Source organism: Sinohyriopsis cumingii, unplaced genomic scaffold (genome assembly GCF_028554795.1).
Source record: "Sinohyriopsis cumingii isolate HCF-2022 unplaced genomic scaffold, ASM2855479v2 utg002455l, whole genome shotgun sequence".
NCBI classification, from domain to species: domain Eukaryota; kingdom Metazoa; phylum Mollusca; class Bivalvia; order Unionida; family Unionidae; genus Sinohyriopsis; species Sinohyriopsis cumingii.
In genome coordinates this window covers 196-144,374 of record NW_028316216.1, presented here as the reverse complement: position 1 = coordinate 144,374, position 144,179 = coordinate 196, and the positions used below count along the sequence as shown (strand labels likewise).

Genomic DNA, 144,179 nt, shown 5'->3' with positions numbered 1-144,179 from the left:
GGGCCCTGAGTGGCCGAGTGGTCTAAAGCGCTCACCGTAACGGATCACTGCCGTTTCAGCTCTGTCTGCGTGGGTTCGAATCATGGGCTTTGCTAACATGGGTACGTGAGAACGATTGCCAGAAGCTTCTCGTGGGTCGTTGGTTCTTTCCGGGAATTTCCCGGGTTGTTCCTCCACCATTAATACTGGCCGACATGTATGGCCTACCTTGTGTTGAAAAATGGCGTTAAACACTATAACAACAACAACAACATCTACTTAAAGTGGAGACAAGCAGCATTTAAGCAGACAAATGCTTACTTAAGAGCGAATGTTCGTTAATTTACGATACTTTAAAAACAAAATAAGACAGTTTCACCGTGGACTTTCAATCAAGGCTAGTTGATTAGTATATGTTCAATGATATTTTGTATTCTATATCTATGTTTATTTATGGGATTCTCCATTAGATGCATCCACGCCTTAACCTGTGTTATGTAAAACTGCAATGACATACTCAATGTCTTTGTTGGTAGCCTGTCATTAATTACAAGCAAAGCAATACAAGGGTGCTAGGTAATGTTGATTGTCACTGTGTCATTATTAATGTTGGGAAATTTGACATAACTGCATTGTTACTGTGTGGAGTTTTGACATAAATGAATTGTTACCGTAGAGAATTTTAACATGGTTGTATTATTACTGTGCCAGTTTTACTCCCTCTGATTCTTAGATTGCTTTATGACTTAAAAGACCTAATGTTCCTTATAAGATTATTTGAGATGCACTATTCATCGAATCCGTAACAATTCTCTGTTGCTGTGGCGAGGTTTCATATCAACATATCAATGAGCGACATCTTCTAGTCCAATGCGTATACTGTCGTTGAAGGAAAGTATACCCTCAGTTGGAAGAAAAATAATTATGCTACTACAGATATGCTCCCTGCCAATACACATAATACGTAACATAATAAAAACAGGATGCAGCTGACAATTTTGTTCCATATGCCGTAAGAAATCTACTACGTCCATCTGTTATCAATGTCGTTTTTAAAACGTTGAGCACAAAATCAAAAGCAAACTTTCTGTTTAATAAAAGACCTATTCCAACTATTAGGTAACAAAGTCAAGTATTCTCACATAATCAATAGTCAAAAACAAACAAGCGCATATCCCTATCGCATTAGAACTAGCTTTTGCACAATTATCTACTTTGGATGGCACGTGTCTAAAAAGTCTATTTTAAATAGGACATTAGACACCTTAAGAAAACAGGATCTGAAAGTGGAGTTATATGCATTGATTTACAGTCCATATACAAACAATAACTAGCTTCTGGGAGACGGTACATTAAGACAAACTGTATTTATGTTTTATTATTTTAACAGCTGTTCACGTGATAACCATATAGATATCAACTATACAGAATATACATGAAGGCGACACAAATGTTGAACAGAGAACTAAACTTAAACACCTAGAACTAATATTATTGAAGGGTTAGTTAAATTATCACCTTACATTTCTCATGTTATAGCAATCACCTGTTTTGTGTCTACTTTACGCTCGTTTTGCACATCTCTCCAGAGTGTTCAAAGCATATATTTGCAGAGGATTCTTTCAAAGGGCCAAAGGCGGTATAACCTCTTAGGAGGTACATGCATGCAGGACTTTCGTCATTGTCGGATAACATCGTAGACCGCCACTTCTATGTATTGCTTCCAAGTAATGTATTATATTATTATTTTCCATGTTAAAGTAACCTACATGGTATATATATATATATATATATATATATATATATATATATATATATATATATATATATATATATTCAACACAACACATAGACATTTTGTACTCCATTGGCCGTACACTTAATTTGAATGTTGAAATGCAAAAACAACTAGGCTATGAAAAACAAAAAAGAAATGTATATGTGTGTTTGTGTAAGTATGTGTGTGTGAAGATAACTAGATGTGAATAAAAACAACTAAATGTTTTCCTAACAAAGCAGCCATCTAGACTCACAAGACTGTTTTCTGATGAATCAATCCACCATGCCCAAGTCATCATTATCAGAGAAAGGGAAGTGATTGCAGTCAAGGTTATTAGGATTCGTGAATTTCTAGAATATAACAGCTTCACGTATTGTGTGGTTCAATGGTCTGAGCATTCGTATGGATATAAAATGTTCTCCCAGTTATAAGACTGTACTCATTTATTTCACATATGCACGTGGTAAAATGAAGTGAGCACGTGGTAAAATAAAGTGAACTCTCCCTTAAATCATAAAAGATAGTATAGAGCTGCATTCAATTCCAAAAATATTTTCTAAATTGCATGACCAATGTAGACTTTGTTGTTCATAACATTCTAAAATGATGCTATACCACAAATATACAACGATATTGTCCATTTCTATTTGTTCTTTAGTTAAAGCCCTGAATTTATGGACCTGCATAATATTCAGCACTGTGACATGTACTTCTGAAAATATATAACATTGTCCTCAGCTGCGTTTTTGCTTTGCATGTATAGTTGGGTGCTTCTCTTTTGATTGGTTGTAAAGATGGAACCGCGCTTTCGATTGGATATAAAAATGCGCGAAACGATGTCCTGTCTGGTAGATTCGTTGCTCAGGGGAGACACAAATTCATATATTCCCTTTATCTAAATAGGCAATCGTTTGCCCGGAAATGCAGCTTTCGCAAGTCAAAATGATAGGAAAAGTCAAAATCGTTACGACACAAGTGCAATAAGTTGCGACGCAAAAGTATCGTTGATAATCGAGTCCATCCCTAACTCTTCAGGATGCGTTTTTATTATTTTGCTAATCTGATAATCTATAGATTATATAAAATGACATGAACAACATAAATTGATTATGTTGTAATTAAATATGTACTTTTTCTGTCGAAATGTTTAACGAATTAGAGGAATATATTCGGTGAAGTAAATTTTATTCTGGTAATGTCCTTTTTGTTGTAAATATTAAATCGTACTAGATTTGTTTTTAATATTTGCAGAGTCAACACATAACTAGTAAAACAGTTTGAAGATTTTAAGAACTGCTGGGAATTTCAATTAAAATCAACTATCTTCTATCGTAAAGATGTCATATATCTTTTACTAAAACTGTTAAATTCCTGGTTTCGAACGACCTGTGTATAAGCTAGAGAAATGTTTAAATAGTATGGGTTGGAAGAAGCCATATATGCATTAATAACTGTAAACGGACCTATCTTTCTGTGTATACATTTTTGCGTTTTGTGTGAAAATAATGCAAGGAATACAATTCCATTCACAGAGGGACACTTGTTACCTTGGTCGTTCCTTTTAAAACTTGTAGCATAAAAGTAATCCACACAAAAAATGATGTTCATAATAGATATTCATTTCTTATTGTTTTGGAACTCATGACTTACTTAACAATCCTGATTTGCTATGTTGCCCCACTGCAGTTACGGCAGTGAAATCTGGAAACAAAAAAGCAAACATGAGACATATCGGGATCTTCTCAATTCTACGGTGATGAAGGTTTTCTTTCATGTGGTAGATTTTAAACAGTAGTATTATTAGCGAGACATTTATCGGGTATACACAATAATGTTGACAAACAGCGGCAAACCACATACAATACAGCATTCGATATGAGTAACAGGAATGTAACAAGTACTAAACTTACAGCAATTTCAACTAACTCGATACGATATAAAATCCACTATAGTTAAGGATGGTTTAAAATAAAGCAAAGTATAATACATAACATATAAATCATATATCAACTACAGTTGTGTTTGTATATATATGAGAAAGTTAAAACTTTTCACTCAAGTCGTTATATCTGATAAAATCATAATACTCATATAAGGAGCCTAGGACACTCTAAAATTAGATTGCCTTCGTACTGAATAATTTAAGACTGCTAAGTTGAGGAAATCTAACAAATTGTTTACTAAACTAATTACGGTTGTTTAAATGGAAGAGCAAATACATACACACTTAATCGAGGTACAAACGAAAAATATATGATCCGTTCAATGACAAATACTGAGCCCTGATGATAACACGGTAGCCGTCCACTGTCTAGACGGATTTAGTGGCGCTTGTTGCGTAGTGAGCAAGATTTCATGTAAACATCATGCGCAAGATTCATGGAATCTGGTTTGATAAAAATCATCAGTAGATCATCTTCCACATACTGACAGTCAAATGAATGGTACATATACGTAACACTAGCATTATCTGTACCCTCGGTATAGTCCGGAGCTGTGTATCTAAAACAGCATCTTCAAATAATTTAAATATTTGAGCAAGTCTTTAATTGTTCTGGAACTGGTCATTGGGAAAATAAATGCAAACATTTAGTTACGTGAAAATATATTCACACCTTCGACTATTTATATTATATCGACATAAATTCTAGCCTCTCCGCCCCACCTATCCATTACAAATGATCCAAAAACAGAAATCGAAACCAATCGACTAACAATATATGCAACAGTACACCTCGTGGCTTTTACACAGCTGTTCCATCCAATCTGTCAACCGATAAAACATATTACCAAAGTACGAAGAGAAATAATGCCAACACCTAAAATGCTATGGATAATTAATGTTTGTTTATATTGTACAATACAATATAGCAGGACAAGCTGAATAACTTTATTAATACATATTAAAAGCGAAATTTATTGAATAACTTATATCACTGCAAGTTAGCATGGAGATTTTGTTTCAATAAACCTTTCGCAAAAATATTTATGGAGATACACTGCAATTAAGTAAATATACAATAATTGCTAAGACAGATAGAAATTTATTAGATATGCATGTTGATACACCGTGCTCTTTAATTTATAAAATTATTAAATATAACATATTGCTTGTGTAATTTAATATTTAATGTCACTATTTTATATAATAATAATAATAATAATAATAATAAGGATAATAATAATAATAATTTCACACAGTGTACATCATAAAAAAATAAACGTTTATACATTTTCAAATAAAAATGAATACACATGTATGAAGTTTTTCATTAAATGAATATTTCCTTACTTGCAATCAAGATTTCCTTAGTTTGGTGTGGTGACATTGATTGTCGTTTTTAACAGCGCACTATTTGGATGAAAGACAGACGGGGCTTTATTAATATTGGTATTAAAATTAATAATATCATCGCAATATTCATTTTGCAATTTCACGTTTTCATTACAATCTTTAAGCACGTTGTAATATCGCTGGTCATCAACTGACAGAGCCACTAAATACAAATTATCCCATGTGAGCCATCTCATTAACAAACTAAGTACTAATTGAGTCTTCCCAGACCCAGGTGGATAAAGTATTAACATTGTGATGGAATTTGGTAATACTGAAATATTTTTGAGGGCTCTTGCTTTCGAGAAATCAATCGCATCCATCTTATAGAACTATAGTAAATAACATATATTTATATTATGTTTCATGTAGATTATCCATCTCCACGAGTGAATTAACAACAATGATAATAAAACATAAAAAAACGTGCACTTACCGATAAATGTATAAAATGCGGTACAAAAAATATATATTTATCTTCGGAAACAAAGTGTCTAGTGGTGATATCGCTAGTTCATTAGGAAAATTACCAGGAACTCCATGGGCTAAATACCCAGGAGGAAAACATCTTCCAGGATATAATTATTGTGGTTCTGGTACTCGACTTGATATCTGACTTGACGAGCGAGATCAACCAAGACCTGGAGAGCATCCAATGAATACGATTGATCAAGCATGAAACGTTCATGACGCAGCTTATACCATTCTAGATTTGCAGCAATGACATATTGCAGATATGAAGGTAATTCATTCGTTAAATTCCCTCAAAAAATGAATCTTTTAGAGAATCCTTAGATAATTGGTTGGTAGAATCTGCGATGAAAGGTAAGTTAGATTAGGAGCCGGTAGCTAATCATCCAGTTATGAAAATAATGGAATCGATTTACTGTAGAGGATATTGAAAATATAAAGCAGCGATAAGTTATCTCGCTGAAGAAGCATACGTTACACATTATGTTGCTGCAAAATTGTTAGCACGCTGGTCGATATTGCAAATGTATTTACCACCACCAAAACAAATTCAGCATACACATTTTCATGTCAGCACAACATTACTGTGTTACATCTCACACAATGAATATTCTGTCGTTTCAATGTCATGATAAATTCAGCGTCAAAATCGCATTTATTTATTTTTGTTACATTGATTATAGCTGATTTTTACTTGCTAAATCATTGTCGTTGCCACCAATGATTTTCTGAATTTGTTTATTATTTTCTGTGAAATCTATGACAATTCTGAGCTGAGATATTTTTCTGACTCGAGACACTGCGAAATAAACAAAGTTTGACCATTTGATACGTTCATCGACCATCCAAACATTTGTATCAGAGATGGTTAATCGTTGTGATGAAAGAATTTTCATTGCGTATGCTAGGGTCCATGGAGTTTTGTTCACAGTTAACGCTTTCTTAGCAATATTAAAAGGAAGAGAAGCAATATCATTTAATGCAAGATTTTCTGACGATTCTTGTGTATCAACGTCGATATTTTGTCGTTGTTTATCTGAAAGGTCGATAACACAATGGTAGTGGTAGATTTGAAATTTTTTCTTTATGTAACATAAATAATTGTTGTTCCAGTGTATCACGAAATATCTTTCTACCTGAAACTATCGAATCATTTTACCTCTATAAATTCCGAAAATTGTTAACAGGTGTTTCTGAAGCTATTTCAAGCATTATTTCACATTGACTTTTATTCGGCTGTAGTCTGATTTTTTTCTTAAACTCTCTTAATTGTGGATCAAGTGCCTAATGCTCATCAGTTATTTCTTCATAATAATATAAAATATTCTTTAACCATTCGTGTCGAGATAATCCACAAAGGTGGTGGTTGACCATGATTGTCACATATTATTAAGAATTATTTTTAACATTTCTAATGAAACTGTATATTTCAGCCCAAACAATAATCCATGGAAGATATTTCTCTCCCATTCGTTCAAGAGTCTATTTATCTCCCTGCCATCGAAATAATTTATGATAAGTGCATGATTTAATATTGCTTTCTCTCATTTCTCTTGCGAGTCGGTGTGTAGGTGTTAATACGACTATTTCTGAACATATGTTCAAGAATAATTCGATCACATAAGTTGTTTTACCACAACATCCATGTCCAGTGAGATAAACTGTTTCATGTCTACCTACAGGATCATATACAGGTGGTGCAGATGATAATGTTGATTATTTCAACGTCGGCGGATTCAGAATAATTGAGTATATATTCTTGTTTTATTCTCCATTCACCGCATGATGCATAAGTGCTGGTATGTAGCTGCTCAAGCAAACCTGTATTTTGTACTGCTATAAAAAGCAATCCGTAGCCAGTATGACAGCAAACTCATAGACCTTTTTTATCATTGACAATAAATTAATGGAAACGTACGCGAGCATTAAAGATTCTAATGAGTAAACCATCATTATAACACAATATTGTACCTAAATTAATTCCGTCAGATAAATTAACATTGAATCGACTTATAAATGTGTTTATATTTCTTGTATCAGCAATTATAAAATCTAAATCGTCATCATCTCTAATTAATCTTGTACAATTATCATAAGATCCTCCTTGGGTGAATATACCGATTTTTTTTTGTGATATTATTTTCAAAATCGGCACTATCAGGATTTTCATCATCAGAATATTTCTCTTGTGGTAACTAAACTTATTTCTGCGGACGAAATGATATAATTGCTTCACTTACTGTTAGAAATAACAGTATTTGTATACCAAATTATTTTAATAAGTATTTTATCGTTAAACCATTTCCACGCTTACCGTTTCTGAAATGTTCCGTTACTCGTTTGGCTACACAATTTACTTTTGAGAATTTCATCGGTTTTATATTATTAACGGTGGGTTTATTATTTATCATATCAATTCCAGAAGAAAATAAAACACGGTTTTGAATTTTTACTTAATACAGCATTTTCATTATCAAGGACAGGGTCACGTTTTTAACTGTTAAACCGACTACTGTTGTTTGTTTCTACTAATACATTAAAATTTACTCGGAATAAATATCTTCGATTATCGAGATAATTATCAATCGTTGCCACTGGTTGGTCGTTCATTGTAGCCTCGTCAACATCATCAGTGTTACGTACGATTTTGAACGTCGACCACATATGAGATGTACCATCTTTGTTAAAATTCTTTCTTAGCATCATGAATAGATGAATCAAACTTTTTTTCGTCCGATCAACCAGAGCTTGCATCGATAAGTCAGAGGGTATTCTGTCAAGATTAAATTTATCTTTAGAAGGCTTTATCTTAATCTCGGATACTAGCTCGTTCGTATTTTAATTAAGACCAGAATATATTTAAATTTATATATACATACATACATATACATACATACATTCAAACAACGAACAAATGCATATGGTTTATGATAGGCTCTACAAGTTCTTGTGTAAACGAATTCTGCGAATGTCATTTTCAAAGTGTACGGAGAGGGAGTTTAGGACCTAAACCGTCTTTGAAATGTGGTGTTGGGGATAGAGGTAACACGCAACTGTGTGCACCATGTCGTCGTATAAAATAGAGACAGCTAAAATAAATTGATAAAATAACATTGATAATAATTACAAACTGATAAGAAATGTTAAAGATTATCTTGCCAGATTTTCAAATATTAATTTAGACAATTAATCTTTTAAACAAATAATATTATATATTAATGGAGCAAAACGAATGTGTGAGACATCTATCATCAAATAATATGTAGCATCTCGTGATGTTATTATCAGACACAGTCGATAAAAAAATCAGTCATTTTTGTCACTAATGTTGGTTAACTCATGTTTAGAGTCGGGAAGAAAAAATATCATTGTTATAAACTTACTTATGAGTCTTTTAAGGGGGTGATTGAAGATGGTCTTGTGATAGTTCATATTGATCGAGAAAAACTCGATAACTTATTAAATAATTTGCGAGCCATTAAACAAAACAAAATTTGTAGATCTGATAATACTGGTAAGTGAAAACAATTGCAAAAGGAGCGGTTTAATCTATAAATGAAGAGAGTGGTGAATAAATTATATTTCAATCAATTTACGCAGCTGGAAAATATTTCGATATTTGCAAGCCTTCAATACAATCAGTTAAAAAATTACCAGATCTGCTTTCTCCAAGAAATATAAACAACATATTACATTTCAGTATTATTCAGAGGAGATAACTATGTCGCTCTCCGGAACAATAGTTAAGTAGTGGTGTTCCTTATATATATATATATATATATATATATATATATATATATATATATATATATATATATATATATATATAATAGTATTTATATTATTTTATTTATTTTTCATGTTATTATACTTACTGTTACAATAATTATTGTTGGAACAGTTATTTAACCAACGTGAGGCTTCGTTGGTGGGAAAAGTGCACAATTATATATATATATATATATATATATATATATATATATATATATATATATATATATATATATATATATATATATATATATATATATATATATATATATATATATATATATATATATATATATAGATATATATATATATATATATATATATATATATATACATATATAATAATATTTTTTTCAACATTCCCCAGTTGTGAAGTGTGTAGGGTTTTTTATGACAAGTAAAATGTCATGATACAATAGTTATTTTATCATTCTGAGACTTTTCTTGTTTAAGGGAGATAACTCTGTCAAGGCAAAGCTCTCTCCGGCAGAGCAATCCTGTAGTTAGTTTGCTTGTTACTTCTTTATTAAGCTCAACAAGGGAGATAACTCTGTAGCATATCTTTCTCCGGTATAGCTTTTTATCATTTTAATTAATTATTAACCATCTATGTGATAATAATATCAGTGGAGTAACATAATTTTATGATAGTTCAAATTAGTAGAAGGGTATTTGTTCTTTCTAACTTATCGTTAAAACCAAAGCATAAAATATTTCGCATACGCCCTTACATGTAAAATACAGTTCAGTTATTTTTAGATCTTTCTTTTAAACAGAAAAAATTAATTTTAAATCTGACTTTGTCAAAGGCTAAAAGATATAAAAATATACGATTATTTAAATACGATGTGGAAAATAAAACAACGCCGTGGTTATTTGCTGGATGATCTAGAATACGTAACTTTATAATAATTTCTGAAACATATGCCAGTAAGATTAAAACATAGCGCTAATTCTCATACTCGAGGGTTGGCGTTCGAATCTCGTAACTGACATACTGCCGACAGTATTTATAACCACGTTTTTCTATAGAAAGATCCATGAACACCTTCAAAGCACGTCGAACAACGTGGTGAGTACGTTGTGCACTTTTCCCGGGGGATAATATTGGGGGCTTTACATGTAATTGAACGGTATAGACAACCTTTTGAATATTCGAAAATTGTTTTCCTTTAGAAGTTTCGCTAGGGTATGTCTATGAATGAATTTGTGGAGCCTACAAAATAAATATTAGCGTAATGTGCGCCCTAAATCTCACTAAGGAAACCCAGCACAAATATATTCAGAAAAATGTAAGCCAAAAAAAGAGCCTCGTGGGGTTCTGAGAAGGCCAAAAGAAAAATCTCACAGGCAAATGTACGGACCCCATGGATGAAAACTACTCATCATGCTACGTTTTGTTTTTTTGTTTAAAACAAATATTTTAAATATATAATTTATAATATAATGAACTTTGAAAGAATTACTGCTGTTATTTCTGCGATTAAAATATTAAAATATAAAGGCAAACAAATATCTCATAAACTAAATCCTGAGAGAATTATTTGTGATTTTAGATCATTACAAGAACGTAAATTCGAAGACAGATATATACAAATTCATTAACTCGTTAAGCAATCTACGTTCAAATCTTTGGAGATAGTGAAATATACAAAATTGGACAAATTCGTCTCGCTCGATCGAAAGAATTTGATCTATATTGACTAGGAGCGGTGTCACTAATGTTCTGATGTAGTTTTCAAGTACCACTTTGTCGTGTATAAAAACTCTCACATGTTGAAACAATATACAATATTTCTTTGGAAAGATTAACAAACTGTTCCTGGAAGCCTGATACCTTTAAGGGGTTCCTGGTAATCTTAGATCCCTTCCACTTTTTGAAATCCTTGTCATGCTGCTTTATTTAAATGCCATTCCAGCAGCAGTTCCAACATCATCGAGTATGGCTGCTTTTGCTACAGCTGGAGCTGCAGTGGCTATTAACGCGGGTACAGCTGCAAGAAGTGGAAATATACTGGCTGTTTAAATTTAGGCTTTAACCGCACCAGCAGCAAGATTGAGTTTAAAGACTGTTTTTGATTGTTTGGAGCCGTTGACATGTCTAAGTTGATCTTCTGACACTGAAAGTTTATTTTGAACACCTGTGATCCTATCCCGCAGTCCTTTCATGCACTTGATTCAATTTTTTAAAATCTGTCCAGGAGTCAGACTGACACTAACATGATGATATGATATTATAAACATCGTGAGTAATTTAATTACGTGTTTTCTACTGGGGCATTCGCAGTAGTATAATCAGGTTTTTAAAATTTAGTCTTTTCAAAAATAGCTTCAAATGTCTAACTATGCAAATCTTTTTCTTTAATATTTTTCAATAAAATCATCTTTAAAAATGTACCAATTCAATATTATTTCCTTTTACTTTAGGTTTGGGGCGAGACATTTTTTATACCTTCAATTGTTTTTTTTTTCTCACCTACATGAGGATGCTGAGCAGCAGCTATTTCAGTTGGAAGAACTCTCAGAAAACAAAAATTTGCTTGGTTCTTCTTGCTATCTGTTCAGCTTGCTCAGCAGTTTGTTTGAACGTTGGAAACAGACCTTCAGTAACTTTGCTACTCTTTCAGTGTAACAGGCTTAAATAATTGGTCTGTAATGCAACTTGTGCTTCGTGACGTTCTTGTAATTTTTTAATTGTCTCTAGTCGTTCTCGAGCTAATCTAGCTGTATAAGTCTCTGTCAATGGTGTCATTATTGATATAATAATGATTTAATTACACACACATTTATAGCAGCAGAGGAGGTGCGACCTCAAAGAAATGTCCGGCGGATAAACGAACGCACATACAAATTTTGAACAACACTAAAGACAACGATAAAGTAACATAAAAAACTAACCCAATTGAAAACACTTTCAATTTTAGCTAGAGGCTTCGGTTTGACTTTATTGACCTTACTTTTTTCGTTTTCGTAGGATGCTTTATTTTTACAAAAATGACGTTCTAGCAAAAGGTCTATTCACCACCTCTACTTCTCTTGAGATGGATAATTGTACATGTCCATCTGGAGGTTTGTTATATAGGTTTGCAACATACGAATTGCTCAAGCTATGGAGGCTAAACTTTGAATGAGAAAATCTGAGAGTACATTGGTACGCCAATCTTATGAAATACGGTTGTACGATATATACCAAGAGAATATTATTCATTTTCTTTAGATGTTTTGCCAAAATAATTCATTGAAATGTGTTTAGCAAAAGTAATTCATTCTTAGATGATGATCAGACTAATTGATTGGAATATGGACGAATTATTATCTTCAATTTGCTTTGTTTCCTGTTTTATTTAAGAAATTAAATAACAATCAAATGTATAAGACGGTCATGTTGTTGCAATATTAGCATGATAGCAATTGCAAGAACCAGTAACATCCGGGCAAAGTATGCAATTATACCTCACCAACTATGTCATGCCATTTCAATGATCGCTATCAAACAGTTATATATTTGCTAGCAACTACTCAAATTCCGAGTTGATGGTAATTGTTTCGAATTAGCTTTTGTACCTTATACCTTTGTCCTATTAATAAGCGAAAAGTGATCATCAAATATTAACATTTATACATTCATTGGATTGAAAATATTTGTTTTATTCTAACATACACATTCCAACACATAAAGATTTGTTTTAATATGCGTTTTTATTAATTAAGATATTTTTCTGTTCACGTTAGAGCAAAGCATTAATAATCATTCGAAGCATCCCATACTAAATTCGGTATAGTAAATGAGGAATGCAAATTTTGTGCCACGTCTAATGTATAGTCATACAAGTTAATTGGCTATTGAAGCCACCTCAGTTCTCTGCTTAAACATTGCCATCGTTTTCAGTTTCTAGACCTGTGTGATTTGCCTCATGTGTGTGTGTGTGTGTGTGTGTGTGTGTGTGTGTGTGTGTGTGTGAAACCATGGGAGATATTGCAAATATAGCAAAGTACTTTTCATATATTCTTGAAAATTTTCAAGGATACTTATAAACATTGTATGTATTACGGTTGGGGAATTTGCACATATGGTAACAGAACATGCACTCCTTACTGGATGGTATATGCCCAGATGAGATTTAATTTATAATACACACTGAGTAATATGTATATAACTTTGGAAATAAAGAGGCATATTCCATTAAAGGGAAACAAATCAAAGTTTTAGTTGAGTCTCATAATGTATGTGCGATAGAGTTACGATAGAGTTTCAGGTGACCAATTTATTTGGCTACATATTTTGATAAGGTTCGAGGACAGCGGTGATGATATCGTAAGACTGGTGATGTAAGGGTGCTGTGCTACCAGGAGCGATGTGATTTTCATATTGTAGTACGTTGCATATAGATCCATATGGAAAAAAAAACTGGCATTCTGAAATATGTCGTATAAAGGGTTGATACGATATGGAATATCTCTATAATGGCAGTGTATTAGTAGTATTCGATACGTGCCACATTTCTTTACTTTGTTTTTTATTAGCGTGGTGGGTATACAAAAGTTGCTTGCATTCGACTTCACCGTAATGAATTTTCAGATGTGCCAACATAAACTGATTCAACGTTTTTAATTTAATTGTGAAGACTTTCACATGAATAGATTAAACAATGCATACCTTCTACAGCAAGTGTGATGTTTTCGTGGTTCTGAAGATGGAGGAGGGGCAATCGTCATTAAGTTGGTGTTAATATGACCTGCACATTCTAAAACCTGAAGCTAAAATGAAACATGGAGACATTGGTTGTGTTCACATATTAAAATTATATTTTCTTTCTGGTTGTATCATTAAAACAAAATAAAATACTTTAAACCTACAGGACAATATAATCTATTAAGAAATAATATGTAAACCGTAGCTAGAGTTAAGGGTGGTTGCTGCTGACATTTTGGAATATGTAGCTTTCTAATGTAGTGGGGTTTTTTTCAGATTTGTATGCTCATTGTGCTGCGCTAGACTTATTTAAATAGTGGACTTCAGACTGCCGACATAGTGTTCTAGTATACCAACTTATAATTGATTATAGTTCACTGATGTGCCTTTACATTACCATTGATACAATAGAAATACGACTTGGAAATCTAGTTAGATAAGTGTGCTCTGCTGGAGAAAATTTCCATTTAGACCCTTTTGCTGAGACGAGTATGTATTGCTGCCGACAATTTCCATTTATACACTGATACTGAGATAAGTGAGTTTTTCTGATGAAACTATTTACTTATACATTTTTCCTGAGATAAATGTGTCTCGCTTATGAAACTTTCCACTTATGCAGTTTTATTGAACTTAGTTTGTTTTGATGGAAAAACTTTCCACGTAGACTTTTCCATTAAGATAACTGTGGCTTACCTGTGAAACTTTCCATTTGGACACTTTCATTGAGATCAGTTTGTTTTGCTCGATAATATTTTTCACTTGGACATGTTCTTTGTAATAGGCCTCTTTTGCTGAAGAAAATGTCCTCTTAGACACTTGTGTTAATGTCGCTAAGGCAGTATGAAGCACGACACACTTGAAACTGAAACTAATTGTTATATGTAACAATTTGTTAACGCGGCGTTTACATTTCATTCACGTAATCTTTTCTTAAACCATTATGCTAATGACACGATACGTGTTGCAAATCATTCAATTATATTTGCGAATAATCATTGATAAGATAAAGTCGCATGTAGATCTCTCCACGTTCTCTATCTCCACAATGCCCATGTGCTTACCATACATAATGCTGACAAATAGCATCATAAGCTGACGTATACATATTATATATAAATGCTTATGACCTGTGCAGTCTTCAAACTAATACAATCAAAATGCTGACGTATCCATAGTACACATGAATGATTACAACCTGTGCAGTCCTCAGAATTATACCATCATAATACTGACGTATAAATGACATAAAAAATGAATACATGTGCGGTCGTCAGACTCGCACCATCATAATGATGACGTATCAATGATATAACTGTCTGATTACGACCTGTACTCTCGTCAGACTCAGACTATAATAATTATGACGTATCTATGGTATAAATAAATGATTACGACCGGTGCAGATCTCACACGCGTAAGATCAGATTTCTGACATATCCGTGGTATAAATACGTCGTTATGACCTGTGCAGTAAACTGACTGGTAACGCTACGAAGCTGACGAAAGCATGATGTAAATGCATCACGAGGTCCTGTGCAGTCATCAGACATTTTTATAACTGAAAACTAATGATAGTGAATATTTATATTTTTAGTTATGATCATTAATTTCTAATGTCGCTGAGTATAAAAAGTGTGATTATCATCATGATTTATACCTAATGACAGTGAAAAACGTACTTTAATTGTTATTATTAATGCCTAATGAAAGTGAATATAATGTATTAAATTATCATCATTAATACCTAATGTTAGTATATATCCTTAATGTATGTATCATTATATTTGACAAATGTCGCGGTCTTTTCCTAAACGTTTATATATTAAGACTTCCTCTTCGTTTTACGTAATAAAATATTAAATTGCAAATGCTGACTGTGTTTACACAGACATAATTATCCAAACCTTTATTGATGCGAATTGGATGAAAATGATTTCCTTAGCTTAGGAAGATTTAGCATGATTATAATATATACAAGCAAGTATACAAAATAAAATGTATTTTTAATATAGTCCTGCATTTACAAAATATGGTGTTACATAAAAGATGTTTTTACAATGCGATCGTTAAATTTGTTTTAATACAAGTTTTGGTTTACGGAGGTTCTTTTGAAATCATCATTTCTTTCAAGCTGAGATAATATGTCTTTTGTTTCTCTTTTTTTCTCTCATCAAAGGAGTAAAAAAAAATATTACTCTCACAGGAGCCGATGAACCTTAAGAACATAGTGCTAAGTGTTTTCAAATGACGTAATCAAGCGATGTTTCTATAATTAGTGTAGTGTACGTTGTCAAACTTACCAATACATCTCGTGTAACATAGTTCGGCCCCGATATTAGATCGGCCATACTGGAGGTGAAGATATATATAGTGTATGTTCCTGTGAATCTCGTGCTGACTAATTGTCGATATGTTTGGAGAGAAAGTCCGCTAAAGGAGAGAATAATCTGTGTATATATGAGAATCGTTGTAATTAAATAATGAATTTTTAAAAGTTGTAATATCAGGAAAAAGCATATATCAGTATATAATATAAATGACATTTCAATGACATCACGCAGATGATTAGGTAATTGTAATTTTTATCAAAGTCCGTCAAAATAATAATTTTGTAACGCGTTATCGAATTAAATCCCAATATAATAAAATGAAAGAAATTGTAAATCGTGAAATTCAAGCAATTTTATGCTGTAGCCGAAACCTTCCAGAAGCGATAAAATAATCTAATATACCGTGATAGCATAATCTGGAATGTGATATTGTAAACAAGTCTGGAATTTGGAATTTATGACGTATCCATTAACAGGTAAAATTATTCTCATGATCTTTACAAGTTATCATAAAACGTGTTGTGCTGAAGGATTTCACTTGGGCGATAGCAAGTACAACATAAAATTTAAGCACCACAAAGAAATCGAAAATCATCTTTAAAATTATCAGCTTTAAGAAACAGTTAAACCTCATCACATAGAGACAGACGGACAGGCAGAAATAATCCTGCAATATGATATATGAACTTTCCCAAATTCTTAGGAAACGGTTGACAATTACAACGATGCCTCCGTCAACAGATAGGAATTCGAAAAATATATTATATTTACTATTTGCTCGTGAATATTGTCTAATGTTATTTAATCTTTCATAAACGTCTCTGTCAGAAAGATTGAGACTCTATTGCAGGTGTTCACCCCGATCGTTTGTCTTTTCGATTTTTACAGCCAGCTATACCGCCTTTAGCTCCATTTGCTGTGTTTCGTCACGTAGCGTCAGAAAGTCCACCCAATATAAAACCCAGTTAAATGCCACTTCCTGCCCATATCTATTTTTTTTAAAATCCTATAGAATTGATCTCCTTTGGAACCAACCTGATACCTTGACATGGCAAAGGCTGAAAGAAATGTTTATTAAAATGAAACTAATAATAATAATAATAATAATAATAAATATTATTATTGTTATTATTATTATTATTATTAGTAGTAGTAGTAGTAGTAGTAGTAGTTGTAGCAGTAGTAGTATAGCGCTGATTAATAAACTTATCGCTTTCTAAGCCTATACATATAGGCACAAGTAAGCAAACTGCACTGTAGTTAATATATATCGTTATAAAATTAAATCGGCTTTGGTGAAAATCATACTTGAATCAAATTCAGGCATAATTCATTATTTTATGTCTTAAATATTTAAATCTGCCGAAGATATTTCACTCCAGCAGCTTGCTACAGTGTACATAGTTCTGCAGTGAACACAAACCAACCACCAGAAGCAAGCAACCATTCTGATGTACTCAGATGCGTTCATGCTAGTCATACATCTTATAAATGCAATACAGCTACGAGAATACACTATCGATACGCTAGGTTTTAAAATTTTCTCCTAAAATATTTCTAAACGTATGAGTTCTTTTCCCTCTTGTTTCGTTTTGCAAATTTCACTTACATTTCCTTTGTTTATGAAGTTAATATCCTTCAAATAATAATGCGATTCTTCATGGACTCTACCTTAAGTCCATGATTTTTCTAAAGTTTTACTAGGCATATAAATTAAAGTTTAGGTTAAATGAGGATCAAAGAAAACGTCAATTATTAAGATAGGTTCATGTTCCCCTACAAGTATGCGTAATATGTATTGACTAAAAATGAGTTCTAACAAAAAGGATAAGCCAGCGAAGATTGCATTTTCCAAGATACAGGAGGTAATTTTTACGTCAAAAAGATGTGAAACTACCAAATTGTCACCATCAATGTCACTATCAAAACAAGAGTAAAGTCTCTAAATATTTTAACTTCTACTGAATTAAGTCTCAATCCGCGACACTTATTAAACCGGAAACGGAATCCGAAAGTACACAGCAGGACGGATTGGTCGAAACAACACTGTAGATCACTCAAGTAAAAAATGGTCATAAAAAAACAAATGTCTTAATTTCGAGCAATAATATTGACAATCGCAATCATAAAAATATTCATTATAATAGTAACAAAAGTTTAGATTAAATAACAAACAGACCTTTGCAACTAGGATGTCGACGATTGGGAACTACCCATTAGGATTTAGTTTGGCGCTAGTATTTCATATCTAGCTCGGGCAAGAAATGTCTTCTTAGCATAAATTAGTATTCTACACATTTTCCTATGCAATGACAAATCTGACATATTAACATTCATCATCGTTGATCCGTCTATCTTGCCCTTTCCAGCAGAGGTCGTTACAAATGGAGCAAAACAAACTATATTCAACATAAATGTCGGACTAAGAGAGCAAATATGGAAATTTGATTTATATTATTCAGGGCAGCAATCCGTTTCGCACTGAGGTTAGGTTTTCTGCTGAATGAAAAACTAAGATTAATGCGATGTTCGAGCAAGCTGACTGAATCTGTCCCGACACCTAAATATATTTGGATGTATTACTGATATAGTTCCATACGGCATCCAATGAATTGCTTGCATCACTATTATCTTGTACAACAGTAGTGAAGTGGGGCGATTCAGCGACAATGGGAATTAGCATTAAAAACCACCCTGGACCTGTTTAGCGACAATGGGAAATTTAACATTACGAAAACCCCTGGGCCTGTTTAGCGACAAGGGGAATTAACATGGGAATATATTTTGGGCCTGTTTAACGACAAGGGAAATTAACATGGGAATATATTTTGGGCCTGTTTAGGGACAAGGGAAATTTAACAGGGGAGAGGGATAGAACACACACACACACACACACACACACACACACATTAGTCAATAGACAGTTGTTTTAAAAAAAAAGAGGCAATGAAAGTGAATCTATTTTCGAGGCATGGGAGTGGCCTTGAAAAGGGCCTTTGGTTTGATATTAACATACCATATTGTTAACACAGAGGGCACCGCATTGGTCTTCTTCTAGTCCTCAAACTCTGTCTTACTTCAGGGCCATAAATGAGAACCCTGTTTAAACATATTTGCCTCTCCACGTAGATTCTTCTTTTCCACGCACAGGTTTCTGTCATTCAAACAATAGTCCAGGTGGGTCGGACGTACATGGGTAAGTCCGTTCTGAACATCATGGAAGAGACAAGAGTTGATGATTCCACGTCGGTCCACATGTTTGTGACGAGAACAGGTGAAGGAATGCAGCAAACTGTGGGTATTTATAGGGAGAGGAAGGATTGAAACGGATTGAGTTCACTGACCAATCCAAACACGCGTTAAAAAATTCAGTCACCTTTTGTCCAATCCGAAGAAAGCAGTCCGTGACGTCACGTGTTCTATATAGAGGGACTAGCGTTTGTGCGCAGTCAATCCATGCGATACAGTGAACATAAACATGGCGTAAACTCAGAAGACCGTGAATTGGGGTGCAACAGTCGTGGAGACTACCCAAGTGAACCAGGGCTTACTTTCAGAAGAGGTAAATTGGGATTTTGTGGATTTTCTTTCGCAAGAATGTGTTCCGGAACCTTCGCCACCTTCTCCTTCATTACCGCACGTAGAGAATTTTAAACAAAGACAGAAAGAAGAATTGGATAAATTTATACAACAGTAAAAGGAAGCGGAACAAGCTTTTCTCCTACAGCAACAGCAGCAAGAAGAAGAGGTAAGAAAGAAACAACAAGAAGAAGCAGCAGCAAAGAAACAAGAGGGCGAAAGTCAAACGGTCACGATACTGTTGAACATTTTAGCGAAGTTAAGAAGTCTGAAACAAATGTATCAGACTTCTTTATTACAACCGAAGAGAAAAAGGCCTTCAAGAGCTAAACAACCCAACCCAGTGACAACACCTACCCTACCACCCTTAGTGATTTCTACCAAATCATCATCATCGACAGTACGCAGTTCAGAAGTAGGCCTTGGCCGTGGCAAAGGCTTAAGGCAGTTAAAGTTGATTGCTTCCTAAGTCTTGTTGTTTAAAACCCACCAAGACCCAAAGGCCCTTTTCAGGGCCACCCATGTCTCTTGAAAAGAAATAATATTTCAATAGCCAATATCAATAAAAACTCAAAACCTCTTTTTCCCTAGTGTACGTGTGAATGATGGAGTGTGTGAGTGTAGATCCTTATTCTAAAAATCAAAACCAAGAGACACTTACTTTTTATAGACTTTCTATTCTGGTACAAATTTTACAATTCAATTCACAACACCACATAACACTTTAACTTCTTCTTTGTCTCTGTTCACTCTCTCTTTTTTTAAATATCTTCACTTTCACAGCTTTGTTCTCCTCTTCATTCTCACTTTCTTCCCTTCTTTTTTTCTTCTCCTGTTTCTGTTTCTTCACCTGTCTGATTTCTTCCTCTTCTTCCTCTTCATCACTCCCCTCTTCATTTTCTTCTTGCTCCTGTTGTTTCTTAGAGCAATCTGGAGACCAGTGTCCTTTTTCTTGACAATGATAACAGGTATCTTGACTTTTGTCTCTTTTAACGCTTGTTTTGCTTTTTGACGGTCTGGACACTCTGAAGACGAATGCCCTTTCTTCTGACAGATATAGCAAGTATCTTGACTTTTATCTCGATAGGAGGGTGAGTAGTCCCTCGGCTGGTCTGAAGAAACTTTTTGGATGAACCTTCGCAAAGCTCTGATGAAAAGTTCGATCTGTGTAGTCTCGTCCATCGTTGTGCTCGGTTTGAGAGTGAAATGAATAGTGGAAGGACAAGACACACACCCTTTATATACGCTGGTCTGTCAATACTATAAATTAACCCATGGTGTTTAAACTTTAGTCATTTGACTTTTTGCAGTCAAGATGAAACAATCCAATCCAATCTAAAAGAAAGGAGAAGAAGAAAGTAAGAGACAGAAACGTGATATATCGCCTCGTACCACCATGGCTGAAGTCTTGGCACAAATTCATGCCAGTGATTTTGAAGAGGACATGAGTGAACCAGAATCCAAACCCAGAGAGTTTTCCTCTAAACAAAGTTCACCACCCTTAGTCAACCCTGAAAATTACTATTCCATTCGAGAGACGGAAAAGCGTCCCTCTAGAAAATTTAGAACCACGGCTTACAAATACACGGTGAAGTTTAAAGATTTCAAGTCCGAAGTACCGTTCGAGAAAGCAGAAGGGTTCATCGCCGAGATGTAGGATTCTTTGCTCACCACACTCAAGCGACAATGTCAACCCAAAGAAGACGATCGCTTAAGACTTTCCATACAACACGACGGTTTGAAATCCCCTGTTTGGATCGAGTTTAGCACCCCTGCAGAATTGACCGCTTCCAAAGTCATCGACAAGACTCAACACGTGCAACAATCCAATGACCAATTTGACATCACCGATGGAAAAGACACACTGGAAAGGACCCACGTCTCTCCTCCTCAAGGGACCGGAAAACGCAGAAAAATGTTATTGGTGAACGATCTTCGCAGCACCAAAAAGAGCCTCGTCCAAGTTAACAATACTCAAGACCAGATGTGTTTAGCCAGGGCTATTGCGGTGAGACGAAACTATGCCAACAAGAACGACACGGCAGAATGGAAAAGAGCCTGGAAAACTATTCAAAAATCGGACCGAGCCAAACAACGAAGTGAAGCAGAGCTCTGTTGCAACAAGCCGGCCTCTCCAAAGACACACCCTGTGGCATTCCTGAGATGCAAAAATTGCAAGACGTCCTAGCTCCACGCTACCTCCTTGAAAGTGTACCCTCAAGAAGTGCGCGGGCCTCTGTTGTTTCTAGGGAAAGACTTTAAGGATGGTAAATACATTCACCTCTATCATCACGATGAACATTTCGAGACCATTACCAGTATCACCGCATTCCTGGGATACAGTTATTACTGTGAGAAATGTGACTATGGCTATAACAATCGAGAGCAATACAAACATTGCGGATCGAAATGCTCAGGATGTTTGGCATCTCAAGGCTGTCTGGACGAAGGACAATAACGTGTGCATTGTCCTGCTTGTCTGCGCACGTTTGTCAGTCCTGCCTGTTACTAACAACATTTGAAGACACAAGGTTCACAGCAGAAATGTGCTTGTCAACTCCTGAGATTGTGCCCCACGATTGGACATGGCATACTTACCAATAATGCCAAGGCACACGTATGTCGAAGAAAGAAAAAATGTCAAATTTGTCACCAAATCATGGACTTGGAACACCAATGCTACATGCAAAAATACTAACCCCAACATGAGAAAGAGGATGGTCACAAGAAGAAAGGCAATTTCATCTTTTTCGATTTCGAATGCATGCAAGAGGCCGGTATTCACATTCCTAATTTCTGAGTGGCTCATTGAGCACGTGAAAAGTGCATTCAAGAAACTATCTTGAGTTATTGCCTTCACTGCAGCAAGATTCCTGGAGGACGTGAAAAAAATCTTTCGGGGACCGAACACGCTAGCCGATTTTGCCCGATGGGTCTTAGACCCAATCGACGAAACGTGGAGCCAAGAGGACATCGATATTTACCGAGATTGTCATCGTCATGCCACAGCGGTGGCTCACAATTTCTCGGGATACGATGGACAGTTTCTTTTGAGGTACTATAAGGAACATGCCACCGAACGTCCTAAAGTGACTTTGAACGGAGTCATATCACTTTCATGCAAGTGGGACAAGTTTAAAGATTCGATGAGTTACTTGGCCATGCCTTTGAGTCGAATGCCTAAAACGTTTGGAATGACAGAAATGGCTAAAGGGTATTTTCCGCACTTTTTCAATACCGAAGTCAATCAACATGCCGTTCTACCCCATTTGCCTGAGGCTCACTATTACGACCCCGACAACATCCGTACCGAACAATGAGAAGTTTTCTACGCTTGGTACCAGACCCATGCCTCCGACCCTTTCGACTTTCAGAAAGAAATGCTAAAGTATTGTCGTTCCGACGTGGACATTTTACGGCGTTGCTGTGGACAATTTCGAGAACTGTTCATGGAAAACGGAGGGGTCGATCCTTTGAAAGACGCTTGCACCATTGCCAAAGCATGTTCCTTAGTCTACCGACAACGATTCATTCCTGAAAACACCGTGGCTGTCATCAGTCTTCAATCGACCAACTATGTCAAACGTCAATACTCGGTCAAAGCCCTACGCTGGTTACATTACTTGTACGACAAGGAAGACAAATGGATTCAGCATGCCCGCAACGGAGGGGGCGAAAAGACCATCGGAACGTATTCGGTCGATGGTTGGGACTTAGAAAACCCCAAGATCGTGTACGAGTTTAACGGTTGCTTATTTCACGGATGTCCCGTCTGTTACCCTGATCGTAACACTAAAAATCAGTTTTTACATCGAACCATGGAAGACTTGTACCAGGCCACTTGTCAGCGACGCCTAAAGTTAGAACAGCAAGGACACCAAGTGGTGGAAATGTGGGAACACGAATACAATCACCGTTTGAAAGCCGATCCCGAGTTTAAACGCATCGTGGAAAGTTACCAGTTCATGGACCCCCTGAATCCGAGGGATAGTTTGTACGGAGGAAGAACCAATGCCACCTGTTTGCTGTACCAAGCGGACAAAGAGAAAGGGGAAGAAATCAAATACTTGGATGTGTGTTCGCTGTATCCCTACGTGTGCAAATGTTGTCGCTTTCCTTCAGGGCACCCACATGTTAACGGAACACATTGACCTAAACAACATTCGACAATACGAAGGCTTAATCAAGTGCAAAGTTATGCCTCCCACCGACTTGTACCATCCCGTGTTACCTCACCATTGTCAAGGCAAACTGATGTTTCCTTTGTGACGTACTTGTGCAGAAACGTGCAACCAAGATCAACCTTGTCAGCACACCCAGGAAGAACGCGCCTTCATGTGGACGTGGGTCAGCGTAGAATCGTTCAAAACTCTGGACATGGGATATCAACTGTTAGAAGTGTACGAAATTTGTCACTTTCCCAAGACACAACAATACCACAAGGATGACCCCACTCAGAAAGGCATTTTCGCAGACTACGTGGATGCCTTTATGAAACTAAAGCAAGAAGCCAGTGGCTATCCCTCCTGGTGTCACACTCCCGAAGACCAAAAGACATTCAAAGAGAAATACTGGGTACAAGAAGGCATTATTTTAGATCACATCGAGAAAAACGAAGGCAGGAGATCGTTTGCCAAACTGATGTTAAGTTGTTTGTTGGATAAAATGGCACAACGGTCGTGTTTACCTAAGACGGAGTATTTGACAGAACCTTCTCGCTACTTTTAGATGATTCACGAAATAACCTTACAAAGCAAGCAATCCATCATAGGAATACCAAAAATTACAGGGAAAGCAGACTAAGAAAAAATATGGCAAAAATTGACTCTAAAAAACAAACTCCAGCCACCACACCTACTAACACAGGAATTTTTAAATCTACCCCAGATTCCAAACAAATCCACGCTACTGAATTGTCTTTCACGTCCTCAACCCCGGACTTCGAATTAATCCGAGTACAGGCGGAAAAACTTAGCCCTGGATCTCCAGTTGAATTTAATCTTTACGATACTTTAACGGGAGAGGAGGTATTGGAAAAGACATTGGCTATGGAAAATAACACAGAAGACCCTTTTCTCAGAACACCAACCCCCAATTTCCAAACATTGGCACTATCCCCTAGAAAACTACCGCTAACCATACAAATTGAAACAAAAACAACAGGGGCAGGAAGCTATAGCGGGAAAACACAGCAGGGAATTATGCAGACAAACAAAGGCAACTCTACCATAACGCCTACGGGCACAACTCAAGCAAAACCCGTAAATCCGACAAAAAGCTGTGTAAACAAATACCACAATAGCCAAATACCGGGACCATCAAAACCATTAACGGAAGACGACTTAATATATAGTCAAACCGACAAAGATTTTAACCCCACCCCTGTTCCAAAAACAAACAACAAAAGGGAATATTTAGGAAAAGGAAAAGGTCCCTTGAAACAAAACTTGAAACAGACTAACACGATTAATACGAAACAACCTTTAGCAAATCAAATACCACAAATAGAAGAACTTAACAAACTAGGAAAAACCACCTGCCCTCAAATTAACTGCACAAAACACGAAAAACAAACACCAAAACTGAAATACCACCCATTAGAACTAACATTATACATTAAAAGTAGAAACCCCAGATTTACCAACATGACAACAAATAGCATTGTATGAGCCCTTCAAAGAAACCACTCAGGGCAGCTCAAAATAATTAGACCGAACACATGATACATAATAGTGTACTGCAGCACTCAAAGGCAAATGGCCAAATACCTGGAAATAAATAATATCAACACGATACCAGTCCAGGTAGAGAAACATCATAAAACCACAAAATCCTCTCTAATTAACACACAAATCTCAAATAACAGACAAGAATCAATCACAAAAAGTTCAAATAAAACAAGCAATCCAACACAGGAAAAAGCAGAACCACAAAAAACAATCTTCAAATCAGTCTTGAAATTAACTAGAAATTTACAAAAACTAAATAATGAACAAATTACAGCGCAAATCAAGGAAAGGGGAACCCAAATCAATAGGGCTTTCAAACTAAGAAACCACCACGGATATGAAACAAACACAGCAGTAATTGAATCCGACTCACCCCTATCAACAATAATTAAATTAAATCCCACAGGTATCAGATATAAACTTGAAACCTATATCAATAAAACCAGACTGTGTAATAATTGTCAACACTGGGGTCACTATGGCTCCAAATGCAAATTTCAAACCATATGTAAACAGTGCGGGGGGGAACCACAGAGGGCAATGCAAAAGAAAAACCCCATTATGTACTAACTGCAAAGGCAACCACCTCCCCCACAAACCAAACGGCCCCTATGCTATTAGGGAAGACCAAATCATACAATTAATGAACTCTAAAAACATGTGATACCAATTAGCTAAACAGGAAGTCCTATCAAAAAAGTCGAAACAAACTGTATACGAACACACAAAAACAAATCCGAAACCTGTCACTCCAAAAACTCCTAACAGACCTAACAATCCACACCCACCCTCCCCACAAAGGTCAATTATCATTAACACCCCTCAAACAAAGGATCCGATAAATACAATAAATAACAAACTAGACGCACTAGAAAGTAGGATCAAGCAATTAGAAACTGTACTACAAATCATATTGGAAAAAGTAGGACACACCTATACAACATCATAGGTCTATAAACGAACAACACCAACATGTATAGTACAACAAATAGGAACCTAACATTATGGCAATGGAATGCAAGAGGCCTGTCAGGCAATAGAGATGAGTTAAGACTAAAATTACAAAACTTAGCTATAAAACCTGACATAATCTGCATCCAAGAAACAAAAATCACCAACAAAATAAGGGCCCTACCAAAAATCCAGGGTTACGCCCCAGGGTACTTTCAAAATAGAATCAAAGGGCAAGGAGAGGGGCTAGCTACCTTTATTATAAATAACATGCCCAATGTAACACCAGTACCCATACCATCAAAAGTAGAAAAAAATCAGTCAGTGGAAATACAGTCACTAATAATAAATACAGGAATAGAAAATATCCAAATATTTAATTTATACGATCCAGGAGGCAGTACTAAAGATTCAAAGCTAGACACATACCGACAAATTAATGACAAACGGGTGGACCGGGTAGTCATATGCGGAGATTTCAATGCGCATAACGAGCTATGGGGAAGTGATCGAACGGACAAAAGAGGCAGGTTGGTTGAAATTTGGATAGCAGAATCCAACCTGACCATACTAAACAATGGTACCAGAACTCGATTAAATCCCGAAAATGGTACCCTCACAACCATCGATCTAACCATATGCTCCCCATCAATAGCACAGGTGGCGGAATGGAGAGTGGATCAAACTGATAGGCAGTGACCACTTTCCCATTGATAACCACCCTGCAAATGACTACTCAGTTCAACTCACAACAAACACAACCCAAGTGGAGATACGAAAAAGCAGATTGGAAAATGTATAAAACCTTACTTAGCACAATAGATCACAAGGACATAGAAAATGAAAATTTAAACATATACTATGACAACCTGATTAATACTATCAATCTAGCTGCAACAACTAGCATACCTAAATCTAGTGGCCACCCAAACAAACAACCAGTCCCGTGGTGGAGCGAACTATGCAAACAAACACACACAGATAAGCAAAAAGCACTCAATAAATTTAGACGTACAGGAAACTCACTGGATTTCACCAATTACAAAATCAAAGAAGAAGAACTCAAAAAAATCATTAAACAAGCCAAAGAAACTACTTGGCAAAAATACTGCAAAAGTATAAACATCAAAACCAGCACCAAACAGGTCTGGGATAAAATTTGAGCAATTAGAGGGAAAACATCAAATAGCATCCCAAAAATACCAGGAGCAAATACAAATAAAGATAAAGCCGAAACACTAGCTAAACACTTTGCAGAAATGAGTAGTAATAAAAACCACACCAACTCATTCCAACAACAGAGAAATAAGGTAGAAAGAACTCATAGCAAACTATTTACTGACATTGGCAACAAAAATTCCTACCATAATAAAGATATCAAAACTGCTGAATGGGACAAAGCACTAAGTACCAAAAAAGAAACTTCCCCTGGAGAGGATAAAATAGGATATATTATGTACAAAAATATTCCGAATAACATCAAACAATTAATAATAAAATTTTTAAATAAAATCTGGAAAACTGGAAACTTACCCTATAAATGGAAAACTGCTATAGTTATCGCTATACTGAAACCAAATAAGGACCCTCACAATGTCAGCTCATACAGACCTATCTCTTTAACAAACAACATATGCAAAATTATGGAAACCATAATAACTAATCGACTGAAATGCCACCTAGAGCAAAATAATTTAATATCCGAAAACCAATGCGGATTTAGAAACAAACGATCCACTACGGATCAACTCATAAGACTGGAAACAGCGATCAAACTAGCCTTTAACTCAAAAAGGAAAGCAAATAGGAACCTAATAGCGGTATTCTTAGACTTAGAAAAAGCATTTGACCTAGTATGGACCAAAGGCTTACTAGCCAAATTAAATCACTATGGAATTACTGGTCGAATGTTCAATTTCATCGAAAATTTCTTAACGGACCGCAAAATAATAACTAGAGTTGGAGACACACACTCTGAAATACACTCCCTAGAAAATGGAACTCCACAAGGCAGTGTACTCAGTCCCACTCTTTGCAACCTAATGATCAACGATCTAGATAAAAAATCTGGCAACCACACAAATTGAAATTTCGCAATTCGCGGATGACAGCAGAATATGGAAAGCTGGCAACCCTAACAGTCAAAAAACCATACAAACTATATAAGACAGTCTAAACAACATAGGAAAATGGGCTGACAAATGGGGTTTCAAACTATCTCAGGACAAAACTGAAGTTATCATTTTTTCACCCACATACAAAAGAAATAAACCACAACCGACATTTACTATAAATAATCAAGTAATAAAATATGTCAAATTCAAGAAATTTTTGGGTATGTACTTCGACGAACACTTAAACTGGGAAAAACATATACAGGAAGTAGTTAAAAGATGCGATAAGGACATTAATCTCATATGAAGCCTTAAAGGATCGAACTGGGGGTCCAACCAGGAAACACTGCTAGCAATATATCGGGCACTGATAAGATCCAAACTTGATTATGGGTGCCAAGTATACAACCTAGCGCCAATAAATCAACTTAAAAAATTAGAGCAAATACAACGAAAAGCCCTAATTACAATCACTGGGGCACTACCATCAACTTCACTAGCAGAGCTCCAGGTACTAACAGGTGAACTGCCGCTCTATCTCAGAAGACAGGAACTAATACTGAGATATGCAGCCCGATTACAAACACAATCCAATACTCACCCCACATTACTAGCAATTGAGAAATGCAATATATCCTTTAGTAACACTCAAAAGCATCACGCACCAACATGAAAAATAGTCCACGAATTAACGAAACTACTCCCCATAGAAATAAAACAAATAGAAAATAATAATACCTTCGATCCTGAACCTTGGTATAACGAAGATCCAAACATCAATACTACCATCACCAAACATGGCAATAAATTAAATCAAGAACTGCAGCTGCACACTATAACATCAGAAATATTAACAACTAAGTACTCAAACCATCTACAAATTTACACAGATGGATCAAAAACCACAGAACCCGCAAAAACAGCAGCTGCATACGTAATCCCAAAACTAAACATACAAGTTGGTCACCAACGACCGGACCACTGTTCGATCTACACAGCAGAATTCTGGGCAATACTACAAGCACTAGAATGGGTGGAGAAAAACAACCCACCCCTAACAGTAATAATAAGCGACTCGCTAAGCGTCCTTACAACCATCCTAAATAACAATACCAAAAGTAGAGAAAATTTCCTAAATCAAACTAATTTAATATTAAAAAAACTGAAAAGCAATAAACAACAAGTAGATTTCCTATGGGTCCCATCCCACATAAACATACTAGGAAACGATCTAGCAGACGAATTAGCTAAACAAAAGCTAAGCGAGCTAAACCACGTGCCACTGGCATACAGTGTTAGTGAAATATACAGCCTAACAACAATCACGATTAATCAAAAATGGCAGGAATATTGGAACAATAGCAAGAAAGGTAAAAAACTACATAACACACTCAAAGAAACCATTAGAAATAGAAAACCACCTTTACTTAAAGAAAAAGATCAAAAAGTAATAAATAGGATCGCCGAGTACATACCCAGAGTTCCTTAATAGCACTAACCCCAACTTAAATATCACATACAACAACATCATAATTTTCCTTAAAAAAACTGAAATATATACAAAAAATTAAATATAAACCATAAATATATAAATAAGCAATATACCAATTTTAGACCAATAGCAAGGACTAGGATTCGGTTCTCCCGAACTCTCCATTTATGAGAGGCGAGCGTGATCGACGAGAGAATCTAATCTGAAACTAGCTTAAAAAACAAAAATTGATTAGATTACAATAATAAATACATTCATAAAATATATACCAAATTTAGACCAATAGCGAAGACAAAGATTCGGTTTTCCCGATCTCTCCATTTATGAGAGGCGAGCGTGATCGATGAGGAAATCTAATCTGAATCTAGCCAAAATTACAAGAATAAATACACTCATGAAATATATACCAAAATTTTGATCAGTAGCAAAAACCCAGATTACCTTTATTGGCATAACTATAGACCAGTTAATCAGGAACTAAGACGGCCGGATAGGTCTCGTGGGTTCACAGACTAACACGGCCGTGCATGGCCCTGAATAATAAAAACAAACTAAGGATGAATCCAAACAATTATAACCAAAATAAGCCCACTGACTGATAAAACTATACAATTAATAAGCGTAAATTAAAAAACACCAACTATAAATAGATAACTAGTCCAAAAACCAGGAAGGAATATACGGGGGGGGGGGGGGGGGGGTAGGTGGTGAAAATAACAACCCTTCTCCACTTCTCTTAACATACCACTCTCCTAACACCCTAACTAACAGCTACAAAACTCTATCTTATATACATAGGTGACAGCTAAGACAAACCTAGATATAACCATATAATCCCAAAATAGAACGTATAAGGTGGTCGCAAGAATAGACCATCAGGGATCCCCTTATTAAGACCCCAAACTTACACATATGAGGTAGTCGAAAAAACCCAACGACTATCAGGCCCGGCGGCACAATGCTGCAAATATAACAACAATATGGAATAACACCCCAAAAATCACATGCATAAGGTAGTCAAAAAACCCAATGACAATCAGGGCCAGCAGCACAAGGCTGCAACCAAAAATTACAACTAGAAAAATAGGACCCAAAACAATTACTCAATAAGATGGAAAAAACACCAACTCCATCCAGGGCCAGCAGCACAAGGCTGCAAAACCAATCGATTAAAATGCTGTCACCTAGAAACTAACATCAACCTCAATAGGCTCTATCTCTCTTAAAAACAGCACAGAGTTTTATTATACAAATTTCAAAGACGGAATTTTAGAACAAAATATCCTGGATCGGAAAAACCCTACTAACCTGTGGCAAGTCAATACCGCCCGAGCCTGACCACTTTCACCCTTTACCACGGACAGACACCAAAACCCATACGTGCAGTGCACGAATCATAAATATAAAAAAAAAACGAACTAGATCGGGTCCAATCCCACTAGTCGCTAATCAATGGAAATGAATGACTGAGTGCGTGCTGGGTCCAATCCCACTCAAACAAAAACATAGGCCTTACAATCAGATCGATATGTACACAAAAGTACCTCGATCTGACGGCCCAATCAATAAGTGTTCTGTGAACACATAAAGGCCTGGAGGAAGTGGCACCATTCCTTCCCCCAGGAGTAATCAAAAAGGTGCCTGTGGCATCATAAACCAGTGGTACATGCTCAATGCGAGCGCACACCACTATAATTCAACAAAACAAAACAACATGTCTAATCTCTTCAAATACATAGTTGTAACCGTCTATTGCTAACGTGTCGTATGTGTAAACAGCTTTCCGTCCTTGTTCTATGACTTTTGTCAATGTCTGGTAGAGGTTGGCAAGAGGTCTAATCACACAGAATGAAAATCCTCAGCTAAACGAAAATCCTCAGCTAAAGGTATGTTAAATATTCTGAAATCTGCCACTGTATCTTCATTCTCTGCCGCCGCGGTCCTGGCGGCTACTTTACTTGCTTCTTTCCTTGTCTCTCTATAGCGTCCATGCACTTTCTCTCTGTCTTTATATTTAGAAACTTTGACAATAGCGGATCTTGGGTTTTAGATTGATCTCAGCCAACGAACTTGTTCATCTTCTATCCTCTCCGAGTCTAATTCAAGCACATCCCTCAAAAACATTTTAGTAGATTTTTCTTTATCCTCCTATTTCTCTTCGCGGTTTTCAGGCACACCATAAAAAGTAAATTCTCTCGAGGGTAATGGGCCTCTTGTTGGTTTAGATTTTGTTCATTCGCCTGCCATCTTGGGTACATCTCATTAACTCTTCCCATCTCTTCTCAATCTTTATGTACACGGCCATATTCTGATTTGTCAGCAATTCATATTTATTTTTCAGCTTACCACGGAAAAGTCAATAGCATAAATCTTTCATTGAGCTTCCTTTATTTCTTATTTCTAGTATTAAACTTCACATGCCTGAATCCATTGTACTTGCCCACTCTGTAAAGGTCTCGTCCTTCGTTTCAGTCATTTCGGCCATACTGTGGTGCTACAGTTCTGTTTCATTAGTACAGCAATATTAACCCGATTTGGACTTGTCAGATTTGGCTGAGGATTGCCAAACCATGTAGATAATGTGTTTTGCGGTTTTTCACCCGTTCCTCGGTAAGATGATGTGGCCTGGTAATATTGAGGAGGCAATATGACGATTGTGACCTTTGTGGATGTGTTCTGCATCCTTGATTGATTTTGTGGGGTCTGCCAATATAATTAGGTCCATGACTGCGCACAAATAACAAGAAGAAGGCAGATTTCACTACCAGAAATAAACCACTAATTCCCACTTTTTTAATTGATGCAAATTTTTGGGATTTGTTTCACTGAAAGAAGTATCTCATCCGACACCCTCTCCCCGCACCAAGTTCAATACATAGCTTAAAAGTCAAAAAACGGTGAACAGTACTGATAACTTCTAGATAAAATTCTCAAACCGAATCTAGGAAAATCTTGTGGACACATTTCAACATGTTATTGGTTATAAATATTCAGTTTTAAAACCAAAAGATTCCAGGCTTGAAGGATTTTCTTCGTTATCAAAGACAAATGTCTAAAAGGATATAAAAAAAGAGTGTTTGACTAACTGAATGCCAGTGATGACGTCACGATTAAATTATCAACAGTTCAGTTACGTGAAACCCGATCCCAAACCACTTCTGCACGGGTTTGTACATGCATCTAGCCTTCTACTTTTACACTTACATTCTAAATAGAATCAATTTTTCTTACATTCATCGTATAGCCCAGTTCAGAAAGTGAATCATGAAATTACGCCCCTTGACGTGCTCTCCATTACAGGGGCTCGTATCGTTGTCTACAATTTATCTGTCAGACACTTAGGGAAGACACTTCTCCCCTTTCTCACGAGACCCCTTTAAGAATAAATGCTGTTATTTCAAGCTACATTTTGCTTAGTGTAATAAAGTGTGGCTTACTATAATACCTATAAGGAATGCCAGACCGTTTCCCCACGATATTGCTCGACATGGCCGTGATCGCGCCCGCTTACTATGCAAACGAAATCCCGCTGAATGGAATAATGTCCTCTCATTGTTTAAAATAAAATAACATCCGGCATTTATTTATAACTTATTTCTAGTTGGTCAATGAGAAGGTTATATTTCATTCAGGGAGTTGTTATTGCATATTAGGCGGGCGCGATCGCGGCCATGTCGAAATTTTCGTCGCGATTCTTCAACACTTGCAACGGTGCTTTTCCTATTTCTTGCGCACCTTTCACTCACTCACTTAGTTCATTCTTAGTACCTGACACAGGTAAACCTAGTTCTCTTAAAACTCGCCCTAGGTCGAGAAATTTAGCATTGCTAAGGCTAAATTTGATGGATCGCTTCTACATATGTTTAAATACATTGTTTCATTGGTACCCAGTTGTGACTTATGTCGCTCATTACAAGAATGATAACTCTGCGGTTACTCTTTAAGGGAGATAAATAATGTTATCGAACTGGGCTATTGTTTATGCATATTAATAATGATACAGTTGTTAATATCACACCTACTTAAAACCCACCCATGTGTTATATATATAAATAACATACAATTTGGAAATTCTGGGGAGAACATTGATTGTGATTGTCACCTTTTGTATACCGGAAGTCCAATATTTAATATATATATATATATATATATATATATATATATATATATATATATATATATATATATATATATATATATATATATATATATATATATATATATATATATATATATATATATATATATATATATATATATATATATATATATATATATATATATATATATATATATATTAGGGCTGTACCGAACGTTCGGTTCGGGGCCGAATAGTGGGTCAAATAGCTATTCGGTATTCGGCAAAATAGTAGCGGTCGGACCGAATACGAATAGTGGTCACGTGACGTATGTTTCCGCCTATCTGGCTACTACAGCGAGTGGACTGAAGTAACTCTCTCGTTAACATAATATATGCTGTGGCTGCAGACAGGCTTTGCCTCCTGCCTGGACCTCGGTATCACAGAATCAGTAGTCTCATTATTTGTGTACAGTGACTGAACGTTAACGTTCAGCGTTTGAGTCTTGATCAGGTCAATTGTTAGCCAAACTTATTAGTTAATTTTACATTAAATTCAACTTACAGTTGGTTAGTTCAGTGATGGATAAGCGAAGTCCAATTTGGAATTTTTTCAAAATTTGCGACGATGAAACAAATGCAATGAGCCAGTTGTGTAACAAAGTAATTTCTCGTGGCGGTTGTTCAGCGAAGTCATTCACAACAACTCCACTGAATAACCATTTTGTCGTACAAACACCCGGACGAGTACAAACAGGTCATAAACCAGAAAGCATCAGCATCAGCCTCGGCAAGTTCGACATCTGGCATTCAGCAGACGGGAAGGAGGGAAGAACTCAGCAAACACTTAGCGACATCATTAACAAGAAAACAAAGTGGTCTATCGACAGCCCAGAGGCGTAAAAAGTACACCTGCCATCGGAAAAATGACTGCCGTTGATACCCAGCCATATTCAATTGTTGATGATAGTGGCTCTAAAGAACCGATTGATGTACTTGAATCAAGATACGTGTTACCAAGAAGCAAATTATTCAGTGAAAGAATCATACCTGAGATGTACGATACATTGAGGTGTCGTTTCCAGGTTGCCATGAGCGAACTAAATTTTTGTGTCTACAGATACTTGGACAGCGCAGGCAACGACAACATCTTTCATGAACTTACCGGCACATTTGATAGATGACAAATTGGCACGCCAATCTGCTGTCCTTCATTGTCAAAAGTTTGATGGACAGCAAACTGGAACTCGACTAGCTGATGCTCTGCTGGACATTATGAATCGCTGGAATATTGAAAAACAACGTGTCCACTTGGACATACATGACGGAGGCGCCAACATGATGAAACCGATACGTGATGCAGATCTTCCCAGCGTCCGTTGTTTTTCCCACACGCTGCAGCTGGTTCTGCATGACGCCATTCTGACACAGCCATCTGTTGCTGACTTGATAACACTCTCACGAAAGATTGTGATACATTTTCGACATTCTTCAAGTGCTACCTCGAGCGTTCATGCCATTCAAGAACGACTCGGAGGGCAAAACCATCAAGTTGCAACAGGATGTAGTGACCAGATGGAATTCGACGTACCAGATGCTGAATCGTTCGACAGAGCAAAAAAGAGCTGTGTCTGTGTATGTTGCTGAATGTGACGAGAAGTACAACAAGGCACTATCCATGACAACAAGCCAGTGGGCTTTAGCAACAAGAATTGTTGCAATTCAGAAAGGCGTTTGAACAACTGACCCATCAAATAAACTGCAGCAATTCCTGTTTTTCAATGATCCTACCAGCTGTTCAGGCCATCTTGTTGTATCTTCAGAAAGATGCTTCTGATGAGGGCATCAAGAAGACAGTCAGCGAATTGATAGCGTCATTAACGATGAGATTTTCGGGCTTGTATGAAAATAGCACATATGCGGTGTCAGCTGGCTTGGATCCACGCTTCAAGCTACGTTTTTTGACCACTGTGCAGCAAGTACAAGCCAATACAGACATTATTACTGCTACATTACTATGCCAGCCAACGTCATCTACAGCTTCAGTCCATCCCACTGAAGTTTTTCCTGCAGCTGACGAACATCTGCCAGCAAGAAAAAAACAGAAAAAGGACGACTTTTGGACCTCGTGGGATCAGTTGCAGTCTGTTGAGGTACAGAACAACGACATGTCTGTCACCATAGTAATAGAAGTCAACAACTACCTGTCAGAGCCGTGTATTCCAAGAGAGGCTGACCCATTGGATTGGTGGAAAATAAACATGTCAAGATTTTCCACCTTTTGTCACACTGCAAAACGCTACCTTTCTGCACCACCTATGAGCGTACCAAGCTAACGTCTCTTTAGTACAGCTGGCGATACCTTCAGTGAAACGAAAAGCTGTCTTAATCTGACAACATGGAACGATTGGTGTTTTTTAAAGCATTCATGCGTTAACTGAACTGTAAGTGACAATTTCAAAATTTAGTTAAATTAGTTCCATTTCTAGTTTATACAGACTGGCAGAAGGACGCAAAAATTACATGCAGTTAACTGTTTACTTTTAGTTTATGTAATAAATTTACTGAACTGAAACTTTTGCTTACATTTGAAATTTTGAATGTTGTCGTTAGACCTATTTTGTATACTATTCGTATTCGGCCGAATAGATGGTCCAATTATTCGTATATATATATATATATATATATATATGTGTGTGTGTGTGTGTGTGTGTGTGTATTTAACCTGTCTCTATGGATTTTGTACTTACAATCCTGATGAAGAATGTACCAAAGTCATGTGAACTTGATCCAATTCCAACATCACTGCTGCTTGAGTGTTTAGATCCAGTATTGCCTTCATTAACTGATGTTATTAATACCTCTCTCTCATCCGGGGAATTCCAATCATTTTTCAAAACTGCCATTGTAAAGCTTCTGCTGAAGAAACCAACACTAGACCATAACGAATTAAAGAACTACCGCCCAGTTTCAAATCTCCCATTCATATAAAAAATCTTAGAAAAGGTTGTTCTATCCCAGCTTGTATCTCATCAAAATTCAAACAGTCCTTTTAGCAATGTACAATCTGCATATCGCCCTTGCCACAATACTGAAACTACTTTTTTAAAAATAGTTAATGACATTCTCTCTGCGTTGGATAGCGGAAAGATTGCAGTCCTCACCCTCCTTGATTTGTCTGCAGCATTTGACACAATAGACCATGATATATTACTTCACCGTCTCCAGCATGTATTTGGCATTCATGATACAGCCTTACTGTGGTTCAAGTCCTGCTTGGTCAACAGGACACAAATTGTATCTGCAAATGGAATACACTCCAACCCAGTTGATCTGTGTTTTTGTGTTCCACAGGGGTCTGTTCTTGGACCTGTTCTCTTCATTCTGTACACTCAGTCGCTCTCAAGTGTCATAGATCATCATTCAATGTCTCACCAATTGTACGCTGATGACAACCAAATATACAAATCTAGCCACCCAACTGAAGTTGATGCTACCATCCAAGGTGTAGAGAGGTGCATTTCTGATGTGAAATCATGGATGACATGTAACAAGCTGCAGATGAATGATGATAAAACTGAGGCCATTTTGATCACAACACAAAGACTTTCTCACTCACATCCTTTACCTCAAACAATAAATATCAGTAACACCAACATTAAATTCACACAATCAGTACGAAACCTAGGTGTTACTCTGGACAGTACTCTCACATTACACCAACATGTCATGAACATATATAAGGATGCATATCTTGAGCTGAGACGCATCAGCTCAGTTCGCAAATATCTTTCAGTTGATGTCACTAAAACACTTGTGTATTCATTAGTACTTTCAAGACTGGACTATTGTAACTCAGTTATGTCTGGTTCATCTCAATATTTGCTCCAGAAACTTCAAAAAGTTCAAAACAGAGCTGCTCGGATCATACTTAGAGTACCACGATCAGAGTACATCTTCCGGCTGCTCTGTACCCTACACTGGCTATCCATTCAATCCAGAATCAAACACAGAATTTGTTCTCTGTGCTACCTTTCACTGTCGGACTCTAGTCCAACATACCTATCCGACCTCACCCACGTGTACACACCAGCAAGATACTTACGCTCCACTTTTGACAATCGTATACTCATTATTCCCGCTATGAAAACAAAGTCATTTGGACAGCGTTCTTATGCATACCAGGGCCCAGCAACGTGGAATGAATTGCCCACTGAACTTAGACACAAAGACACAGTGATCACATTCAAGAGGGCTGTCAAAACTCACTTATTTCGACTGCAAGAACAAACTTAAAGACCTAAAAAAATTCCAACCTTAAATATTCTCAGCATGTTTTTTTTTTGTTTCTTTTTTTTAAATCTAATTTCATGGTGTTTGTTTTTGTAATCATATCATTATTGTATTTTTTTATCTTATAGGTGTTGTTTAATGTTGTAAAGCGCTTAGAGCTTCTAAAGATTAGGCGCTATACAAAGTCCTCATCATTATTATTATTATTATTATTATTATTATATATATATATATATATATATATATATATATATATATATATATATATATATATATATATATATATATATATATATATATATATATAATAGTTTGCTTGTTCTGGTAGACTAATTATCGATCTTTAAATTTAAATCAATTCCAACGATATTATTATTATTATTATTATTATTATTATTATTATTTCTTATTATTATTTTTGTTGTTGTTATTGTTGTTCTTATTACTGCTGCTGTTGTTGTTATTGGCAGTTACACGGATCCATAATTTACGTCTCAAACTGACTGGACATTAACCTCACAGAACCAACCAAGAATTAGGTAGAATTTACATCAATCCTGGGAGATAAAATGATCTCGCCACGATGTTGAGGGATACATATCACATGTAAACAATAGCACGTGCTGAGAAAAGACATTCATATTATTGGGCCAATTAAGTGACCAATCACTTTCCTTCTTTCTTTTGTGCCGGTCCTGGATTGTAGCTCGGCAGGAAATTTGTTTTAGTACTTATTAAATAAATCGAATCTATATGTTTGCAGCGTTCTGACCAGATACAAATGAAACTTTTTGCTTTTAAAACATATAATTCCCAGATATAGCCTAAGTTACAAAACTTAGGATCACTCAAAATGTCTCTTTAGGTAATGTAGCTGTGTCGCGGAAACGAAAGTCAATATTGTCCTTTGTGAGGACGTGAGAGTAGGTGTCTTTGAGAGAGCTCTTCAGTGGACAAAATAATAGCCATGGCCAATTGTATTGTGATACAGAACTTTATCAACGGAAAATTCGTAACCAGCGAACAGTTTATTGACAGTTACAATCCAGCCACTGGTAAAGTATGGGCCAAAATTCCCGACAGCGACGCCACAGATGTTGACATTGCTGTGACAGCCGCAGATGCCGCTTTCCCAGGGTAGACTATATACATGTATCATGTAAACTAGATCAAGGTGATATATATGACAGCTTAACCTTGTGTTGTTGTGGGGTTTAACGCTATTTTTCAGCACAAGATAGGCTATACATGGCAGCCAGTATAAATGGTGGAGGAAGAACCCGGGAAAACCCCGGAAAGAGTACCGACCCACGAGAAGCTGTTGGTGGGGTCTCACTAAACACCCCAGGACACCCCAAGACGAATTATGGACGTTTCGCCCCATGGACGTTTCGGCCCAGGACATTTCGCCCCACTTCAATGGACATTTCGCCCCATTTCAATAGACATTTCGCCCCACATGGTATATGGACGTTTCGGCCCAGGACATTTCGCCCCACATCAATGGAAATATCGGACATTTCTAGAAATTCACAAGCATTACACCATTGTCTTCATTTTACTTTAAGGGCCTACCGTTAAGATTTAATTTCATGCCCAATAATCCCATCACTCTCATCCATTTCAATTACGTTGAATGTGCCGTTATATCAGACAATATTTTCCTTCTTTTTTTCTTCATTTATGTAATAAGTCTGATCAGAAAATTAATCTATTGTTTACAGTGATCATTTTCTATACAGCAGTACTTTTATTTTTGCTGTTACACAAACTGATGAAAACCACTTTTACCGTTTGTAGGAAATTGGCATATCGCCACTTATCAATCATGCTGTTCGTTTACCCAATCAGCGAGCATAAATTAGACACCACTTAAAAGGGTGTTTTGTAATTCTAACAGTCAATATCAAGATCGTATATATGGAGTTAGGTTTATTCCTTTCGCGAAACATAAAAACTACAATGATTAAGGACTTGTAGTCGCACGCAAAATAGCTTATTTCTTTTTAAATGTTGAACTTTACTCATTTTTTTAAAGCTTGGGTTAATTGGCTTTTTATCTCCTGCCATTTATTGGCATTGTTACTTTGACCTTTTGTATATAGTTGTGTTCTAATGTATCAAAGGCTTTTTCTTGGTCAAAAAGTACTATAGCAGCTTTTTGTCCACTATCATTTATGTGTTCAATAATTGTTTTTATACTTAATATATTATTTTGTATGTCTCTGCCTTTGTGACCACATGTTTGATTTATATTTATTATTTTCCCCATTTCCTTTTTAATCCTATTCACTAAAATTTTGCTTAGTATTTTATAGTCCGTATTTAGGAGGGAGATGGGACTCCAATTTTTAACATCTTCCCTATCCCCCTTCCCTTTATACAGTAGTGTTAGTATCCCTTTCCTCATACTCTCTGTCATAACATCATTTCTAAGTAAAATGTTATTATACAACCATTCTGTGGTGAGTCCATCTCCATCTGGGGATTTTCCTTTGCTGAGCCTTCGAATAATTTCCACTATTTCTTTTTGCGAGATGAACTCATCACATAAGTCTTTATGTGCTGATGATGTCCTCTCGCACTGAATATTTTTTAGCTAGTCGTCAATTTTGTAGACTTCAATTTTTTGAGATGTATATATTTGGGTGTAATATTATTCAATGTATTTGAGTATTTTATTTTTATCAGTAGTTTTTTCCCCATTAATTTTCAAGGTCTCCATAATTTTTTCTCCTCCCCCCCTCCTAATCTCTTCTCGCTTATACAGCCCTTCCGCTTTTCTGTATATATGTGAATTTTTCCACTCTCATTTCTGTACCCCTGATGTTTTCTTCTATTATTTTGTTTAGTCTATCATTTAGTTCTTTCTTCCATATCTGCTGTGATTTCCTTCGTTAACTGCCGTTCAATTTCCTCATTCTCCATTTTTAGTTTTTTAATTCTGATATTTGAAGTTTCAATAGCTATGCTTCTTATTTTTAATTTAAATTTATCCCATTCTCTAATAATATCCATGTTTCCTCTTTCAATAAACCATTTTAATTCATTTTTAATTTCGTTTATAAAATTGGGATCCTCCAATAACTTATTGTTAAATGTCCAGCCCCCGTTTCCCAGTTATTTATAGCTTTAAAATTTACTGTCATGAATATAAGTTTGTGATCAGAGATCTTAAAATCAATAATTCCTGCCTCTTTGTGTGTTTCTTCGTTAAAGTTTGTACACAAGAATTTATCTATTCTAGTCCCTTTCTTTATTTTATATTCATATGTATATTGTTTCCTAAGTATATTAAACTGTCGGTATACATCTTTAAATGTATGCCTATTTATTAAGTTTTCCATTTCTATCTTAAATCTTATATCATTGGTTGTTAGTTCCCCCTCCCTATCTATATTATCCCCTACCCAGTTATAGTCCCCTCCTAATAGTATGTCTTCCATTGTATATCTTTCTAGATATTTTGATAGATTTCTAATAAATTCCTGTCTTGGATATCTGTTGGAAGGCATATAGAGGTTAATAAAATTTATTTTCCCAATTTTGATATGTAGTAGTCTCCCTTTAAAATCTTTACCCTCTTCTATTCTCTCCCATTGGATTCCTGGACATTGTTCGATCTATTGATTTACATGATATTAAAACAACTAGTACCAAGAAAAGGAAAGACTGTAATTTATAGAGCCACTGATAAATTTCCATGCAAACACGTGCACGAGCTTCTACACCAAACGATCTGTCGGACAATGCACTTGAAGAATCATAATTTGTATCCTGAAACTCAGATTTTGATATACTAAGATCAAACGTTGTTTATTTATATGTCATTGATTTTGTTATTACTGAACGCCTTAACATCTGTGCTAAATTGTAATTTTCTTTTCATAAAAACTTACACGATTTACTAAAAACCCTGGCTGCAGCTTAATTACCTTGATACCACATTTAGTAGATTATTTAAATATGAAGATCAAAGAAGTTACCTGGCTGTAAATAAGTCCTATTAACACTTGCTGGGAGCAATAGTGAACGCCAGAACAGTTTTTCTTTCTTTATGGCACCAGACAGATGCACCCCTACTTATAAAAAAAAAGTTGTTTTATATGTGTATATTTTTCCCAAAGGTATGTCGTTTGTTTACTTTATAAAAGATTTTTGAACAAAAAATTTCAAAATTTTGTCGGGGTATTTATGTATTTCCCTAGTGTAATCTATAGGGTTGTTCATCCTAGTCCGGTTTTTGTCACCTTACTCGAAATCCCTCCCGATAATTTCAAGTTGACCTTGGCTAGAGGAAGGGACAGCCATTAAATCAAATTATCCATGTTTTATTATTATTTTTTCTTATTGGATACAATCCATCCAATGATAATTTGTCATTGTTTTATTATATTAAATTTAATTTGGGATTTTTATTTTAAATTTAATTTGGAATTTGGGCGAATAAATGGTGTATTATATTTAAACGACAAATAAACCATATTGTTTTGTATGATTGATGATGTGTGTCGTTTCTCGCATTCCCATTATACTGAGACAGGCTGTACTCGAGTGAGGGTCCATACTTTATTTAATTGTACTTCTCCCGACTGGAGCATGCCGTCTCTTTAACTATTTAGAATAATGCCAAAGAATTCAGATCACAAGGGACACTTAATTATATTTTTGATCATTTTAAAATAAAATTAAGAACATGGTGTAATGCTGATAAATTTCTATAACTGTCCAAACTTTCCATTAATGTGGGACGAAATGTCCTGGGCCGAAACGTTCATAGGGGGAAACATCCATGTACCATGTGGGGCGAAATGTCCATTGAAGTGGGGCGAAATGTCCATTGAAGTGGGGCGAATTGTCCATTGAAGTGGGGCGAAATGTCTTGAGCCGAAACGTCCATGGGGCGAAACATCCAGGTACCCCCAAGACACCCCAATACACCCCAGGACACCCCAAGATTCTCAAAAAGCACATCAAGACTCAATCATTTACCTACGTTATATTTCAACAACAACACAAACAAACAGAGAAACAAAAAGTGTGAATATTTAGCAATTGTTTATTTAACAGAAAAAGTAGCGAGATCAAAGATTTGACAAGGGAAATAACTCATTTCATTTCGACGAAGAGTGTTCGGGTGCAGTAACGTGAATATTTATCAACATTTATAAATAAGTAACAATACCACATGGGAGCAAGACATTTCGACCCCAAGAAAATTCCCTAGACATTTCGACCCCAAGACACTTCAACTCCAGTCAAGGGACAATTCGCCCCCAATTCATGCATATTGAAAATAATAATTAGCACTAATATTAATTTCCACTAATCACACAATTATTCATTGACGTCTACAATTAAAGAAGATACCAACACATCTCTAAGTCGCCGAAAAAAATGTCAACAGTTAATTAAAATTAAAGTCACATTTATTAAGTTAATCAATGCACGCTAATCTGAATGAAAAGAAATCACATTTACTGCACACTAGAAATTTGCAAAAAAATCTGATTTGTTTTAGAAACAATAATTAGCACACTGCTATTAGTCATTTGCACTAATCACATGGTTATTCATTGATGTCTGCAATAAATTAAAAAAAAAAGATGTAAACAGTTAACTATAATTAAAGTCACTTTTATTAAGTTAATCAATGCACGCTAATTTGAATGAAAATAAAAAGGTTTGAAAATTAAATGCACCACACGCTTTAAATTTGTACAAAAGAGCCACACGTGTGTAAATTGTGGATTAATTTATAGTAATCACAGTTTATATTGTGACTTTTCGATCGGATATATTTTGGTACAATATGAACTGAAATGTGTTAATTGTGACAAAAGCGTTTTATCCTTATGTACAATATCATAATCATGTCAGGCCTCGTTAGCTTATTTTGTCTTGTAATATATGCGGGAAATGTCAGCATCGCATTTAAGATACAGGTTAGTGTAATGATTCATTATCCTTTTTTATTCTGTCAGTCTTCCTCTCTTAAATATTTATTTATTTGTCTATTTCTGAATTGAACATACCAAGTAGCATAGATGCTTTTATATTCATACATTTTAGATATAAAAGTATATATATAATTATTGTTTTCCTTCAAGCTTACCAACTTCATACAGTTATAGAATTTCTTTATTTTTAGAACATAATGAAAATAATTAGATATTGAATCAATTAGCGATTAGTAAAAAACATCTTACTAATTTCAATATTTCAGGCTGACTCCAACATTGTTTGAAGTAATTGAGAAGTATTAAATGTTTGACTTTAAGTGCCAATATATCATGTTTTGTTGTTTCCAGAATTATTTCTAAATTAATTATTAATGAGCATGAAGTTAGTAGCGAAATCTTCTATACAATAAATCAATACTACGATTACAGATACATGTCAATTCTTAGTATCATTTAGCTTTCCAAAACACAATATATATTTAATAATTAGTAGTATATAATAATAATAGCTTTATTAATTACGGTGTATTTTCCATTTAGTGATTTCATGTACTTTTATTTCTATATACGTTTAATGTCCTTGAGGACGTTTCTGAAAATCTCCGTGGTTTGTTTTTCGGATTTGCACCTCCAGACGCTGTCATGTATGTGACAGATGTGTTCCTTTTTTGTTAACTGATAATTCGCGCTGTCGTAAAGAGCGCTTCTATCAGCCATGAAATGGTGCTGTGTCACGCTGAAAAGTTTATGTATTAGATCTTGCGCGTGTTGTGGTTTCCAGTCAAACGAAAAGTTGTAGAATGTTATTGATGGATGCATTTTCATTAGTCAAATTCACGCGTTCAGTATTTTTGCAGCTATCTTTTTGAAAAAATATTTATGTAATCATGGTTTCAAGTTATTTATAAAGTATGATGCAAATGTCGGATGCTGTTCATTGATGACTGTTTCCAAAAGTTCTGATCGACTTTAAAAATCTATTGTAGTATTTGCATCTGTGATGACACCGGTATCAAATATTTGGGTCTTTATTATATCACGTTCACCCTTTTATACCCATATTTTGTTTTGAAGGAAGTGCCTGGCATTATCGTTCAGATGTCTCATGCAAAGATAGCGTGTAACCGAGGGGAATACAGGCTATATTGGCTTGGTTATACTCTTCTCATGATCACTTCCAAATTCCATCATTTCAAGCACTCTTACTTCCACGGACTAAACACCTCTATCTAGCTCTGTAGCAATATGTTCCAGAAAGCTCTTGTAAGTTCTGTAAGAAGCGTCTGTGTACAGAAGGACAGGATCAATACATATCAGATGATCGTTTGTACTGTTTCCGACAACTCTTTGATACGTTATACCATCATTTTACTCGTCAATAACTCTTTATGCAATTTGTTTTGTAAATATAATGCGAAGAAAGCACGATTTGCCAGAGTACTCAGTAGTCAATAAATATGCATTGTTGTTTGATAGTGTTGATAATGGCTTGATTTACTAAAAGTTAATTTTATATTTTCTTTATGGAAACATTGGAAAGTTATTTTGGTAAAAATAAATGTAAATTTGATAGCTCATATATATTCTTTCTGATTTCAGCTAGAAACTTGCTATATTAAATAAATTTAAAACGATGAAAATCTACCTTGTATATTCTATTACTATGCTTGTGAAAGCATTAATAACTTCTAAAATAAACCAGTTATGTGTGTTTCATCGTTTTTCTTCTTTTAATCAGTCTGTAATTTGGGTAATATAGTTGGCATGTTCTCTGGATTTGCTATTGAGACAGAGTAATTCATACTGAGAATTAAATGACTTGGTGGTTTGTGAGTTATTATTGATAATTAATTGTCTGTGTGACTGTACCAATCATTAAATGGCCTGTATAATCAGTCAGTTTAGATAAATTACATCTGATATATCAAGCATGACATTGATGTAAAATCGAAAGGAATTACAGAGCGACTTTCCTTCACGGCGACATAAAATCAAGGGAAATCACTCGCATGGAGCTTGAAACACTCTTTAGTCATGTATTCTAAACGTTTCTGTCAAAAATGTTGATGCACGATTTAAAATTAAAATTTGTATATAAACAGTTTATAACAAAATAAATGAGAGAAGTATGGTGCATAGCCATTAAATAAGGAAATTGTTTAATAATATTATAAAATTAAAGAGATTTGATGCATAAGAGTTAGTTTCCGTAGGTTATTGGAAATAGGGACATCAACCAATACTATTAATCATTGATGGTAACAATGTCCGTATGTGTTTTTGCTTTTTTTCCGCTTCTTAGTACGTTTATGAGAGCTTTGGTGCCAATATATGTAATATTGGGGTGTTCTTGGAGAGTCTTGGGGTGTCCTGGGGTGTCTTGGGGTGTTTAGAGAGACCGGCTGTTGGTGTGTGTGTGTGTATATATGTGTGTGATTTGGATTTTTAGCGTAGCTTTAACAATTTTGTAGTCATATTGCTACGATGTCTGCAGTGTGGCAGTTTATTGTGATGTCTAGCACTGGAGCATCATGCCGCAGACATGTAGCATGTTGTCCCACCCAGTCACATTATCCGGACACCAGGCCGACCAGTCCTAACACTAACCTCTTAATGCTGAGCGCCTAGCAAGGCAGCTGTTAGTACCATTTTTGTAAGTCTTTGGTATGACTTGGCCCGGGTTCGAGCCATGACCTCCTGCATCTGGGGTGGACGTTCTAACCACTAGGCCACCGGAGCAGTTACAATATTGGTAAGCTTTCTCACTAGTCAAACAATGTAAGATATAGCACATGTTGCTTTTGTTTTAGTGCTATGTCTTACTACCCAAATAACGGCCTTGTATAGTGTCTTCTGATGTTGGTTGACATTGGAATGAGTAGTAAAACTTTCAGGAATATCTCACACACTTGGCAGTCTATATCTACACTCTTCACTAATTTATGTGTAATTAATATACTTGCTGTGCTGTCTTTATCCTGGCAGAATGAAAATATGTCACTAGCAAATGGACGTATTTTCATGTTCCATTGACATACATTTGAATTTGTTGCAATTCGAAAGTAGTCAAGGTATGCCGAAGTAGGTTCATGTGAGGGATATGTTTCTTGAATGAAACAAAACGTTACTTACAGTTCCAAGATGCATAATATATTTTTATTCACTTCATTAAAGAATAATGTTTCAACTTAACCTGATATCAGCATCCCTGGTTTTCATTGCTTTCCAGCTAACTGCAATGTAGGCCAACGAAACTTGAAACCAGGTCCATTTCTTTTGTGAGAATTTGAATTTATTTATGTCCTACCCAGTCACATTATCCTGACACCAGGCCGACCAGTCCTAACACTAACCTCTTGATACTGATCGCCAAGCGAGACAGCGGCTAGTACCATTTTATGACCAGAATAACATTGAATCAGCATAATCTATGTATAGTATGTATGCTGTATGAATGATGTACCACAAAATGTATAAATCTTTCATTAAAAGGAAATGAGGCTTGCACAATGAGTGGTATATTGTGGATGCAGCATAAATACTATGCATATATTTTATTTATATCACATACAATAAAACATATTTGCCTTTTGAATGGAGTTTAGACTGACTACAGGCAAGTGTGTATTGACCGCGTCAATGAACGCACATCCCAGCCAAGTGTGTCCACTACAAAATATAATGATCTTTTGTGCCTCAGCATATTGATAAATTGATTGTTTACATTTTTGAATTTCTATTTTTATTCACATTGATTAAATCAATATACATGTATGTTACACTTATGATTTATACATGAAAGGCGTTTTTTATGAAGAAAGTTGAGCACTGCAAACACGTAGATTCTTGAATAATGAATGCTTATCAATTCATTGCCATGCAGGCCCATGGATATTACTGTGGAATAGAATCTAAGCAAAATAACGAGCCAACAATAGGTAATTAAAATATTTTAATATATTTAAAGCTGATCTAAGTCTTTATTCTGCCTAAGTTAGTTAACATTACTACAGACCATAAAATTCTCTCTCTCTCTCTCTCTCTCTCTCTCTCTTTTGCTTTGGTCGGTTTGACTTAACATGTATTATCATCCTTTATAGGCCCAGAGACATTGTTGTTTTTCAAAAACGAAAATCCTCTATTTTCATCGTTTTTTAGATTTTTGCCTTTATCTTGGTATTTTTAGCCAAGAGATAGGGCCCTTTGTATATTTAAAAACTGTATTAATAATAATCGATTTGTATAACCATATAATAGGTTTAAGATACAACAACATCAACAAAGCCTTAAATACACTACATATGTGTGCCCCGTGACCAAGACATTTACTTTAATGTGTCGACTGGCAATTGCAACTTTGTATCATTGATTATATAAACACTTTAGATAAGTACTGTTATGAAGAATGATATCTTGTCAGCTACTTGATGCAATTTCAATGCTTTTTATCCAGCCCAACTTTTTTCTTCTCTCGGGTCCGTGATTGCCATTTTATGACTTTGTCAGGTGTTGTATAATTAGGACATATTGAAATGTTGCATTTTCTTTCGATAATCGTTCAGATGAACAATTTATCAATTAAGAAATGTTTTACATATGATTTTCTTATTATTCAAATGTGAACATCGCCGCCAAATTTCTTTGGTTCTTTAATTTGGCACAGTTATGTTGAAAACTAATCCTTCAGTTTGGTTAATTTATTTTTCACTAATTTACAATTCAAATACACTTATCTAATATGAATTTAATGACTCTGTCAGGATTTGTTAGGCTTTGTGTGACTTTGGCATTCTGTAATTAGGATATATTGACAAAATTGCATTTTCTTTCGATAATAAGTTAATTGAACAATTTATAAAGAGTGAACAGTTTAGTATGATTTTGTCAGACCTGGTTATTGCTTTGTCATTATTCAGTTTCGAATTTGTACTCTGTTGTCCAATCTTTGGTCATTTAAGTCTGCATAAATATGTTGAAAACTAGTCTTTTGGCTATATTCCTCATTATAATTCACAATATAAATATACATTTTGTAATACACATTTTGTATTTGACTTTGTGGGGCTTTGATGGGCTTTGTCAGGCTTAGCAGTATTTATTAGGACCCCATGGCTTTGAAAAGATGTAATGTTAATTTATCGGTCTATGGAAATGAAACAAATTTCTTTAGACTCACTCTGTCAGCATTTAAGTCGAGCAACTAAATTAAACTTATAGATGGTTTTACAAAATTCAACATAACTAAAGCCGCAAGAGATACTAAACAGATCATGTAAAAAATAATAAGTAAAAGTTAAACATTTGATACAAATTAGCTATTATGTTGAAGAGAACAACAATGAATAGGATGTAATTTGTTTACAATGTCTAGTTTATGGAAAAATAAAAATACTAAAGGAGCTAGAAACAGACTATAAAGCAAGAATTTCTCTAAAATCTGTTTGAGCAGTAAATAATACAGTAGTTGTCTGACAAATTCTTGCTAAATTAGAAACATGGATTAAGATCCAGTATTGTTTTAAATTGGATCTAATGTTCCGATATCAATTGACATCATAAAACACTTGATAGCACCATTATTTGGGCAGTAAGACCTTGACGCCCAAAACAGAAATATCAGGGTTGAGGTCTTACAGTGTAAGACTGATCATTCCTCCATAATCACCACAATTATACGATGACACTTTTTAGGTGTAGATGGAATTATGGATTAAAGACAAGCAAATATCGTCTATGAAAATGTGAACTGTGTTCTCTCACTTGACCATAAGCTAGTTAGCTCCTGTTCACCTGAGGGATGATTCCAGGATTTTTTAAATCATGTAACAGTCATCAACTCATTATGGTGACAATCATGCCAGATATGATCACACATCCTCAGATGGGGCCCAGACTGGCCGAGTAGTCTAAAGTGCTCTCTGTTACAGATCACTGCCATCTCACCTCTGTCTGCTTGGGTTCGAGTCTCAGATTCGGCTAATGTGGGTATGTGAGAAAGCTTTCCAGTAGCTTTACGTGGGTCAGTGGTTCTTTCCTGGGTTCTTCCTCCACCATTAATACTGGACGCCATGTATAGCCTATCGTGTGCTGAAAAATGGTGTTAAGTCCTACAACAACAACAACATCCTCAGGTGTTGACCTTGTTTATCTTGCTAGGAATGTTATATCAGATGTATCTTGGATAATATTTTCCCCATCAATGTTCATAATTGTTTCCCCATGTTATTTAGCTCTGAAACACCAGATTTTGGGAGGGGTAGGTGGTAGAGTGGTCTAAGGTGCTTTCCTTTATAGTTCACTGACATCTTACATCTTGCCGCATGCATTCAGGTCCTGGGCGCTGCCATCGTGGTCATGTGAGCTTGTCAATAATTCCCCTTACAGAATGGTGTTATTAAGACTTATAATCTAACAGATACATAACTATGGAAACAAATAAAATTGGGTATCCAGCAAGAACAGAGACTGGAAAATTCACAGCGAATCAAAGTCATTTCCAACACTCAGTCAGTTCTGTATTAATTTATAACAATACCCTGAAAATTGAACCCAATCACCAATTAATAATTCATGTTACTTCCCAGTCTTATTGAGCAAAGGTTGCAGTCACAAACAGTTGTTTCATAGATGCAAAATTTAATGTAGATAGAAAGTAAACATACTTCCTTTTTCATCTGCAACATACAAAACAACGTGTGTTTTGTATGACAGCAGACAATTCTAATGGGTGGCATTTACACATAATACAATAAACACTGTTGATTGATGCAGGCAACTATTTTTCTAATTGCTTTCAAATTTTGTTAGAATCTGAGTTGTAACACGTCAATAACTGCTCTTTTACTAACAGCTGGGCATTTATGGCATTTAATAATGACACTTATCTTGCAGACATGATAGCACTTTGAAACATACCTAACATTTTGCCTGACATTTTCATTATTATTTGTTTTGGTATTGTAATTTTAAAAAATAACAATACTGTCTTCTCTGTTACTGTCTGCAAATGACATAAGCACTGCTTACATTTTGCTATTTCAGAAATTGCTGGGATTTTTTTACACACATGGCAGTTGCATATGTCATGTGTTCATGTACCATGTGTATCTACATGGATACACTAATTGACAAATAGACTTGTTTTACTAACGTACTTGTATGACCAGTCAATATATCCACTAATTGACACATGCATTTGTATGATCACTGTATATTGGACAGTTGGCACAATGTATCCACTAATTGACAAATATACTTGTATAACCAGTCACAATATATGCACTAAATCTGTTGTTGGTATTATTATTAATATTATTATTATTATTATTGTTATTATTATGCCCCTTAATATGACAGTTGGTTAAGGTAGGCAGTGCTGATCCATGTATTTTTAAATGCATGTTTGATACCGCTCCGATTGCCTAGTGGTTAGAGCATTCACCTTGGATGCGGGAGGTCACGGGTTCAAACCCTAGCTGAGTCATACCAAAGACTTATAAAAATGGTGCTAACAGGTGCCTTGCTAGGCATTCAGCATTAAGAGGTTAGTGTTAAGACTAGTCAGCCTAGTGTCAGGATAATGTATGATGCCCCAGTCCTACACATCACTATAAACTGACACACTGCAGACATAATAACAATATGACTGAAAAATTGGTAAAGCTGTGTTAAAAATCTGAATTACACACACACACACACACAAATGCATGTTTATATGTATAATGTCATGCATTCTACCTACATCATTCAGAACAGAAACTTTAAACATTGATATGATTCACTGCAGTTCTGAATAGAGACTTCAAACCTTGGGATATGGTTGACTGTAGATCTGAGTAGAGACTTCAAACCTTCTGATATGATTGAATGTACATTAAGGGTGAAATGATATATCGATTCATCGATACTTTCACTGTAACGATACACATCGATACAAGAGATGGAGAATTGATACAAAACGATACTTACCATATGTAAGGTATTTTAGCCTTCACTAGTCATAAATAATTATTATTAGTTTGCCTTGTTATTCTCTAAATATAGAATTCATCTGAAACAGCTTTTGCCATCCTAGGCACTTACTATTAAAAATGAAGACTATTGAGAATACTTGCTACCTGTCAGAAAATTAAAACAAAGTGGCTTGGTTCGTAATCTGCACACACACCCATTCCATGTTAATTATCTTAACCCGGCTGCATGTTCAGCATATAAAATACATTCCACATATATAATGAAGTCCTTTACTCATCATTTAATAACAAATTTTGTGCAAAGTGTTTATGTTAAATTTTATCTTGTCTACTTTCGTAGATTTGAAAGCTACACTACCGGTGTGTCACATGGTGAAATATGTTACACCGCTCCATCGATAACTCGCGCCCGGATAACTTGCGATCCCGCTTATAACGCGGTGTCCATCTTGGCTCCCGATTTTTTTCCAGAGAAAATGTATTTAAAATATCTTTAAAATATGCTGAACATGAAAAAATTAGGATAAGAATTGATAAACCTTGATACATTGCTCGTTTTATCATCGAAAATGGTGATTAATGCCCGTAAAAATATAATCCATATTTTGAAATTTAAAAGTTCTAAAGAAGAATTAATTTCAGAGGTCTCGAAAACGCTTAATTATGCGTATTTGGATGCCAATTTTTGATCTGGGACGCAGAAAGTCACTGAGGTGGGAGTCCTCCATACGCATGTAATAGGTGCGCGGGAAAATTATAAGATTTGCCAGTCCTGTTTCAGCCACTTGCTTTGTGGGAAAATGTGTTGATCAGTTAACTATGCTGATATTTACAATGACAGAATTCAGTGACTGAAAGACTGTTTGATGTACTGTTGCTATTTTATAAGAGTACATAAAAAAAAAAAAAAAGAACATGATGCAACAGCTAGACGGCTAGTTCAAAGGCTTTGACTAGTGGCCGAGTGAGAAAATGTACTGATATTTAGTGATTGAATTCAGAGGCAGAAAGACCCAGTTTTAAAATCCTAGTGAGACCTCTGTTTAAAGATATCATATATTATGTAAGTTTTTATGATAAATAGTTGTCAGGATACTGTAAATAAACAGTCTGGTGAAATAGCGATCAATGAAAACTTCTGGTAAATGCTAACAGGTGGCAACAGAGAATGAAATAAACACCAATTAAACGTCTTCCTGTGTGAAAGTCACGTTCTAATCCTTTAATTCCGTTTCAGTGTAAACATTATAATCACAACATATTCTGTTCATTGAAAACATGAAAAGAGTCAATCGACTGTCACATCGAAACCCGTGAGTACTTCTGTGAGAACCTAATTACATGTACATGCCGGCTTTGTTTTGATCAACAACTTGGGGAAGTGTTTGTTGCATTAAAAAAAAAATCGATTACAAGAGACCTCGGGTGCTGGATTAAGGGTCTTGGAGCTTTTTGGGAGAAATTCGTACAGACTCATGGTCCTGAGATGGGCGTTTCTCTTGATGATATGGAGGAGTGGATTTGTGCTGACAATGATTGCCCCACAGCCGAATACTTGTCAGATGAAACTATAATTATTTCTATAGCGAACAAATTTGCAGCAGAAGACGATTCTAACTGGAGTAACACAAGTGTTGAAAGTGATGCAGACGCAGATGTTGCACCCCCCACCCCTCTGCACAGGAAGCAATCAAATATTTTGATATTGCCATAAGGTGGCTGGAGACCCAAAATGTTGACTACGTAAAGCTCGTGCAGTTGACAAATCTGAGGGATTTTGCTCGGCGGCAGAGAAACCAAGGACTAACACACACACACAAAAAATAACTGATTTTTTCAAAAAGTGAATTGATATTTGTCAAGCATGGCACAAATGGCAAGTATTAACTTGTTCTAATTTACGTTGTTTTAAATTTGTAGACCAATTAAATATGTTAGTACTTATTAACCCTTGTTTTGTGTTTTTGTTTTCCATTTTACTTCTATCACATTCAAATCTATTTATCTATCGTTCGATCGACACTGTTTCTCGAAAAGAGTTGATCTTTTGTATATAAAAAAAACTTCTAATTTGGATCAAACAATAAAACTAGAATGTATCCAATTCAACATAAAAATTAGTGACGTAGTACACAATGTGTGAAGTGGTACACATGTTAAGCGAACAGAAACCACGTGGAATAATGTTTTCGATGATCGCCTCAATATACTGTTATTTATCCTGAAATTAATGTTGTCCTATGAGGAAATAATAAAGTACACCGTTATGAAGAGATATTTATTAACAGTTAATCTCAGAACGATTATAAAGTGAGTATTCAACAGTATAATCTGCCTACCCCCCTTCCTTATTTCTCCGTTATGTCGTCAATCACTTTATTGGTTTTGGGCTTATTTTATAGGTCCCTCGATAACTCACGCCTCACTTATAGTGCGGTCAAAGTTTCTGGACCCCGATGTGCGCAAGTTATCGAGGGAGTGGTGTACATTGAAATCTCATTGGTGGTTATTGCATGTTCTGCTCCTGGTTAAATAATAACTGCCAATCAGGAATCAGTATAGCTTATTCCCTACGTGACAAGCAGGATGCACTGGCAGCCAAAAATAAAACCATCACGCAGCAGTCATTGGTAGTACATTAAATAAATATGCTCTCGGAGTTGCAGTTGCATGAATCATGCAAAATTTGTATGAATTTGCACACTTGGAGAACAGTGATATGCGAGAAGTCCCACAAGTTAGTTGAAAGTCCCACATATGAAAATTTGCTCGGCGAAGTATACACATTTTATTTAACTGTTTTTCAGATAGGCAACTGTTTACACATCTAGGTTCTTCAAGCATGACATGAATGGTTGTTAAACTAATTCTGATTGGCACATTATGCCCTGGGATAATCATTATGGTGTAGTTTGAACCTTCCATGAATGACCTTTTACAACTGCATGTTTAAAATAAGGGCTACCTAGAAAACCCAAAATGTCTGATTCCTGGCGGTTCATTATGTTTTTGTTCAGCAAATACTGGCTGGTGATAGTGATGATGACAACAATTTTTAAAGTTGTGAAGTATATTTGATTATTGGAGCTTGAAAATTGTTAATGAAGATACCAGTGATTTTGAGCCCATTACCCATATGGACTGGTCAATTATTAATACATATCCCCATGTATGCCCATTACCCATATAGACTAGTCAATTATTAATACATATCCCCATGTATGCCCATTACCCATATAGACTAGTCAATTATTAATACATATCCCCATGTATGCCCATTACCCATATAGACTAGTCAATTATTAATACACATCCCCATGTATGCCCATTACCCATATGGACTAGTCAATTATTAATGCATATCCCCATGTGGAGGTCTCTAGTTATCATATGTCCATCAGAATCTCTAAATTTTGTGTACAAAGCAAAGTATGTAACCTATGAATCGGAAACAGATTGCCTGGGTTAATGTGACTAGTGCTTACATGGTTTTAACATGCATTTGATTTTAAAATATGTATGGATATGTATGTACCAGAAACCAGCCACAACCATTTGGGTACTGGAACTGTCCCACGAATTGCTGCAACCAGTGCAATGATGCATGGCTGCATAATGGCATTTAAGGCTAGTGTCTATACATGTCGAGCTGTTAATTGCTTACTTTATTGTTGTATTCTGGAGACCTTCAGCCAAATTCAGGATGATTTTTGAGGTATTATAAGTAATAAAGGGAATTAAATGTGGTGTTGTTGGCTGTTGTCTTTTATTATAAAAATTGATCGACATTTGGCATTGATGAGATTGGCAAAAATGCTCGCATTGAGTATTTTGATATTTTTAATTATCTTGTTTAGATCCTGTTGTGTTCTTCCAGGTTGTTTGATGTTAAGTTGAATGAATAATAATTCACCTGTCCTGTGCACACACTTACTCAAGTGTAATAAAGTACTGGTTAAACAAATTAATCAGCACCTATGAACAAGATTCAACGTGTAAACAAAAACTGTATAAATCAAGACGCGCTTCAGATGCAAATGAACACAAACACTTTCAATCTAAGTAAGGAAGAAGGACATTGTTAGAGTAATTATACACTGGCTGACCACCAGTTATACTGGCTGCCATGTGTAGCCTGTCTTGTCTTGCGTTAAACGCTAAATGACCACAACTACAGCAACTAACATTAGACCCAAGAACTTCAGACATTTCAGAGGATGGTGGGATAAAACAAAAAGTTTTGTTGTGTAACTTTTATTTCTCATTAATACGTTTGCAAGATAATAAGATAAATATCTGGATAGATCAATATTAAGAAAGACTTATTACATCTGTGGATCAATATAGAATAATCTGTTATCTTCCATTTCAGGTGGTCATCTACACCAATTCAGCAAAGATCAAAGATCTTGCTTAAAATTGCAGATATTTTGGAGTCCAGGCTTTGTGAATTTGCTGAACTTGAGTCCCGTGATCAAGGAAAACCACTCTCGCTGTCAAAGACTGTAGATATTCCTCGAGCTGTCTACAATTTCAGATTCTTTGCCACAAGTGTCTTGCATGATTTAAATAGGTAAGGTTTGATTAATGTCAGATGACATTACGTTTTATTTGGTGGTGACAACAGGAGATAGGTTGCCCATCAAAAAACAAAAAAGGAGGCTGTGGCGCTTGTGCAAAGACCAAAATCCTTGGGGGTATATTCAAAGCTCTTTATCTTTTGGGAAACCAAACAACATGTTGAGACCAATCATTGACTTGGAAGTATTATGTAACTGAAAATTTCACATTTGACCTTTGGTCCCAACACATGGTCCTTGGGGTTGGGAGACATAAATGACACCCCATATACAGGCAGGTGAAACGGTGCATGATAGTGGTATAGAAAGAGATGAAGTTAAGAAGCATATTTTTGGCTGGATGTTGGGAAAGATGAATGGCTTGACAAGATCCCAGCGGAAAGCATGGGTATGATGATACATATGAAGCTCTTTCATAGTCTGGATCTTTGTGCAGTCTTGTATTTAAGTTGGGCTCATTTTTTTAGGTCCTTTTCTTTGTAGCCCTGATGGGCCACCATCTGATTTGAAGTTATTGTACTTGTTTGTAAATTATTTTAGCTGAAAGATGTGCAGACTCAGAGAATTTTGGTTTTTAATTTCTTAATTTACTTATCAGCCAAGGGCTACTATAACAGTGAAATATCCAGGATATAATCTAATAATTTATAGAATTATTTAAATAACATTGTGTCGGCTGCAAAAGATAATTTTATCGTAAAATTTCAAAGGCAAATACAAAACATAGTAAGACAAACAAATTTTATATTTTATAATAAAATTATCTTTTGCAGCCGACACATTTTCTTTTAAATAATTCTCTAAATTTGCTTGATAGCCTATGACTACTATAACAATGAAATATTGGGGATATAATCTGCACTTAACATAAATTTACATAAAATAACGAAATTGTGGCTCAAGATTTTCTAGGCAATACAAATATTTTCCAGTATCAGTAACAAGCTGAAATAAACTAGTTGACACATAACATAGTACAAAGGTTGATTTCTGTAGAATCAGCCATATAAAGTTTATCAAACATAACTGTCTTTTTGTTTTATTTGTTTCTTTTACTATGTTATGTATTTGCTTTTGAAAAAGACTCATTAAAAGAGTTGAAAGCACTCAGGCTAGCCAGATACTAGTTTTGCACTGTTCGTTGTCAGCTTATTGCATTGATATATATGTATATATCACATTTTCTGTAGTAATCCTGGTCATCAGACCAGAACACCAGCATCTCTATTGTCCGTTGACCCTTTGTTAAATTTCTGACTCATGCATGGAAGGCAGCATCACTCCACTACCACAAAGGTAAAAAATAAGAAAACCAAACATCTTACGTGTTTATATATTTAGTAGGCAGGAGGAACAGTAACTACATTCGACCAGTCGACAGCCAATTCCCTTTTTGAAAATGTACCTGGATAAAATAGTTTGCTGTAATTTCAAAGAAAACAGATTACCTTTGAAGCACCGACTGTTATGAAAACATACTCAGCAAATGAAAAAAATACCAGTCTCAATCATGCAATACAATTATTTGATGTTGCCACCACAATAAGAAGCGGGCAATTGCTTGGTTCTCCAAAGCTGTCCTTTAGGAGTGACTTCAATAACGCATGCACCATTCATCAAAGAAAGCCAACTAAAATCTTCAATAAAAGCAAAGAACTTTTCTTCAAAGTCGGTACCATTTTTTCCATTTTTCAACGTGACTGGAACACATTTACTGTGCTGTAAAAGTTTCCTTTATGCATGGAAAAAGTATATGCTTACAAATTCTACTAATGGCAGCTTAAAGCCCAAACTAACATTTACCGACTTGGGACACACTGAAAAGTAAATGTGCTTCATCAGTCATTACGTGACTGGGCTATGTTTTTCACTGAATTCAGACCTATATGACCAGTGACAGAATTGTTGAATATTTTAAATATGTGTGTGTGTGCGCATATGTTCGATGGAATTACTTGTATTGTGGATTCATTGTATGTGAAGAGATTCGCGGGTGAGTATGTGTTGTTGATACTATATTCATGCTTTTTATTAGACATGTATATATAAATAGTATACACATATATTTACCAATCAGTGTCCAAATAAAGTAAAATATTAAACAGGTGTATGCCTTCTCTGTCTTCACTACAGGTGCATTTAGTATGCATCGATTTAAGATGGTAACTGTGCCAGTTCAGCACATATTTTACTGCCTTAATTTATGACCTCCCCCTGCCACAATTTTTTTGTGGTACATGCATCATTTACTTCAGCTAATGTACCTGGTTGCTTATAACATGGTAAGGGTCATTGGCTCCCAACTACCATGTTAAAGCAGGGTCACACTGTATATATATATATTGCATTTCTTGCATGTCTGCTTCTCCCTGTTGAGCTCTCACATCTCCCTGTTCTGTCCGAAAGGAGAAGTCAGTTCTCTCTAATATTCAATTCTAGCTTGACCCCAGGAGGGGACTGCAACTTTTGCTGGTGGGACTCTAGTTTTTACCAAAATGGGACTCCTGGACTCTTAGTTTTAAAATTCTAGCGAGACCTCTGGGAGAGCTATTCTCAGCTCTCCAGTGTTTGCAAAACAGAAGGTCTGCGTACGTACATACATACATACATACATACATACATACATGTGATGCCTTGTTAATACTAACTGAAGACTGAAAATTTTGTCAATCTGACATCCAATATATCCACAAAAAAAATTTTTTTTCTTTTCATTTTTTTCTTTCTTCAGATCAAGCATTCTGGATGCAGTAGATGCAGTGAATTACACAGTGCGTCATCCAGTAGGTATTGCAGGGCTAATCAGTCCATGGAATCTCCCCTTGTACCTACTGACCTTCAAAATTGCTCCAGCCATTGCCATGGGCAACACTGTAGTAGCTAAACCTAGTGAGATGACATCAGTTACGGCGTGGAAATTGTGTGGGATATTCAATGAAGCAGGTAATTTTATTGAAACTGCAGAGTACTGTACATTGAGACAACTTGACGTGCCATTCAGAACACTGTACATTATAATACGTGTATGTGAATGCAGATATTGGTGTATTGTGTCAAAATAAGATTTTGTGCGGAGGATTCCCAAGTAAGTGATTTTCTGCATGTCGGATAAAAAAATTCACCTAAATATGCATGACTAAGCATTTCAGAGATATCTCTCTACCTGTGTTTGAATGCAAAGCAGGCATAATCTGATGTAAGGAACCATAACACATTTTGAAGACATGATGTGCTGATTGGTTGAGAAATCTCTACCAATCCATAAGCTGGAAATCAGCTTTGGACAGCAGTTTTTTATGCAGCCAACAGGACGCTTAGGATGGGGTTTTAATGCATCATTTTTAATTTTTTTTGTCTTAGGGATGCACATTTGTGCTTTACTGGAAGCCCCGAGACTGGAGTTGGGTGTATAGTTCATAATTTCTCACCCATGTGACAGAGAAATCTACTTGTTTTGCTAACCTTACTTTTCTTGTCTCACTCTAGTCATCTCTGACCAGTTGTCTCAGTCAAGGTGTCCACATGCTCAGAACTACTTTAAAGAAAAGAAACCCGTCTGCTGTGCCTGACTTAGTTGTACTGAAATCAAACTACAACAACAACAGCAACAAATATGTAACAAAAACATAGTAGCTTAAGTTAAATCCATCTTTGAGAACACACCATACAAAAACATTTCAAGAGAGACAAAGACAAACGCATATAATGTCAAGCTTTTTGGTATTATGCTTGTTCGTTCCACAAAGCATGACAGTTTTATCCTATATGCAGGCCTAGCTCAATACATTTTTAAATCAGCATCATTAAATGTAGCTAAAGCTACCTAACTAGTTTTAAATACTTCATGTGAAACAAATTATATACTGTTAGCTACATTTAATGACGCTTACCTGAAAATGACTGCTACAGATAGGATAAAATTCTCAATGCTGTGTGAAATCAACAATATAACAGAAAACACTGATCCATGCATATATACTATAGACCTATACACTTCATTTTTTTTCCCCTACTCTCATAACAACTACGGAAAACTTAGTAACAGCCAGAAAAGTGCTATATAAAACATGCTTTTTTCTAATTTTGTTAAGCATCTCCACTGTGCCCCGGTGGAATCAAAAATATACCTACAATATTTAATGACAAATAATACACGTACCAGCCAGAAGGAATCATTTATCCGTCAGCACATTAATCCATAAGCAAATTTCACTGTAGCACTTGCCATATTTCCAGGACAGAAAAATAAATGTTCAAAGAACCCTTGAACTTGAAAGTTTAGCACATGGTTATCAGCTAGAGTCCATTTTTGGAGGGTCTATTATACATGGGGGTAATTGTACAATCAATATTAAGGACAACACAAGTATGTCACACACAGTTTCACGTCCTCCAAAGAAAAGAATAGTTGTATACGATAGAGACACAGATCTCTAATTACCCATGAATAATCTAAAGAAAGATGTTACTCTTCATTACAGCTCATGCTAAGTTTAACTACAGTAGAGCTGAGTAGCCAGTATCATTTTATTATTTACAATATAACTTTTCAAAGTTGGAACTGATGAAAATAAAACAGTTTCTAGTAATAAATATTAATTATTTATTGTCAATTTCATATAACATCCATATATTAAATGTGATAATACCTAAGTATTATATGACATTTTGTTTTTATTTTTCTTTCCTCACGCGTATAAACTGTACTTCAGATGCAACGGTCACACCACAGCCCTCATTAACATATTTATATTATTGCGCCTCATGTAAACATTGGATGTGAACGCTAGTGCAGATTGAATTATTTTTACTTTAAAGGAAAATTTGGGGTGAGAAAAATAATCTACGTTGGGGTTTGGACTGAGACAAGGAAATCCCAGTTGTGGGTTTATATAATATGTTTCCCCACTCGGGTAAGCCTCGGGAAACAAATAATATAAACCCTTGACTGGGATTTCCTTGTCTTGGTCCAAACACCAACATAGATTCTATATGTATCAGAGGCAGAGTATAGTATCACATTGCAGGCTTACCGTCCCAGGGTATATGAAGTACAATTGCATCTCTGGAGGACTGCAAATCTGCTCCAGTAGTACCAGACAAGTTGTGGGATTTTCCACCAATCCCTCTGTCCAATGGGAGACCACTCTCATCTGACCTCTCAGCAGCAAAATCTTTTTGTTAACACTTTTGTTGATAAAGTAAGCAGAAAGATGTACTGAATATCTTTCTCAGCTTCGGAGGACGGGATGTGGGAGTCAGTACACTCGAACATAAGATATTATGATTGGATAACGTATTATAGACAAACAGATTTTACTCCAAAATTTTGGTTTCTTATTAAAATTATGCAGATCTTTAGTACCTAAGAAAATTATTGTTTATCTTTAATTATTGTTATGGCTGAGAAATATTTACTCCAGCAATGTGTATGAAAAATCACAGACAATGCTGCTTTGATTAAAGAGGTTTTATGCATACAGTAGACTCAACGTTATTCAAGTTCTTATTGTCCGAATACCAAGTATAATCCAAACTGTTCATCCATTCCTGACTAAATTTGTTCTTTTATATATATATATATATTATCTGAACATTGATTATTCAATTACAACGCCTAAACAAAATAATTTAGCAGTCTGATTTCCTCTGATCCTACCGCCTCGGATGCGGGAGGTCGTGGGTTCGATCCCCAACTGAGTCATAACAAAGAATTACAAAAATGGTACTTACAGCTGCCCCGCTTGGCTCTCAGCATTAAGAGGTTAATGGAAGGACTGGGCGGCCTGGTATCATAATAATGTGGGTGGGACATCATACTACATGTCTGCAGCACGATGCCCCAGTGCTGGACATCACTATAAACTGCCACACTGCAGACATCATAGGAATATGACTGAAAAATCCTCTGATCCAATGGAAATTCCAAAGTATGGAAACCATCATGAGTAACATGTTTGATTCCTTGTCAGCCCAAACTTTGCATAGTGATGAATCAAAAGTAAGTTATGTTTCTTGTTTTTCATTAATCCCATAATTGACTTCCCTTTACATAACCCCATTGTTAATTCAATTAAACCACTCTAGTAGTTAGAGCATCCGCCTCAGATGCGGGAGGTCATGGGTTCAATCCCTGGCCGAGTCATACCAAAGACTTACAAAAATGGTACCAACAGCTGCCTCACTTGGTGCTCAGCATTAAGAGGTTAGTGTTGGACTGGTCGGCCTGGTGTCAGGATAATGTGACTGGATAGCACATCATGCTACATGGCTGCGGCATGATGCCCCATTGCTAGACATCACTATAAACTGTCACACTGCAGACGTTGTAGCCATATGACTGAAAAATTGTTAAAGCTACATAACAAATCCAAATCACACGCATACACATTCACAATTCAATTAATGGCAGTAATTTTATTTAAAGTAGGCATGATACAAGAACGTCTGAAACCCTTTGAAACGTACATTCGACCATACACTTAGCTTTAAAAAATCTAAAGTAAGTCGCTTTGCATTCTGCACTGCATCTGAATCACCAAGCAGAGGAAACTGGAAGAGGTACAAAGCCGAATTTGGAACAGAAATGTATTCAAACTTGATGTACAATTGCGACTTCTTGTTCTTTGATTATTATAACGATGGTACTATGCAAAGTTATCTTCTAGTCTACCAGACTTCAAATTATTGAGTTCCAACTGTATTTGCTTATCTTTAATTTAAATGAATGAAAGATAATTTTATAATTTTATGCTTCAGTCTAATAGCTGTCTTTGCTTTATACAGGTTTGCCTCCTGGTGTTGTGAACATAGTGTTTGGCATTGGACCAAAGGCAGGGGAAACCATTGTAAAACACCCAAAAGTGCCCCTTATTTCCTTCACTGGTGGCACAGTCACTGCAGAGAAACTGCGACTGGCTGCTGCACCATTCTGCAAGAAACTTTCTTTGGAGGTAATTTTCCCAGGCTTGTAATGAGAATACAATAATGTGCCTGGACTGTCTGCATATTCCTGTGTGTGTGAGTTTGTACAAGGATCAAATAGTTTTGTCAAGTCTCCCATCTTTTGTTCAACATTCAAAGTAGAAACTAGAGACTTGTTATGGTTGTAAATGAGACTGGTTTGCAGATATAGATCATTTATTGGAAGTTCTGCAGAGGCAGAAGTCTCCACTAAATCATCACTAAATCACCAGCTACTCCCATCCCATGACTGAAGTAATTTTAAAACCACCTTATGTATCAAAAAACATCCTCCAACTTTACCTGAAAATTAACATGGTGATATTTAATAAAAGAAGACTTTCAAAAGATGCTTTAACAAGTTGCAACTGAAAGGAAAGCATTGACATACCTAATTATTAAATGTACCATAAAGTGTGGCATTTTTTGTTATGGAATTTTCATATATATATATATATATATATATATATATATATATATATATATATATATATATATATATATATATATATATATATGTTTGGGATTTACAACATGTTGCAGTCATTACATTTCAACTTTGAATATTAATTTTGTAAATTTTATTTGCCGTTGTGGATATTATGCTTTTTATTTGCACACATTGCCCATATATTTCACTTGTTTGATTGACAGGTGTTGATATACTTGTGCAGGTAAACACTTTTGAGTTTTTAATTATAGTGTTTATTGTTTTGTCTTTCCCAAGTGGAACACTGGCAACAAAGTGTCCTAAATGTAAGAGGTTTAAGGCAGGTGGGGACACACAATACATGTCTGGCATGTATTGAATGTTCTTTCACATTGATTTAAAGGGTTTTAATCTATTGTTACCAAGGCCTCATCACTTGCTAGTGTAATGGAGCATGCCATGATGGTACCTCAGCCGCATCAAAGATAAAGTGACCAATGATGATGGCTTCTTTCCCACACATCAGAGGAAGTGCACATGCATTGAATAGTTCAGGAAGCAATGACATTTGCTGGCCTCATTTTTTTGTATGGTCCTTCTGGCTCATTGATTGATTATAGTTAATGGGTGAATATTGATGATACCACCAAATTTGAATATTCCTTTTTTTCTTTATCATTTGTGTTTCATTTTTGCACATAAATTACAGAAATAACCATTCCTTGAAAACTTGTAAGAAATTTGTTAATGGGAGAGTATCTTCTCTTATTTTAGCAACTCCATTGGCATATGTTTTCCCAAGCTGCCAATCCAAGTGACAAGCATGTCTATTGAAGACATGTGGCACTCACAGGGCACCACATAAGGAGATCAGATCGTTACTTAACAAGCTATCAGTGGAGACCATTCATAAGCTAAACTAAGGGGTTTTACTCTAGGCTGGGTTTTCTTTTTGTGCCAGTATCTGGCAGAAAACTCAGGTATGTTATTTATCACAGCTGGCTCAACAAGTGCATAACTGCAGATGGCTGTGCTGACCATGACCTATTTTCCGGTTGACTCATCTAGTGATTTTGATCATGACTGAAAATAGCGTCATGCCTGTGTTAGTGGGACAACACAGTGGCTCATGGTAAGAATTCCTTTAGAAAAGACACACATGGAAGTTGCAGTCTGTTTGGATGCCAGTTTAAATGGTTAGAGGGTATGATTGATTTCCAGCTTCACCACTGTAAGCTGTCTGATCAATAAACCTCTTGAAAACCTCTTGAAAACCATATTAAATTCATTTTGGATCAACATAATGATAAGACAGTTATTGTGTCCTCAAACCTAAGGAACCATATCACCTGATATATGAGTTCTGGTTCAGGACTTATCTTCTGTTACTCCCAGCTGAAGCTAAATTTCCAGATTAAGTATTTCTCAGTAGGGCAATGTCGTGGCCAACTCACTGTTTGAGAACAGGCTAGGCCTTTTGTGCCATGTGGTCTGTCCAGCCATTGGTCTTTAAAAAGATATATGTGCTTTGGGGGTATCCACTGAGAGACCTTTATGCATTGAGTTGGAATCACAAGCTGCCCACTGTTGTCTGCTCAGTCCCATACCCAGGATCTGAGCAGTCAGTTGTGGCATTGCATAGCTATTCAGAACAGCCAGTTATAGGTGTTTCACTCCCACCTGGACAGGCTTCTCTTTCCCATCTGGTGCCTGTGGGGAGAGTCTTGCATCAAAAGGACTTTTCAATCTTCTATGGTTGCAATAATTTCTTGAGCTACAGAGAGCTCCACTTTAATGTCTTATAAGGGAAAGTGTCCGTTGTTTAGAATTTAGCTTGTTTTCTCAGGCGTTTTGAGGGGAAAAGTCCCAGTTGCTGCCAAAAGTCATTGTTCTTTGAATCTTTAATGCATTTAGGCATCATGGTAGAAGGGTTATTGGTCATGACAAGGATCTGTCAAGCCTGCTAGCCAAGTTTGACCAAAATACTTCCCCCATTTTCTGAAATGGAAATCATAGGTTCTGAATATTCAGGTCAGCATGAGCATTTAGGACAAAGCTTAGCTGAAGCTGCTGTCATAAAAAAATATGTTTTCCTTAAGCTCTACTTTTGGCACGTAAAATCAACATGTTGCTTACCTTTTCAATGGACTGCAACTTTCTCAGCTGGGTTTCGTAGCTAAGAATAGATTGCCAGAAGTAGGCATTTGAAGAGTGGTCATCTGTTTTATCTTCATAGTTGATACATCAAGAAAAGCATTGATGCAGGTCCTGATCCATGCCCTCAAGTAGAGAAGGGCTGTGGGATCAGACATTTCTTCATTGGATGCCCTAGCATTGTGGCATAAGTGAGTAATACAGTTGGTGCACTCTGATATCTTGGAAGGTCTTGACTTGCGAGATTAGAACAATCGTTGTAAGTTGTTTATTTGAATATAACATTCAATCTGAGACGTAATAGAAGCCATTGCCCAGCATATACATTCAGTATTTTCAATCTTTTATCTGCAACATCTAGCTTTGCAGAGACAAAAATGTTGTCTGGTGCTTCTTATTGCTGAATTCAAACTGCCACCAGATCAGTTCAACAGGTGAGAGTTCAGCGCTTTTGATGGGTTTGGATTTACCCAGACTATTTTGCTCAGTAAAGAAAAGTTACTCTTCATCTATGCCTGGGTACTATCATTACATGTTAGTTGTACTGTCCTGATGTTAAAAGATAGTTTTATATTTCATATAGGGCATGCAGCATTCTTTCTGTGAAACCTTTCCATCGCAATGATAGGATCTTCATGCATTTCCTCATGTTGCCTATTTTCCTGACATTAAAGTGATCATGGAATTTGTTAATGTAGAACATTTCTCCTTCAAATACGTTCCCCGATCACATTAACGTTAGGGATATAAGCCTGCTACCTCTCGAATCCAGCCCTACTAAAAGACAAAAATTCGTCTTTTCGGACTATCTCATATAGACCAAAGGGCAATAAGTCTTGCCCCTTACCTCCCCTTGATCGCCAGGTGTCACTAGTTTTTAAGCTTCGCTTGTACGGATAACACGTACATTATACCTCCAAACAATCCAAGCCATCTTAGCGTTAAATTGGACCGACCGAAGTTAAATTTGGATTTATTGCGTTGGACAATCATTCTTCTACAGGTTGTGTACATTATTTTAACAATTTTCTCAAAATTAAGTGACTTTGTCACCCTTACAGATTTCGTTTACTGAAGACCATGTTACACACGCTATCGCGGAACTCGTGTTATTAATTAAGAGTTAACGCGACACTGACTAATTTCGCTTACTCCGTTAGTAACGGTTGTGGTATTAGCGAATTAATAACATGCTGAATTGCTAATTTGTGCTTTGTTTTCTTTTCTTGTGTCGTTTCAGTAGAAATGTCAACCAAATGCATGAAATGCAAAAAGTTCAAAGCAAAAGAAGACAACCATGACTCTTGTATTGTATGTACCAAGTGTACATCATCTGTACCATGCAGCGTGTGTAATACTTGGACAGAGCAAACGTGGGCTGATGTAGTCCAGGAGGCAGCAAAAGGGAGGGATAGACGGAATAAGTCGAAGAAAGATAGCATTGATGTCCTCAGTATACATCCGAAGACAGCCTCCATTGCGAGCCTTGTGGGGGACGTTGGGGTCCCCCCTACACCTAAAGTTCGTCGTTTGCAACCGTCAGCCACAGTAACATCAGCGGCAATGGAGGAAAATAATGTTGACAGGGTACAACAGTCCAACTTTGAACAGATGCGTCGTTTGGTCCAGGAAACGACGGCGCAGCTATTGACATCAGGCCAGATATTACCCTTATTTCCCTCCTCACTTCCACAGCTTTTTCTGACTCTTTGGGGGAATGTTCCCCCAATTTTAGGCTGCCCAGTGGGCGTAAGTCCCCCCGAATGTCCGAGCATGGCCTTAGGGCCTGTAAGTCAGGACGCATGGGGTTTTTACCGGATCCATCGGATCCATTTCTTTATACAACCTCTACATCACCGGCCGTCCAACTGTCCCAGCATGGGGCCCCTATTGGTAAAACGATCCGACCAAACATGACTTACGGGGATTTTAGTGATAAATCCGTCCGTCAAGCTGTACCGCCGGCAACATACCAATACTATGGCAGAGATTTTAGTGAGAAATCTGTCCGTCCAGCCAGGCCATTGGAGCAGCTGGTACCGGTGATAGCAGGACCATCGCCAACATTCAGACCGACCACAAGCCAGACGAACCAGCCGGCAGGGCCGGCCGTCCATATGTTCACGTCTTATCCACAAGGGAGAGTTAATGACAGTGTTAAGGATGACGGAATCGCGTCATCTATGCCACCTGGTATGCTCTATCCAGAAATGCAAGCTATTACAGAACACAACTCGGCACACAGTTAGGGTGACGAAACTCCTGCAAATCAGCTGTACACAGATCCAACCATGGAACAGACTGAGTTTGGCTTCAAGGCGGCAGTGGAAGAAATTTATAGGGTGTTGGCAACTTCAGAATGCCCTCCACCTCCTACCGCCACTCAAGACTACAAAGTTAAGGAGCCTGTAGATCTTGACGGGGAAAAAGAGATGCCGTCCTTCCGGCTCCTTCCCCAGTCGGCAAAAATTAAGGAGATCAACGATCGTCTCTCAGGACGAATAGATGATCCGGGGAATGCTAAGGCGTTCTTTTCAGAAAGCCAAATGCCAGCGACGTTCTCGGGTCGCTGGTACAAAACTCATTCAGACGCCTTCAGTACAGATCTTCCGGCCCTGGACAAAAATATGGCAGCAGTTCACATGTCAGCTCCACTGTTTTACAAAGTGGACAAAAATGTGTTCCATGCCACGTCAAAGCTAGTCCAGAACGTAGTCGCTACGTCTTCAAGGTTAGGCTTCATTAGCCATTTTCCGACTCGCAGAAAAATCCGACAATGACCACGCTTGGGAAGCGACGGCCCGGATTGCTAGAGTTATTAAGAGGGCAGCTCACCATTCCATGGCTAATGCGTTGACTGCTTCTGCCAACTTAGACCTGATACGACGTGACGCATGTCTGCGGTCCACATCGCTCAAGCCCCATCATACTCTGGCTTTATGGATGACTCCGTTTGGGTCGCCTTTACTCTTTGGAGGAAAAATTGAAGAAGTTCAGAAGCAGGCAGCTCAGGAACTGCCCCTCCAACTCGCTGCCCAGCCCTCGCAGGTGTTTAGAAAAAATCAGCCCCTGCCACAGCGGAGGGATGATTGGCGGACCAGGGACAAGGGATCCTTACAATCAAATGTGCAGTATAGATCCCAACCCAGTGCCAGGAGATAACAGTCTAATCAAGCTAGGAGGCAACCATACAGAGGCGGTAAGAAACAAAGTTTCTCCGTCTTCAAGCCTCCTAACTCTAAAAATTGACATACCCTCTCCACCACCTGCAGACAGCCTACCTGTTGGCGGCCGCCTCCTGCAATTTCAGGACCACTGGACCACCTTTTTTCCTCAGAACGATTGGGTGATCCAGGTCATTTTGGAGGGACTTCGGATTTCATTTATCCAACCCGTCCCCTGTCCTCCTCTCCCCTCTTCACGGACGTACCGTCCAATCGGGAGAAGGATACCTTTCTACAACAGGAGATACGGTCGCTCATAGAAAAACGGGCGGTGGAGATTGTGAAAAAAACACAATCGCCGGGGTTTTATTCCAGGCTGTTTCTTATCCAGAAGGCAGACTGCAAGTTGAGGCCGATCATCGACCTGAGTCGCCTCAACCAATACATTTTACCACCGAAATTCAAGATGGAAACGACGAGATCAATCCGTCTTTCCATCCGGCGGGACGAGTAGATATGACCGATGCATATTTTCACGTCCCTATCCACCCCCGTCATGGAAGTTTCTCCGATTCGCTTACCGCGACGTGGTTTATCAGTTCCAGGTCCTACCCTTTGGCCTCAACATCAGCCCTTGGGCTTTTACCAAGGTTATGGATTGTGTCGTCACCCTGTTCCGATCAACTTCATCTACATGGATGGCAGTGTGCTTGGACAACATCCTTCAGAAACATATGGTAAGTTCTATTCTGCTCAAAGGCAGAAACGATCTTTTAGCACTTTTAGATCATCTAGGCTTTCTCGTGAACTGGAAAAAGTCCGATCTCCGTCCATCTCAGCGTTTTGTCCATCTGGGTATGGAGTTTCTCACCGATCTGAATCTGGTACGGCTTCCTCGTGCTCACGTAATCCGGATCGTCGAACTCGTCGAGTCTGTTTCCAACAGGACGTGGATTTCAGCGAGAGAATTCTTGCAACTCCTCGGATTATTCAATGCGGCGGCAGACTTGATCCCACTTGGCGGTCTTTTTATGTTTCCCTTACAAATGACGTTACTGGCACAATGGCGCCCCTTTTCAAGTCCCCTCAATCAAACAATAATGATCACACCCGAGATACGATCATTCCTGAGTCAGTGGCACAACCCAGGTTGGCTGTCCACTGGGATTCCTCTTGGTATGTACCGACGCCAGTACCTACGGTTGGGGTGCCCACCTGTTGCCGGACTTCGCTCCAGTCAGTGGCAAATGGGAGCCAGGGGAGAGGCCTCTCCACATCAACCTTTTAGAAATGAGGGCTGTCATCAATGCCTTTCATTTCTGGAAGGATCAACTCTCAGGAAAAACTGTCCTCATTATGTCAGACAACTCTGTGGTGGTGACTTACCTCCTCAAACAGGGGCCCCAAGTGGTCGAAAGCGCTGTCCGTTACGGATCACTGCCATCTCACCTCTGTCTGCGGCGGTTCGAGTCTAGGATTCAGCCAATGTGGGTATGTGAGAAAGCTTGCCAGTAGCTTCTCGTGGGTTGGTGGTTCTTTCCGGGGTTTTCCCTGGTTCTTCCTCCACCATTAATACTGGCCGCCATGTATAGCCTATCGTGTGCTGAAAAATGGCGTTAAGCCCCAAAACAACAACAACAACAACCTCCTCAAACAAGGGGGCACCAAATCACCAGACCTGTGCATTCTGATCTGGCAGTTTCTACGTTGGTGCGACAACCTCCACATCAATGTACAAATCAGACACATTCCCGGCAGACTCTATGTCTTGGAAAGGTCAAGTCATTCACACGGAATGGTCACTCCATCAATCAGTCTTTCTTCGGATTTGCACACTTTGGGGTGTCCGATGATCGATCTTTTTGCGACAAGGTGGAATCGCAAGTTGCCCACCTTCGTCTCTCCGGTTCCAGACCCAGAGGCTTGGGCTGTGGACGCTCTGTCAATCAGCTGGGAGGGGTTGTGGGCATTCGCCTACCCTCCCACGGTTTTGGTACCAAAAATAATCCGGAGGTTAAGGGGTCAGAACTGTCGGATGATTCTGATTGCCCCTCTCAGATGGAACAAGTCCTGGGTTACTGATCCACTCGATCTAGCGATAGATCTACCCAGGAAGATTCCAACCAGCCCAAATCTTCTCAAATAACCACGGTCACGGGTGTTCCACCCCTGCCCGGACCGTCTTCTTCACGCTTGGCTCTTGTCCGGGCAGCCTTGCGAGACAAACAATTTAAACCTTCGATTGTGGAGAGAATCTCAAGAGCAAGAAGGCCCTCCACTCTGAAGGCTTACGAGGGAAAGTGGCGTGTTTTCAGGGACTGGTGCCATATCAATAACATCGTCCCTTTGAGTGTCTAAATCCCTCAACTGGCTGACTTTTTTCTCTGGCTTTTCGAGGAGAAACAGTTGGCCCCAATTACTATCAAAGGCTACCGCTCCATGATATCAGACACATTCCACCATCATGGTAGATGTGATATTGGGCATAACAAAGATCTATCAGATCTTTTAGCCAATTTTGATTTTAATCGACCAAAATCCCTCACCCTGTTTCCAAATGGAATCTGTCCAGAGTTTTAACATGGCTCAATTCAGACAAATTTGAACCTTTAGGCCACACTTCGTTAAAGCTGCTATCATACAAAACATGTTTCTTGATAGCCTTAGCTTCAGCATGCAGGGTGAGCGGTTACATGCCCTTTCCAGTGACCCGAACTTTCTTCTGTTCAGATCAGATGGTTCGGTGGTACTCCTGAAGCAACCAGGCTTTGTAGCCAAAAATAGGTTACCATCCATTGGCAATCAAAGAATCGTCATTCGCTCGCTGTCTTCCATAGATAAGTCAAGAGCAGCAGCCATGCAAGATCCTGTTCGTGCACTCAAGCACTATTTAAAATGCACAGAGGCGTGTCAGGACACGTAAGCGCCTCTTTCTTCCGGTCAAAGCTGGTAAACGGGATATCACCCCTCAAGCCCTTGCTTCATGGCTGAAGTGGGTTATACGCTCAGCGTACTCTGAGGTCTCACAAGATCAGAGTCGCCTCATGAAGATTACGGTTCATGAGATTAGAGCAATCTCGGTGAGCCTGGCATTCGAACGCAATGTTTCGATCCGAGATATAATAGAAGCTGTTGGCTGGCATGCATAGTCAACCTTCTCCAGTTTTTATCTCAGAGATTTGGCTTCACAGAGGCAAACCTTGAATCTGGTAGGTCCGGTGTCAGCAGCCCACCAGACCCATTTAAAACAATCAGCACAGCCTATCAGCTTCGCTGGATTTGCCAGTGAAATTTCGTAGGTAAGAAGATTTCAATAACTATCTTAACCATATATAGGGGTCACATATCACGTGACCCTAGGCTGTGTTGCTGATGAAATTAGGAGAACAGGTTATCGTTCAAATGGGGAATCCAGCCATCATTCCCTAGAAGGTACCCGGGGTGGAGGTAGGATGCTCAGCATTCCCTCCTCCTATTACTTATTCTCCTAACATTAATGTGATCGGGGAACGTATTTGAAGGAGAAAGCGAATTTTTAGTAAATTGTGTTTCTCAGAGAATACTTACCCGATCACATTACTTAAAAACCCTCCCAACCACCCCGCTATGCAAGCATCCTCGTATAATATATATCGCTCAGTTTAAAAAACTAGTGACACCTGGCGGTGGCAAGGGGAGGTAAGGGGCAAGAGTTATTGCCCTTTGGTCTATATGAGTTAGACCGAAAAGACGAATTTTCGTCTTTTAGTAGGGCTGGATTCGAGAGGTAGCAGGCTTATATCCCTAACATTAATGTGATGGGTAAGTATTCTCGGAGAAACACAATTTACTAAAAATTGCTTTCTAGCAAATACATGTTTATCCAGATTATTTTTCACCTAATAACATTACTATTTAACCCTCCCATCAAATTCCATCATCATTGATGTACCACTTTGATTAAACTGGTTGAAAACTGAATTGAGTAACCATTTTTGGGTTGGCAAAGGGAAGTAATGGGTAAGAGTTTTTTCCCTTTGCCTGTATGTTATATGGATATTGAAAATGTAATTTTCATATATCTAGGAATGCAGGAATCATGAGGTAGAAGAGTTTATTTCCGGATGTTAATGTAATAATTTTAGTGTTCTCGTAATTTATTCGAACATTTATTTTGTACCTCATTGTTAAGTATAGTTTTATTGTTCAATCATTTTTTGCAGAAACAGTTGGTTTTTTTTGGGTTTTTTATGGCACATCAAGACAGATAGTTTATGTAGAGCCGGGGCAATTATAGCAAAGTGCCTTGCCCAAAGACACCTTGGTAGCTAACCCAGGTTAATCTGATTGTAGAATTTGAATCCACACCCTTTTGGTCATGGGGCCAGCATGATTAACACCGAGCCACCACACCTGCAGAAACAATAAGAAAACAATATGAATTATTATTAAGCCCATCATAGTACAACAGTGAGGCATAGCAAAATGTTTTCACTGGGCATTCATAATCAAATTTTTTATTAAGAATTTAAAGTTCTTAATTTGGTGTACTAACTATAGAACTTATAGGATGGCCAGTTGTCTGCTGTTAAACACCTGTCCTTCTATTCACTGCTCCCCAAAACTACTTGGAGGATTGCCATGAAACTTTACACACACACATTCATCCCATGATTCTGATGAAAATTGTACAGCTCGGATATAAAATATGGCCACCACAACAATCCTTTTAAAATCTTGCAGCTATACCTACTTTTTAGTGCATTTTATTATTATTGATTGATTTTACGCTTTAAAAAAAACTCTTTTTGATGTCTGTCGAGTCCTCATTTAAAATGAAGCCATTTTTATGTCCTGTATTGTTCTCTGTAGCCAACTTGAAAATGTTGTTATGGCTACATCTCTTGAATAGACAGTCATATCAGCATTTTGTAACTAGAAGACATTTTGTGATGTCTGGTTCCAGTATGAATCACACAGTAGTTATCTTGAAGTCATGTTATTGGCATGAAATGGACAGTCCTATCATCATGGGGCTTTCCCTTAAAAGACTTCTTAGTATGTTACATGGTACTTATCTAATATCTAATATAGCCATGAAATCAGCCATCTTAAAATTTTATTGCTACTGCACATGAATGGAAAGTCATTTCAAAATGGGTTTTAACTGGGAAATTTATGGCAAATAGATGATAATAAACTAAATAATAATAGTAATTGTTCAGATCTGATATCATATATGGCAACTGCAGTGGCCATCTTGAAAATCTTGTTGCTGCTCCAATAGTCTTGACTCAAATTCAACTTGCCCTGGCTCAAATTCCACTATCCATGACTCAAACTCCACTATCCTTGACTCAGTTTCCACTAGCCTTGACTTCATATCCATGTTCCATGTGCCTAAAAAGCCCAAATCTTTTACTATTATACTGACACAGCATCAGTATTGTAGCACTTCAAATATGACATGGAATAAATAAAATCACATTAAATCGACTTGTTTATTTATTCAACTATCAGGGCTTTTCCAGGAAAACATACATAGGACCCAGGCAAGGCACTTTTAATGTGTAAAATACCCAATAATGAAATTTAGAATTTTCTTATCATTTTTATATGAACTCTTTGAAATCAAAGTTATATGCCTTCCCTGTGTACCATGTATGTTTAAATGAAACAGCCCTCAAAATATTTGATGTAAAGCAATGTTTTTCTCCAGGTCATGATACCAACCATTGTCCAATTGTTGTAGACACAGTCCTAGGTCAAATGGATTGAAAAAGCTTTTGTGCTGCATGGATATAAGAGTTACAGAAAACACTCAGTCCATATCAATAAAATCAGCTACCAACTCTTTGAACTAAAAGGATTGAAACATAATGTAATAAATCCCATATATCATATCTATGCTGAAAAAAATGGCATCATAAAGTTTCATCTGCCTCGAATTTGTATATTGAATTTTGAATCATATGAAGCACAAATGTTTCTTTTGGTTTTTGTGGCCTTATAGATGTTTCATGTTATTGTGCCATTTTGCTCCTTTTTCTGTTTTAGCTTGGAGGAAAAAATCCTGCAGTGATATTCAGTAATACAGATCTTGATAAATGTGTTGAAGTCACAATAAGGTAAAGCAAAAATGCATGCAAGATATTTTATTCTAAGTTTTATACCCATTTTATATAACATTCAAAAAGGAACATATATTGAAGTAGGGGGATATTTATTCATTCCTTTGTAAATCACAATCTCTAATTTATTTGTTGTTTTGCATTTGCATGTGAACACGGTCCAGGTATGGATATGATTAGCGGTGAAATGATTTACCTGTGCCACATATCAATACAATTTGTCATACACAGCCTATAATAAGATGCATACATATTTTTTGTTTTGACCATCAAGTTAGATTAAAATAGACAATATATGAATCAACTTAGTAACTTACCGAGAAAGTGTTTTTTAATGATTATAGCTGATAATATCTGGTCTATCCTAGATATTACCTAACAAAACCAATTAAGTTATCACAGCTTGTATGGTCAGGTACAAAAACTTTGAGACTGATATGAAAATAAATGACATTACAAATTAAAAATTTATAACAATATATAGAACACAGTCAAAATCTGTTTCCCGTTAGGTTATTATTTTTATAGAAATATGTTAGATTAAACCAATTCCTACCATTATTATCACATTGGAAGTGTTAAAGAGTTGTGTACAACACCTAACCAAATCAAACTTCATTCCATAAATGCAGGCTCAGCAACACATTCAAGTTATTTAGCAATGAAGCAATGCATTTAAAGTGATTTGCCGAATGACTCACCTTGGTAGCCAGTCTAAGCTGATATGAAAGCAGTATTAATGCTACACCCTTTTTATCATAATTTTGGCAAACTAAACATTAAGACATAGTCATGGGCTACTCATCTGTGTTGTGAGGGAGACATTCATGGGGGTGGGGGCCACTGTATTTTCAACTTTTTGATTGCCTACACAGAAGTTTTTATATATTTTATTTCATTTGTAATCTTAATTTCTATTACATTCACTTGTTACAGATGACAAGTAAATTTAATTCATTGTAGCAGGATTTTATTTTTTATTGCCCTTCTTTTAGGTCATCATTCATGAACCAGGGTGAAATATGTTTGTGTACCAGCCGTATCTATGTACAGAGGGGAATTTATTCCAAGTTTGTGGAAAAATTTGTGGAAGCAGCAAAGTAAGTTTTATAAATATTGCCTATATGACAATTTGAATACATGATCCGATCACGTTAAAATTAGCAAAATTAACATGGCTAACTCCAGAACCAGTCCTCCCAAAAAGTTTATGAAATGTTATTTTTCTGCTTAAATGCAGCAAATGGAGAGAAGGAAGAAACTTGTGCCCATTACTATCCCTCACCTTTCCTAGGTAGCTTTCTATCAACCAAGATGTTTACCAAGAGGACACGAGATCTGTCTGGCTTGGACAAAGTGTTCATCATCCTCAACCTGTAGTCTTTATATCCTACTGAGCCAGCAATACAAGTTCATTAGTGACCATTAATCCATCATTTTGGTGCGCTGTGCTGCATGTCTGTATGCTGCACCATGGTATGTGGAGTTGTACAGGGATCCGATTAGCTCATATGTCCATTATACAGAGTGTACTGCCAAGGCAGTTACCCAGCTGATTGACAAGTCCATATCAGGGCCATCCATAATAAATACCAGCAAGTCAAGCATGGAATGTTTGTCGGCTCTTGATGGCGATATTAACATCCTTTTATGTCGTACAATTATCTGTTGTTCAGAGATTTTGTGCTGTATTTCCATGGTATTCATTACCATATAGTTTTGAACAATCTATCCATGTTGTGACATTCTGCATCAAGAATTCCTAGGTAGCTTTCTATCAACCAAGATGTTTACCAAGAGGACACGAGATCTGTCTGGCTTGGACAAAGTGTTCATCATCCTCAACCTGTAGTCTTTATATCCTACTGAGCCAGCAATACAAGTTCATTTTGGTGCGCTGTGCTGCATGTCTGTGTGCTGCACCATGGTATGTGGAGTTGTACAGGGATCCGATTAGCTCATATGTCCATTATACAGAGTGTACTGCCACGGCAGTTACCCAGCTGATTGACAAGTCCATATCAGGGCCATCCATAATAAATACCAGCAAGTCAAGCATGGAATGTTTGTCGGCTCTTGATGGCGATATTACCATCCTTTTATGTCGTACAATTATCTGTTGTTCAGAGATTTTGTGCTGTATTTCCATGGTATTCATTACCATATAGTTTTGAACAATCTATCCATGTTGTGACATTCTGCATCAAGAATTCCAGAGCTGCATGACTGTCCAGCAAACTGGCATGCATACTGTCCAGCTGGCAACTTTGCTCGCTGACAGCCCAACCAGCTGACCTTACTTGCAAGACAAGGTTTGGCACTTGCCCTGCCTCCAGTTCAACTGGCGAGTCATTTATTCATGGCTCATCTGTTGGTGATACTGTGACACACTTAGAAATAATGGCAATATCTTGTCCATGCCTCTAGAAATGTTTTAGTCAGATTGGAGGTTGTAAACCAGCAGCAAGTGTGAGAATAGCCTCATTGACTTAGCATACTCAGATGCCACAGTGGACTGAGTTCAGCCTTAAAGTGACTGTTGAGGAAAATATTGATGCCTTCAGAATTCATGTCACTGCTAACTTTGAGCCAAGCCTGGAAGATGAAGACTTCATTAGACTTGGAAGACAAAGAGGAACATCCCTCCATCTATCTTCTTTGATAGCCAGAAAAGATAAAGAAAATACCAGACAGTCTTTCAAATAGGGTCTTCTAAGGCATTCTGTTCTTAATGTGCTTTTGATTATGTTGTTATAGAATAAATTCAAATAGTCATCTCCATATATTAGATAAGAACATAGCAAGACTGAATATTATGCTATATTATAATCATGTATTGTATGAATTTTATATTATAATATTGTAAGTTGGATAAGACTGTTTTCCATACCACCTGTAAGCTTGTGAAGAAACATTATAGCAACATATTCTATGTCAATTCTACAAGCCCTTGTGATTCTTTTTCATTTACCCCAAAATCAGGCAGTGATCATGCATGGCAGTCTGTGACCAGGATTCCAACGATCATCAAACAGGATTACACACCATGTTGTGGCTATCATCTTATGTCATCATCTGACACATATATTTAGTGAGATAGTATTCCGGTCTTCTCTTATCGTCACTTGAGCCACATCATTCCCTTGCTGTTCATGGTACGCCATTTGATAATTGAATGGAAAATATATGCAGGCTGTTGCCATTAAAAACAGGAGAACTTTAATAACTGATTTAAAAAAACACTTAATAGATTCATATGATCAAATTAGACAGGAAGCCTATAGCTAGAAGATCTTTCAGTTTTTGGCAAATTGTTGTTGTTGTTGTAGGGTTTAGCACCATTTTTCAGCACATGATAGGCTATACATGGCGGCCAGTATTAATGGTGGAGGAAGAACCCAGGAAAACCCGGAAAGAACCACCTACCCACAAAAAGCTACTGGCAAGCTTTCTCACATACCCACATTGGCCGAATTTGAGACTCAAACACACACAGACAGAAGTGAGATGGCAGTGATCTGTAACAGATAGCACTTTAGACCACTCGGCCACTCAGGGCCTCTTTGGCAAATTGTACTACTTCGCTATTAATGCTAGAAGTAGGAAAACATTTACATGATAGTATCAAAAAAAAAGTCGCAAATAAATTTGACCATCTCAGAAAGCATACCGAAATAGATGCATTTCAGTTGGATAATTGATGTTGATGAGTCATTAAATATACCCAGTAGATCAAGATATGGAAACTCTATGATATGCAATCAAATTAACAGCATAGAAAGAAATTCTGCACAAACCATCCAACTGACCCAGACCAACTGTGCTTGCATTTGGCAATAGATACAGCTAGGTGTGCTGTAGCCAGGTGTACAATATCAGCTTCTTTGGCGTCTTATTTCTCTGCAAATACATAATTTGATTAAACTAGCATTAGGAAATTACGGCTAACTCTGAATCCAGCCTTCAAGAAAGATGAAAAATGTCGCTTCGTCTCTATATAGATGAGGGGAGGTGACTCTTGCAGACGAACTTTACCTGTTCCTTTGGGTGGCCACTTGTATACTAGATCTTCGTAACGTAACCTTAGCTTTCAATTGTGAACAGTGCCTCGGAAGAATCCATTGTAATTTATAATCCATTTTGACCGTCCAGCATTTCTTTCAGAGATAAAGTAAGTCAAAAGATTGATATAACTGGTTTATACATTACTTTCATTTTTCCTGCTGAAGTTATTTGTATATATGCATTTTATAATCGTCTCTATATTTTCCATACGATGTTAATCATCAACACTAAAGGTTGCACCATTGTAATCATAATGTCCTGTTTTGGTTTCTTCTGCACTTTTTAGTCTATGCAACATGGGCTTTCCCTTTGAACAGTTTGTACATTTATTGTATTCACTTTGCTTTCATAACAGAGTATCAGTCAAGTGTAAGAAGTGCAGATGCTTTCAAGTGGTGGAGGACAACCATAAGATGTGCCTTGATTGTGCTGTTTGTTGTCCCTCACATACACATAGCATGTGAGCAGTGTGGGCAGAAGATACGTGGTCGACTGTCCTAAAATGCAGTCAAAGGGCCACACACGTCTTCCAAAACCATTATTAAGCATTCATTTGAATTCTGAATCATTGGCCAATTTTATGATTTCTTTGAGATGTCACCCCAATTTCTGAAGACTATACCTTATACAACACCAACAGCAGTGATTATTTGAGATCCATTCAAAGCCATGTCAAGCAGCTGCATTCCGGCAGCATTGGATTTGTGTACAGCATGCACACTACTGGAGGCTTTGTTGTCTAGAATGTTGACAAATGAATTGTAGGAAACTAAAACCATATTTAACCCAATTTGGCAACCCATAAGTCCCAATCCCATCAGTGTGATGTACTTGGGGCATTTTAAAACCAGGCATGCAGGATTACATTTCATCTTTGCTGGCCAGAGTGACTGCAAGTTGTATATCATTTGCTGTATGTTGTCTAGGCCACCAACCAACAATACATATACCTGGATAATAAGTTAAATTGTTAGTGCTAATAAATCTATTGCATATCTATGACTGGCAAATAGCACATTGAGTGACACTTCCTACAGGGACAGCATCTGACTGTCAGCAGACTGCACAGGCTAACAGGCCAGTTGGACCAACCATATCATGATACCAATACATTTCCAATCACAATTGGAGCTGTCCAGCCAATCCCATCTGACAACACTAGAGTGTTTTTCCCCATCTAGACTGTTTTATGCTGGATAGGACTCAGCCAACCCTCCAAGAATATTCAGCAGATAAAATCATTTTACAATTTGCATCAATTCTGCCATATAGATGCTATGAGTGTACAGGTGGAGGATAACCCCTCCCTCCCCAGTCAATGAAGGGACAACACAGACTTGTCTGAACATTCCAATCCAATTATGGAAAGGACAGTTCAGTTTTATAGCAAGATGTTCCAAATTTTGCCTCTGTTGGAATGTCCTTCTCCAGTTCCACATGCAAGGTCAAGATGTGAAGAGGATGAACCACCATCACACAAACATAATTATGCCACAATCATGAATGATTGTGGAAATTACCAAATATCTTTAATGAAAACAAAATTGTGACCAGTTTATATCACTAGCTTCCTTTTTGGAACGTCATTTGTCTGCAGCTTTCTCACCACACTGGTTCAAATCACATAGTATTGTTTATTATTCTGATGCACCTAGACTAGCAAAGGTCGTTGATGATCAGGGCTTGCAAAATAGATTTGATTGTACCTTTCCAATGGTACAGATCTTGTATCAATGCAAAATAGATTTGATTGTACCTTTCCAATGGGACAGATCTTGTATCAGTGCAAAATAGATTTGATTGTACCTTTCCAATGGGACAGATCTTGTATCAATGTTCTGGTTGTTGACCAATTTGACATATATCACTTGCCATGTTCCCAAAATATGAACCTCTCCTAGGTGTTGATGTGACTGATAGACTAAATGTCTTTTGTGTTTCTGAAGCAGATATCGTTGAAGACTTGCTTCCTGTTAGTGTCACGTAAGCTGCATATGGTGTATGCAAATTACATGCAGTTTCTGTTCCAGTGGCTCAGTTGTAATAATGATGCAACTCAGTTTATTTTCTAAAAACTGGTTACTGTTGATAGACAACAACCAAACAACTTTTCACATTCCTTGATCAACCTGTTCAGAGAGGCAAAGCAGCAGGACCTAGAATACACCCTCCCACAAAAGTGAGCTTTCTTTGATAGGTTCTGCTCAAGGTTAAAACTGGTAACATCCAGAACACAGGTGGCCCGGAGCCTGAAGTGGAGCTTTTCTTTAAGAGTTACTTCCCTTTATTTGCTGTGTATAGATGGAAGGATTATCGTCTTTCAGGGTAGTACTGGATATGGAGGCAGCATGAGCTTAATTTTCTAAAGCTAGTGTATTTTCAGGTCAAAAGAAGTGATATTATATGATGCCCATTTATCGATGTACATATTTTTGTTATGTTAAAATAAAGAAATGTGAATTGTCTTAAAACCTCTTGTAGACTGTGTTGTACCTCTTTATTCAAAGTTGAGTTGTCACAGTTATCTGAGCATCTTTTCTTAACTCATGATTGAGGACTAAGAACAATAATGAGGTGACTTTAGCTAAAACCTTTTTATCCTGACTTCCCAACAAACTAAATTTATGGCATTTATTTATCTTGACAGTACCAGTAATTTAATTTTAAATACATCAAATTACTTAATCACCATCAATTTGCTGAGATATATGCTGTCTTTAATGCTTTGAACTGAGACTCTCCTGCAAGTTGCAAATAAAACATGGTTTTCTAGAGGAAAACTAGAAATAATTTACCATTTTTGCTGTTCTTCAGGGTGTGGAGTATAACATCAGTCTTGGAAAGTATTTCAACTATATATGGGTATATATACCTGAAATCAGTATGAGAAAGGACACCTGATTGGTTGAAGTATTACACTGATTTACCATTGCTGCACTAAATTATTGTCTGGTGTTGGTAGTTTTTTTTTACATCAGTTTCTGATGGATTGTGTCAGATGCAGATTGGAAAAGGCCAACTGTTACATGTTTGTACATACTAATGTAGCTTGTATGCAGTCATGCATATTTACAAAACCATGTGATGTCCATCTGTAATTTTGTTGGAGAATTTTGGCCTTGTTTATCAAGATTTTCAGTTCAGTTACATCCACAGAGTCTGCTTTGGAAGGATATGGTATTCTCTAATGTCTGGACTGTAGGCATATGATATTTAGTTGATGTATAAGGGAAGCAACTTTATATGTTGGTACTAGCGAATCCAGTGACAGGTCTCACACCACAATGTAAATTCACCATTATTATTTGTCTGAATTCATGACTAGTGGATGCAAACATTATTATTTATCTGAATTCATGACTAGTGGATGCAAACATTGTCTGAATTCATGACTATTGGATGCAAACATTATGCCAGATCAAAGAGTGTTGATATGAAGATGTTGCATTCATATGGCTCTCTTGGAATTCATATTTCTGTATTGAATGTTTTTGTAGCTGGATATTTGCATTATTTGATTTAAAAGATGCTACTGTTGGATAATGTTTGCCAGTTGAGAGAAAACCATGTGATGCCATATGAATGAGTGTGACAGTTTATAGTGATGTCTAACACTGGGGCATCATGCCACAGACATGGAGCAAGATGTCCCACCAAGTCACATTATAATGACACCGGGCTGTCATAATAAAAGTTAGTTTTTGTTGACATTTAAACCATGCTTATCCTGGGGATCGGGTGAAAGACCTGTACAGAGCAATAGCATTAATCTGAATGTAACAGTCAGCATTACAAAGGCTCCAGGAATTCTCTGCATAGACATGTTATCTATTTTGTTGACTGTGCAATGAATTTTCTTGGTTCTCCCACATTTTTTGCTTAAGTGTGTGAGTGTTCGTTCATGTTCTAGTTTTATTTTCGGCATTTGGAGAATTCTGTGAGATGTACTCCCAACCTTTATAACCTCAACGGTGTGATTTTGTGATGGTATGCGATTTTCTTCCTGAAAGTAAAATAACTTAACTGCAGAGGGCAGGGCAAGGGAAATATCTAAGGGTAGTTGGTCAGTAATGACAATACAGTGCACAGATTTCATGGTCTTATTTGATCTATTTAAATTCATGGTTTTATTTGGTCTCATTCAATTCATGGTCTTATTAAATTCATGTTATTATTTGATCTAATTAAAGTTGTGATGTTATTTGGTCTATTTAAATTCATGTTTGTATTTGGTCTGAGTAAATTCATGGTCTTCTTTGGCCAATTAAATTTATGGTCATACTTGGTCTTATTAAATTCACAGAAAGTGATATGTTAGTAAGCTGACATAAAAATATTATACCATAAACAGTATATAAAATGTATCAGCTAAGTGTGGTAAATCCACTGACAAGTAGAAAATCCAATTTAACATTGTCCAGCATGAAAACAGGTTAATACTTCTCCCGCTCCATGCCACTAAACTTATTAAAACCTTGTATTTCTTTCCAGACCAAACACTGGAAAAAATGTAGTGAAGCCTTAAGGTTTTGGAAAGGTAATGCAATTTGTGCATTTAGCTTTTACACAATACATTATATTTGATTCAGGAACCTGAAAGTTGGCGATCCAATGGATGAGAAAACCTATACAGGAGCCTTGATCAGCAAGGAACATCTGGCAAAGGTCAAAAGCTATGTAGATCTAGCAGAGAAGGAAGGGGCCTCCATATTGTGTGGGAAAGAGCCTTTGGAGTTGCCACAGGAAAATCAGGGGGTAAGTCATGCTTCCTTGCTTTGTGATGTGATCCTGAAATTGTGATCAGTGACATTGACAAGATCATGGATGTATTTGATTGTCAGAATTATGTCATTGTCCAGCTGAATTATGGCCTGTAATCATTGGATCCAACAACTGTAAGTTCTGTGCATTTTTTTTTGTCTCAAATTTTTCATAGCAAAAGGGGCACGTAAAACTTTGCCTGTCTATTTGTCACTCCTGTCCTTCCAACCTTTCATCCTTCCATCTCATCCATCCATTTCATCTATCCATCCATCTATCCACCTGACATTCAGTTCTATATATGATGTAACTCAATTAGCATATTGATCTTCCTTCTTTAAGTCCACCCTTTCTGCAGTTAAAAGGTGGCCTTGTTAGAGAGGCTTTATAGAGGGAATCAGATGAATGGGAGTAATTACCACATATAAAGTATGAAAACCATAAGCATAAGTCACTTAAGGCTGACAAATAAAATTCGGTTTACATATATGTATTCATATCATGATTAATTTTCAAGGTAAGGAAAAACAATTAAAGGCAGATAAATAAAATTTGGCAAGCCTGTTTGTAGGCATTTTTAGATGACATTTTGGACTAGATTTCCAGATTGTTACAGCAATTATTATATTTTTTTCACAATGGTAATTCATCATTTACGGTAGAATACAATTTAGCAAGCATGTTTGTAGACAACTTTGACTTCATACTATTCTAGCAATGATATTACTTTCAGTTACAAATCAGTTACACCGCTCTGGTGACCAAGTGGTTAGAGCATCCGCCTCAGAAGCAGGAGGTTGTGGGTTCGAATCCCAGCCGAGTCATACCAAAGACTAACAAAATGGTACTAACAGTTGCCTCGCTAGGCGCTCAGCATTAAGAGGTTAGTGTTAGACTGGTCGGCCTGGTGTCATTATAATGTGACTGGGTGGGACATCTTGCTCCATGTCTGTGGCATGATGCCCCAGTGCTAGACATCACTATAAACTGCCACACTGCATACATCTTAGGAATATGACTGAAAAATTGTTTAAGCTATGTTAAAAATCCTAATCGCACATGCACACTCTCATAGTTACCAATCAAGTACTTTTTGTAATAAACTATCACTCTCAATACAGAATTTCATTTTATTCACCTCACTAGATTTTTCCTCTGCATCTGAGTAAATTGAGTTTGTACCTTTTTTGGTCCAAATTCAATGAAACTGTTCTTTTTCTATAAATGTTACATGTTCACTATCATATGAGATCCATTAAACTAGCATTACAAGGATATATTGAACAATTTTATGATACAGGCTTGGTGCATACTTTGTCCCAAGACATAGACAATCCTTTTATGGGTTTTGTCTCGTAACTCCACAGATGTGACCCTTCTTCGTCTGTTCAAGACCATGCCAATCAGATTGTATTGAGTGGGATCACTCAGCTGTATTATCACTTATTATTGAATTTCAAACCATTTCTTGTCAGTATGCAAAGTTGGAGTTTCAGCATGCTAAATGAAGGCCCAGTTGTTGCACTCTTTTCACTTTCCTTTCTGTGTAATTGATTAATTCTTATTGGATTGTAGCCATATTTTGGTATGTAATTTTATATTATAAAGCTCTGGTTGAATTTAATTATCAAAGTCCTGCACTAGCATTAAGCAAGGTTATGGCTTCCATTTTTTGGACTTCTGTTTTCACACAACATCCCTATTTATTTTCAGATTTGAAGTAAATGTTATATGCATTAATATAACCTAAGTGAAATTTGATATCATCTTCCTACATTATAGATTTTGTTGAATTGTGGATGATGAATTTGGGACTCACACACTTTTGTTTCAGCGCAATATCTTGCTTAATTATTTCTTTGTATTACAGGCAAATTTATATGCCATTTTCTATTTTTAAGACTTGCAATGCCTTTTTTGAGACTTGCAATGCCTTTTATTGTCTGTTTACTCATCAATTTTTGCCCTTCTTTACAAATGTACCTTACATGTTATACTTCTCTGACACAGAACTGCCAATGGTAACATCTTCATGATCTTGTCATATAGATGTTGTGTTTTCACCAGAGGACTTTTTATGATATCCAGTTGGTCCTAAGTGAAAATGGTGCCGATTTGATATCCAATATGGCCACTGTTGAGAATCTTGTTACTGCATCTCTTCCTGAAGCAGTAGTTATATCAGGATGGGGATTTCACCAAAAGACTTTATTGTTTCATAATTGGTCCTAAATGAAAATAGTGCATTTTGTTCATCAAATATGGCTGCCACAATGACTGTCTATTTTTCATAAATATAAATGGTGCCAAGCTAACATCCAGTATGTGCACAAAGCAGCTAATTTGAAAATCTTGTCATTGATGACTAATATCAGGAAAGGTTTCAGTACTCTGTAGTTAAAAGTGAAAAATGGTCTTGAATTCCTGGAAATCGTTTTATTTCATAGAACAGACCCATCTGTTGGATCTTATTTTAAAACAACAAAAAAAACTGACAATTGCTTGCTATGAATATAAATGAATTCACAATGTTTAGTTTCTCCTTTTGCTTTCTTGTAGGGCTACTTCATGCGACCAACTGTGATAACAGATGTAAAGGATGATTCGAGGCTAATAACTGAGGAAATATTTGGACCTGTTACCTGCATTTTACCTTTTGACACAGAAGAAGAGGTATGCTTACGTATTTAGGAATTTATTTATTTTATTGTCTGTTTATTGATACTTGGTACCCATGTTCTGTTATTATTTTGTTAGTCAAAAATGTCTCTAGATAAAACAGATTGGTGACCTTAGTGTATCTAAACAAAACTAGAGATCATATTACAGGGGAATCATGCTTGTTAATTGTTATTATGCAGTTTGGTAGTAACATTGTCACACCATGGCTCCCATATCATTAATGCCCCAGGTTGCCAAGTACATGGAGTTTGATCAAGTGTATAGGTTGCATTCCACAAATATAGTCCAGGAAGTGAAAATGACCTGGAGTAGCAAGCAGTGTTGTGATAAGTATACATCAATAGTAAAGCCAAAACCCAAATGACATCCATCAATCATTATCAAAATAAAAGGAACAGTTTTTTTTTATGATCATCATGCTCTAGTCCAAAGTGCAATATTTCTATCAGTTATTTTAAAAGGGGAATATTTTTTGCCTGAGTAGGCAATACTAGATTCAGATAGTGCAGTGAATGAAATACTTGATGAATAAAAAGTAAAATTCTTCCAGCTTATATTTAAAATTTGTAGTTTTCCTTTCAAGTCCAGGAAGTGAAAATGACCAAGAGTAGCTTGCAGTTCTTTGTGTCCATCAGCAGTAGACCCTATAACCTGAATTACACCTGTCAATCATTCATGAAAATAAAGGGAATAAAAAGATTCTTTAATAAGTATAATTTTTAAATTTTAATTTGTTTAAATACCCAGGATAACCAGTGAAGAAAACATGGTGAATTTTCTTTTTCCCATAGAAACTAAATCGTATGAGGGGCTCTGAGTGGTCTTAAGCGCTGACCGTTCTGGATGACTGCCATCTCACCGCTGTCTGCATGGGTTCGAGTCTCAGGCTCGGCTAACATTGGTACATGAGAAAGCTTGCCAGTAGCTTCTCGTGGGTCGGTGGTTCTTCTCTGGGTTTTCCCAGGGTTCTTCCTCCACCAGTTTTACTGGCCGCCATGTATAGCCTATCTTGTGCTGAAAAATGGCGTTAAACCCTACTACAACAACAACTAAACCATATCCAAATTAAAAACAGTTACTGTAGAGCATAACCATAAGTCCACTGTGAAGGCAGCAATTTATTAGCAGTAATACATTGCTTGCTAGTTTTGTATTGCTTTCCTTTTGTGGGACGTTTTGTCCCCAGTCCAAAGTAATGTCTTGCATTGGTTCAGCATGACCTTGGAAATGTGTAAGGCTGCATCTCTGCAGGGGTGAAAAGTTCCAGGGTGTGATGTCATCATCAGGCTCACATATTTGATAGAGGCTGCTGAATATAGATCAACATGACAGGCTACAATCACTTTTTCACCTCAGCATAGATACAGCCTTAGTGATATCAAGGGTCTTGCTGAATGACTGTGAGAACCTTTTAAGGCATGCAGTGGTCTCATTACTCTGAATCAAATACAGATCTGATGGACTAGGAACATGATCCAATGGCTGGAGGTACAGACCTCAACCAGAGTAATTGTGGTAATAGCTGTGTACTTGTCTTCATGGTTATCAATCCTCCAGTATTTTGACATCTAGTTGATGCAGTGTCTGCATCGATTTTCATCTGAAGGATCTTTCATTTTGTTTGTCAACAGTGTTGTTTTCTTTCTATACTTATGTAGGGATGAATTTGGTCACAGTCAAGGTAAGGTTTGTGTTCAACTGTTGGGATCACTCTGATTTCAGCACCCAAAGCTGTTCTTACGGGCAAGTCTTCATTGTCAACCCACTCTATCTCTCTCTGCTGGGAACTCTGGGCTCTGGCACGGAGATAGATAGCCTTGGAAATGTCATTTAATGCTCCCTGCAGTTCTTGATCCAGAAATCTGGAGACTCTACAAGAACCCATGATCAGTTTGGATCTCCCTGGGAGCAGTTTTGCCATCACCAGAGTGAGTGGCTAGATTAAGCCAGGTTTCTATCTGGAGTCCTGATGTGAGCTTTAGTGTCAGGATATATTCCCAACTGAGCTATTACATTTAGGGACCATGTTTTTGAGAAAAAGTGAGCCCTTTTTGTAACAGACCATGCATTATTGGCCTTTGTTGACCTTGCAAATTGTTGTGCTTTGATTGTCTCCAACAACACGTCAGTTGCAGCATACACAAAGTATCATGGTGATACTCATGCTCCATGTCTTTGCATGGAAGTCAGGAACATTCACAGATAGACAGTCTTGGTTGAGATGGCTCTCAGAGGCTACCGTTTTCTACCAAAAGGAATATCAGGGTCAGGTGGTCCCTGTACTAGGCACAAAACCTCCTTTTTGAAACTGGAGTGTAGAACCTTACCCTTAATACTGAAATTATGCTCTCTTTGGTGTTGGCAAGGAGACTGAATGATATTCATGCCATGTTGTTGGAAAAGGGTTGTGTTTGTTCAGTGAGAACCATGATTTGGTTTCATTCTCTTGGCAGTTTAGGTTTCTGGTAAAGAATTGTTCATTAGCTCCAGTACCCATTGAGATTCTCAGTCTCAGACATGTCTCTGATGGAAACAATTAAGATAGGCTTCTTTGCCCAATGGGTCATTTTAATGTGATTCGGCTGCCTCTATAATTCAGAATTATGTCTTTCTCCCATTCATGGCTTCCATTTATATGTTGGAAGCATCCGTTTCATGTGGATTGTCTTCACTAACTAGAAAACATATCATGCATGAGAACTAAGCTCGTGAATTATAGCTTTTGCTGCAAATTGTTTCTGTGTGAATCAGCACTCATTGGAGCAGAATTTCGGACTCTAATTTTCATCATTTTACCAGTTTGCTGTTTGTGCACTTGTGACAAGAAGCCATCTTCCAGCTGACGATTGTCAACACACCTACTGTAATAGTAAGTGCCTTCATTTCTTAGACCAGATGGTAGATCCAATCCTGTGCTAGAGTGGTCTCTGCTTCTGACAGGAAATTCATATGTCTTGCTCTTAGTGGAGATTGGTAGAAGAGGTTGAATGCTCATGAACTTGCTTCACTTTCCTGTTCTTCTAAAGTCATTGTGGTTGGGGAACATACTCAAAGGAGAAAGCAATTTATTTTGTAAATTATATTTCACTGTGAACACTTTCTCGATCACATTACTAGTTACTGTTTTTTCATCTTCTAGAACTGCTGCATTCATTATGTTGTAAACCTTATATTTGTAAGGTAAATGTGATTGGGAAAGTATTCATATAGAAATATAATTTACTAAAATATTTGCTTCTCTACTCAGACAAAATTATTTTGTCATGAACTGCTTGCAGAAATTGTACAAGGAAATACCACAAAAGACCGTCTTGGAGATTTTAAAGGAATGTGGTTTAGACATTAAATTTTAATCATGTTCTTGGGAATTTACATGTGTGTATTTGATACATTATTTTAAATACATTTTACAGAATTTTAACATCATACATTTATTTGGAATTATGTGTGCAATTCAATTGACCTTGAACTTAGCCTTTTTATGGAACTACAATATTAACCACTTTTTTGTGTTGAAGTGTTGTAATTTCAAACCCAATACAACAGTATTTTGAGTAATGCCCGGGATTTTGGCTAGAGTTACACAGATGTTTTTTTCTTTCAGAAGAATAATTAGAATTCTTTCTTTACTTTTATAGGTCATAAGACGTGCCAACAGTGTTCGGTATGGTTTGTGTGCAACAGTGTGGAGTAGTGATGTCAGTACTCTTCACCACGTCTCTCAGAAGCTGATGGTTAGTTTTACTTTTCATTTAATGTTCTAGTCTAGTTCTAAAAGACTTCAGTCAGAGGTTGTAAATGTATATGTCAAGCTGGAACTGTAACATTTGATTCATTTGGTATCAATGTAAATTGATTAAAATCTTCAGCATGTCCAAAACGATTTGGATTAATGTTAAAATGTATCCTCTTGACAAAGAAATGTTTTATTGTGTAACCACAGACAGTTTTTGCCCTTATAAAAGTGATAAAATATCAAGGACGGTGTTTTGACATTGTTTCCTGTACACATGCTGTGTAACTGTGGGATTCTGATGAAATGTAATTTTAAACATGTTAAAACAAGGCATTATTTAAAAAATATGAAAACCTTTGCATATTTCATGAATTGATGTACAGTAAAACCTGTCATGAGCGACCTCTGCTATAAGCGACCACCTGTCATTTCCGACCACAATCGTAATAGACGGATCGATTTTACTATATAAACGCTCTGTTATGAATGTATGAATGACCACCTGCTGAACGCAACCAGCGACCGCGATTTCTTGGCAAAATATGCATTTTGACACTGCTATGAATGACCGCATCACAAAAAAAAAAAAAACAGATTGACACCACTGACCTTAATTTAATCCTTTGTGAACACTAGAGCTCGGGATAAATGTAGTATGCAAACAAAGTGCACATTAAATAACACTATAGTTGAACAACCATATATCGAGATAAACACCTCTAACATCATTTAATCCTTTGTAACAAAGACTGCATAAATAGTAAAGATTGCTCTAACAAAGTATTTAAAAAGAATTTGTCTTGCTACAGTACCAATTTTATGAAATTTACAACTCCAGCGTACGGTGTCATTTGTAAACTGCAGTAAACCAGACTAAAGTACATATCACTAACCGCCATTGTAGTGCCGAAGTCATGTGAATAGGCAGTAAGAGTAACATCAAAGGGAGTAATGATGGATATACGCAGTCAATTTAGAGGTTTGTCTTTTTTCTTTATCTTTATGAAAACTCACAAATTGCTGGTAGTCCTTATGTCCCAGTGAGAAATCGTTTGAAAGGGCTTCAGTGTAGGTTTGAGTACATCGTTTGTCTTTCCAGTTAATCCATAATGCCTGGAGGGTGAATGAGCTCATTGTCTTTAATACTAGTAAGTGAGAATCATTTCCGGATTTTTTAAAAATTATTTTTTATTTCTTTTGCTAGTGTTTCACCAAGCCACCATCTGTTTACCTGGGTGCAGATGGTCGCAACCTTTGTTTATTGAGCTATAACGCTGTTGATTTAAACTTCGTCTCAGAATAAATGTATTGTTTCTTGATGAGTTTATTATGTCTTTTTGTTTCATTCATTGGGAAATAGTATATATTCCACATTTCCCCAAAACCTGATCAAAACTGATAGTCTTTATAACATCAACACTAATAACAATGGCAGAACCTCCACTGAAAAAAAGAAAAATTTTAACACTGGAAGAAAGGATTAATGTCATTGAAAGAAATGAAAAATGGGAGACCGCTCGCAAAATAGCAGTCAGCTTAAGCATCGGTAAAACACAAGTTCAAAATGTAATCAAAGACAAGGAGTCCATTAGAAACGAATGGCAGAAAGGTGCACAAGCGCAGAGGAAATATGCCACGGCACGACGGACAGTTTACGGAGATGTGAACTAGCGAGTATGGGAGTGGTTTTGTGTTGCAAGGAGTAAAAACATACCAGTAAGTGGAAAGTTGATTCAGGAAAAGACAATAATTGAGATACATGTTCAGACCAAACAGCTGAGTAAAACATGTCAACAAAGAAGTATAATGGATTTCTTTTAAAAAAACAAGTGAATAAGTGTATAAAATAAGATATATACATCATATCTAACTGTTCATTTTTTGTACATATTAATGTGATGTTGAAATATAAATTTTATTCTCGTTGTTTGATAGATGTATATCTTTATTATAAAAAGATATTTTGAGAGGAATGCATGCAATATTTAACAAGATTTATGAATAAAGAATATGATACGTGTACAGTGAATATGGGTATTATTTATTTTTCAACAGTACTAACTATTGACCATGAAAACCAGTCCATTTTCACACACCTCTTATGAGAGACCACCTGTGTTGAGAGACCACTTTTGGTTGGCAGAAGGGGTGGTCTCTCATAACAGGTTTTACTTTACTTAAAAATTTGTAGTTTCCATTACAGATGGCATTGCTTTAGTATTCATTCATACTTTTTTCCCTGGTAAATATTTTACTTAAATATATATTGTCATTTTAAACTTTTTAGTGTAGAAGAATGCCAGCAAAATTATTTGTTGATTTTTTTGTAATTTTAAAATATTTATGTTTTTATGAGTTAGCAAATGTAAGACATTGAAAACACGCAACATATATTTGCATGGAATATCCAACCTTGAAGAATCCTTGTCTTTGAGGGTTGCTTTGTAAACTCAAAGAAGTCTTCTGTTTTTTTAAAATGGAAAAAGTTTCAATTGTTGAGCGTAATTGTTGGTGTTGTAGCAGATTTCAGCATGATGTCCCACCAGTCACATTATCCTGACACCAGGGCGACCAGTACTAACACTAACCACTTAATTCTGAGCACAAAGCGAGGCAGCTGTCAGTACCATTTTTATATGTCTTTGCTATGACTTAGCTGTGGATCAAACCCATGACCTTCCGCGTCAAGAAGTTGTGGATGTTCATTCTGAAGAAAAAGTGTTGAGCCTGGCTTTCCATTCTCAATTGGTGCAGGCATGTCCAAAAACACATTTTTTGAGCAGTTTGCATCCAACCAAATACATTACTTGATTAGATGTACGAAGCACAGGATAGATGAAACCTCGATGGAAGTTGAAAAGTTGAAAAATTAACACGGAAACTTTGATGATGTGGTCAAGATTATGATGGGGTTTCTCACAATGCCAAGGTCAAGGCGAAATGTGTTCTCACACTGGTGGTCAAGGCGAAATGTGTTCTCACACTGGTGGTCAAGGCGAAATGTGTTCTCACACTGGTGGTCAAGGCGAAATGTGTTCTCACACTGGTGGTCAAGGCGAAATGTGTTCTCTACAGTTAGAAAGAACAAAACTGACAAAAGAAGTTGCCTCAAAGATGAAACATTGGTAGCCTTACTTGTACTGAAATCTATAACTGGGCATCTGGCTGACAGACAGAATAATGTTGAAACCTTACAAAAGCTTAAAGGTGCTTTTTACAAGTTATCCATAACAACTGATGACCATCTAAACTGTAGAAATTTAGTGCTTACTAAATACAATGGTATTCAAATAGAAGGAAATGTTGTTTGGAATTGTTAATGCTGTAAAGATTATTTGAGCGTATAACCATTTTTTTTGTCATTTGAAACTACACAAGTGACAAAACGTTGCTTTTAATGACAAATTTGGAAAACTAATACTAGTAGTATATTAATATAGGTAGAGTGATTATGGTTGTAGGGAAAGGTGGGGGGACAGGTGTTTCTTTTCTTGCTAAAAGAAACAGATAATGTTGTATTTTGTCACTAAAGATAAATTTATTTCTGGATAAATTTTTTGTTATTGTTGAACTCTTAGCTAAGTTTTATATCACATCATTGAAAACTATCGACATATTGTTTTTAGACTACTAATGGAGCTGCATCAGCTCTGCAGTTGTCTATTTTTGTGTTGGTATGTCTTTGAGACAGGTTGGTTGAAGGTTTTAACCAATAATTGTACCTGTTGTGACCCTTGACATTTTCACATTTTCTTCGGAATATACCATATATGCTGGGACACTGTATTTGTTGGGACACCATAAATTAATTTTAAAAGTAATTTTTTGTGCATTGTATGTTCTGGGACACATGGTTTTCTTTGAGTCGTAAGTTGTGGGACACCATTTAAATCATTCGAAAATTACATGTCTGAAATTGCACTTTATCTGAAATTTTATTTTAAAAAATATAAAACTGTATACTTGACATAAAACTCTTCAATCCACTGCAGCAGCATCTCATCAACACAACCCTTCTCCTGCACACGTACGATCTATTCTTTTGGTACATGAATATATTTTTAGCTTTCTCATACCGTGAAAAAATGTTAGAGACAACACACCACCTGAAGCGGAAACTGCAAGGACAAAAGTCACATGTTTTCAAATCTGCCCATCCAGGAATGCAATCAAAGTACACTAGAGTTTTATCCATGTTAATAATCATATTGTCGGCGAAATGATCTATTCATCACATGATTTTATTTTGCTCTGGATCTTCTGGATGATGCTGGGTCATCGATGTTCGCGCACGAAGCATTATATTGTAAACTTTAAAAACTGTTCCATTGTTTCACTTTATTTTAAAAAATGTCATGAATGCTGGTGAAAAGAAACCCAAGTTAGCTTCCAAATCTCGGCCGTCTTTGTTTATTTGAAGCTAAAATATAAAAAATTGGCACACATAAAAGAATCCAAGTCGGCTTCTGGGGTCAGCTTGCTTTGCAATAAAATAATCGTTGTATTGATATCCTTTAAAAACAAATTCGGCTTCTGAGTCCAAAGTCGGCTTCCAACGTCAGCTTGCTTTATGATAAAAATAACCTTTGTCTTTGATGTCCTGTCAGTAAGTTCAAAGAAGAAGTTTACTGTTGGCTGCCAGCTGTGTTTATTTACTAACAGGGCTTCTATGTGCTTGGCACTTTTTGTAGTAATTATTACAAAGGTGCACTGATGTATGCGGATAAATAGTAATGATACTTTTGTAACCCGCACCGGCGAAAAGATTTTCACTTGCACTCAGGTGAATGTGTTTTTAAATAATGATCTTTTTTTGCGAGATACTGTCATACTGTAGACCTGGATAAAAATTACTCATGGCTATTTTGAACCTAACACCATGCCATGCGTGAATGGCAGTTGTCTTCAATATATTGGTTGATTATTTCCCTCTCGTTTGCGAATTCATCAACATCTGTGCACAAAGCACTATATTGCGTCAAAATTTGTTCCATTGTTTCAGTTTATTTTCAAAATTCCCGTGAATATAATTGAAAAGGAACCCAAGTTTGCTTCCATATCTCGACCGACTTTGTATATTAAACAAACAAAAAAAATATTAAAAAATCAGCTCACTTCACAAAATCCAGTCAGCTTCCAGTGTCGGCTTGCTTTGCAATAAAATATCCTTTGTATTGATATCCTTTACAACAAAAAAAAATGGTAGCCAAAGTCAGCTTCTGAGATGGCTTGCTTTGTAATAAAAGTCACCTTTTGTCTTTGATGTCCTGTCGGTAGGTTCAAAGAAGGAGTTAACTGATTGCTTGCCAGTCGTGTTTATTCACCACCAGGGCTTCTATGTTCTGTGTTTTTGGCATCTGTGGTTACAATTAATACAAAGTATCATTGACGTCTGCGGGTAAATAGTAAGGATAATTTTGTAACCCAAGCTGGTGAAAAGATTGTCAATTACACTTAAGTGAATGTGTTATCATTTTTATTTGTGACATGCAGTCATACAGTAGACCTCGATATAATTCAATCTTGATTATTTTGCACCCAGCACCATGTCATGCGTGAATGGCATCTTCAAGATATCGGTTGACTATTTCCCTCTTGTTTGCGATTTTGTTGGCTCCAGTTTTCAGTCGGATAACATGTTCAAACTTTGGAGCACAACCACACACAATTGCTTCTCAATGTTCATGTGAACAGTGTGGTGTGTGGTATTGAACATAATTGATACACGCTACAGTATGGAATCCTACGCTTACGGATTTCATGGAAATATATTATTCTTAAATGCTCATGTTGAAAAAAGGAATAAATGATAACAACACAAGGTTAGTTTCTTTCTTTTTATTATCAATTCAACATTTTATTTATCTATTTTATTGCAACGTGCAGTGGGGTGGGGGGAAGCACAAATGCAATACAATTTTATTTCCTTTCTTAAGTCTTGGGACATATGACCAAAGTGAAAAAATGTTTCACATAAGTTCTGGGACAGGAAAAAATATAATTATTTTATCGTGTCCCAACATATGCGGTAAATACGGTATCTCCTGTTCTCATAGCACTACTTCTTGGTATTTTGTTGCTTTTTTTTTGCTTCAAGACATTGGAACTACGACGTTGCTTTAGTGGTTAGAGCTTTTGCACCAGATGTACGAGGTCACAGGAACTCCGACCAAGTCATACCAAATATTGGTACTAACAGTTGCCTCGCTTGGTGCTAAGTATTAAGAGGTTAGTGTTAGGACTGGTTAGCTTGGTGTCAGGATAATGTGGCTGGGTGGGACATGCTACATGTCTGCAGCATTATGCATCGATACTAGACATCACTGTTAACTGCCACACTGCAGACGTCATAGTGATATGACTGAAAAATTGTTAAAGCTCAAGATCAAAGGCCAGAACAAAGGTTGTTGGTACAGCACTCGTGTTGTAAACATGTTAACTCAAAACATATAAAGAAATACTTTTGTTACCAAATTAGGAGTTTCTCAGAGATAAGAGATGACTCAAGTATTTAGCAATTAACAGGATTAAAAGTGACATAAAACATAATGCTTATGTATTCACACAGTTTTTTTGGTTCAGTAAATCATCACTCTTTTTAAGGAACTTGTGTTTGTTATGTAAAATATATTAAAGTTTACGACTCATAGTTTTGATGTAAAATGAAAAAATAATCACTGACATATGTTTCTATACAAAAAGTGTAAAGTATTATTTATGTATCACTTTGTACCTTATAGGTGGGCACTGTTTGGGCCAACTGCTGGCTTGTCCGTGACCTGAACATGCCATTTGGTGGAATGAAGGATTCTGGGATAGGACGTGAAGGTGCACAGGATTCAGTGGAGTTCTTCACAGAGCAGAAGACAATATGTATTAAACTATGATTCCAGAAAAAAATGTTATATGATTGTACCAGGCTATGACAGTTCTTATGCCAAATTGTAACAGACTATGACAGTGTTTATGTCAAATTGTACCTTGCTATGGCAGTTCTGATGCCAAATTGTACCAGGATATGGCAGTTTTTATGCCAAATTGTACCTTGCTGTGGCAGTTCTTATGCCTAATTGTACCTTGATATGGCAGTTCTTATGCCAAATTGTACCTTGCTGTGGCAGTTCTTATGCCTAATTGTACCTTGCTGTGGGGGGCCCCAAGTGGCCGAGTGGTCTAAAGTGCTCTTCGTTACGGATCACTGCCATCTCACCTCTGTCTGCGGCAGTTCGAGTCTAAGATTCAGCCAATGTGGGTATGTGAGAAAGCTTGCCAGTAGCTTCTCGTGGGTTGGTGGTTCTTTCCGGGGTTTTATCTGGTTTTTCCTCCACCATTAATACTGGCCGCCATGTATAGCCTATCATGTGCTACAAAATGGCGTTAAACCCCACAACAACAACAACAACCTTGCTGTGGCAGTTCTTATGTCAAAATGTACCTTGCTCTGGCAGTTCTTATGCCAAATTGTACCTTGCTATGATATTTATGTCAAATTGTACCTTGCTATGGCAGTTTCTTATGCCAGATTATACCTTGCTATGGCACTTATGTCAAATTATGCCAGACTATGGCATTTCTTTTGCCAAATTGTACCTTGCTATGGCAGTTTTTATGTCAAATTGTGCCAGACATTGGCAGATCTTATGTCAAATTGTACCTTGTTATGGCAGTTCTTATGTCAAATTGTGTCATGCCATGACAGTGATTTTGTCAAATTGTACCTTGCTATGGTAGTTCTTTTGTAAAATTGTACCTTGCTATGGCAGTTCTTATGTCAAACTGTGCCAGGCCATGACAGTGATTTTGTCAAATTGTACCTTGCTATGGCATTTTTTTTGTAAAATTGTATCTTGCTATGGCAGTTCTTATGCCAAATTGTACCTTTCTATGGCAGTTCTTATACCGAATTGTACCTTGCTATGGCAGTTCTTAATGTCAATCATATCTGCATTTTTATACACCCATATTAGAGACCATTAAATCAGTTCATTTTAATAAGTGAAATGAAAAACATAATGCAAACAGCAGGTACAATGAATGCATACAAATTGCACATAAATGCAACTGTGATACTGACTGATGGCGAACCAAATGGGAATGCATTTTAAAGATAAATAAAACAACAAAATATTAATAATAAATGAGAAAATGAAATGTGAATTCATTTCATGAATGGATTTGAAAATCAATTTTCATGTAATTCTGGCTGGTACTAAATTTTCAGTCAAAAGCAATTTTGTATGATAGCCTGAGATCAGATTCTTTACCCTGACATCTTTCCACCACTTACAAGTCATGAACATATTATAGTGACAATATCATCACCTGTAATTGTATCGGTAAAATTTTTATTCGAGTGAAATAAAAAAAGAAATGCATTTTACTGACAAATACTCAGCTATATTTTTACATTTACAGCCATCATTATATTGTTATTGTTTTTGTTAGTTACTGTAAATTCAGAGCTTTATTTTGAAGTTAATGTATTTTCTATTTACACTTTCAATAAGTCAAAATACAAAATCATTAGTTCTCTCCATTTAATACTGTTGAAAATAAAAGAAATTAATCCTGACTGCAGAACATTATTTTTAAATGCACAAATACATGGGAAAACAAGTGTAAAAGATATCTCTATATAGCTGTTCTATATTTTGTGGTCAAAATAAATCAAACAAAATTATAACCGCCAGATTTTGTCTGACCTGTATTAGAATGGCGACACTAAGGTTATAATAGCATTGTCATTTTAAGCAATGTTATAAGTATTCAGTTTTAAGTCATGTCTTTTGCATCATTGAACTATAGCTTTGGTAGACTATTTCTCATGTTTCTAAGTTAGTTTGATGGTATGCTTGGAGTCCATGTGGGCCTGTGTAAATGTACCCAGATATACAAGCAATTCTTGTCATATCTGTATAAGTGTACCCAGATATGCTTTGGTTTCTTGTCTTGCCTGCTTAAGTGTACCCAATTATGAAAAGTTTTTTTTCTGACGTATGTAAGTGTGTAACAACGTATGCTAAGGGTTTTTTCTTGCCTGAGTAAATGCCCAGGTATGTTAGTTGTTCTTGTCCTGCCTGCATAAATGTGCCCAGATGTTTTAGGAGTTCAGTTTTGATTGTGTAATCATGCCCAGATTTATTAATAGTTTTTGTGTAGCCTGTGTAAGCATACCCATGTATATTAAAAGTTCTTATTTTGATTGTGTGAGCTCAGACATTCAGAGTTCCTGTCTTGCCTGTCTCAGCAGAACCATAATTAAGACACTTTTCCACTCTGTGTTCCACTGAACTTGTGTCTTTTACATTTCTGGTTAAAGATTGTTTTAGAAGATCTTTTATTCTGTATGAGAGTGAAGAAAGTGTCTTGCATAGAAAGGAAGGCAATTTATTACGTAGAATCTACAATTATTTAAAACATTACATGAAGGTTCTGTATTTTAATCTTGGCTGCTAATATATTAAGGGATGATTGCTATGTAAACTGAAGCAGAACAAGCAGCATGCCAATCTTTTAATCTGCAAAACAGATAACATACAGATGCACTCTTGTCAGATTGGAGAAAATTTAATTCCTGAGATGGATTTCATTGCAGAAATGTGACATGGAGTTCTAAAGGAAGGATGGCATATTGAAAAATGACCAATTTTAAAATGAAGAAACATTCGCTATATATAGTACAGCTACAGAACTTGTCTAATTATGAACCAATAAAAATAAGGATACAGTATTTCATGTACATTTTGGGACACAGTTATTTTAGAATTTGGGACACAGTTATTTTTAATGCAGTGTTTGCAAACTTGCTAAAATATCTTAATGACTTGCTAATGTATATTAATGACTTGCTATTATGTTCGTTTATCAGTAACTTGCTAATACCTGATAGAGCCTTGCTACTACATGTTAGTAACTTGCCTAATACATGTTAGTGACTTCTTAATGCACATCATAAACTTATTAATACACTGAGTGACTTGCTACTGCATATTAGGCGGGGCCCTGAGTGGCCGCGTGGTCCAAAGTGCACTCCGTTACAGATCACTGCCATCTCACCTCTGTCTGCATGGGTTCGAGTCTCGGATTCGGCCAATGTGGGTATGTGAGAAAGCTTGCCAGTAGCTTCTTGAGGGTCGTTGGTTCTTTCCGGGGTTTTCCCGTGTTCTTCCTCCACCATTAATACTGGCTGCCATGTATAGCCTATCGTGTGCTGAAAAATGGCATTAAAATCCTACAACAACAACAACAACAACTACATATTAGTGAGTTGTTAATACATGTCAGTGACTTGCTAATACATGTTACTGACTTGCTAATGCATATTCATTATTTACTAATACATGTACATGGTAGTTACTTATTAATGCATGTTAGTGATTTTATCATACATGTTAATGATATGCTAATGCACATTGGTGACTTGCTAATGAATATTAGTTTCTTTTTAATACTTGTTAGTGACTTGCTAAGGAATATTAGTGACTTGCTAATATATGTTAGGCACTTGCTAAACCCACACCGGTGGCCTAGTGGTTAGAGCATCCACCTCAGATGCGGGAGGTCGTGAGTTCGATCCCTGGCTGAGTCACACTAAAGACTTATAAAAATGGTACTAATAACTGCCTCACTTGGCGTTCAGCATTAAGAGGTTAGTGTTAGGACTGGTCAGCCAGGATAATGTGACTGGGTGGGACATCATGCTACATGTCTACAACATGATGCCACAGTGCTAGACATGACTATAAACTGCACACTGCAGACATTTTAGCGATATGACTTTTTTTTTAAAGCTACATTAAAAATCCAAATCACACAGTGACTTGCTAATGCACATTAGTGATTTGCAAATGCACATTAGTGACTTGCTAATAAATATTAGTGACTTGCTAATACATTTTAGCGACTTGCTAATGCTTGTAAGTGACTTACTATTAAATGTCTTAACTACTGATTCCTATTCAGTTTGATTACAAATGCAGGATGGTTTGCTGAAAAGGTCATTTAACCAGTTGAGTAAACATCTAGGATTTGTTGAAAAATCACATTTGTTGACTCGAATTTCATGACAAGTATTTCCTTACTACTACCAGCATTAAAAACTATTCTAGCCTACATATGTTTATCATATTTTGAGAGAGAAAATAAATGATTAGAAAGTATCATTGCATGGTTTGATCACTGTAGCAAAACATGGCTGTTCTCAATCAGTGACATTAATTAGCATGATTATCAGATTTGTTGCTGTCATGAACATGAAATTTCTCACTAAACAATTTTATAATTTCCATGCATCTGTTAATTGAAGTTATTACATCAGAGAAACTGTTTCTAAGGCAGTCAGATGGTAATATCAGTTAGTGTGATGACACTATATGTTAGAGTAAGACCCACACTAATTGCTAATTGGATTTACTTGTTTTCATGTGTTGCTAGATTTATTTGTTCAAAAGAAAGAGAGAAGAGTAATGGTATGTATGATATTTACTAAAAGTATGTATTCTTATTTACATTATGTATTGTTAGGGTTGGGCTGAACAGTATTTTCATAATTTTAAAAGGCTGGGGAGAGATTTTAAGAATATAATGCTAACTTTTGGGCCAAGATGAACATATTTTTCCAGTCCCAAGATGTATAATAATTTCAATAGTTTCATTCCATGATTCTTGGCTTCAAGTATTACTCATAAAATTTAGTAATGTTAGTGTTAGATTATCCCAAGATAAAATCACCAATAATTGACAGTTAGGCACTTGCTAAACCCACACCGGTGGCCTAGTGGTTAGAGCATCCACCTCAGATGTGGGAGGTCGTGAGTTCGATCCCTGGCTGAGTCACACTAAAGACTTATAAAAATGGTACATTTATTTTGATAATCCTGGGAAGTTATGGTGCTTTTTCATATTTCATGAAATGACTATTCACACAAAAGCTAATAAATAAATGATGATAAGAAATGTGACTGTAAATACAATTTACTAAGTATTTAAGCTTTTAGGGGTCATCTATTTAGTATGTATGCAAAAATATGGCAAAGCTTGACCCCTATCTCCCCTGTACACATGCATACTTTTTTAACACTCCCCCCATCCTTCGTAAGTACGGTTTACACCCCTCCAAATTCTATAGAATGGCTTATATTTCATCAACACAGAAACCATAAGGGATTAATAATATTAATGTGTTTAATAAAGCAGATAGTCCACTGATGTTGAATGTCTGGCTGCATCAAAGAAATAAGGTAACTTTTAACAGTTTGTCTAGTGTCCGCTAAAATTTAAACGCCGACTGAACTCGTTTTAACATGTTATGTATTACACAAATTATTATCAAAGTTTTACCCCACTCCACCCATTTCCAGTGTGTACGTACATTGTCAGTAGACCCCACCCCCATGCGCAAGCGAATGCATTTGGGTTACTAAATGGACAGCCCCTTATTATGTTGTTCATAATCAGTAAATATTTAATAAGTATCCAAGTACATGTACACTTATATTATCTTGTGTATATATATATATATATATATATATATATATTACATTTAGACTGAATTGCAGACTGTCACAGTAGCATGTTTCAGAGAAACTATATAAAAATGTTGGCACAAATTTATCTTATGAAACATCAGACATTGACTGAAGTTTTGCTGGATATACAATGGTCTTCTTTTAGTAATTAGGCAACACTATTTGAAGATATTATCTCATATAATTAGTTGTTGATCTGTAAATGGGTTTATTCATGTTTGTTAGTCAGTCACAATGAAAATTACAGTGGATGTTGTATCTGTAAGAAAGGTAGCTAAGTAAGAATTTTCTTGTGTTCAGAAATATGTTACTTTTAAAGCTTCAAATTAGGTTATAAGTTTCATTAGTTTGTATTTTACATTTTACATTTTAGATTATTCTTAAAAAGGATAAAACTATTTGATATGTTTTGAATGTTTTGCACATGCCATTTAATATTGACAATCTTCCAAATAAAAAATGTATATAGACAAAGACCTTTTTGAAATAAAAGAGATTAATCAGATAAAGTATTTTTTGTTGTAAAGCGTTGATGATATTTGAATGATAATTCATATTATCAGGCACAATATCTACTTTCTTGTAAACACATCCTCATCACATTAATGATTTTTAATATTGTTGCGAATCCTTATCAGCCATTGGTTAATTTTCCAGCCAGAATCCTCCACTGAGACTTCATTAATTCATATCAGCCATTGATTACTTCTCATGCCTTAGTGTTCCATTTTGAATGAGAGGATAACGTGATAGGTTTTGGTTGATATAGTCAAATATATACTTATTACCATGGTTCAGTATATACTTATTACCATTGTCCAGTATGTACTTATTACCATGGTCCAGTATCTACTTATTACCATGGTCTAGTATGTACTTATTACCATTGTCCAGTATGTACATATTACCATGGTCCAGTATATACTTATTACCATGGTCCAGTATATATGCATTACCATTGTCTAGTATGTACTTATTACCATTGTCCTGTATATACTTATTACCATGGTCCAGTATGTACTTATTACCATGGTCCAGTAAATACTTAATACCATGGTCCCGTATATACTTATTACCATGGTCCAGTGTATATGTATTACCATTGTCTAGTATGTACTTATTACCATTGTCCAGTATATACTTATTACCATTGTCCAGTATATACTTATTACCATTGTCCATTATATACTTATTACCATTGTCCAGTATATGCTTATTACCATGGTCAAGTATATACTTATTATCATGATCCAGTATGTACTTATTATCATGGTCCTGTATATACTTATTGCCATTGTCCAGTATATACATATTACCATTGTCCAGTATATACTTATTACCATGGTTCAGTATATACTTAGTACCATTGTCCAGTATAAACTTATTATCATGGTCCACTATATACTTATTACTATGGTCCAGTATAAACTTATTACTATGGTCTAGTATGTACATATTACCATGGTCCTGTATGTACTTATTACCATGGTCCAGTATAAACTTATTACCATGGTCCAGTATGTACTTATTACCATGGTCCAGTATGTACTTATTACAAAGGTCCAGTATACACTTGTTACCATAGTCCAGTATGTACATATTAACATGGTCCAGTATATACTTATTACCATGGTCCAGTATATACTTATTACTATGGTCCAGTCTATACCATGGCCCAGTATATACTTATTTCCATGGTCCAGTATATACCATGGTCCAGTATATACTTATTACCATGGTCCAGTATATAATTATTACCTTGGTCCAGTATATACTTGTTACCTTTTAAGTATTTTTAGCTTGCCTGTACAAAAGTAAAGGAGAACATATATCATGCCCCACAGGTTTTAAGTTTTTTTTTTGCCTCAAAGAATTGGTTAGACCAGGGTTATTGCTTTGTTTTGCCTACAAAGCAGTGACTAGACCAGGGTTATCACTTTGTCTTGCCTACAAAGCTTAGGCTAGACCATAGACCAGGGTGATCACTTTGTCCTGCATGGCAAGCATTTGCTAGATCATGTGACTTCTGTCTAGCATGAGCAGCAAAGACTAGAACAGGCTGAGTACTTTGTCTTGCATGCAGAGCACAGATTAGACTGTAGGAATCACTTTGTTTTGATAGGACAACATAGGTTTGATTACACGGATCAAATTTTGTTTTTACATAAATATAAGTTAAATAGGGATAAATTTTTGTTTTACATAAATATATGTTTGATCTCAGGCATAACTTTGTCTTGGCTGCAGAACAGGTTTATCTACTATTTTAGCTGCAGTAATTTCATTATTCACCCAGTTTATGTGGCTTTAGTTGTATAACAAGTCTTAAAACTTGGGCATTTTGTCTTGGAGAATAATACTTACTCAGGAAAAGGTCATGATGACCTGGCGACTTTGCGAGGCTTCTAGCTCTCTTCTTAGTGAGCTTTGATATGGTTCTTTTTCTTTCATGTTTTATTTATTGTCTGTTATTTACAACAGTTCAGAAACCACTTGTAATGACCAATTTAATGATTTTACAGGAAGCAGTTTGGCATAAAAGCCTTTCAGATATGTTAAACTAATGTTGATCTGCCATTCTTGAAAAAGAAAACCCTTAACATAATTCTAAAAAGACCTTTACTTTTTGTGCAGTTGATGCTCATGTGTAATAAATTATGGCCACCATTACTAAAATAAAACACATCTAAATGCAAAATATGATAAAATTAAACAGAAAGTATCCTTGTATAAGGTTCTTTAACCTTTGTATATGTAAGGCCTATTATTATGAAACATTATATCAACTTCATCTCAAAAGGGGGCCCCGAGTGGTCTAAAGCACTCTTTGTTATGGATCACTGCCATCTCACCTCTGTCTGTGTGGGTTCGAGTCCCAGATTCGGCCAGTGCGGGTATGTGAGAAAGCATGCCAGTAGCTTCTTGTGGTTTGGTGGTTCTTCCTGTTATTTTCCCTGGTTCTTCCTTCACCATTAATACTGGCCGCCATGCATAGCCCATCATGTACTGATAAATGGCGTTAAAACCCACAACCACCACCACCATCATCTCAAAAGCTGCTTCACAGAATCTGACTAACTTTACCAGATAGCTTCCTAGTATCAAGCCTTTTAGTATGTAACAAATGATGATGATGTGCAAGAAAATTAGAAATCAATATATTTATAGATACAGTCTCAACAGCACTGAAAGAAATTAATTTCTACATAAGCATGCAACTGACAAATGTCAACCAAGCAAAATATTACAGACCCACCTAAGCCTCTTGCTGCATGTTGCTACATTATAGCAGGCAAGGCACTGCATTCTATGGAATTCCTGTATTTTCTTAATGTTATGATTGTATGTCTCATTTATGTAACAGAAAGAAGTGAAACCATTGATAGTAAAATCATACGATTTCTCTTAGATTTAAAGTGAAAATTTAAGAGACACTTAGAGTAGTGTGAATTAAATCCCAAATAATCCTAAATGTCCTATCATAAATCCAAAACTATTGTATGTTCTGAATGAATTCCAATAGTCTTGAATGCCCAGATGTACCACAGTGATACAATCCTTAATGTTTTTGAATGAGTTTTCAATAATCAAATACTAGTGTTTTAGTCCATAAAGTCAGTGAGCACTTTGTAATTCCAATTAACAATTTAAAAAAATAAATTCCTATCAAATTATATTAGAACACATCTGTAAATTATTCGATAGACTGACTACCCACTTGACCTATGGTGCAAAAGAGTTTTCTGGCATTATAATAGAGCATTTCACTAACTAAAACACAAGGTTAGGCCTTGAACGCATAACAAACATCATATTTACTACCTAAATACATGACAAAGGTCAGGTAGGCAAATACCCCATCCACAACTCTCAATCACATTCATGAAAATAGTAAAGTATTAAAAAGAAACTATCTTCAACCTAACAATATACATGACTTTATAAAAAGTCGTTATAAAGGGCACCTCTTCTGAGGATGAGAGTAATGTGCCTTGAGTGTGATTTGAAAACTGCTTTTATTGTATTGTGTGCATAGATCTAGTAACAGTAATAACATTTCTACTTTGGAACAATTAGTACATTGGCTAATTTCATCACTCTGACCTTTTTGTTGTTGTTGTTGTCGTTATAGGGATTAACGCCATTTTTCAGCGCAAGATAGGCTATACATGGCGGCCAGTATTAATGGTGGAGAAAACCACGGAAAGAACCACCGACCCACGAGAAGCTACCGGCAAGCTTTCTCACATATCCACATTGGCCGAGCCCGAGACTCGAACACAAGCAGACAGAGGTGAGATGGCAGTGATCCGTAACGGAGAGCGCTTTAGACCACTCGGCCACCGAGGGGCCCCTCACTCTGACCTTACGAGCCATCTAATCAATGTTGGTATTTGTTAAAATGTTCTTTTGTTTATTTTAAAAATATTTGCAATCACAGAATCAAGTAATAAAGTACAATCTTTAACAATTCTAAAGAGGCGTTACAGGAATTGTAACATGAATTAATTCAGGAGTGACATTTTCATGAACTTTATGCATATATTCTGTCAAATCCATAGGTAGATTTATTGTAACATATATTTGCCCACCATATATACTCACTTATAAGTTAACCACTCCGGTGGTTGAGTGGTTGGAGTGTCTGTCTCGTATGCTGAATGTCATGGGTTCGGACCTTGGCCGAATCATACCAAAGACATAAAAATGGTACTAACAGCAGCGGTGCCCCGAGTGGCCGAGTGGTCTAAAACGCTCTCCGTTACAGATCACTGCCATCTCACGTCTGCCTGCGTGGGTTCGAGTCTCGGATTCAGCCAATGTGGGTATGTGAGAAAGCTTGCCAGTAGCTTCTCGTGGGTCGGTGGTTCTTTCCGGTTTTTTTTTGCCGGTTCTTCCTCCACCATTAATACTGGCCGCCATGTATAGCATACTGAAAAATGGCGTTAAACCCTACAACACCAACAACTAACATCTACCTTGCTTGGCGCTCAGCATTAAGATGTTAGTGTTAGGACTGGTCGGCCTGGTGTCAGGATAATGAGACTAGGTGGGACATCATGATACATGTCTGCAGTGTGGTGCCCAGTGATAGAGATCACTATAAACTGTCACACAGCAGGCATCATAACAATATCACTGCAACATTTGTAAAGCTTTGTTAAAAGTTCAAATCACACACTCACTTATAAGTTGGATCCAATGGTAAATAACATAATATGCTGGCAGATCAGGGTCTACATTGTTTCTTCTAATGTTTACTGCATCGACACGTCTGCTAGCACATAATGCAGCATATGATATGGGTCTATGCAGTTTGCATTTGGATCCGACTTATTCAGTTCTTTTTAATCCTTTCTGAAGATGTATATATTTTTATACTGACAAATTTGGAACCAAAACGCCAATCAAAATTAACAGTGTCATATATGATCTGTTTGAATTTTCCTTCTACTTTGTGACTGCTACCTTTGAATCTACGCATTTTGTATCGACACCACCAAGATTCGTTCACGTGTGTCAGTCAAGAGCTTTTGATAAATTCTGGAGTAACTGATCTCCTTTCACATCGATCAGTATCCATGTGAGTGTTAATGCTAATCGTAAGAAAATTATGATGCAACAATTTATGAAGATGTCTGAAAAATTATCAATACAAACATTTAGGCACTGAATCAAATTACAGTCTTATAAAAAAAAGAATAGTCAGTGTTCCAGCTGCAGTGTTCTGCTGTGTCAGATGACTATCAGAATGTGAACAGTAATAATCATTGATATGGGTTATTCATTTCTTTGAATTTCTTTTGATATCTTGGCAGTGAAATTGTTTTTTTCTGGTCTAGCACACAATATCTGGACATGTGAAACAAATATTAAAATAAAAATGAGACAAAATAACATGAGAGAAAAAATGGAAGCTTTCAAAGCTCCATAAGAAAATGAATGGGTCTTACAGAAGATATAAACAGCCATGGCTTTATGTTTTCAGCACTATTAATTTTGTAAACGACTTTTCTGTCAGGATGATGACTTCAAATCGGATGTGTCAGATGTGATTTTCATTTCTCTTTGTGTGAAAATATTAGCAGTAATCTCTTTGCAGGTTCCATTTGCTGCTCTATATTTTCTGGAGAAATAAAACTACTGATATTTCTGTGTAACCCAATCCTTTTCTTTTCAAGTTGTGCTTTTCTACACATTTGAATAGTTTTGAACATGAAAGTAGGCGTTGATGCTTATTCAGATTTTGCAAGACTCAAATGTTGCACAAGAAAAGAGTATCAATATTGATGCAATCAATGACTGCAAAATTTGGAGCCATATTTAAATGAGACGGATATAGCAGTAGAAGTTCTATACGACTCGACAACCTCCTTGACGATCTATAAACACTTATCAAATAAAACAAGATTTAAGGATTGGCAATTTTAATATGAGTCATGACTTTATCAATAAATATGCATGGATCTATATATAAAGATAGAATTTTTAAGTTTGTATCGGAAATAATTAAAGATTTGCTATTATCGAACACACTATCGGAGTTATTTTAACAATAATTTGTCAACATCCTGCCTTTTGTTTTTCCTTTTTTGGATGGGATGATTGTCAGCACTTAAAGTCATTCCTGCATTACCTATTGAACAGGTACACTTCAAAGCTTTCAAATCCATCCGATGTTATGCCAGTCCTTGTTTCATTCTTATCAATGTAGTAATAAAATATGTGGTTTTAGAGGTAATTGGAACATTGTAACATCCAATAACATAATTTCCATTTTTCAACTCTGATCTAAATAATTCTTCCCCAGCAGTCATATGGATTGAGAAAATTGATTTGTTTCAATCAGGGAGTGCATCTCTGTAATCTTAAATCGGAGTAACGATGTGCACGTTTCCATAACAGCATTATTTAACCTTATCGTCTTGCACCTGTCTTACCAGCCGTTGGAGTTTAGTTTGCTGTAAAAGGGAGACAGGTTATTGCAATTTCATGATGATGTATTAAGCAATATGATTATGTATAAAATATATGTATATAACAAATATGTTTAAGTGCTCAATTTTGTTAAGGAGTTCTATCACAAGTTTATCAAAGAATTACAATAAATTGACAACATAATCTATGCTTACTTTCTAATAGATATCAACACAGAAAAGTTGTGGAATAATTATCTGCACAAGTTATTATATGCCCTTGAACTTTTTATATTCCCACCAACGTTTTAGCAGTATATTCTTCTTTGTTTTTCTTTTTTTTTTTAAATTTCTTTAATCCATCGTCAGAAAAGTTTAAGTGGAGTATTTATGGTGTCATTTGGGTATATGACCTGTTTCCACAAATGCTCTTAAACGAATCGCCTCAATTCTTGTGAAGCCGAAATCCTTTCGTAAATCATCTTCTTGCAACTTGCTTAAAATCATTCCATCAACAAGTGATGATTTAAATAAAGATTTGTACTTGTCCAGTTTCAGTTTTATTAATGCGGCGGCAACGTCGCTCATATTCATATCCCTCACATCAAATTTGTGCTCGGTAAGGTTCCTGGTTGATATTGAAAACATGCTTGGAATGGGTTCACTGGTTGAACCTTGTTGATGTGCAGCCTGGTGTTGGCCTTGCGTTGGTTCTGGTGGCAGGGGCCTTTTGGAATAGTCACTGAGATTTAGGGGCCTTACCACTGCTTGAGGTATGGTAGTATTAAAATAGTTAGGCTTCTTCTTCCCATCCCTTATATGCGCTTGTCCAGTTATTGGTGTCGTGTTTGGTGACATTCTTCTTATGTCCACTGTGGAAGATAATTGGGAATATGGATCCAGTTTAGCATATAGATCATCGTTCCCTTCCTGAGCCATTCTTGTCGACATTTTTCTCTGAGGAACAGGTGGAGCTTCCTCCTCAAAGTCAGGAAGGACCTCCCTCAAAGTCACTAGAGGAGCGTACACTGACATCGCCCCACCAGATCCAGTGTCCGGGCTTCTTTCAAGAATTGTGAATTCGGCGAACTCTAATAGGCAAAAAAATTAATTAGTAAGGATTGTCAGTTATAGCAAGCATAAACCCTTATTATGATAATACTACAAACTGCTATGCACTTGCTATTGTCGAATTAGGGTTTTCAGATATTGAAGACATTCAAGGAGAAATATATAAGGATATTTTTCAATAAATTGAAGCGGAAATTTACTTAGTATATCTAACTTAATTAGTACCATTTTCTATTGTGATTGTTTTCTCAACTAATGAGTTGCCGCTCAAGTTCCTTTAACATGAATGCTAAAATAATCCTCATTTAATTGGGTGTCAAAGTCATAATATATAAGGTAAGTTTTTTTTTATTTTCATGTTTTACTTTAAAGATGTACTTTAATAGTAATCGAACTTTAGTTAACGATACATAGAGGTACGTGTCCTCATGGTGTCTTTACTTAAAGAGAATTTCGGATGACAAATGTGTTTATTTATAACACTTTCACGCCAGTAGGTAATATATGAGAGCTTGACCATGAGTTTAAATGGAAATACTTTTGATTTTTGTGGCGCTTGATGTTGCCCACGCACAGGAAATAAAACAGAATTATTTATTGAATAATTCAAATTACTATTCTATCGTGCCGTCTCATATTTCATACTTGTGAAAAACAAATGTGTGCATCTAATCATGAGAACATTTTTGCATTACTTCCTAAACTAATGTAAACAAATTAAGTGCATATCTTTAACAACCTGACTACTGTACTATTATTCTTACAATTGTACACCCAGGGATGTTAGCCAGAACACTGCTAACTGTTACTAAAACACAAACGTTATCGTGCTATTAATACATTACTAATGCTTAAATGAAATTAACAAAACGCTAAACTGTAGCACTTGACAATCACAGCAAATAATATTGAAAGTTTTCCTGCAAGGTAAATTTGGCAACAGAGCGACATCAACTCTAAAGCAGTTTTCGGATTGATGATATAAATACCTAACGAAACTGAATCTAAAACCAAACATATTTGTGTCAAAATATAACATGCCTTTGTTTAAACGTTTGGATGGAATTAAACTTTGTCAAGAGATAGTTACGATACAAACAACGTTCAAGAGAATTATCACGTGCTCATCTGTTATTTCAAACATAATCTTATGTACCGCAATGATTTATGAAAGATATTGATTGACAGGCATCAGTCAGCAATAAAAGCACTGAGATAGGCAACATCAATCTGGATATGAGGATGATAACATATATACAGAGCAATCAAATAAAGTATTTCACATGTAAACTTACATGGTGCAAGACCAAGGATCGTAAAAGAGATACCTTTACTATAATGCTGAAAATACGGTTGTTTTCAGCAAAGTCCGTAGACTGTGGGAATAAAGCAAACAGGAAAAAATTACACTTGATATAAACTGAATAGAATGAATGGTTAACTGAATAATCTACCTTCACCTTTCATACGCAAGCTATAAAAATGATTTATCTACACAAGAGATTATATTACCCACTTGAATGACCAATGTGTAACAAATACATGTTGTCTGGAAACGTATTAAATTTCGGATTCATATTCATATATATATATATATATATATATATATATATATATATATATATATATATATATATATATATATATAAACGATCCTTTTCTTATAAGTACTCAATGCCTCACAGGGTAAGATAGAGAAAGGTAGACTGCATATATTCTGTTTATGCATTTATTATGAGAGAGAGGAAGAAAGAATTGTAACAACAGTGCGTCATGGTCTTGTTAGAAAAGTGAACATCGAATAATCTGCACACAAAAAAATCAGAAAAAAGTAAAATATATTGAAATGTTGAAGAGCAAACTCAACTCTAGGATGTGGAAGTATTTTACACACAATGAAGCCAGAAAAGTTGGTGTTTACCAAAGTTAATTGAGGGTATTTCATACCGAATGAAATACCCACTATGACAGCTTAACGGTATGGATGAATGCTTTAATTTATTGAGAACTAATACACATGGCACTTTAACGTTATATGAAGAAACAGTCAGAATTTGTAAATACAAAAACAAATACAAAACAGTTTTTTTTTTCAACTTTCATTTAGGATATATTGAAAATCAGCACCAAGTGATCTTGTTACACGCAAGCTGGAAAACTTGAATGTCGATCTATATGTATTGATCAAGACACCTGAGGTAAAAATTCAACCACGACTATAATCGTCACATTTGATCAACAAAATGGTATATATGCAAGATGTTATTAATCATCTTCAAAGAATGCAATAACCATCCAAGGTAATAATGGCCTCTCTGTCGAAATGAAAAGATGCAACATTCAAGAACATGAAGTTGGAACTGAAATATAACGTAAATGATTACAAGCTGATCTAGAATATTTGAAACAAAAATAAAAACATATCAAAATCGAATAGTCGTGATCCAGTCTCAAGAAAATCCAAACACATTAAGACTTATCTCACATTCAAACAAATATATATTTGTCATGGAGCAAATGTAACAATGAATAGTTTTAGAACACCCATAAATCTTTGATCACAAAGAATAGCCATACAATTAGCAATATTCAGTTGATTTGGAAAGCGTTTTTATATAATGAAGTAAATATTAATATAGAGCTAAAAATATGCAACATACAGCTGGTGACGATTTACCTTTAATTAAGATTGTGTAGTAATTTGAGCTAATTAAATAAATGGAATAATTAGAGATACCAGTAGTTGTAAAATACTACCAAATGCCACATACGAAAAGAAATAGAGAAAATGGGAACACTAAACTTAATTATATTTCGATGCAGAGACTACAAAGTCAAATAACATCTTATTACGGTGAAAGAAATGAAAACAAAAAGAGACTGAATTCAGGAAAACATTACATGAGAGTGTGGTAAACGAGTACATAAAAATCAATGGATTTGCGTTAGAGAGGCCAAGTAAACAGTAATTTCTTCATTTTCAATAAGATACTTAAACTTTAAGAAAAATATTAAAAAACGTTTACAGCATGTATCCCTTGTTCCGCATATATTTGACTCTCTTGTTTTGAGGCATGCTATCTCATAAATATTTAGTCAGATACAAAGTTACTCTCCAGAAACTTTCATATGCATGTCAATGAACAGTTTTGAAAACTGCACTCTAAAATTAAAGGCTGGTAACATTGTGAGAAAAAAAAACGTTGGCAAAATCAACCAATTCTGATAGAGGATAACACCATCTGATAATGGCATGTGATAAACAAAACTAAACAAAAGTTAGTGAATTCGCCATACATGTCTTGCTTGTTTCCAGATGCGAAAGCTTGTACCTGAATATACGATACCACAACGTCATGATGCGGTCAAATCGAATAACACTTCCATAAATTTTAAACATTTCACCTGAATTTCAGACTTCCATCTTGGCATGGCTTGAGATGCATCAGGACCAAAGGCACGTATTAATGACCAGAATAACGTAAATATAGATGCAAATATTTTCAGAACCTACATCAGCTGCTAGGATAGCAGCTTCCTTACGTAAATATAACTATGGGGCATGTGATGTTTTAGTGTTAGAGAAAAGTCACAGCTGATGAAATAACTTTAATGTCAGACAAGGAAGGCCAGCAGGTTGGACATACTTTTTATCTGCAAGACTGTAAAATAGCCTAACAGATAAGATAATATCGACATGGAATTAAAACATTAGATTAGTGTAGCTTGGGTATCTTTTCTTATGCAGTTGAGACAGTATCAAACAATATTCAAATCTTGATGCAGCAACGTATTCTGTAAAAGCAAAGTCAATATCGGCAATAAAATGAACTAGCTGTCCTTTGTTTGTGAAATAATGGTTGTTGGAGTTGGTGTGATTTAAGTTTAAGTTTGATTACTCCTCCAACTGAAAGGTCAGTAACACCAACTTATGCCAAGACAAGTACAATGAAATGTTTAAGAAATAATGAAATAACTTTCCAGCATTATTAAGTAAGTAACCTATCATACTAGCAATAATACTAGCAATAATTCCTGCTAATACTCATTATTATGTTCAATCGAAGAAACTATCTGATATTCATATTTATATCTATTTTGTGTGTTTCAACATTGTTCTTGATTGTAGATTGTAAGGGTCATTTGTAAACAACATACTACACAGCTAACATTTGTCCATGATTGTATTTTCAAGAAAATGATCATTCGTAAGCAATTCGTATACTTGGATTTGGGTTAAAAACACTCGCTTTTTCCTTGGGGAAAAAATTGGTCTACTTTATTTTTGACAATTTGTTTGCTAAAATGTAAGCAATCAGACAGGACCTTGTTTATGAATTTGTTGGAGATTTCCGTTTGTTTGAATGAATCGTCGGAATTACAAGGTACCCAATGGCATTCTGGACTGGAACGTTGCTTTGGGATTGTTGTAAATTCATTCAAAGACACTGTTATATAGTTGTGACATATCAAGACAGGTAGCACATCAGCCTATTCAAGGCTAATGGTACATTAGCACACTGAATGCTTGGAATCTAACAAAACACTCTAAACTTTTGGATGTATGACATACCTTTCAGGTTTGTTTTGGATTTAGTTCATAATACCGTATGTTCCTTTTAAATGTTACTTTTATGACTGAACGAATTAAGTTATTTGATAATGTTACTAAATTTATTGGTTTTGATCGTCATTATTACATATCTTAAGATCATGGAGTCGTAACGATATTTTGATTTTCTTGCTTTGATCATTTAATTAAATAATAATTATTGTAATCATGTAGGCTCATATATCGTACACAAAATGCAGCAATCCTTTCACTTTTAAAGTGACTTTTCTAGTTTTCTCGTTGAAAATGGTCCTCATATGAGTAAGATGTTAAACTAATTGCATTTTTATGTGTTCTTGTTTTACAAGTATCCATTTTTTTGCTGTCATTTATTAACTTTTCAAATATTGGTTTCAAACATTTTAATAGCAAGCGATATGACATCTATATTTGATCTGACACTTTCAACAGAACGCGCATATTTCCTAACCACAGTTGCTTTTGCAGAGAATGACCATTTCTCTACAGGTGGGAGGAATGCATTTGGTAGTAGATATCCATTAGAGACAACTGTGATTTTACCTACCTGTTGTTTGTATCACTATTTACTCGGGTATTATATTGTCTGTCTAAATGTAACTGACAGTTTAATTGGATATCAAAAGTGTGCCTTTGACCATGCTTGTGTCTCTAGTTTAAATAAACTATTCTAAAACTCGTCTGTTAGGAACACTAGAACCTTTCCTACGTCTTTCCGAAGTTTCAATATTTTATTTGAAGCTAAGTGTAAATATAAATATAAAGTAGGCTATTGCCCAATTACTCTCAGTACAGAACTCAAACATTTATAATTATCCTGGAGTGGCATAAGCATTGTATTGATCTTTATGGTTCGGTATAATTATTTCCATCTTAGTTTTCATGCATTGATTTATCGATCTGCATTTACATGTTACGTTAAGTGTGTATATTATTAGAATGCTAATGGATATATATAAGAATGTGGGAGGTAGCGGGTTCGAACCCCGACTGAATCATACCAAAGGCTTATAAAAATACTATTAAGAGCTGCCTCGCTAGGCACTCAGCATTAAGACGTTAGAGTTAGGACTGGTCGGCCTGGAGTCAGGATAACGTGACTGGGTGGGACATGATGCTACATGTCTTCGGCATGATGTCCCAGTACTATACGTCACTATAAACTGTCACACCACTGCAAACATCATGGCGATGTGACTGAAATATTGTTAAAATTAAGTTAAAAATCCAATTCACACACACACATATATATACATGTGTGTGTATGTGTGTGTGCAAGGCAGTAAAATATGCAATTCATCTTCTTTGAATCATTTGTTATTAAGTGTTTCAAGTGAAAGTATACAAGTCCTAGCATTTTAGCAATATTTTAATATCAAAACAGTATTTGTGTGTTTTAGTAGTAAGCTATCTAAATGTTCTCTCACACACCTATGACACGAAGAAGTAATGAAAACGATCCAGAAGTAATGTCTATTATAGGTTTATATGTATTATGGCGTAACTCAACTTAACGTCCAGCAATATTCGAGCGATCACAAGAATGCATTAGTGTGTATCAGATGTAGGTAACAGTAGTTAATTGAGACTATGTAATGACAATGGAAATCCCAGTCAGAAAGGTTTGGGGTTGTTTAGCGACAATGGGAATTTAACATAGGTTGGGTTTGTCTAGGGATAATAGAAATGAAACAGGTGGTGTGTCGTTACTCGACATTGGCAACAATGTTGCAAATGGCTGACCTCAATGTGTCTGACTTGGACCAGACACGATCCAGTCGTCTTCATGAGGAATGCCTTCCACAAACACGATGTAATCACCTTGACTTTCTCGAGGAGGCTGGCTGCAGATTGCCACTCTTTGTAACATCACATGATACGTTAAAGTAGACGATCAATAACAAAATGATGGTTCTATCAAACGTTTGGCAAATTCGGTTTTACCTGAACCGCTGCGTTCGACAATCAACATGTTAAAGGGTTGACGATGATACCAGGCTTCCCAACTGTCACGATCGATGTTTTCTTCGATGACTTTAAAAGTGGAGGAAGAGGGAGCAGATATAGCAGAGGTAGATTTAGTACAGGAAATGCCACTTTTGACACAAAGACAGAAAAAACAAACGTGTTTACACCATTTTAATGACAGATTTATTGCCAAAACACATTTTTTAAAATGCAACACGATAGCAGAAACATATATCAAAGCCAAAGCGTGAAGTACATCGATAAAATACAAACACACATAAGTAACTGTACAACATATTTTAGGGGTCCTAGGGACATTTTGTCATGTTGTGATAGACTCTACAATTGGCACGGTCACACAGAGGTCATCCTGAAATCTACAGATCGTGCCAAGTCCACAAGGATTCAGATGTTAAAATAAATCCCAGAAAGCCAGTCACTAAGACACACACCACATCACAACCCAAATGCATTGGATACATTGTTCATAAAAACGAGTTGTTCCAATACAGCCTAAATACTGTCATTGACTTCCTTCCATGGAATTTGTTGTATCATGAGAGATAAAGGTCGCGGCATGGTAGCCAGTTTTTGTATCTCTTTTTATCGGAGGTAATAAGTATACTTTTTGCACAGAGATGAGCGAACCGAAATGTTTTAGTCAATAGTTCACACACCAAACACCGAACGAAATTTTCCTCTACAGACACAATTTGTTCGTCTAAAAGATTTTGGCAACCCTCTAACTCTTACTCTGGAATTCGCTGTAGTATGGCCAACGTGTAAATAGTAGGATGAGCAGCAACCAAGGTATTCTGGTCCTCATCCACTTGAACAATGTCTGACCACTTTAACACTTTTACATGAATCAGTCCACCTATAAGATTCAGGTACTAGTGGTTCCAACATTGGTGACGTAACGGATGCAATTGTTCTTTGCGTTGAACTTATATTTTGCCAAACTCAGAGTAAATGCATTATCTCACCTCCACAGGCAAACCACGAATGTTCTCTTGTAAAGTATCCATCCAGTGTCTTCCAAGAACCAGGAATCTATGGATCGTGGCCAATATCCTCGTTTATATTTGTGACTGAAGTAGTGTCCTCCCATAATCAGTCTATGTTTACTTTGGAAAAGAGCATAGTTTAAAAATGGAGAAAAGATTTTGAGTTTGTGTTTCACTTGTATTTTGACAATCTTTTGATAAATGTGTTCTCTCGACTCCACAGGCAAGCCACCAATGTTCTCTTGTAAAGTATTTATCCAGAGATTTCTGAGATCGCCCCACTAAAGGTAGGTAGTGATAGTTTGGAGACCATAGAGCTTTTTGCTCCCACTTGTAAAGTGACATACCGCAACTGAAACACTTGATTTTATCACCTTCGCCCAAGTATATAAATCCGGCTGTGGCTAATTCTTCGGTGATATTTCCTCCTAGATATGTAGGTCATTTTCCGTAGAAAGTTTGGAAACGATTTTCAAAGTCGCAGTATTCAGGCAAACGCACAGGGAACGAATATTCGTCTTTCGCATGTTCATTTCGACGAGGGTACAGTGCAATTCGCAGGAGTTTGCTCAGGGTTGGATGACAGCCGAGTGGTTTCACGTGGTTGATGACATAGACAATGAAAACCAGTAAAGTGATAAGGTGTACGATAATGGGTGGCATAATGTTCGCATCCGTCAGGTTTGACACGCACAGCATCACTTTCCATGGTAGGTATGGTAGTAGTAGTCATAGCAAAGTCCCCATGATGTGGTGTTGAATCGCTTATGTCACAGAATACGGCATCCCTGTAATCGCAAATCTCGGCATCACACTCGAGTTTTCTCTCGCTTGATACTTGCTGTTTAAAAGTATTCAGCATTCTAGCTTGTCATTGGTAGTCACAATGAAATATCGGTCTTGGACGTTGTCCAGATTTATATAATGACCAATACTGACGTGACCGTACAGTAAAGTGAAGTGGTTGGGAAGTCGCGTTCGCTTTTGATACACAGTTTGATAGACTTTTTACAAAGGTGGACGGAAGATTTGGTGTGTGGCAAAACATACAATCTTGTGAGGTTGGTAGGTGTTCACTTTACAATTTCTATCTTCAACCAGACTGAAAGGCTTCTTTAAATACTTGAACGTTCAACACTTGACTGGTACGATAATCGAGAGTCATTTCTTTCACTTTACAATCCGTGTGCACTTCTTTTTGTTCCCGGTATTCGTAATTGTAATTTTGGGGACCGCCATTAGCGAAACTTAGAATCATGTCGTTTGGGTTTTCATCCGTCCAGGCTCCTAAACGGTCAACTTCGATGACAGGGTGACAATGAACCAGCCCATCAATGTAGATGCGACTGTCCGTGACAAAGTACAGCACACGATCTCCTAACAGTTTTAAAGCTTCGTGCAATTTTAAGCGATCATGTGATGTCACGTAGGTCGCTATGATGCCATTTACAAATTCGTCGTTCTTCTTCGTAAATGATTAAGATCAAGTCCACGTGTTTCGTGGCTTCAGTTTTGTTGCGAATCATATGGAAACAGACGGAAGGTTCTGTCAAATACTCCGCCTAGGGTAAACACGGACATTGTCTTGAAGATTGTAAATTCGGACGAAGCTCTTTTATGTGCTGCGAAGGTCGTCTACCAACACCCTTTGCGTCCCGTCTCTTTGGGAATATAAATGTGGGTCATGAACAGTGTCGCTTTGCCATCGGTGATGTGAAACGTTTCGTTGGATTGGAGTACGTGTTGAATCTGGTCGATGACTTTGGATTGTGTTAATTCTGATGGCTTGCGAAACTAGATCCAAACGGGTGACTTCATACTGTCGTGATAAATGGAAAGTGTTAAGTGATCGTCTTCTTTGGCTTCACACTGCTGTTTCTTTGTGGTTAGCATAAAATCCCCCACATCGGTGATGAACTCTTAAAACTCAAAATCTCTTTTTTGCCTATTATGAACGTGAATGTGTTTGTTTGTTTGTTTGTGCGTGTGTGTGTGTGTGTGTGTGTGTGTCTGTGTGTGTGTGTGTGTGTGTGCGTGCGTGAGTGTATATCCTTATTCGAAAAAGACAAAACCAAGAGACACTTAAGTTTTCTTTGTTATATCTGGTACAAATTTACAATCCAATGTCACAACACATCGCTTTAAAATGTTCATTTTTCGTCTTCTTTTTTTGTTCTGTCTTTTTACTCTCTCTTTTCTTGAAGTTCTTCACTGTTACAGGTGTTTCCTCTTCTTCTTTCTGACTATCTTCTCTTCTTCGTTTTGAATCTTTCTTCTCTTTCTCAACTTGTCTGGGTTCTTGCTTTTCGGAGGGTACTTCAGCTTCCTGTTCAGAACGTCTCTCTTCTCCTAGCTCATGTTGTTTCTCAGGGCAGTCTGAAGACCAATGTTCTTTTATCTTGACAATGATAACAGGTATCTTGACGTTTGTCTCTTTTGACACCTGTCTTGCTTTTTTGACGGTCTGGGCACTGCAAATCAATGCCCTTTCTTAAATATATATATATATATATATATATATATATATATATATATATATATATATATATATATATATATATATATATATTTATATATATATATATATATATATATATATATATATATATATATATATATATATATATATATACACTGACCTTACCTTGATATAAAATGGGTCACGTCGTTTAAAATGTAGTCATTGGACATTTTGCAATTAAGACGAAACGATTGCATCCTTTCGTGGCGAAAGGAGAAGAAAGTAAGAGACAGCAACGTGACTTATCGCCTCGCATAATATCTGAAATCTTGTCTGAAATCCATACGTTGTATCAAGTTATATGTCCCACCCCGCCAAGCGTTATTATTCGCATAGTTTCACCGCTGAACTAGCTGAACTTACCCGCTCCGACAAGCATTATAGCTTGTTTTCCCCGTTGTCACTGTTTGGCCAGATTGAGGTCAGCCGCTTGCAACATTGATGACAATGTCCAGTAACGTAACTTTACCCTACCTGTTCCATTCATAGTGTCCCTATACAAATCCATCCTATGTTAAACTCCCATTGTCGCTAAAGAACTCCAATATTCCCCATGTTAAGTTCCCATTGTCGTTAAACAGACCCAGCAACGTTTTGATTGGGATTTACATTGTGGCTAAACAGTCCCACTTAACTATTGGTAACAGTATGAATACGATGGAAAGGTGATTTAAAGTAATACATTATTTTACTGTATTTCTTGTCCAACTACTTTAAATTAAACTAATGGTCCAGCACACTCTATATTACACACTCAAATCTTTCCCACCCATCAGTGATTGGACATTGTCTTGTAGTGTATAGATCTGGTGGCATTATTAACAAGAAAACACATTGGTCTTCTTAAGGTTATCTGCATCTATTTAGTCCTGGGTTTGATACACACTATCATCACGTGCGCGGCTCAATAATGTCCTGTCCAAAGTTAGTTGCCTTTTCAAGGTTTTTTGTTTGCCTGTAGCCCTAAGGCCTTAATCTACATAGTGGTGTACATTTTATAATTTACTAAATCATACCTAAAATAAGTCCCTACCTGGGAATCCTTGGTTCTTGTCGAACTTGACGTTGTTCATGATAAGTTGTCTGTTTAGTGATTCTAGATATTCCCCAAATTCAAAACGAGGGCGGTTCCTGAACCCTGTGATGACGCAACATGTAATGTTCTGTGACAGAGCACATAATACCGAGGCTGTGAACATCTTTACTGAGAAAAAGAAAAGTCACAACAAATTTAAAAAAATGAAAAGAAATATATTAACAGCAAAGTTGTAGACCAGCTGGCATTACATGAATCCTCACCCGTTTTCCCAATTCATAGTCTACTTCCTGAGCAAATGCAAAGTGGCATATTTATGATTCTCTCATTCTTCTTCGTAATACCGTCCATATGTAAATACATATTCCGATATATATAACTGTCCAGTAAAACTTTAGCGGCACTGAAGACGCAATCTGACACTATCACATGTCCGCGCCGAAGGCCTAAGTGGTTAGAGCGTATGTCTCGGATGCAGGATGTTGCGGGTTGGAACCCCGGCCGAGTCATACCAAAGACTTGTGAAAATGATACTCTGTGTGTGTGTGTGTGTGTGTGTGTGTGTGTGTGTGTGTGTGATTTGGATTTGTAACGTAGCTTTAAAAACGTTTCAATCATATCGCTACGATGTCTGGAGTCTTGCAGTTTATAATGATGTCTAGCTGTTAGTACCATTTTTATAAGTCTTTGGTATGACTCGCCTGGGGTACGAACCCGCGACTTCTCTCATCTGTAAAAATGTGACTAGCAGCTGCCTCTCTTGGCGTTCAGCATTAAGATATTAATGTTAGGAAAACTGGTCGGTCTTGTGTCAGGATAATATGACAGGGCGGGAAATCATGCAATATGTCTTCTGAATGATGCGCAAGTGCAGGACTTCACTATAAACCGCTACACTGTAGACATCGTAGCGATTTTCCTGGACAATCCTTAAAGCTACGTAAAAATAAAAATTACATGAACACCCTATCGCATAATTGCATGGATTTTTTTACAACCAGTATGCAAATAGCAATGAAGTTTCTTATTTGAACCTTGATTTTTAACCATAGATATTTAATATTATAATGCATTATCTGCAAATATCATTTTGTTATCATAGATCACAGTGATATTACACATTTTATTCCAGCCCGACAAAGTGAGTGGGTGTGTACAAGGACTATTGACTCGAACATTTCAAGGACGAAATATCCACAAAAGCTCTTTCAATAGACCTTTCAAGCAAGCAAATGCAATTTATCGAAATATCAGTAGACTTACAATAAGACTGAGGTAAATTAAGGAACAAATTGATTAGCAATTTATATTCCATTTTGCTTCTTATCAGAGGTGTATATTGCAAATGGCGAGACACGAGTGTCATAACGTCCATCTGTCGCATGTCTTCCAGACTGGCCATCACTTGTCAACAATTGTTTTATTTTTCTTAAAAATACCTAAATAGTCTTTTGGCACCGGTAGGTCATCGCCAACCAGTCAAAAACCTTTAAAATGTGGGTGTCTTTAGGAGATTTACAGCAAAAAGCTTACGGGGCAATTGCTCAAGTTACTGTAGGGTGGGATGAATGAGCGATGGTTAAAGTACTTAAATATAGCAGCCTTTGCTCTTGCAATGTAAGAAATGTTATTAGACATACATTGCAATGAAGCTTGCTACCTCTTAACCGACAAAAGTAGAAGTTACATTTGTCAGCTTGGTTATTTTCCTTTTAAAGACTTAATTCACATGTCCATTACCTCTATTTGTTGATCACTTCCAGCCAAAGGCTTAAATAGCAAGTTCATACGGTAAACTGCTATCCTTTCAGATGAAATATTCAAATGTCTTTAAAGTGACTATGTCTACTATTTTTCCATAACAAAATATTAAGATCAATCTCGGCACAGCAAAAACATCTAATGGATATACTGATATATATATATATATATATATATATAGAGAGAGAGAGAGAGAGAGAGAGAGAGACAGAGACAGACAGACACACAGACAGACAGCGGATATATACTTACAATCATTTGTAATACAGTTGCAGAGATAGAAATGCTCGACATATTCTTTAGTTATCAGTAGGTTTCCAAAACTCTTTGCTTGATAATTGCTGCATGCCACCTTTATGTTGCGGATTCCTTCGCACCCAAGTTTCACCAGAACAGGTAGCTCGTTCTCTTCAAGAATTTCTCCCATTGTTTGCAAGTGACCATCTGAAGATAACAATGAAGGTATAACTGCTAAGACAGCATACCACAAAGAGCATTTGTATTTCCTCCTTTTGGGAGAGATAAAGAAAAACACAGAGAGCATAGAGAATACCGAAATTATTTTTTTTAAAAATATCAAAGAAAGCGCACAAAGACAGGATGTCTTATCCTTGTGCAGAATGTGTAAGGAGTAGGGATTGGACAGTCAATCAACCAATCAGCGATATTTTTCCGGAACATCCATGTGATATATAACTACAGGGACAGTCATTCATGGAACAACCAGATTACTCCGAAACATCCATGCGTTATATAAGCAGAGGAAGAGTGTCAAACGTATTATAAAGAGATTGACCAGGAGAAGAATAACAACAGTAGCAACACTATTTGTCTACTAGTACTTGTATTACTATTAGCAGATTGGTACAAATGATATTATTTATACTACTACTACTGCTACTACTGCTACTACTACTACTACTGCTGCTATTAATACTACTACTACTACTACTACTACTAATAATAATAATAATAATAATAATAATAATAATAATAATAAAAGAAATTAGTGAGAGAATAAGTACCCAAAACAAAAATTAGAACAATATGCAATGAAAGAGCCCAAACAAAAGAAATACTTTAATATCAATAACTGATACTGATGCTAGGGCTAGCATTGCTTCCTCATATATGTTTTAATTTTCACAGCAAAAGAGTCCTTCAGTCGTTATTAGTACAAAAGGTAACAAAAGTACCATCCAGACACTGCAGAAGATAAGATGACAACAGCAACAACACTACAATAACAACAACAGCGACTACTAAAACTAGCATTAGTAGTAGTAGTAGTAACAGCAGTACATATTCTTTATAAAAAATCACCTGATCCCAACAAATGAACAAAACAAAAATGGAAGCAATCATTAAATGATACTCAGCCCAGGGTAAACAGTACCTCGTGTATCTTATAAAACAAGAAAAGAAAAACAAAACAGAACATGACACTGCTCTCATACATGACTTTGAGCAGGATTTCCTTTGCCAGAAAAGGCTTTAAAGGAAATGTTACAAGATCAAATTTCATTTTATATGAAAAGGGTAAAACAATTTGCTGAATGGTCACAATGACAGCATACTTTCTTGGCTTCCATTGGCATGTAAAACATGTCAGATACGCCTGCAATTGTTGCATTTAGAGACAATATAACGACTATTCCATTTCGCTTTTCTTCTTTTTTCATACTTTGCGATTATGTATTGAAGTTTGTATAGACTTTAGTTCTTACCTAAAAACGTCACGAGTCATGGGCCTAAAAATGTTGAAGCAGTTTTGGACTTTATTTTAGAAACTCTTGTGAAAGTTTGTTCCATCTATTTACATTTCTGATGTTCCCGAATCAGTTTTTAAAATAATAAAATATGTTTCATAGGAATTGTGTAGATCTTTGAACATCGAAGCTATTATGCGACTTTTGAAACTTCATTGACTTACGTGTCGTAATACCTTTAACGACGTTAAACTTGACCCTGTAGTCTACAGGTATGGAATAGAATTTGTAGTTGAAGGAACTGACATCTTTGGCAGTCTTTGCTACGACCCGTCTTTGGTCTGTGGAACAGTGAATTCTCAGCACCTATATAACCGAAATATATTACAGTGAGTACATATATATTCATCGCCCAATCGTGTGTGACAAAGACGCGTGTGCCGGAAGTAGAGAGAGAATAAATGTAAACCTTGAAAAGACACGAATATACACAGTCGCATCTCCAATAACGAAATAAGTAAAACAGTATATAATAAAGACGCGTGTACACAAGAGAGAGAGAGAGAGAGAGAGAGAGAGAGAGAGAGAGAGAGAGAGAGAGAGAGAGATGGGTGGAGGAACAATGATCGCCTAACAAATCTGAAATAGTTTTTAGGGATAAAATCCATTAAAACCTTTGCCAGGCTTATCGATCTGCCAACCCCTGTTCTCTGGTTAACTTGATGTGACCTTTTTGTTCGTAAAATAAATAAATAAATAAATAAATAAATAAATAAATAAATAAATAAGCAAAGCTAGTACGCAAAAACTGATCCATGGATATACATTTTTCGTAGCGACTAACAATTCCGATGTTACACATTTGTCATAATCTCGTTATCGTTTCCTACATCAGGCTTTACGTGCGCATGGGTGTGTGCGAAATCAGGGAAGCAGGGATAGTTTTAGTTAAGACATTGTAGTATCCCAGGGTAAACGGCTTAGATAGCCATAAGGCTCGAACATGTCATACCTGGAACGTCTCAAAGGTTTCCTGGTGCGTGTCGCCGCAGTACCCCTCTGTGATGATGATCAACAGCGGGAAATCCTGGTCATGTCTTTTATACAACTCCTTCAATGTCATTTGCTTTGACTCGTCGTATTCAAATACATCCGACATTTTGCTCGATTGCTACAATTATTGAATTATGACGAACTGTTATTACCATATTAAACGCATACCTATTTTTATACTTGTAATAATAATAATAATAATAATAATAGGGTTAGATGCAATTTTGTTAGGAATTCTTAGAAAGTGCAATTTTTAGAATTGAAACTTATATTTATATAATTTTAATAAAGATGACAATTGTTAGAACTTTGTGTATTGTGTGATTCTAGATTGTATGCCTTGAGTTAAGTCTATCACTATAAAGCTGTTTTATTGTAAAAGAAATCTTGAGTAGAAGTAGCTATTACGTATTACACAAGTTGAGTAGCAAAAAACATTACATACACGAGGCTACGATTTACACCATTATTCTCAGGCACTGAAATAAAAATATTGAAGGATTCCAAATAGTTCAGAGACTGGGTTGTGCACTGTAAGCACATTTTGACTAGGCAAATTATTCTAGGAAGCGGAATGCAAAATGGAACCACGAATAACTATGCGTGCTCAAAGAACAAATAAGTTGAAGCTGAGTGCTGTAAGCCATGATCTATTAGGGACAAAACAAGCGTCTGTCAGAATAGGAATCACTATGTATATACAATATATATATATATATATATATATATATATATATATATATATATATATATATATATATATATATATATATATGCACTCCACTCTCGACAGCCTGGTTAAAATTGCTGTGCTGCAGATTTCATGTTCTGACTTCCATTTTCCAGGTAAGAAAAATATAGTTAATTTTTCCTAGGTGTCTAATACATTGAAAAATAACATATTTAGAAATGATCTCACCTACTGCTAAATAGCCCGTAACATGCTATAATTGTACAGTATGACTTTTTAACTATAGTGTGCCTTGGATTGTGAAATTTATTTAGAATTTGCATTAATTTATAATATTAAGATTGTTTCTTGTAAGAATTGTTTCCTAGAATCTTCATGCTACAACATAATTTATTTTTTAAACAAAACACATTTGAAATTACAGAAAGTAATATTTTAGATTTTAGAATAAACATTTGATAAAATGTTTTGTTAAAACATAATTTTTCATATATTAGTTTGTAACATTTTATTTTTAAGTGTTTTTGCATTATTGGTAATTCGTTCGGCTTTTAATTCCAAATTTAATAAAACAGAAATTACAGAATATGTGAAGTTGGTTAGCTTTAAATATATACAACAATATCTTAAATGCGTAACTTTATTCTGTATAAATTTTGAATATCGAGTGATGCTTAATTTCAATAAAGAATTGCTGCGATGCGGACTGATATTCTGACTTCCTTTTTCCAGTTTGATCCTAGTACTTCCTTGCTAATACTAGCGATATGCTACCTACATTTGCAAGAGTGACAGCCCGCAAAACGGAGGCCACAATGATGTGTTTCTATCTTTCTTTCAATGTGAGAGCTGTCCCACAAATAAATTAGGAATTACAAAAAGAAATATACACAATACACTGACCATACAAATGGGCATCAATAATCATTTACGATAATAATAATAATAATAATGATAATAATAATAAGAAGAATTTTAATAATAATATTAATAATAATAATAATGCATCAGACAGAATAATAAGAGTTTTGTTTTTTTTTTTTTTTTAAAATTAGTCCATTATTAGCCAGTGCAAAGAAATCAAATGGTGTTGCTCTTCAATGTATTTCATTTCCATACAGAGACCCATCCTAAATAGACATTCTGATTTACCTAAAAACAAAAGTGCTAAAAATATTAACAGGTCACAACCTGACGGACTATTTCACAAATCGACGAAGAAGCCACGAAAGAAGAAACGGAATAAATATATTAAGAAATCCAGCTAGCGCCAGCCACATACCTACACTTGAACATGTTTAAAGTTAGATCAAATAAAGTAAACATCGTATAGACATTTTGAAAGCGCATGCTGTCATTGCATAAACAACAACAAAGACAAAAATCCAAACAAAAACAGAAAGCAAAAAACAACGAAACGAAAACTAAATAAAAATAAACACCATCAATAATACCAGAACAATCCTTCGATAATCACATTGATAGCATTAACAGTCCGTCGTCAGTCTATCTGCGAGCAGTGTGCAACAACACTCTTATTTACATTATATGATGCCTTATAGATAGGACACATTTGTAAAATGGATGGGAACCTCAGATATATAATGATATCCTTCATACTTCCTGTGAACATACCCCTGAGCAGGCACCTTATTGGTCGATTATTTCCGTATTTGTTTTCAATTTCCATGCCAGGCTATGTTACCTTTGTGTGTACTACATTCTGGTATTGAAACTATTGTGTTTAAGCCACACTCTTGTACAGCTCATGCCTCTTTAGTGTTATTTCACCGAAGGTAGATAACCAAAGAGTGAAGGATGCGTTGCCGTTCCAAAGCTGGCCAGGGCATATTCTTCCCCCAAATGTCTTAAGTACTGACGCATTCAATTTAGTCGTATCTTTGAGGAATGCTAATATACATTTTGTGCTGACATGTTGACAGAATTTAGGAATATTAGATGCCTTAACCCAAAATATCCCACTGAACAGTCATCCTGCAAAGTGTTCTCGATATGACATAATAGGCAAACTAGACAGGTTACGAATGCAATTCTTCGTTATCACATGTAATGTCAGATACCGAGGCACATTATGACTTATTAAACTCTGATGACACAAAAACTATCCAAAAATTAACATAGACAAAATTTTCTTCAACAGTTTTGATTAGTTTGTTTATTGTTTTACCTATAATGTGTTGTTTGTTGCCTAAGTAGTGAACTAGGTTTACGTGAATGAATAGCATTCTCGTCAAGAAGAGGCACGTACAAAAAAAAATAAGGGTCTTAGCTTAAATAAAGTGATTCACCTTCGTATCACCTTATAGTGGTCAATCTGATGGTGGGATCGGTGAATCCCGAGGCCAACTATGATGTTTGTTATTATGAAAGACACGTAACTAGCATATATTTTATTATGTACATTTTATTTAATTTATATTTAATTTAATTTGATTGTTTGTTTTTTAGTTTTAAATTTGTTTGATTCCATTACATGCTATTGTCATTCAACCTTATTTCTTTACATAATGTTTATTTCTGGCCGATTTGTTTTTATTTTCAAAGTAAACAACTAATAATAGAAACATTTTTTTATCTAATACTAACCTAGTTCCTGACCTTGATTCAGAACCAGTATGGTTTCTAGCTAACACCTTTGATAATTATTTTTTAAATATTTTTTCTCAGATAAAGATTCATAAAGTAAAATGGAGGTCATATATGGAGTACGTGTCAAACAACATGCATTAGTTTTTTTCCAGATGATTGACCCTGTTGCGTTGTAGCTAGATTTATTACTGATGTTTTGAGAAATAATAGTTACTCTTGCTATAACACTGGAGACGTCCAAGTCTTTTATGTTGTGATCAGTTTTGACCTAATTATTTTGTTTTCGTCAATTTATTTGTATTACAAGTTTGTTTTCCCTGGAACTACTAGTGCTCCACGTTAATTCTTGGACGAACACAGTTATCGAAATTTATACAAAATTCAAACTGGGATATTTTCTGTGATTCAACAAAGAACTGTTGACACATCAGTACGACGCTGACCACATCATACGTCATCGCCTTCCATTTTGGATTACATCGGGATTCGAACTCATTTTCATGGGACTTTTTATTACTAGGACTTCTATTTTTTCATTATTGGATTTTTTGGGGATTTGATTAGTAAAACCGTAAGTTCTTGTTCTCATTGTTACTTTGTTTTTCTAATAAATTATTTGTTAACTTGTACAAACCTTGTTGTCTTCACTCTTTTCTTGTTACTTTTTGAACAACGCACGCGTTTACGATCTTTAGGCAAGATGAAAATGTTATGAAATGGTGTTCTATCAAAGGTTGAATCTGGTACAGACGAACGTGTTGTTCCATTACAACCGAGGTAAAGCGTCAAATGTAGAAGCTACAAATAGGTGACGGTTGCGAGAAGACCTAACCTATGAAGAACTGGCTATCTACTCAGATTTATATATCGAACATAATATAATCACATCCATAGAAAAAATACACCATTAAAACAAATATTACAAGAGTGAACTGAAGACGCATGTGATTAAAAAGTGATCACAGAATAGTACATCAAAACAAGTCGTGATGTATTTTGTAATATGACTAACATACTTTCCATGAATCGCCCATTGCGTGATCGTTTGTGTGTTGGTTTTTTTTGTTTGTGTAGTAACTGGTGGTCAGGTAAAGAAAAATTCGTCTGATCATCTCGCGGTGCGAATAACAACTGAAACCAATTTGAAGCTAAGGCGGGGGAAAATATCGGTTAGCCGATGAAGTCATTTACAATGTGTAACACATTGTTTGGTAGTAAATTCAGGGCAAGTAGAGTAGTGGCCAGCCGCAGAATAAAACCAAATCACAAAAACCCCAACAACAAAAAACACGTCCGATCTTGTCACTGTGCGAAAAGCTAATGAAGTCAATTCGAAGAGAACGCGATAAGAAAATAAATATAGCCAATAAATCGTTTATGATGATGGATGCAAAGTTTTGTCTAAGGTAGTGTGGCAAAATAATGCCAACGCAAGAGCGTTGCTACCGTTGCAGTGCAGACAGATTGGAGTGTATACTTCCAATCCCTTTGCTGCGTATTGTTATCATTTCTTCTTACCACATAAAATATTAAACGGCCACAGTACTGGATCGCGTTTTGAAAATGACAAACATTTTTAATCTCCATCAAACATTTTGACAAGCACACTCACATTAACAGAGACAGACGTGTTACAGTACCGGGTGTCAGTTTTTGTTGGGGTTTGTTTCCCTTTCAAACTAGTGAATTTGGGGTTTGTATGAAGTAAATAAACAAAAGTACAGTGAACCTCAAGGATGATAACACAATATGTCTGTCCATTGATGCATGAATTTACATCATAAGAAATATGATCTCTAAAACACAAAGATATAATTCAAGCATGATTAGAACGAACACAGAGACAGCAAACTGTAATAACAAAAGTATGTTTTCCTTCACGTCCGCGTAACTTAAAGTTTCAATCCCCTTGCAAGACAAACTTGGTACCTTTTGTAGAGCTTGAAATAAAACAACTGAACAAACTTAAACAAATTGCTGTATAAATTTTCCTTCGCAGCAACAGACTAAGCAGTATAAATACCGTTAAAATAATAAACAATCTTACATCTTCTATAAAAAACGAAATACATCAACAAATAGAATTAAAGACTAACGATGACTAGCCAACAAAACTGAATTTAACAAAGGAAATGACATGTGTAGAAATGCCTCACAACTTTGAGAAGGTATATGGATATAATCTGTCAGGCACCAACTGCTCGAAAAAAAATGTATAAGCAGAGAGAACCCTTAATTCAAAAGTTAATTTTGTTCCAAATTGTTTGTGTCCTTAGGGAACATACTTTAGTACTAATAAACGGTGTAACAGGGATGATACACATAAAAGCTTTGATATTTCTGAAAAAAATGAGAGGATATTCCTACAGTTCTTAACCAGCTATATATACTGGGACGGGTCTGTGAAATATCCACAAATTAAGAAGTACATATTTCTGGGCATGTTGCAAGTGTGCGCGTGTTTTGGAATATGGTAAATATTAGATACACAATTTCTCGTAACACTTATACATTGAAGAGTCTGTGCAGTCGTTGTTTAGACACCTCCGCTCAACTTCACGACTTACTTGCTGTGTTACATACTTTGATCTTAAGGAAAGATCACCTTTGTGCAGCAACAGTGGTAACAGCAGGATGAGACACCATCGCTGATTCCGAAAAAAGGGGAGTTCTTTTAAAGATGAGTTTAGTATTTATTTTAATAAATATATCAGACGAAGAAAAACGTGTGTTAAAACATGGTTGGTAGAATCGTAGTCAGCGACGAAGTAGAAGTGACTGCGAAAAGGAGACGTTGTTATCGAGTAACGTATTTTTCTGGAGTACGTACGTGTCCCAGCGACACACTGCTGTCTCTAGCGCTCTTGAAGACACCAACTGTCGTTTTGTCTTGCAACGGTTTTCTTTCGTGGTAGGGTTTGAATCGAAGGGTCGTCAAGATGCATAAGGTGTTTAAGACGCATCTCGGTCGTTGAGATCCTATATGATTGGCTTTCGCTTGCCCTTGTGAAATATACCAAGTCATTGTGACAACAAGAGGTAGAGAGGGTATATATGGAGATAATTAACTTGGTTAAATCATTTCTGAATCAGCAGTCGAGATGAAACGATCGCACGATTTCAGTGAGAGAGAAGAAGAACGTAAGAGACAGCGAAGTGACGTATCGCCTTACACACGAAAAGAAGTGTTCGCACAAATCGAAGACATGAGCGAACCTGAACCAACACCTTCCAGACAGAGAGAGCCTACTCCAAGCCAAAGTCCACCAGTATCACCTTCAACGTATTACCATATTCGAAAGAAGGAAAAGCGCTACTCTATAAAATTTAACTACGGCTTACACGTACGCTGTGAAGTTTAAGGATTTCAAGTCCAACGTACCAATGGAGAGAGCAAAAGAGTTCATCACCGAGGTGTGTGATTCTTTGTTAAGAACACTGAAACGACAACGTGAAGCCAAAGACGATCGATTGAGACTTTCCATTCATCACGACAGTTTGAAGTCCCCCGTTTGTATCTAGTTTAGCAGCCCAGTAGAACTGACACGTTCCAAAGTCATCGACAAGATTCAACACGCGCAACAATAAAACGACAAATTTCACATCACCGATGGAAAAGCGACACTGTGTATGACCCATATGTCTCATCATCAAGGGACACGACGCAAAAAAGGTGTTACTGGTGGACGACCTTCACAGCACCAGAAAGAACCTCGTCCAAATTAATAACCCTTAAGACCAGATGTGTTTAGCCCATGCCATCGTGGTGGGATGAACGTATGCCGACAAGAACGACACAGTAAAATGGAAAAGAGCCTGGAAAACTATTCAACAATCTGACCGAGCCAAACAACGAAGTGAAGCAGAACTCCTGTTATAACAAGCCGGCCTGTCAAACGACACGCCCTGTAGCATTCCTTAAATGCAAAATTTGCAAGATGTCCTAGCTCCACGCTACACCTTGAAAATGCACCCTCAAGAAGTGCATGGGCCTCTGTTGTTTCGAGGCCAAGACTTTAAAGATGGAAAATACATTCACCTTTACCATCACGATGACCATTTCGATACCATTACTAGCATCACTGGATTCCTGGGATACGGTTATTATTGTGAGAAATGTGACTATGGCTATAACAATCGAGAGCAACACAAGCATTATGGAACGAAATGCTCAGGATGTTTGGCCTCTCAATCCTGTCTAGATGAAGGACAAGAAAGAGTGCATTGTCCAGCTTGTCAACGCACTTTTGTCAGACCTACTTGTTACCAACAACATCTAAAAATGCAAGGTTCACGGCAGAAAAGTGCTTGTCAACTCTTGAGATTGTACCCCTCTTGTAAACAAGGCATACGTACAAATAATGCCAAGCCAGGAAAGAAACGATGTCACATTTGTCACCAAATCGTGGACTTGGAACACCAATACTACATTCAAAAATACCAATCACAACAAGAGGAAGATAACCAGAAGAGAGGGAATTTCATCTTTTTCGATTTCGAATGCATGAAGAGACCGGCATTCACATTGCTAATTTCTGCGTGGCTCATCGAACGTGCGAGAAGTGCATCCAAGAACCTATCTTCAGGCATTGCCCTCACTGCATGAAGATTCCTGGAGGACGTGAAAAATCTTTCGGGGACCGAACACGCTGACCAATTTTGCCCGATGGATCTTATACCCCATCGACGAGACATGGAGTCAAGAGGACATCGAACGTTATGGAGATTGTCATCGCCATGCCACGGTGATGGCCCACAATTTCTCGGGATACGATGGACAGTTTTTTTCTCAGATACTATACGGAATAGGGCACCTAACGTCCTAAAGTCACTTTGAACGGAGCTAAAATCATTTCTATGAAAGTGGGACAAGTACATTTTAAAGATTCAATGAGTTACTTGGTCATGCCTTTGAGCCGAATGCCTAAAACGTTTGGAATGACAGAAAGGGACAAAGGTTATTTTCCTGATTTTTTCAATACCGAAGCCATCAACATGCCGTTCTACCCCATTGCCTGAGGCTCAGGATTACGACCCCGACAACATGCGGACTGAACAAAGAGAAGCTTTCTACGGTTGGTACCAGGCTCACGCCTCGGACCCCTTAGACTTTCAGGAAGAAATATTAAAGTATTGTCGTACCGACATGGACATTTTACGGCGTTGCTATGGAAAATTTCGAGAACCGTTCATGGAACACGTAGGGGTTGATTCTTTGAAAGAAGCCTGCATCATTGCCAAAGAGTGTTCCTATGTGCACCGTCAACGATTCATGCCTGAAAACACCCTGGCTGTCATCAGCCATCAAAGGACCAACTTTGTCAAACGTCAATACTCGGTCAAAGCCCTACGCTGGTTATAATAATGTGCGACAAGGAAGACCAAATACCATCGGAACGTATTCGGTGAATGGCTGTGACTTAGAAAACCCTTGACCGTATACGACTTTAACGGTTGCTTATTTCACGGATGTCCTCTCTGCTACCCTGAACGTAACACTAAAAATCAGTTTTACAGCGAACCGTGGAAAACTTGTACGAAACCACTTGTCAGAGATGTTTGAAATTAGAACAGCAAGGATATCAAGTGGTGGAAATGTGGTAACACGAGTACGATCACCGTTTGAAAACCGATCCCGAGTTTAAACGCATCGTAGAAAGTTACAAGTTGATGGACCCCCTGAACCCGAGGGACAGTTTGCACGGAGGAAGGACAAATGCCACCTGTTTTTGTACCAAGCCGACAAGGAGAACGGAGAAGAAATCAAATACTTTAACGGGTGTTCACTGTTTCCTTGCGTGTGCAAATGTTGTCACTTTTCTGCAGGGCACCCGCAACTGTTGACGGAACACATTGACCTGGACAACATTTGACAATACGAAGGATTGATCAAGTGCATAGTTTTACCTCCCACCGACTTTTACCATCCCTTGTTACCTCACCATTGCCAAGGAAAACTGATGTTTCCCTTGTGCCGAAACGTGCAACCGAGACCAGTCATGTCAGCACATCCAGGAAGAACGCGCTTTGACTGGAACGTTGGTCAGCGTGGAACTGCTCAAAGCTCTGGACATGGGATACCAACTGTTAGAAATGTACGAAATTTACCACTTTCCCAAGACACACAAATACCACAAGGGCGACGAGACTCAGAGAGGCATTTTTGCAGACTACGTGTATGCCGTTTTGAAACTGAAACAAGACGACAGCGGTTATCCTTCCTGGTGTCACACACCAGAAGACCAAAAGACATTCAAAGAGAAATACTGGGAGCATGAAGGCATCACTTTTGACCACACCGAGAAAAACGAAGGCAGGCGATCGTTTGCCAAAGTGATGTTAAATTGCTTGTGGGGTAAAATGGCACAACGACCGTGTTTATCCAAGACGGAGTATTTGACAGAACCTTCCCGCCACATCCAGATGATTCAAGACAAAACCAAATACATGAAACACGTGGACGTCGTTCGTGAGGATTTGATCTTAGTCAATTACGAAGAAGATCTGGACTTTGTACAAGGCGACGAATTTGGAAATGTCATCATTGCGGTTTACATGACAGCCCATGCTAACTTCATCCAACTTTTGAGGGCTATATAAGACGTGCAAACGATGAGAGAAAAATTTGATATCACCCATGGAAAAGTGACCATTCATATGCCATATGTACTACCTCCATGGGAAGAAGACGATGACTGCACTTGATCTGCTTACCGATAAATGTACCAAGCACGATGGACATAACAGCAGATTTACGAATGAAAGGGAGTACGTGATGTCAAACCTCTATGCTGGGGCACAGTTGGTAGCTGACCTGATTTTAAACAACGTGTGTGACTGGCGGATAGAGAGAGAAACATGAGCTTTGTCCTATTTGATTGGTTATTTCTTGTTTTGTTTTAACTTTTTCTCATAAATGAACATTAAATGTAAATACGTTGCATATGAAGTAATTTTGGAAATGAGTGAAATTTAATTTTAAACAGTAGTTTACTAGAGCCAAGAACTAACTAACTTGTAGATAGGTTTGTTTCATGTCCAAATGTTTATGTATTAAATGCATAGTGCTTAGACCAAAGCACAGGCCAGAGAGCCCATGTATATACTTGAATAAATGTTCTGTACCTATACAATAGACTTTTCTTTTTTGAGTCTCTGTTTTATTTGTGAGTCTTTCTTTAGAACATTTCTGTCCTCTTTTATGTGTGTTTGGATGTGTATTTGTTTGTTTCTGTATGTCTACGCTTGTACCTATCTACCCTTTTTGTCCCTACAAATACATTTCACCCTATACAAAGTGTCGACCCTATTAACCCCATAACGCAACCCAATGTTCAATTCCCATTGACCCCCAGGTGACATTCCCATGTTAAATTCCCATTGACGCCAAAGTGAAAACCCCCTATTTTAATGTTAAGGTCCCATTGACGCTAAAGTGTCCCACCTAATAATGTTTACACGCGTGTCGGTTATACACAGGCTGATGTGCGTTTAGTGTCGATCATGAGGTCTACCTTTAAAATTGTTATCAATGGTCCACCTACACAGTCTTTATAATATTACTTCATAAGTTAGGTGCCATTCTATATGTATATCCATATTTAAAGATATATTAGACTTACCTGGAAGCACACTAAAATGCCAACGAGTCTAATTCACGTCAGTTAGTTGCATATTGTTAAGGAATACAAATGAAACGTAGACACAAAACATCCTTCGTTGCAAGTGTTCCGGCTACCCAAAGTACCGTATATCTCATAATTGACCGGTGAACTGTAGCGGGGATATATTATATATTCGATCTCGTCATATTTTTCAATCTCAATCAGACATTGCGATATTTTCTGCAAAGATGAAATTTAAATGGCCTGAAATGTATGTATGTGCCGGTGATCGTATAACACTGGGGCAAACTCACAGGCAAGGATACATAAGAAACAACATACGGTATCTTAAATTATTTCATTGCGCAGTCAATAAACTTGACAGGTTCTAAAGTTCGAATGCGTATATATAGTACAATCGATAGGTAAGGCAAGGTAACTTTTGTTACCCTTCCATAGACTATATAACTTCATAGTAATGTTCGTAATAAGCAAGCTGATGATGGAGCTGGAAGTAGAAAGATTATATTCAACACGGCCAGGATTAATTTTATCACGAGTTCATCGAAAAACTTTAACGTCCAAAGTTTAAACATTTAAACTTTCCCTCCGTATCTTGATCCATCCTTCTTTGCATCAGTCCTAACTTCGTTTATGTTTACGCACAATGTTCATGCTTATTGTATTTTAACCAAATTTTGTTACCTATACATTTTATGGATTGGAGTTGATTATTTACATTCTTCATTATTGTATTAAAACCCGTTTGCCCATAATTGCCAGACAGATACACGAAAGGAGATCAATATATGGAATTCTTCATTCAATTAAGACATTTAACCCTCTCAGTACCAGACGGATCAACGCACGCAGTTGAATTGTTGTTATTTTCATCTTCATTTAAGACCTTTACCCTAAAGCATCAGACAGACAGCGCAAGGAGTTCGAATATTGGTGTACTATGTCGAATTTTGAATAAGTATTGAACCTTAAAATTGAATACATTGTGCATTAAAATTTTAATACATTCAAGTCAGCAAGGTTTTATGTGTAGGGTCACTTCGACCTTTTCCCATGTCAGTTGTTAATTTGCGTGGGAGAAGGAGAGGCCAGCATATGTGGCTAATTCAGAGTTGATCCGGGTATCGCAAAGCCGTCCTGGGAAAGTAAACTGTAAAATGATAATGTCTCCATAATGGGAACGTCATGTCGAATAGTCATTTAATAAAAGAAAGTTGGTATGTGTCGTATTTCTCAGATTCGCAAAGCTGTCAAAATCTGATGGAAGTAATACTTATCTTGGGGAACAATTAGGATTTACATATTACGATTGGTCAGTTTAACGTAAAGCGTACACCATGGAAGAAATGTTGAATTTAATGTAATGATTTTGGGCGAATTTCTTCAATCCGAGATTTTGCCTGCAAGAGGAGCAAGATTCGTTTTATTCCTGGGAAAACTTAAACATAGTTCTTCCTCGTTAAGACAAGTAACACGACCACGTGGCTGTCTTGTATGCAAAGACAGGCATTTAGTGCTAGGACGCACATGTCCTTGGAAAGAACAGCATTAAGGTACGCAATTTTAATTTCTCATGCACTTTTCTATTATGCTTAGTTTGTTTTATGCAAATGTGTTTGATATGCCTATGATCCATAATATGCACAATCTATTCAATTTTATTGAAATCATTTTATATTCTAGAGTTGTTTATGCAATTTATTTATTTAATTTTATAGTCACTACGTTCATTGATAGAAGTGACTTATTGCATGCGATCCAAATTGTCTGATGTGCATGATTTCATATGTTTATATGAATTAAAGTCCTTTGTCTGTTAAGACGATACTGATTATCGTGAGTTAACGATAATTATGTATTAATATCTGATTATTTTAATGCCTAAAGAATTTTGCAGGTTATGGATTGCCGTGAGCTAGAAGTTAGTGAGTCTTATGCAATTTTAATCAATCGCATGTATCTTATTGAGTGGTATGGACTAGGTAGGATGTTCAAGGAGTCACGTGGTAACGTATGCAGAGAGATAAGGGAATGTTTGTTTATCTGCACCGCTCACAGGCTAATTTATGGTGAGTTGCTTTGACTCGAGGGTGATGTCATATCGAAGTAGGTTAGACTTAGATGTACATTACAGGGGTCGTTTGTAACTAGAGATAACGATTGTACCTTATCGAATGTACAGTCTAAATTTGTAAGGACCATTAACCGTTACGGTCACCTTATGTCAGGATTTATGGAGTGTTTAGATAGCTGTTTTATGTATTCTGAGTAACGAAAGTGAGATATATATATATATATATATATATATATATAGATAGATAGATAGATAGATAGATAGATAGATAGATAGATAGAAGGTGATACAAATAGAGACTGAGAGGTAATCTTGTCATTCAGGGAAATAGCTCTCTGGAACAGTCTGAGACAGTCCGAAAGACGGAAGTCCGGATAAGAGATCAAGCGGTTAGGATAGAAGGATCAAGAAAGATCAAACGTATAGACGTGAAGGTGGGAAGACGTGGGTTACAGGGAGACAGAAACGAGGATAGGTGATGAAGATCAGGCGTGAATATTTTGCCCGTTTCACCACTCTCGTTATCATGATGAAATGAATCAATAATAGAACACTGCTATTGAAATTCTGTAAATGTACATTTGTTTGAATTGAATCTGACACTATTAGTTTATGTCATTTATCAAATTGTTATTCTTTTGTCTAAACGGGGCTCGTATGGTTTTATTTCTCCTCAATAGTTATGATCAGTTCTCTGTTGATGTTCGGGTCCCCGAGTGGCCGAGTGGTCTAAAGCGCTTACCGTTCCAGATCACTGCCATCCCACCTCTGCATGCGTGGGTTCGAGTCCAAGGCTCTGCTACGTGGGGAAGCCTGTCAGTAGCTTCTCGTGGGTCGGTGGTTCTTCCCTGGGTTTTCCAAGGTTCTTTTTCCACCAGGTATAGTCTATCTTGTCCTGAAAAATGGCGTTAAACCCTACAACAACAACAACTGTTGATGTTCTAATTATCCACTCACACCGGGCAATACAAGCGGGGAAGGTCATCCTCCAGATAACAATAGCCAAAGCTAATTAACCAGCCCACTTTACCAGGAGGGAACATCGTTACAATTGGCATCGTTAGATTCAGAATAACGCCCCTGATTGTCATGCAGATCCACGTAAGTTTGAGCGACTGTTCACGCCAATACCAAATAAAAAGAGCTCAATATTCTAATCGTTTTATAGACATAGCCTTTATTTGACCTAAAATGCGATTTCCGTACAATTACAGTTCTGTATATAGTGTCATTGGAATGTCATCAGGAGGAAATATGCAGGATTAAGTCACATACACACACACACACACACACACATATATATATATATATATATATATATATATATATATATATATATATATATATATATATATATATCATAAAGGTTAGAGAATTTCTAATTCATGCTCTGCGATGATTCGAGTCCAGGTCCTCGGATAAACGTCACCCATCGCCTTGCCTGCACGCACCAGTCCTTATCCCATCACGTCTAAACACACATCGCTAAAAATGATGCTACTGAGTCAGTGTTATATGCACTAGTGTGTAGCAGACACGCTAGCATGGCTAACTCGAAATTAATTCTCATCAAACAAAGTATTCCAGATTCCTATAAAAGAAATCAATGTATACATGTATAAGATGGATCATGCATAATTACAAATATACTTCAAGCAGAATGGAAAAGGCTGTCCCTGGATTCCACAGGAAAACAGCACAATAATACTAGGCAGAATTAATATTTACTGCAAATAAAATGCAAATCCAGGTCCTGAGCGATTGGTGCCATTTACCCGCGGACCTCGGATCGAATCTCGGTACGAATGCATGATAGTATCATTTGTATTACATATTAATTCTGCCTAGTAGTATCAAGAATTCTCCAACAGAATCCAGGGTATATATATATATATATATATATATATATATATATATATATATATATATATATATATATATATATATATATTGGGTATTTGTCGATGTGTAAATCTTACAAAATCACTCGGGGTCCAGAGCGGACTAAGCGCTCACCGTTACGGATCACTGCCATCTATCCTGCGTGGGTTCGATTCTCGGGCTCAACCAATGTGGGTACATGGGAAAGCTTACCAATAGCTTCTCGCGGGTGGGAAGTTCTTTCCCGGGTTCTTCCTCTACCATTTATGTTTCTACCCTAGGGACAATGGGAATTAACATTGGGGAATAGTTCGTGGGACTGTCTAGGGACAAGAGGAATTTAACATGGGGGAATAGTTCGTGGGACTGTCTAGGGACAAGGGGAAATTTAACATGGGGAATAAATTGTGGGACTGTCTAGGAACAAGGGGAATTTAACATGGGATTTTTTTTAAAAAAATAAAAAAATAAAAAAATGGGGTAGGCAATGAAAGTCAAGGTCTTTTCGGGAGATTGGAGTGGCCCTGAAAAGCGCCTTTGGGTTTATGTTAATATGCCCTTAACATAAAGGGCATCTGGGACATCTTCTTCTTCTTAAACTTCGTCTAACTGTAGGTCTATAGACTAAAACTCTTTTGAGGCATCCTTGCCTCTCAACGTAAATCCTACGTATCCATAGGCTCGTGTCGGTCCTATGGACAACTGTCCACTCGGATCGGACATACATCGGTATGTCCGTCCTGAACATCATCGTTGACACAAGCGTAGAAGATTGAACGTTGGTCCACATGTTGAGGCGCAGAGAACAAGTGAAGGAATGCAGTGAACTGCACTTATTTATAGGGAGAGGAAGGATTGATACGGATTGAGTTTGTTGACCAATCCAAACACGCGTTACATAATTCAGTCAGCCCTCATCCAATCCGAAGAGAGCAGTCTGTGACGTCACGTGGTCTATATAGATTAGCTAGCGCCTGTGCGCAGTCAATTCATGCGACAGTTTTTCAACATGACGGAAACTCAGAAAACAATAAATTGGGGTGCACCAGCAGTGGAGACCGCCCAAGGGAACCCGGACTTACTTTCAGAAGAGGTGTATTGGGATTTTGTGGAGTTTCTTACCTCGCAAGAATTTGTTCCGGTACCTTCGCCACCTTCTCCTTCATTACCACACGTGGAGAATTTTAGACAGAGACAAAAAGAAGAATTGGAGAAATTTATACAACTGCAAAAGGAAGCGGAACAAGCTTTTCTCCTACAGCAACAACAGCAAGAAGAAGAGGTAAGAAAAAAACAACAACAAGAACAAGTAGCAGCAAAGAAACAATGGTGTGAAAATCAAACGGTCCCGGTACTGTTAGACATTTTATCTGAGTTAAGAAGTCTAAAACAAATGTATCAGACTTCTTTATTACGGCCGAAGAGAATACGACCTTCCCCAGCTAAACACTCCAACCCTGTGACTAAGCCTACCGTGCCACCCTTGGTGATTTCAACCAAATCATCATCATCAACAGTACGCAGTCCAGAAGTAGGCCTTGGCCGTGGCAAAGGCTTAAGACGGTTAAAGTTGATTGCTTAAACTCACCCCTACACCAAAAAAGGCCCTTGTCAGGGCCACCCACGTCTATCGATAAGAGATAGAATTTCAATTGCCAACATCCATTCAAACTAAAAAAAAAAACATATTATCCCTATGGTACGTGTGTATGAGTTTGTGAGTGTAGGTTCTTATTTTAAAATCAAAACCCAAAGACACTTACCTTTTTATACTTAATTTATTCTTTTATAAATGTTTACAATCCAATTCACAATGCACAACAGAGCACTTTAAAAAAGTTCATACATTTCTTCTGTCTCATTGTTCACTCTCTCTGTTTTCTTCAATTTCTTCACCGTCATAGTCTTTTCCTCCTCTTCCTCCTCACTTTCTTCCCTTCTTCTTTTATTCTCCTGTTT

General features: G+C 36.5%; 2 protein-coding genes across 3 annotated transcripts; one reads left to right on the top strand and one right to left on the bottom strand.

Annotated features, from left to right (window-relative positions):
• The first annotated feature begins 39,331 nt into the window (after positions 1 to 39,331).
• On the top strand, positions 39,332 to 104,214 carry LOC149770716 (2-aminomuconic semialdehyde dehydrogenase-like). 2 transcript variants are annotated; one of them, XM_089949202.1, is made up of 10 exons: positions 39,332 to 39,734; positions 56,906 to 57,106; positions 59,845 to 60,056; positions 63,900 to 64,066; positions 75,861 to 75,931; positions 76,930 to 77,034; positions 84,589 to 84,754; positions 87,320 to 87,433; positions 91,081 to 91,176; positions 97,919 to 104,214. In XM_089949202.1, exons 1-10 carry the CDS (start codon positions 39,565 to 39,567, stop codon positions 98,063 to 98,065), a joined length of 1,449 nt encoding a protein of 482 aa, XP_089805328.1. In that variant the 5' UTR covers positions 39,332 to 39,564; the 3' UTR covers positions 98,066 to 104,214. The 2 variants fall into 2 exon arrangements, with proteins under 2 accessions (XP_089805328.1, XP_089805329.1); XM_089949203.1 differs by lacking the exon at positions 39,332 to 39,734 and adding an exon at positions 54,588 to 54,843.
• Positions 104,215 to 110,116: 5,902 nt separating this feature from the next.
• On the bottom strand, positions 110,117 to 138,396 carry LOC149770715 (uncharacterized). The gene is made up of 6 exons (XM_089949199.1): positions 138,263 to 138,396; positions 127,299 to 127,457; positions 126,511 to 126,652; positions 124,830 to 125,021; positions 122,814 to 122,984; positions 110,117 to 111,713 (listed from the first exon to the last, which is right to left on the bottom strand). The coding sequence occupies exons 2-6, from the start codon at positions 127,443 to 127,445 to the stop codon at positions 111,019 to 111,021; spliced, it is 1,347 nt and encodes a 448-aa protein (XP_089805325.1). The 5' UTR covers positions 127,446 to 127,457; positions 138,263 to 138,396; the 3' UTR covers positions 110,117 to 111,018.
• Positions 138,397 to 144,179: the final 5,783 nt, after the last annotated feature.

What these genes read in the sequence shown, in the direction of transcription:
- LOC149770716 (XM_089949202.1), top strand. Translation starts at nt 39,565, where the DNA reads ATGGCCAATTGTATTGTGATACAGAACTTTATCAACGGAAAATTCGTA. An exon ending in TGTGTTGAAGTCACAATAAG is followed by an intron (nt 75,932 to 76,929) that starts GTAAAGCAAAAA and finishes CCCTTCTTTTAG; the next exon opens with GTCATCATTCATGAACCAGG. An exon ending in CTTTTGACACAGAAGAAGAG is followed by an intron (nt 87,434 to 91,080) that starts GTATGCTTACGT and finishes TTACTTTTATAG; the next exon opens with GTCATAAGACGTGCCAACAG.
- LOC149770715 (XM_089949199.1), bottom strand. Translation starts at nt 127,445, where the DNA reads ATGTCGGATGTATTTGAATACGACGAGTCAAAGCAAATGACATTGAAG. An exon ending in AAACCTTTGAGACGTTCCAG is followed by an intron (nt 126,653 to 127,298) that starts GTATGACATGTT and finishes TCGGTTATATAG; the next exon opens with GTGCTGAGAATTCACTGTTC. An exon ending in CAAGAACCAAGGATTCCCAG is followed by an intron (nt 111,714 to 122,813) that starts GTAGGGACTTAT and finishes TTTGCCTATTAG; the next exon opens with AGTTCGCCGAATTCACAATT.